General features: G+C 40.1%; 1 protein-coding gene across 1 annotated transcript; it reads right to left on the minus strand.

Moving 5' to 3' along the window:
• Nucleotides 1-49044: 49044 nt before the first annotated feature.
• On the minus strand, nucleotides 49045-115256 carry cdh22 (cadherin 22). The gene is made up of 12 exons (XM_029501778.1): nucleotides 115026-115256; nucleotides 105195-105489; nucleotides 91435-91554; nucleotides 87768-87935; nucleotides 85040-85221; nucleotides 83699-83955; nucleotides 80666-80802; nucleotides 71622-71743; nucleotides 58658-58775; nucleotides 54701-54850; nucleotides 54315-54416; nucleotides 49045-49580 (listed from the first exon to the last, which is right to left on the minus strand). The coding sequence occupies exons 1-12, from the start codon at nucleotides 115254-115256 to the stop codon at nucleotides 49045-49047; spliced, it is 2418 nt and encodes an 805-aa protein (XP_029357638.1).
• Nucleotides 115257-144179: the final 28923 nt, after the last annotated feature.

The raw sequence follows: 144179 nt of genomic DNA on the forward strand, positions 1-144179 counted from the left end.
TGGCAAAGGTTGCTATTGCTAGCTGAGCACAGCATAGCTGTGGCGAACATCACAGTAAAGCCAGCACGGGCTAATGCCTGTGGTTAAATTGCTTTTTGTTGGCTGTTGTGTGAAGGGTAACTTCATTCAGTTGGACATCTTGCTGTGTGTTTAGTGACTGCTTTCACTCAGGTCAGGAGGACTGATTGTGAAGGTAAGGGTGCTGACATGTGACTGACAAAGTATTTGTTGACATTTGTGGTCCAGTGTTACATCTAGTTATCATGAGGATCATTTACAAAACCTTAAAAAAAGAATTAAGCAATATAACACATCATCATGGAAACATAAGACTTGACAATGAAGCAGTATTATTATTATTATTATTATTATTATTATTATTATTATTATTATTATTATTATTATTATTAAAAAGGTGCTTAATTCAGATTTTTGACATCCATGAGTATGAACTTGGGTATCCAATTCTACATTGTTAGCTAATGTGAGTAGAAAGCCTGCCAAAACATTGCTTGCTGAAAATGCAACCAGACAGTACAGAGAAAAAGTGGTCTGCACATGAGAGGGTTACATCTGCCCCATATTCTGCCCAGTGTGTGTTGGCTGAGATTTCCTTCATCAGCTATCTGTCACACTCACCAAACCCCTGACAATTCTAGCACCGTGTTTATTCCCCACAATGCTTACACAACATTTGAATTAGGTGTTAAGAGAGAAAAGAATCAGCCAGTTTGTCAGGCAAACTGTATCTGTGCACTTAATCCAAATGTCTTTATTTCACCTGATCTTCATCTGGTGTATGGAAGAGCATGACTGCTATACAATAAACACTTCACATTTTATTATCTCTAAATGTTGTTGAAGAAACGCTAAGAAGTACTTTGATTCACCCACCCAGTATAGACTCAATTCCACCAGCACATCCTGATTCTTATATGATGATTTAGCATCATAGCTCAGGGCTAGGCTTTCAAGATGATATCTTAGTTACAGAAGTGAAACCACAATCTTGATAGTCGTGCGACTGACACAGACTGTTCTACAGATTGAGGAGGAGGTTGATTTGATAGAATTTATCTTTTGCTATAATTGGGGCAGATTTGGGCAGAGACTTTACAGGTTAATTACAGTCACGTTTATTAAGATGGACAAATGTATTATAATTCATGTAATCTTAATTGGATTTCACCTTTGGCTTTATGACCTGACTACAAGAGTTTTTATTTGGACTTGCAGCTCCAGACACTGCTGTCTGGTTTCAGTCGATCTCCCATTAACGTTTCTGCTTTGTCACTGCAGTAATTGGCAATACCTCCAGCACACAAACACCTATCTAATTAAGAGAGCTACCCACAGTTTGGAAAGACATCTGAGAAAATCTAAAATGTAATTCTGTACTCCTTTAAAGCTTAGCAAAATAATCAAGCCCTATTCATTTAATATATAAAACCTAGATGCCTTAATGTGACATTTACAACCGTAAGAGCAGGGTAGAGGCTATATTTTCTTTACAATATATTACCAGTCTAATCACTTGTAATTGAGCGATGGCTGGAGGTGTAAATTGTGGCTATACGGAACACAGAGCACAAACCACTATTGAAAAAGTGAGTTTAAGCACAAAAGAATGTTCTTCCTATTCAGTAAATCGCCCACACCATTTTTTCTCGTTTTGCCTGGTGTTGAATGTGTCATTATGTGCAAATTTAGACATTTAAAAAACTTTACCTCCAAAAACAGCTAATGATCATTAAGTCGACATCAAAAAGGACACGTCAGTGAAAATCTATCATGGTGAAACTAAAAAAATAATGAGCAAATTAAAAAATAACTGTCTATAGAAAGCATTAATGCGTACCACATCCTCCCTATTGATCCACGTGTTTTCTTTTTTGTTAGCCAGAAACGGCTGCTACCTCATCCTCTGAGTACCCTTAAATCTGTTAGGAGAGCATGTGTTCATTACAGTTAAGTGTCCAGGGGACACCAGTTGCCTTGGGCTTTAATTATAGAAGGGTTACACACTCAATTTTTACTTAAGCTTCTCCCATACAGCTTACTACTAGAAGATCATGCGTTCAGTAAAACTAAAGGATTTAATTTAAATTATTTCATTTTCAACCGCTCATCTGTCAGCATCACAGTAGGCATTGGTACCAATCCCAACTGGAATATTGGGCGAGGGCAGAGTACACCCCTGGACAGCACGCCCATCCATTGCAGGGAAGAGAAGAAGTGAGATGTCGAAAAAAGATGAAGGGTCAAAGAAGGCTACACAGCCCTCAATGAATTTATGTGGGTGATTTATTTTTTGCTGTACAAAATAGAAATGTTTGACATGTTGACATGTTATACATTGTAGGGGTGTTGCAGGCGTGCATGAAAGTCTCTAAAGTGTATGGTCAGTATAGTTAGGGTAAAAATGATGAATAACCATGGATGGAGTATGAGAAAATGGGCCACTGGGAAAAGATAAGTAAAAGGTCCCATGTTCCTTCTGCATCGGAGAACACCCAAACTGACTGAGAGTGTTCTGCATTTACTTTCAGCTGCTTTGCATCTCATTCTAGCGGCTTTGCGTCTCTGTTATCTTTTGTGGCTTGTTGTGATCCTTTTATGTCTCTTGGTGATTGTCTTGCATCTCTTTTCTGGTCATTTTGCATTTCTCTAGTATTTGGTGTGGTCATTTTGCATTGCTCAGTAGTCATTCTGAGTCCCTGCAGTTGTACTTTTGCATTTTGTCTTGACTTATTTTGTGTTAGACATAAATCTGCATAAATCTGTGTGTGGGTTTTTTTGCGCATCTCTTTGTTGACGGTGTTTCTTCAAGTGACATTTTACAGATGAAACCCAGGGGTCCCTCTGACGCTTCGGGCCCTGGAACCTCGCCGGTTATGCCTGTTTGGTAATTCATTTATGTAAGTGATATGCTTTCAACACAAGCAGGGTAGAATACAATGTGTGATAAATGGGTCAGAAATTTTCATGAGGGTTGCAATTTTTAATTCAAAATGAAAAAAGGTTCATATGTGTCTATCCATCCTAAATACTATGGAAGCCCTGAAGAGACAATCACAAACCCTGACAGGAAAGTGGTTAATTTTTTTTATAATATCAAATATTAAATTCACACGTTTATTAGATTGACAAAATGGCCTTAATAAACTCTTTGTATTTTAGTTTTTCTATCTCTGAAATAACCCAAAGAGGGCAGTTAAAAAAAAAAAAAAAAAAAAAAAAAGAAAGAAGAAGAAGAGAAAACACAAAAAAACAAGTTTTTATTTAATTTTTTGCAGACTTTTTAAGATGTAAAAACTAAATAACACTGGCTAAGAAAAGAAAAAAAAATTCACTTGCGTATTAGGAATCAATTATTGTCCATTTTCAGATTTCATTTCCCTATCTTTGGGAAAAGGAATAAAAGAAAATATCGAGCAATTTCCAATGTCAATCAAGCTACTCATTTTTGTATTTCATGATAACGATCAAAGGCAGGAGACATCCAAGCTTCCATTTAGACAAGACTATTCTTATTTTCGTCAATAACTGGGATGTAATAAGAACTTCATAGGATATTTCATGTACCGTGCATGTGTTCATATAATAAATAACTTAAAATGCAAGATATATGTCCATTTACCCCTCAAGAAAGAATATGATGTACTTTAAATGAGTGTTACTCAGACCTTTAAGTTAATTTGTACCCACACAATGGACGGAGGAGAGATGCTGTTGGTGATGAATCTCACCCTGAACGAAAACTCGCTGAGTTGTTGTAAGATGGTATCCGAATAGTATCTGTTTATATACTATAGGACAGAAAGGTATGTACACAGGCTTAGGGTTAAAAAGGCAGACAACATCAGCCACAGGTGCTGCCCTTGGTAAAAATTTCTAAAAGCTTTTCTATTAAAAACATGACATGTGCAGAACAATGAGAAAGAAAGGAGTGACTAAGTCTACAAATCTTAATCTGGAAACTCTAGACCAGAAAAACAACAGCTTAGCTCATTTGTTTAAAAGCTTAAATGATGAATGTTTCTTTTATTAATAAGCAAGCCTCATGGAAATTATTTGAATAAAATTCAAATCTCATATGGAGGAAGTTGAAGCAGAGGTGTAGCTTCAGGAGAGAGACACCAGGCAAACGTTTGGGGCTACAAAGTGGAATGTGAGGCATTCAGGGAACATCTGTAAAGCTCAACCATTAGTCTGCATGTAAAGCTTTTCTTCGAATTATGGTCATCCCAGTTTCATCCCAAAACTTCTAGTTTCGTAATGTGGTTCCAAAAGAATGTTTAGTCTCTATTTTGGAAAGAAAGTGGCAGTTGTCTTTATTATTTCAGTATCAAGTAACAATTGCACTCAGAATGAACAATAAAACAACTTTGTCTCATTTCATTGGGTTTGACACATCAGACCTGAGCACAGATGAAGACTGTCCTTCACGCTTTTGTTTTTACACCCCCACCCCCCACCAAATGACAGTTTGAGTTTTAGACTTACTTTGCGATGATTTAGAACTGGGCAAGAACTGGGCACCGTGACAACATTTGCTTTTTTTTGGGCTAACTGCAGCTTTTATTAATAATAACCAGGGAAACCAATTATTATATTTCTGAAAAACTGCAAAGATAAAGGGATGATATTTGCTAGCAGTTCATAGTGATCATGGGTAGAAATTATTCCATAAGTTTTAGAAGTGACAAACAACCTTTTCAATTTTAAATGAATCACCATTCCAAAAAAATAGACAAAATACAGACAAAACACAGACAAGTAGAAAAAAAAGCATCTCTCAGCCAAATGGTCTATTTTCTCTCCCTTTTAAAGATGGATTTTCAAGAAATTCATAATTATTTTTCTAACTCGGTAAATGAAATACAAATTATACATAATCATACAATTGTTAGCAATCATTAATAATTCATGAGGACAATAATAATCAGGATTTAGCCTGTAAACTGTGAGAAACGTCATGCATAAACAAGTGAAATAAATTAAATCTCTGGCTTTAGTAAGTAATCTACTTCCATCATCGTCATTTTTAAAAATATAAAGATCAGTTGCTTTTAGTCAAGAGTAGAAAATTATGACCTTAAACAACTCTTCAGACAAGGATGACTAAGTATTTTAAGGTAGATTAATCACCATATCCTTACTCCTTAATCATGAATTCGGCATCAGTGTGATGTATGAGCTTTATAATGGGATACGGTAGAGGAGGTCTCCATACTGAGGTGCTTTAAACTCACATTTTAAGACAGACCATCATGCCGAAAAAGCTAAATCTGTGGCGCAAAAAAGAAAAAAGAAAAAAAAAAAAAAAAAAAGACGGACAGATACTAATGCTATGGGCTCAACCACTGAGAGACTTCAGCTGATTGAAAATGACCCAAGGAGCACCACCAAGATCTCCTACGCTGAGGAAAGCTGTGAGTCACTCTGTGCTCTTAATTCAATTGGCTCTCATGTGGTTTAGGGGAGAAATTGAAGAGAGAACATTTCATTTTGATTCGAAGGAACAAATGAAAAGACGCTAACCTACGGGTGTCAATCAAGGCAGGCCAGGTCTGCCTAAGCTTAATTTAACTCATTTGCATTTGCAATTGAAATGTTACATAAATGTTCTGATCACAAAACAAAAGTAATGATGACTCAGTTGTCAACACTGTTTTCTTGTACTGCTGGCAATCTGAATCAAATCTGTACAAACACATAATGTGATGCATTAGGATTATATTGATGTGTGTAAGATTACACTATATTTCTTACTACACATGGTACTCACGATGCTTTCAAGTTCTCAGCCTATAAAGCAGGAAAGGATATCTGGACTGAATGACCTATATTGATTACTTGTAGTTGTGAAAACCTGCCCCACTAGGGGCATGTGGTCTTGGTTAGCCCACAATTCAATATCCCTCAGTATTCTGTCAGGTAGATCATGAATTCTCATGATCTCAGGACAGGAGAGATGAGGTCAGGCCCCAAGCACACAACAGACTGGGGACTCATTATTCTCATAAGACCTTCAACTTACAAAAAGTACATGAATAAAACTGAGCTCAACCATCAGTAAAATTGTCAGATTTCTCTAACCCACTTGGGGTGAAAAAACTCTCTCCCTACGCAGCTGACTGGTATTGATGTGGCTCTGACTTGATGCCTCCTTTCTTGCAGTTTGATATAATTTGTGCTATATTTCTTTTAAGGTTTTCTTTTATTAAAACTTCAAAGCTTCGCCTCATTGAGCATGTTTATTTGCTCATCGGGAAATTATAAGAGTTTCCAGAACACAACGATTCACAAAAGACACAATGTAGGTGTGTGAACACTGGGGAAAACTGTTACATCCTCCTGGAGCAAAGAAAACCCCAAATCAGTTGTGAAACGCTGCTATTTTGTGGGTTGTTGTCATTTTCTGTAATTTCTTTGCTTGTCCAGCATTGTGTGCTCACATTTGAGAAGAGATTTGAGGAAAGAGAGCAGGGGCCAGTGTAATATTAAAAACCACCATCACTAAGTACATACTAAGCAAAACAGGCATGATTGATGTATTTTGAAATGGGCAAACCAAAGTCTGTAATTACATTATAACACTATAACCAGAATGCCTAGCTATTGTGCCAGATAAAATCTTATTATTCCACAAACTAGAGTCTTTGGCAAGGTTTTCTTTAGTGTTGGCTTTGTTCCTCTGTATTCGCCTTTCCTTGGGTAATGTAACTTACTATGGGAATTCAGATCATGACTCATGACAGAATACACAGCTTGTAATTTGTAATTCCTTGATTCTGTAATGTGTGGCTGCTCTTCACATTTGGCAAAGTGAAAGAAAGAAGTAGTCCATTTTTCATGGCCATAACTAACTATGTAATGGGTTCACTTCTTTGTCAAAATCAATTCTCTGCAGATCACCTGCGATGTGATAGCTCAAAATACAATAATATACCAAACTGAACAAACAAACCACAAAACATAATGGCATTTCAGGAAACAAAATATATAAATGTGTGTCAGGAAACAACACTAGCCTGAAAAAAAGCAGATTTTAGATATGATTGAATGTCAATTATTTCATTTTAGTTGAGAGAAAATGAGAACATAAGATGTAGGTCCACTACCTTTATTCATCCACTCACAATGCTACCGGACTTACACTGTACCTAATTGGTTTGCGTGGTTTCGGAATAAAAGAAAGATTACAAAGGTTTTATTTTTTTCATTTTCGACATAGAGCAACATGAGGACCTAAACGGTGAGATGTATCAGGGAAACCAGCCTTAACTTTGAATTACACTGAGAAGCAAAAGCAACACACTCCAGCTTTGATGAATTTTAAATGTCTCCGAAATTGAATATTTTCATGCATACAGACTTCTGAATTCTGATCCGAGAGGTGTTACAGATATTGAAGACTGAGGAAGAAAAACTGCAGGACAAACCTGTGCCTTTGCTCTCAGGTCACTTTGAAATGTGAGTTCATTCTAATCCTGTTTAACAGCTACTTTCAGTAATAATAGTAATGGTAGCTAAATCGAGCTGTCGCAAATACCCCTCTGTGACTTTTATGACATAGTCATACAATTCTTACATACAGCATTTGTAGTCTTCATTTTATGTTCAGATGGATCACTTCGAGGAAACTAATTCTCTACACTGAGTTTGTATGATCTATACAGTACCAAAGCATCTTACATGCGTATATACACCAATTCACAAAAAAAAAAAAAAAAAAAAAACTTGGGCAACAATTAGATTGGTAGTTTGTTGTGGTTAGACATTCTGCAGCACCATCTGGACTAGCTACATTAATTCACTTAAGATGCTGAAACATCACTCAGATAATGAGACTTTTACGTGTGATGCCTGAACTCATTACAAATGAACAGATGTTTTTGCACCTCGGGAACAACATAAGCAAATTGTAAAAATAATATACATCAACAATTGAAATAATGCAGTCTTGTTAGCAGATAATTATGTGTTTACATTCAGCATACACAGGCCAAATTTAGTGTTCACTTCAAACTATAATTAAGCAAAACTGTGACTGCATTACACCACAATTGTGATTTATTATAATAAATATTGTTAATGTAATTTTTAAACTTTTCTTGCATTTATTTATTGTTTTTATTGTTTTTTAACCTTGGTATGCCTTTCGCCTTTATGAATAACATATAAATGCAAAAAAGAAATCTGCATACAAATACATAGACATTCATTTTAAACTCATAATATGTGCATAAACTAAATGAGGATATCTTGATCCCATATTATGATTAGAATATAATTACATTCAAATTCTCATTGGTTAATGTCTAAACCCAATGTAAATCTATAGTAAATGTGTGTAAATGATTGCCACTCTAGATTAGGTAAAGGACCAGAACTTGCACATGTTCAACTTTGATTGGATACGGGAGATCAACATTTCCCACCACTGTAGCATCTGGACCCCAGAGCCAGAGAAGGAGACGGTTACCAGGTGACTGTGGGAGTGAAAAGGTGACCTGTTCTCAATTCTTAAGGATGCATCTCATCTACATTCAGCATTGATAACTTCTGTTTTAATGACCCTGTCGGGGTCATTCAAATTAGAGACCCATAGGAGGGTAAATTAGAATAAATCGAGATATAATCCCAAAACACTGCAGACTTCATCAACTGGAGGCCAGCAATATATCTCTTTTAAAAGGTTCTTTATGTGGGAAAGGGGAAGCTCTCTAATGACAAACCTATTATCTGTCACTTTTCAAGGTTAAAGTCAGTAGATCCATAGAAATCAGAATTGGAAAAGAGGGTATTTCTACATGAGCTTGGGTTTTTATCATCTCTGAACCATTATAGATGGTCAGTGTCATTATGAATGATGAGGTCCTACTCTCGTTATTCAATATGCTGGTAAAAGGTGAGAATGACTTTCATTTTCTCACTTGATACCATCTTTTCTTTAGCTTGCACTTGTAGATGAGGCGGACAGAGACTGTTGGGTAATAGGTGACTCACAGCCAAGTTCAGCATGTTCAGATAGGTAGTTTGAAATAAGGACTAGGATAATCCTTATGATGACAGGCTGGGGCCTGGTTTGTAAATTAAAGATCACTTAGTGGGCTAGTTAGTTGATAATAGTGGCACTTTTGCAGATTATATAAAGGTTCACTGATTATAGAAGAATTAATGTTCTTCTGCTTTCAGCAAGACCATTTATAGACAATGTCAGATGTATAGTCTTAACTGACATATTGGAAACTGATAGATGTTAAATTCATAAAAATTGTTTCATGTATTGTTTGGTAGTAAACAGAAGAGTCACTTTCGTGCATTTGAAGAATATAGGAATAAAAACGCCAAACATTGTCCGATACAAAGGGATATTCTGCTGCAATTTTAAGTTGTCACCTTGGGTTCTTAGATGGTGTCGCAAACTACTTTGACAAATTTTTTAAAGCCAAAAGACTAATAAAATAATTTTAAGAGACTGAACAAACAATCTATTGCTCAAAAAAGGCACATAAGGTTTGTACACTTTGTAATGCTGGCAAACAAAACAAAAGGATCCCCCTGTGATGCTCTACTTGCAGTAGGGCACTGGCCTCCTTTGTGTTGTCAGAAGTGTGACTAACAGCTTTTTGGAGTGCTGAAATCATTACTAATTACATCTTACTGCTGCTCATCAGGACAAAGCTGTTAAAGTAACGAGGCATGTTTTCACACATGTTGAAGTGATTAAGCAATCTGTGTGTCCACACTCATTTGACCAGTGGAAATGTGACTGTTCTCTCAGAACTGCGCATGGGATTTTAAGTTTTTGATCAACCGCAGCCTTTTGTGTCAACAGTAAGCTTTTGGCAGGGCAGACTGTCATACTGCATTAAAATTTTCTGCACAATAAAGCCAAAGCAAAATTATACCATTCATTAAAGTTTCTGTCTTCCTTTGATTGCAAGGTTTCAACTGATGCTTTGCATCTCAAAAACATCTCCCCCGTTGAGTGCCTTCCGCAGTCAACAGTGATTATTTCCAAGTGTATTCTCATCTCTCAGTATCAGAGCAGAAGTTTTACTAATATAATCTGTCAGGAAAGATCAATTACTCATGTAAAATTTTTGATTTTATTTAGCACAAAGATCTCTTTGTCTGAAGTGCATTTTGTGATCTTTGTATCGTGTAAATAAAATGCAAACACAGCAGCACCTCAGCGGACACATAAGGAAAACAGGTGACCACATATATTCAAAGAAAAGCTATGTTTCCCAATAAGGCAACAAACATATCATAGAACTACAGCAGTTCCTCGAAGAATCTCCTAAGACTGTAAAAGAAGGCTTTAAAATTATACTGCCTATCAATTAGCCTGTGTTTTTCAGCCTACCTGCTTATCACCAAGTCTACTCCAGCACAGAGTTCGAAGAAAAGGAAACTATGACTGAGACCTAATTGGATGCCTTTTGCAAGTGGGCACAGAGAGAGAGAAAATTAAATCAAGACTAATGAGCACTGAACAAAAAAAAAGAAAAGATAAATGATTTGATGGCAGCAAGACAGGCAAGGTTGAAGGACTCAACTAACTTTCCCTTTTCCTAATTTCCTGTATTCCGCAAGCATTCACACTCAGAGGGTAAAGCTGACTTAAATGTCATCTCCCTGCTTTATTTTGCTTTAAAATATAATGCTCATGAGATCATGGGAAGGGAAATAAAGACATCAATATGAGATTTGAATTTCATAATTTTTCCATATGCCAATCCATTAGAAATATTGTGACTCATCGTTTCAATGTTTTTAAAAACTGTTTTGTTGAATAACTGTAAACAAATGTATATAAAAGGTTGGGACAGTTATATCACAGTAATCAACTATTTATGATAATGTCACATCCCCTGTGGATGTGTTTGCCTCACTTGTTCAAATATCCACGTTCATGACCTTCCATGAGTTCATCCACTGAAGAAAACAAATCTCTGACAAAAAGAGATGAGACCAGAGCACAGGCCAGTGGCCATGGGGACAACTAGCTCAAATCCCAGTTGGCCATTAAATATAGGTGCAAATGCAGATAAATCGAACGCTTATATTCTTTCACAATCAGATTGCAGTTGGCTGGTGGACAGTCAAAATATCCAAAAGGTTTCTTCTCTCATTTATTTTAAATTCAAAGACTAAATTTATTTTGAATCAAACTCTGAAGCCGATAGTGGTCTGTCTTTGCTGAGGTAGGGTACCCTAGGAGCCGCTAAAGGGTTTGAAATTCCCCTTTGAGTGTCCACAGAACGTTAATGTTTGTTCTCATGAGTCGCAGCTACAGTAGTATGTCAACATTAGCAGACTTGCTACCTCTAGCTGGCTAACTGCCAGCATTGTTGAGGGGGATATCAGACCACGGACTGAAGCCTGAGGCGTGACTAACAAAGAATATGACTCAGAGGCTGGTGCTTTTTCTAATCCTGATTTAACACACTCAGAGGTTTTTCACATACAGCACTGATCCTATATGGCTAGAATGGTTCCTAATGTTCAGCCTTGGTCCATAACTGGTGTTACTGTTTGTTATTTATACAATGAGTTCGTCCAGTGCAACATTTTGGACAATTTACATCCAAACCTATCAAAATGGGTTAGGGTCAGTCATGACAAGATTGCTGAAATATATTCATACAGCACCTTTTTCAGACCTTTCATAATAGTGTTAATGTCAATAAACACATTCATCACAAAGCCAATCTTGATAATCAAGGACTTGAGATGTTTGTCGCAGTTGTGTTTCACATTGTCTTGTTTGTTCAAATAACAAATGAATCGCACACACTAAACAATAGGCTGTGCTACACAACAGTGAATGGTAATTGACAATTATGCCAATCAAAATCCAATTGTCCAAGCACAAATTCAGCATTATTAAATTTATAGCTAATGTTCTCACCCAAGCTTGCAGACCTATTATTAGATTACATGATCTCCTGTCGTTACACTTCCTTCCCGTTGTCAAAAGCAGAAAATGACAATTACATAGTTAAGACATTTCCATTTATCAGATGTAAGAGGAAAATGTAGATCTTAGTTATGACAGATGAGTCTGTCCAATCACTGAGCATTTCACAGAGGTCGCCCCAAGCAGCTTGGTAAACAATTTTTAAGGATGCACGGCCATGCTTGTGTGCGTTCAGCCCCAATGAAAATACCCCCTCCCCCAGATGGTACAAGCTTGCCAAAAGGAATGACTTTGATGTCAGCGACAATGTCAAAAGCTTGAAATGATTTCCACAAATATATTTATTTATAAACAAGACAGTGAGCAGTCCAACACTGGGGCCATCAGACTGTGGCCTAATAAGCCAAGCAGAAAAGAAAGCTTCAAGCTTCAAGATCTAACCAGCAGTGTGCAACCAGGTTTATACCAGTAGGCTGAACATCCTAACCAGAGGTGCAACCCTCCAACAGGGTCCAGTAAGCTACTGCAACTCTGTTCTGCAGCCGCACAATTTACATTATGTGTTTTTCAACTCTGGAATAAGCTCTCAGCAATCAAAACGAAAAAAAAAAAAAAGGCTATCAAAAGCCTCCCATTGCGTCCATCAGTCTTCAGTGTTAGTGTGGCAGCAAGATCATAAAATACACAACACATCAAACATTTCCCAAAATGCCCATGAACAACACAATTATCACGACGTTGCCATGGGAACACAAAGTTCAGCAAAGGCATTGGTGGATTTGACAACAAATTCAAAAAATGTCAGACAAAGGGAGACCACTCTCTTATATGTTCCTCCATAAATCTTGCATCATTTTAGGCCTTTGCCATAATGATTCCTTAGCTTCAATGAAGTAATTATTTAAACAATTCCCAAACCAAAGTACCAATGTTCTCATGTCTGACCTCAATAAAACCTTTAAAATTGTTGTATCTGAACAGTCTTGCTTTTGCAGCAGTCAATCTTTAATGTTTAATCTTTAATTCTAACACTACCATGTATAACCTTAATTCAATTTCACCTGTTCAACATCTTAAGAATGAACCCGCAGATCATATCATGTCTCACAACTGGAACTGAGCCGCCATTTTGGCGCCATACATCCCCACTTTTTGGCGGTTTATTTAAACTGTAAAATCTCCCTGATATGGAATGGCCATCTTACCTTCTGGATCTGTTGGCTGGTCGCGATGTCGGTCGCCGTCTCAGATCCAGAGAGTGAGTCTCACTCCTCGGCCTCAGTCCTCCGATGTCTGTCCCCGCCGGAGCTCCAGCTCCACCTGCCACCGACTGGCCGGATGTCCTGTCCACCGCATCCCGGGGGAGCTGTACGCCCGTAAGACCACTGTCCCGGTCGGCGTCCGCCATTAGGAGCTTTTTTTGGACTGTTACCCCGGAGCCAGGAGCCGGCGGACAGCGGTCCCTCCAGAGGAAAAGCTCCAGCAGCGCTATGTTTCTCCGGGAACAGAGCCTGGCCAAGGCGGCCGAAGTCCGGCTCCTCCGTCCTCCTCCGAAGCGTGCATTTTGTCTTAACTCCGACCGTCACGGACGTCCGACCCAATCCCATTTAAAGCACTACCTTAAAGTCCAACTTACCGGGCCTTCCAGGGCCTTCCCGCCCCAGAGGGCGCCGGCTCCTGCTGTCAAGGTGCTTTCCGTTGACGTCACACCGCAAAGGTCACTGGGAATTGCTGTTCAAGCCCCTGTTTCTGCCCCCTGCCGCTGCAGTTCCCTTTTCTCTCAGAAGCCAGACTTTAACAGGTAGGTTTATTTATTCATTTATTTATTAATTTTGTGTGATATTAACAACAACAACAACATAAATGGGGAAAATCCATCCACGCATTTGGAGTTTCATGGCACAACTCTTGACGGTGAACTCATGGAGGCCTCCTTAAAACAGGACAAGATGAGGCGCAACGGAGAAGCTATTTGATCGCTGTCTGCTGTTGTAGGATCTATTGTCCCTGCCTTGGCCAACACATAGGACATTAGATCGTGTACCTCTAGCAGCAAAGGTGCTGTTGGGGCACTGGCCACAGGGGCTGGTGCTGAGGTCAACACGTAGTAGTTTCCACATTAGCAGCCCCAGGCCGTATATATCTGTTCGTTTTCGGGGATTCACCATGTTCTGCCTATAACCCCTATACAGCCCTGTGTAAACTATCTGCAGGGAGTGAGGAGATTGGAGCCTGACCACTGAACGTGTTACATGAATTTGTTTTTGCAATAAACATCTCAAAATGTCCATTGGCCGACTGAAGTTTTTTAAAGGAAGTCAATTGCAACTGGTCCAACTGGTAACAAAAATTTAGACCTTGATCCATAAAAAGAGTGTCCATGTCTTTGTGGTATGTGTAATGCATGTTTAATTAAAAACAAAAAGAGCACAGTGTTGTTCATAACTAACTAATATGTTAATTTCCTCCCTGGCTCCAATACCTCCACCTCCCACTGTGTAGTCTGAATCCTTCAATTAACACTCTCACATTTACTTCAAAGATCCCTTCCATTATCTCAGATAGACTTGTACCATCCTCAATTCAAGATTGCTCATCAGAGAATAAACACTGCAAGTCTAATATTAATATTCTGTTCACACTCAATGCCTCAACAGATTGACAGACTAACTGAGCTCCTCATGACACTATAAATTGCAAGCTGCTTGTCATGCTGACTGTTCCTTCTAAATCATAATATTTCAATGGGTTTTAACTGAGGTTGCTGAAAATGACCAGGGACTTTAAACCTGTTTTATAACTCAATTTGAACTTTTCTTTGTAATCACTAACAACAAAAAAATTTAATAGATGACTCTTTAAAAATTTGTTTTTTTGAATGCGGTCTTTGTGTTTTGTAAATGTGATATTTCCTCAGTCTATTTTTCATATATAGACATCGGACCAGTGCCAGTGCCAGTGTTGAATTGCAACTTTCCTCTCGATTTATTGGTTTGTTCAGTTGTTCATCATTCTGAACATCATTCTGACATGAAAAACTAACATGTTAAATACAAACTGCATGTCACAAACATGGCCATAATTAATGGACAGCGATATGGCAGTCACCACTTATAGCTTAGGACATACCAGTGCTTTGGTACATATCATTAATTGAGCCTGCTGAAGAACAAAGAAAATACCTGTAGTACATTTCATTTTAGCTCTCTCCCTCAGTCATTACTTCACCTCAGTTTGCTGTTGGTTATCCTTGCTATGTCAATATAACGTAAGTGGATAAACTAGATGGAAATTAATGCACTTCAACAAAACAATACCTTGCTCAATGATTAATAGTGTTATTATGTTTAAGAGACCACACAATCAACTACTACACATTAACTCTTCTTTTCACTCAGCTTGCAGCATCACTGTTGTTATTTCAAAAGCATCACTTAAGAAGAAAGAGCCCTTTGTTCATAGCGGCAAGAAAACATTGAGAGAAAGTTGCAAAAATTAACAAACAGTTTAAGGGGTTGACCCAAACCATTGTAGCCTTGTGTTCTTGTCTCTTCTGAATACACCATTAAAATATTCAGAGTGCATGTTGGAGCCCTTGGCTAATAAAGTCAGTAAACCTCCAATCTAGTTGATGAAAGATGCTGAGGATGTGGGTCAGCCCTACTGAAAAACAGACAGTTCACAAGAAACATCTGCTGGTATGAAATAGGCCTTGCAAAACAGATATTCGACAACTTCCAAGAACTGTTGATTTGCATAAAACTGTAAAGGGGCACAAAAGTTGCTTCAGTGTATTAAATTAGTTATCAGTCCAGAGCCAGACAGACTCTCCATGATAGAAGTGATAGAGTTCTGTGGCTACCCTCACTAAAAGTGGGTGAATATTTAAGATAAAATGCAAAGTAGCCAAAATGCTAAGAAAAGTAACAAAGAACTAAAAAATTAAAAGCCTGAAGGAGTCATCGGCACAGGTTAACATTTCTGTTGATGAGCCACAAATCAAGGTGCATGGTTGCATGGACCTCAGCGTCCTGCCAAAGTCACCGTGGAAGAAGCTGCTTTTGTCTAAAAAAAAATAAATAAATCATCACAAAAATGCCTGAAGCTTGACTCTCCACAGCATTAGTGGGAAAAAGTTTTATGGCTTATGAGACCAAGGCTGAATTGTTTGGGCAGAACATGCAGGTTTGTATGGTGCACAAAGGAGCCCATACCATCAGAAAAACATACTTGCCAAGGTAAAGTAGGGAGAAGATGGCATTATGATTTGAAGCTCTGCTGCCTCTTGGCTTGGACAGTTCAACTCCATCAAAGGTAAAATTAATTCACAGGTTGATCAAGGTATCTTACAGGATGTCTCCCCACCTGCTGAAGTTGGAAAATGACCTTAAACATCAAAGTGAGGATGATGTCACACAAAAAAATGCAACTGTTGGACCCTGTACTGTAACCTAACACAGATGTTTAGCAATTCTAAGAATTTGAGTGAGCAGAATTATAATTATTATTATTATAAGATAAAATAATCCTTTATTAGTTCATCAAGTGGGAAAATTCCCATTACAGCAGCAAGGTACAGAAATGTAACCACAAAAAAAAAAAGGCATATAAAAGTGAAACAAAATTTAACAAATACATAAATATAAATAAATAAATAGATTTGCTTTTGGGAAACATTTTCCCAGAACATGAAAATAGCAATACAGTGTGCCAAGTAGCATCACCACTAGCTTGGCTAAATAAAGACAGAGGGGCTGAGAGCCAGTAGTTATGTGCTCCTGATTCCCACCTGGATCCATTTCACTGACAGCTTAATGTTTGGTGGATTTTGCAGATGCAGTAAAGAAGGAGGATGTTTCTTCAAAGATAACAAACAGCCTCTTTTCACCAAAAACAAGACAGGAGTTCACCATCCATTATTGCTGTCTAGTGTTATTTAAGGGAACTGATGCTGCATTTATAATCAAGATGTATCATTTGATAATAAGTTATAACACATACTCCATCATTTTTTTTTCAACCACCTACAATAGTTAGTAACTGACGCATATTATATTGCTATTTTTAGAGGGTGCTGTAAATCTAACATGTAATTTTCATTGATTGTCACATTACATGTGTTCCCAACAGACAGCGTCGTGTATTGGCAGGGAAGCCAAGAGAAAATATTTGTTTGCAAACAACCAATGCTGCCAATTTTCAGAATAACACTATTTTAAATGTACTCCAAGCGCTTAAACTATCACACACCTAGCCCAAATTGAGGCTTCACCGCCCGTGCTTTCAAATACAGTCTTTGTTGGGATAAATGTCAGGGTCTGCATTGACTCAAAATCTATATAATCAGTGGGGAAATGTTCTCTAAATGGACACTTACTAGGTGAGGTCTCTAAAATATTTTGTTTGGTTTTACAGCACAGTAAGATGAAGTAAGTGGCTGTATGAATTTCTTCCAGGGGTACATTACCTTGCAAAATTTCAAAATTAATGAGCCATGGCTATTCCCCAATCTTTGAACATCTTGAGCAAGCATCCAACTGCAGTCATTGCTTCTACCACAGCTGGAGAGGAGGGGTTCATTATAATTTGCCATTTAAATACAGTGGGGAGAAGGAGAAAGTCCTAATTGCTTTGTGAGATTACCCTTCTGAAGCAGACTGGGAGAAGACAGATCGCTGAGCTGATAGGGACCAAAGGTGTAATGACAGGTGCTGTTGACTAAACTAGGCAAGTCCCCCATCCCATTCACATTATCAGCTCATCAAGATAGGAAAGCAATTTCCTAGCCTTTCATTTCATAAGCTATGCATATCAATGTTGCATTAATCAAATGATAAAGTTCCCCAAAAGCTTCCCTGAAACAGATCCTTTTACTCCCCATGCAGGTACTGTATACTATCATGATTATCTGAAAGAGCTCACCTTTACATAATTGATGATTATAAAATGTGGCCTACCTACCTTACTTGATAACAATCAAACAGAGAGAGCTCTCATTTTTAGAAGAAGTAGAACTTTCAATGCAAAATGAATTCATGAAGGCATAATGAAAATATTATTTATATATAATTGAATGAAAATTACATGCTTGGACATCTTTCTGTGAATATTGATCTGTTTCATACATAATCTGCTTACAGGTATGTTTTGAAGTTAAAAAACGAATTGATTATTCAAAAAAATTCATTTCACTGGGAATGATCAATCATCCCGAGTGAGCAGTGAAAAAAGTACAAGATGAAGATTGACAGATTATAAAATCCCCATATTATGAAAAATCTGTACATTTTCTCCTCTTCACTGAGCAAAAAGTGTTTGAGGCAGTGTAAAAGTGCTTTGGTTGAAAGAAAAGATGGAATGGTGTCCCTCATCTATTTCACAGCTGGATAGTATGACAGGTAACTAGTGAATGGAATGATTGATTGCCACATTGTTAAACAAAGCAATTAGGCAGGAGACTAGAGGAGTTGTTGCTGTGGAACGTAGAACGATTTAAATAACAGCAACCAGTGGAAAGAAGTGAAACAGGCTCTAATTAAAATGGATGATAGAAGAATGTGCCACAAAGATCCTGATAGCTTTTAATACACATATGCCAGTCTATGTCTACATACACTTTGGTGTCAGTCAAAAATTGGGGTCAATACACATTGTAATTTCACAAAAACATTTGGAAAACAAAAATCTGAGCTTTCAGGCTTTCATGGCAATGCTCCTCATTTTTCACCCCCGCCCAACAAGTCACTATAACAGAGTGGAGTGAGACCAAATAAGTGTGAGGACACAGAGGGTGCAAACAAAAGAATCAAGATGTGGCTTGTACCTCTTTGAACTGGACAAACAACAACCTTCTCTGTTCTTATCAACAATGACATAAACACAAGCCACGTCAATTAAAGAGCACTAGCAATACCGTACCCTTCAATCAGGACATGCCAACCATGCTAACAAGACTTCGATTTGCCAGTGAATTGGCTCACACACACTAATAGAATCACCAAGTAAATCAACACCATTGATGTGCTTCATTCAACCTGGTCAAGAGACGCTGTGACCTGGTGGTAAATGATCTGCCTTTCTGCTTTTCTTTTGTTGGTTTGTCTTCGTGTTCCTGGGTGATAAAAAATGCACTGCATGGCAAAAAGAAAAATAGCACAATTTACTGTAAGCAGTTCAATTTTCCACTCAGCGACTTGTAATGCTGTCTTTGTTGCAGCCATATATATATGAAGCAACTCAAATATTCCTCAGAAAGAAGGCTGCATTATCATTTTTTGGGAGGAATTCAAATCTTATTCTTGGGGATCTGGCAGTAAGTGTATTCAGGGTTTTGTTTTTGTGATACATTTCATTCATTTCCTTTGAACACAGAATTTACAACCATTGAGATAAAGATTGCAAAGGCAAACACTACTTCAACCTGGATAAGCACAAACATAGTTAGTCCGAACTCATATGATCCATAGGAGGAGCTGAAATGCTGCCCTCTAAACTACTGGTTAAATTATAGTGTGAAATACGACCTTCCTAAAAGTTAGACAACTATCATCTTAGTGCTTCCAATGATAAACAATCTGTTCTTACCATCTTAGATTTCAAACTGGAAACATCTTGTCAACCCTTCCATCAGCAGCCTCCTAAACCTGACACAGACTTTGTCACACTTATCTTTTTCCTTTGCTAACATTTGAATGGCCAACATTTTTCAATCTTTGAGCCTTGTATCAGTAATATCAAGTTTAAATATTGGTGGGATCACCATCATTGGAAAGTTTGAAGCTGATACACTCACACACATAAGTAGAAAGTGAGAGTACTAGTTCATCAGACGTGTGATATGTTAGGTGTGAGAACCAGCATGTTTGTCCCCTGGCATTACTTAGAGGCAGAGCCCAATGCTAGATAGACCTTGTTAGCTCCCTTGCCTGAAGGTATTGATTTGATTTTACCTTTGGGGGTTTACCCACTCCTCTGTGCACACCCAGCCAGCCTTCTGCTGAGGGGGCTCTTGTAGTAAGTGATGTCGAAATTGCATAATAGAGGGAGTTTAATGAAGGCTCCCAGATGGGTTCTGAGGCTAACAATACTTAATTAAACAGACAGGGTTAGGCTGTCCACAGAGACAAAGAAAATACAGGCAGATAAAAATGACAAGCTACAAAAAGGTTCCTGTTGAGATGATAGGATCTGATTTCCAGAAGTTCAGGGAAGATGAAAATTAATGTGATGCTATTAAGACTGCAGTCCACTTTATAATTGAGGACAAGGTTCGTTCACAGTACATATTATTCTGGGGAGTGATACATGATACAAACAAAGCATAGCTCCAGATCGTTGGACCTGGCCTTATACACAGTAAGGAAATATCTGTTGCTGATAGATTCTTTTGAATTCACACTGCAGTTTTTCATCTGTATTATCGCAATGACAGGAAATGTGCAGTAACTATAACGGAAATTGGTCTTTCACATTGATTTTTGGAAAGTTGTTGGAGGCAGAGCTTACTGGTTTAGCAAGATCTTAAACCTTTTAGGAGTACAGGAGATTATGAGGCAGAGATTCTGTGTTGTAAATAAAAACCAACCCTCTTTTACTGAGTTTTTACATCTGCGGGGCAGAGAAAGCTGACGTTTATGGGTCTAATGAATAAGACACGCTACAGAGTGAATGAAATGTGAGAATAACTTGTGCATACCTCAGCCAAGCTGGAAAAGAATTTACTGAAGGTGAGAAATAAATCTGTATCATCTTCACCCACATAAGTGATAAATTCTGAAATGGTGAAAGCTGCTCACTGATTTTGTCTTTGAGTACGGCAACATACAATACTTCAAAGATATGATGTCTGTTGCATAACTACATATGAGTTGAGCTAATATTTGCCTCATAGCCATTTTATAGATGCAACCATCAGTTTTATAAAGATCCAAAGTAAAGAAAAGAGACTGACCTCAATGAAAACACTTGCTTACCTTGAGTGAAAGGCATTGAAGTCCACATGCAAATCTCACACTACTTTTGCATTAAGTGGCCCAGAGATGTTTATATAAAACATGATTTTGTGATAATATGACTAGGATTATGTGAAAACAAGGTCACGCTCCTATGTAAACATATTGAATGGATGTGATAAGATGTGATGATTAAATTTCCTTTTTGACACTTTTGCCTTGCTCATAAACATTCCTTCATGGCTTCTTTAGTACCTGAGTGAATAGTGACATTGCTTAGAGCCCTAAAGATGATATTATGTAAGTTTTGCAATTTTCACATAGTAAAGATTTGTGTCAACATGTCCCTCTTCACCTGTTTTGTCAAGAGCCTCAGCCATAATTTCATTTACATTATGACAGAAAAGACTGAATGCCAGAGATGCTAATTGGTTACCATTCTAGCTAGGCTAGAATAATAATTAAAAAAAAGAAGTGATTGAAAAAAGTTATTTTGCAATATTGAGAGTAACTGTCATCATCACTGTAATGTGTTTAAATATATCCCACGAAAGATTGTGGTGTGATCAGCTCTGGGTAATCTACGGAGAATATTTCGTTCAGCGTGGTGGTGAGTAAGTGATTTTTGCAAGCGTGCAGACTTGGATGATATCAGAGCCGTTCTTCACATCACAGTATTTATTGAGCTCTTCCTAACAGCAGCTTCACTACTTCTGCACCAATATTCTCACTTAAACTTCTAAAATTTTCTGCAGATGTTGCATAAAGCTTATAAATCAAAATGCAATTTGTTTATTTACTTGCCCATCCTGCCGCTGATCCAACCTCAGAACAGTAGGAGCTGAATCAACAGACTTTGGTCCATCTTAGAGCCCAGGATTATCCCTAAATGTCTAAAAATGCCATTCTCTTATCTGCTTGATGCGCCTCAACCACTGTCAACAGGAAACAGCCTCACCCACAAAACTTATTATTCAAATTAAATGAAATGGTATTACAGCCAGTGAGATATCCATGCAGTACTTGTGTTGTTTTAGCTAAATCAGTGTATTTAAAGTGAGCGCCTCAACTGCAGAAAACTGTGATACCACAAAGCTGATCAGTACTTATGTACAGTGCCATAAAAATGCCAGAGAGCTAAAAATGTACTTTTGGAGTACATGTGCAGGATCAGGACAAGTACTGAGCTCTTCAAGGCTGCAAGACTTTCACACTGAATCAAAGCTTTGTAGAGAAGTACTTTCTTAACATGTTTCACTGCTGGCACAAACACATTTGTTTGGACAACAGAGGACAGAGGACAACAGATTAAAATTAATTTATTTTTCATCTATTTTATCACATGAATCCCATGTTATATATAATGACCAAATATTAATGCTTCACTGACAAAATGTCACTGTAAACAAACTTAATTCTGCAAAATAATTTGTAAAATTTAGTGGCGCATATCACAGACAGACAGTCTGGTCGGTGCACAAATCACCCTGATTCACACAAACAAATTGCTCCAAGTAATTCCGTGATTAAATATGGTCACTGGTGGATTTGTAGTGCCACGTGAGGGCCCAAAATATTGTGAAGAGGCTTGTATCAAAAGAAAAGCTTTATTGTATTGTGATGCCTCTGACATGGTAACCTTCTACTGCTCACCACCCACAGCCTGAAGCCCAAAGCCAGTGATTCAGGCTTGGCTGTTTCATCAGTCATCATGTCCAAAAGCACCATTGTAAGGGGGCCCACACTGTCATAGGAAATATTGTGTGGAAGGAGAAGCGAGGGAGAGGGTAGGAATACCACTGTGCCCTTAATGGATTTCTTTGATAAGACAAGAAAAACAGACAGAAAAAAAAACCTACAAACACACCCATGTCCCCATAGGAACTGCTTAAAATAAAATAAAAAAAAAAGAAAAGGGAAAAATGAGTTGAGAAGGCGTGATGAGGAAGAAAATGCATAACCCAGGGTCAGAGACAGAGGTTTGTCCTCAAAGTCATTAATTGCCTGTGTGGATGACTGCAGCCTTCAAACACACACCTCCCCTCCTTTCTCCACTTGTTTCTCCCTCTTGTTCTCAGCCCTCCACTGAATGCAGTTAGCCAAAGGTTTAGCTGGAGTCTAAAACTATTACAGCTGCGCAGTCTTAGTGAGCAGCCAGACTAAAGAGAAGTGACAACACTGTCTCAAGGGAAGGTTGACAAGAGAGGACGAAGAGAGTTAGTAAGAGAGAGAGCGAGGCACAGAAAGAGAGGGAGGATGGGACTCAGAGAGGATAGCAAGAAAGCAGATGGAATATAGCAGAAGGAGGAGAGGATTAAAGCAGCAGAGAAGATAGAATAAGCTGAGCGCAGCAAAAAAAAAAAAAAAAAAAAAGCAGTTGCAGGAGGTTGGGGGTTTGGCTCCACTGAGACCTTGAGCAGATGAGACAAATGCCAAAGGGACGGTCATTTATTGTGTTCGTGCCCTGTGGTCATACAAGATGTTTAGGGTACTTAACCATACTCCCTGCCAATGTTTCAGGCCAACAGTTTATGATTCCCACTGCTTACTGAAGTTAATAACCTAAATCCAAATGCCACAGTGATGGCAAGCCCTGCCTCCGGCACACCAACCTTAAAAAGCCACCAAAATAGTGGGGGGAAAAAAGTCATGTTACCTCCAAATATCCTCTAGAAAATAAAACGACATATTCCCTGATCTAGTGCTTTGATTGGCAGAACATTATTCAGCTTTATCGTCATTTTTTAAATCTTTCTTGATATTGATTCTGTTTCAGACAGAAAAACGACTTTTTTAGGATTAGGGGAAGATTATGCCTTTGACCTGTGGCCTATATTATCCCTCTCTCTCCTTTACATTCCTGTGTCTCACACTGTTGCTATCAAAATAATAACCACTTAAAAATATATAAATATATATACACACTGAGGAGAATCTCAGTCAAAAGCCAGCTGGTAATTCAGTTTTGGAAAATGATTTAAGGTTGTGTGTTATGCTTGCACAGTGAGCAGGCGCCACTGAAATTTCTAAACATAAGAAGATTTACTTGCCCAACCGTGATCTGTATTAATTCTTCTGCACTGAAAGCTTCATGTTGTGTTCTCAACAGCAAAGTGTCTCCTGTCAAGGGATGACGATGATGAATGAGTTTGTCAACCCTTCCTCTCTCTGGTATAGAATAAAGCTAGATGTTTTCTTTGAGCTGCGGCACCACCGTGGGTTTTAAAAAAAATTTTATGCAACAGGTCACTGAAATTAAAAACAGTGTCTTTTTTTCATACCTTCTATAATAAGAAAAAGGAGCACTTTTATTTTGATGCAATCATTGAGAGGTTGTCATTTATCAGTGCCTTCTAGCTAACTACTACAAATTGTGGAAAGAAAGTTTGTTCAAATTTTGTCAAAACAATAACAACAATAACAACAATCCCCAGGGAAGAGATTTGCTGTCATGGTAAGAGTGTCAGAAGTCCAATCTGAAATATAAATGGAGAAACAGGATGACAGCGCCCCCATTAGGGGCCACAAGGGGTCATTGAATAGTTTGTTGAGTGTGAAATTGGTGCGAGTCATTTCTATTGGCCTTCGCGGTCACTAGATCTCAATACAACTGAACACATATTTGAGGAACTGGATCGATGTGTTTGGTGGTATTCTCCACTGCTGTCATGAAAACGCCAAACGTGGGAATATATTTTGGGGGAATGGGGTTTGTCCTTTGAGTACAGTTCAGAGAGCCGCTGAATCAATGTCAAGAAACAGTTATGATTTGTGCACACGCGGCTGACAAATTGAAAGTAAAAAACGTGTAAAGTGTTGGCCCACCACAAGCCACCAGAATAGGTTGATCCACATGTCATCCAGGCTGCCTCTGGGTGTGAAATGAGCCCAATAAAGTAGTGTGTCAATTTTCCACGATGGAACAAACCTGCAGCATCAGTCCCTTGTTCGGATTTAAACCCAAGACACTGTCGATACATTGCATGTGCCCTAACCACTCCAACACCGACGCTGCTAATCGTTTTGCATTGTTTCTAAGGCTGTGTAACCATGGGTACTTTACTGCCTCTGTAGCACTACAAACAATTTAGCAGTGCACATTTTCCTGCTGTTTACTTTAACACAACAGGCTAACAGGGTCTGACCGAAACTGGGCAGAGTTATGCCTGGGCATAAAAACACGGCTTTCACAATGATCCAGAGTAGAAGTGATTAAGCTGCCAGATGTTACGTGTTTGCAGCAATATCATATTCCAATAAAAATCTCATTTTGTTTTTCGAAATGTTGGTACATCAATTGAGCATTTCCATTTTTCTCCTTAATAAAAGGACCTTTCAGTGGCTTTGCAAATTGCAAGTGCTATTATCCCTGAAAATGATACATAATCTTTGGATGGAGTCTTCTTATGAAGAAATGCTCCATCTGTTTATCTTTCACATGGATCTGTGGGGATGTATAGCTTTCTGATTGTCCAACTGAATGAGATACAAGACAGCTGTGACAATACATACACAAAAGCATGATTTCATTCATCTTCTATAGCACGCTTTTAATTTATATTAAAAATATCAAACAAAACAGGCAAAAACACACACAGACAAGCACCGCACACAAGCAACACATACTCTCACACAATTTACTAGCCCCTGCACAGTTGCAGAGGGCTTATTACCATTGTCAGAGGAATGCAGAGTCAACACTTTGTCACTTCAACAGTTTGTGCAGCTCTGTTGGGCTTTATGGATAGTGTTCATACTGAACTCATCCTACCTGCCATAATGATATAAACTAAGGACGGATCTCATCCAGAAAGAAATGAAAGACTACCCATGCTTGGTAACAGCACATAATTGTTTTCCCAACCAAGCCATTATTGCAAAAATGTGCATTTAGACAACGTAGGCACGAGGCCTAAAAAAAAACAAAAAAACAAAAAAAAAAAACAACAACAACAACAAAAAAGGTTGCACTCACCACCATACGTAATAATTCCTCATATTATTGCCACATGGAAACAACTCTGGTGTTTGAATGTGCTCTGTGCCTCTGTTTACATGCATGTTTCGATTTAATTTAAATGACCTTGCCCTGTACAAAGTAATTACAGCAAAGATTAATGTTACCTACTGAAATACATACACAGTCCAAGGATAGATGAATTGAGTCCTATCAATCACTCAGTGAAAGCTGCATGAAGGAGGAAGACGTGTGAGTTTGGGAGACAGTTAACCATGAAATTCACATTCAGTGACGTTCAAAGGGTTGCAATTTTCCAGAGGGACTGAGCTGAATCGTTTCCTGCTACGTATCGAATACAGTATGTATGTGTTAGAGGACATGGGAAGACTTTTCTCTCCAATAATCCCACTTTGTTAACTACAGCCGTAAGTACAGCCTTGGTATTGTGATGAGTTTTACCAATGAAGACTTTGTTTCACAGTTGCGCCTGACCAATTCAGGGCTTTGTGAGGTAAATGTACAATACACCTCTGCACCGTTTAGATTGTCAAATATACACATACTGCACTACTTACACTACTAATTAGTAAAATGTCTCATTGGCTCCTGGCGAAGTTCAAGGCAAAAGAAACACACTACACAGTGGTGATAACAAGCTCTACAAAAGTCCATATCAGTACTTCTATTTTTCTTTTACACCAATTAGTATCTGAATAGGAAATGTTTCTCATTGTGTGTTAAAGACTTTTGACAACCACTGCTTGGGTCTCTGGGCCTCTCTGTTCTACCAAGAGGTTTGAGCCTTTGCTGGTGCCGTATACAAGTATGTTCTGGAAAATTATATGGATTTTCGCAGATGTTAAATGTGAGGGCTCAAGGGTCTCTGGTTCATCAGCCTAGCCAGTGGTCAGCGGGGAGGGGGGGTCAGTGCAGTTTCCAAATAAACAGGAACTATATCAGTTAGAATGAAGACAAACTACCATTATAGTATATGAGCAGAGTACACACAGTCAGTTATAGAGTGAGAGAGAGAGAGATAGAGAGCGAGAGACAGAGAGATGATGGTAATAGTCCTGCTCTTTTACCCAATTCTGGATTCCCTGCAGCATGAATTAACATTTTATATTCAGAGCAGAATGTGAGCCGCTCTGGCTGTGCTGAGGGCTCAGTGAACTCATAAACTTGGCAAGCTCTGTAGGCTTCTACACTGGCATTTATAATTAGACATCCACATCCACATACAGCCCGTAGGACACCAACAATGAATTTTATTATTATTATTTTTATCAAAACAATAGAATCTATCATTTTCACTGCAAGCTGAAGTCAACGTTACTTTTGTGTCTATATGAAAATGTGGCTGTGATGCAGCTACACGAGTATGAAAGGGGAATGTCAATCAGGCGTGGTGCAGCAACCCTTGTTCTGTGAAACCACACAATTTAGCCCTTCATAAATCTTTTTGGAGCTTTGATGGTTCCATTGAAACGAACATAAACTTCTTCCACGCTTACAGCCAGCAGCTACTCAGTAATGAGTCACATAGTACACCAAACTATATCACCTGAAATTATAGTGCAAGAAGTGACTTTTTTTTTTTTTTTTAAATGGAAGTGATTATTTTCCACAGTTGATTTTGGGGACTTTTTTCTTTTTCATTTCATGGAATCAGCCTTGCATTTCAAGCACAGAAAATGTGTCTTGAAAAAATAAAAATTACTTTTCAACATTTTTTCATGACGTACAATACCTCACATTCATATAACCTTATTATCCATGTCCCGTGTTGCCAAGTCCAGACTGATACGTCCTTAGACTGAAAGTTAATTGATACATTACGTTGATAGCAGATAAGATGACGCATGTAAATGTCCATGCATGTGTGACTGCACAGTCTGCTTACACGCACAAACACGTGCCTCCCTCTGTTTGCTGAAGTGTCTAAGGTCAAGTTTGCAGAGGCTTTGTTCTGCAAAGCAGAGTGGGTGCAGAGGCAGTGAAAGGGTATTTACCCTGACAGCATCTTTGCAGGGAAGGACTTAATGACACGCTCAATATCGCAAACAATGTCGTTAGGAACAAACAAGTCCTGCCTCCTCCATCACTGATGAGGAAGATAATTGTTGCCCAATTTGCATAAGAAATGTTGTCGAACCGATTGGGGTCTTGAGCAAATAAGCATGTACATAATACCACTGACGTGTAATTAAAGGTGAAGAGTTGCTGATAATTAACCAATGACCTTCATAAATGTCAATCAAAATGTTATCTTCTGATCAGAGGGCAATGGGAGTGTGAATGGAACTGAATGGAGAATCAGCAGCATACTTCATCCCTGTATTATCACACTATGTTTCAGACTATCACCAGGTATTAAGGATTCATAATATCATGAACTGTGTGAGTAAATATATCAGGGTGTCATTAAAGGCAAGTGACTGAGTCTGAATAGTAAACTATGGAATTCAATCACACTACATTATTGCCCATTATGGTTTCAGGATTTTAAGGTGAATGCAGGTTTGATCGAATTACGGGTAAAACCAAAGACCCCCCCCCCCCCCCCCCCCCCACACACACACACACAGTTTTAACTGTTCAATATCATGAACTCGTCTTAAATTGATTCTGGTCTGCCTCTCTCTAGCTGGCATCAATCCATCACCAGTGCTGCCTGTGTGGAATGTAATACAGCCACCAGTTAGGCTGCATACCTGCTTGGGTTCGCTCTTCACGACTCCCCTCTCCGTGTCAGTCTGTGTTTGAAAGACAGATTATATTGGCCTCCTCTCAACACACAGAACCCACACCTCTCACCCTATCATAACAAGCTGTAAATGAACTCAAATGCTGTTGTCAACTGAGGAGAAAACTGGCAGTGAACATGAGCATGCTCCCTCTCTCTTTTTTCTTCTTCTCTATTTTTTCCACTATGGTCTAGTAGTTGGATTTACTGTTTTAATAAAACTACCATAATTCTTCCTTCTCTATATCCTGCCGTGTATTTATGATACCATGAATTATTCCACCAAAGATTGTGCCAGTAAGAGGCAGAGTTATGGGGACATCATCTCCCATCACTACAGATGTATCAGTTATGAAAAACAGCCCACACCAGGCATTGTCGCATCGGCCCTGCCAGCGGATAAACTGTCAGAGTGTCACAACAACCTACAGAGAGAGAAGGGAGCACTGTTTGCATATTGCTGTATGTACTCAGACATCAGTCAGTCATGTTATATTCCCCTCTACAGCCTCCCAGAGGCAGCAACAGGTCCTTGATCACATTAAATGCGCATAGCAGGTGTTTTCTACTTCTCATCCTGCCGCTTTAAACAAATCAAGTTGAGCAGAATAGCGTTGCTCTGATTAAGTAACTGTCAAAATTCTAGACATTAGGTGTTCAAGGAAAAATATTTTTTTCTTCAAGAGGAATTTCAATGCAGTATTTCTGTTGCAAAAACATCCCCAGAGTGAGGAGCCCACCATACATCCTCCCTCAATGTTTTGCATTATATCATGTGGCAAAGGCTGTCCTGGTTCCTCCAGAAAACCGCTTAACAAATGTAATTCCCCACACCACATAAAATTAGCTATTGTGGCCTTGTACCCAACAGACTAAGGTCAATATTACAGAGAAGAAACATGATTTGATTTGTGGAAACACTCGCTTAGAGCCAACTTAAACTGGCACAGAGCCCTTACCTCCATCCTTAAACTGATTTGCTTTCACACGTGTCCTTAAAATGAAGATATACCAACTATATAAAAAAAAAAAAAAAAAAAAAAAAAAAAAAAAAACCTAACTATGGGTTATCCAAGCCTTCTACCTTACCTATCATTGCAGTTCTAACCACAGTACCAGCAATGGCAGCTCACTAACAAAGATATTTGGATGGAAATGTATGTATGAAACTGGGATTTTTTAATCTACCATACTAGCTCTGCTCCAACATGTTGATTGTGCTCATTATTGTAACTTGACCGTGGAACACAGAACCATTTCTCTAATCTCTGCAGTTCACAACCTGCTGAATCTTGGAATGCCATTATTGGGCGATTTGTTCAGGTAGCACTCAATGCTCATTTCTGAATACAGTGGCCAAATCCACAATTTGGACTTGGAGTTTGATTCACTAAAACATTTTTAGACTGAATTTGTGATTTGACAGAAAACGTCAAGGCTTACTTACTACAATAAGAGTTCATTCCCGGATGTATGTAATTGTGTGTCTGTCAGGGAAGCAATTTGACTATTGGTGCTTCATTTATTTCATTTACTGCCATCGGCCATCATTAAAAGAGCTTTTGAATGAAGAAATTCTACGCCACAAATGTAATCAAGCGCTAGATTACACACCACATAAATGCCATATGACATCCCAAATCTTCCCATAAACTGTTTCACATACAGATGCTCTGTCGCTACACGACTAATGAAATGGCCAAACTGATGAGGGATCACTGTTCCCTCAGAAACCTTTCAGCCTCATCTTTCTTGGCTGTGACATTTCTTCCAACTTTTGCTCCTAATTCACTCCATCATAATGCGAGACGTGTCAATCAGAGCTCTGGGAGAGAACACTCATCTCCCAAGGAGATTATATGTCATCAGAGGATGGAGGAACTTGCAAATCCCCCCTTCCTTCCACTGCTCCAGTTAAGGGCTTGAGGAGTAGCCCATCTCGTCCTCTGTGATTAAAGTGGGAGGCTGAGTGTATTTGTGCAGCACACAGAGAGACTCATTACAATGCACTAGCATGTTGTTGGAAATAGCCCTGGCCAGGAGCTGTAATCCAGAATGTGTTTAATGAGAGGCCACCCAGCCTCTTCATGGGCCCAAGGACTCAGTCAGACCTGGAAGGGAGACCAAGGAAAGAAACATCTTTCTCCACCAACATATCAATCTTCACAAGTGATTGAAAATTTATAATGACAGAGCTCACTGCTGATATTTCACCCTTTCTGTCCTGTGCTGCTTTTGCTGTAATGAGATTCATGTCAGATGCCTGTTCAAAGGAGAAAATGAGAAGTGATGTATGGTGCTACAGGAGTGTGCCAGCAACTTCTAGACAAAGGTAATGCAGGAGAAGGTCTGATGAGATGTTAAATGAAAACTGAAGAGATAATTGGAACCAGTTTGTCTGTGCCATGCTCAGAGTGGCATACTCTTCATGTGTATGTGTGAGACATGCTACGATTTTGATCTATAAAAGTCGTTTTTATTTTAAAAAGAATCTTTCTGAGACAAAGAAAAAGAAAAAGTACAACTTTTTCAGTGGCATTCACTGTTGCATGGCAGTCATGACTTACTACAATCCAAATTCCATCAATCCATCAAAAAAGGTTCAGCAACAGTAATGCAAAAGCTCAAAACAAATGAGTTTACAAGGAGACATTTATAAAGGGGATGTTTTAGCTGTGAGTACAGTCTCCACTGCTCCAAGTACAAGCAAAAGTCAAAAGATTAATGTGAAGTGGGAATAATGAAAGAGCCTTTTGTAAGAATAGTAAGTTTTTTGTATTTACCTTGAGGCAGGAAGGGTTTTCTCAGCTCAGCTGTCTTCAAACTCTTTAGATACCTGCAGGTCTTTCTTTAAATTGCAGTCAACCTGACGACATCTATTTCTGTGATTATTGTCCAATTCTCATTGTTGTTCACCTTTGCAGTTGTTGCTTCCCTTTACATTATACTGAAGGTAGCTTCACTTTGAATGATGCAAACCAAATGACTGCCTGACGACCCAATATGCAACAAGTAATTGTTTGTAAGCTGAACCATGTAAACGGGTTTGCAGAGAGACAGGCCATACCATAATACATCTAGTGCAATTATTCGTGTTGGAATCTGAAATACATAGTGGCAGCCTTACAGTTTAATGTTGCTTGAAATATTGGAAACAGTCAAGAGGTAATGGACTATGCTGTGTATATTTAACATAGTATAGTGATTCATTGTGGCAAGGGTACATTAGTTAAGAGCCATTATTGGTTGATTGACTGATTGATTGATTGATTACTATTTAATTAACTGATGTACCTAAACCCGGCATTTATCTCCCCACCTAAATAAATAAATAAATAAATAATAAAAAACAAAAATCACCTTGTTCATTAAAGATCACATAATAAAAATAATCACTTTGATGCTACATTGCATTGTCATTAATTCAAAAACACTTTTTTTGCCTGAATAAAACAAATAACAATTATAAATTAGCAGAAAAAGCATTATCAGATAGCAAAACACGTCTAATTTGAAGAGATACCACGTACAAGTGAGTCCCAAGCCCCCAATATTATATGAGACTGTCCACGGAACAATAGCCTGATACATAATTGAGAGAAAATTAGTTTTTCTCTCACTTGTTTTCTCGATGCATCTCCCCACAGGAAGGCATACGACATATCTCTCAATCCCCTCTTTTTGGGGGTCTTTTCAATTAATTTACTTAATATATTTTTCATCCCCTGGATTTTATCTAGTCAAAAGAACTGCCTCCTTGTTGCCGGGAGACCAGCTGTATTATCAAAGTCATTCATCCTCGCCGCACTCTCTTGGGTCAGTATGTGACTGGAGTACTGTGCACACAGCTTGTTGTGTAGTGACATACATGCTTCTCCTTTTCAAGTCCCATATTAACCAAACAATTACTCAAGACAAAGTGATTAAAACTAAAACAGCGAATATGAAAAACCGTTTACATCTTGGGCCTGAAGAGATGAGACTGTAGAGATTACTAACATTGCATGTGTTTTTAGTCATTTTCACATTTACTGTGAAACAATAGTTTGTAGTAATCATCATGAAAAACAAAACTTTCAATGAGGAAGGAAGGCGTTCGCTGGCCAACACAATATTTTGAAAGGCTTGATTTTTGGGGGGAGATGTGGATTCACTCCTCTGTCATAAAATGTGCATTCGCTTTGTGTGCCTCCTATTCTTCCTGTTCCTCTCAAAGCGTAGAAGTTTTCTTGCGTTGGCAAATAAGTAATGTGAAATAAGTAAAAGGCTTTTGAGGAAAAAATAAATAAATAAAATCACACCCAGCATTTGTTTCTTCTCCTGTTAAACAAGGTAGAAAACTGTGAAACCTGGAGCAATACCTGGGAGGACGTGGCAGTTAGGGCTGAAAATGTATCTGCCCTGCAGCTGTGCATGCACCATCACAGCAAACAACATTTAAATTCCTGCCTGCATTTTCATGTAAAGATCCTCTTTTTTTGCCCAAGCTACACAGGATAATTTGATTATGTATTGTTTACATTTTGAATCGCAGCACACATGCAAATGTGGATGTTTACGAAGAAGAAGAAATAAAAAAAAGACAAAGAAAGTCAGCATAAAGAGTGACATTTGCTTTTGTTTCTAATGTTTCCTCTGGCTGTTGTGTTTTGTAGGAGCAGAGTACAGAGTACAGCTCACCCTCATCACCTGTGTGTGCACTTGGCACATCCACAGAAGAGTGATGTTTCAGATTGTGAGAGACACTCACCAGGCTTGCACACATGGTGTAATTATGCCACAGTGAATGTGAGAGATGTTGTGCCTCATCTCATGCCAACAACTGTGAGAGGCATGGAGGGGGCCTAAAGCCACAGGTCTCTCAGGACGCTTGACTTTATTTTTTGACACTCTTTGGCATAATGCGATATCTTCATTAGTTGTGGGTGAAAAGAGAGATCATGTAATTTGACAGTAAAGATCGTTCTAAATGCTTCTCATGTGGTTTGACGTAAAGTGTGACTCTAAATTCTGTTGCATCATAGTGTTTGGGATGTTTTCTGTGTATTTGCTTTGGTATGCTTTTATTTCAGATTTTCATTTCCAAAATCTCTCACACTGAAAAAAAAAAAAATAAATAATTGGTGAGTGAGTCGATGGAACCAAAGTTTCAGCTGTTTCATTTTATTTATTTATTTTTAAGTATCAATCAATCAGCTGCCTCCTACCACAGATTATAATTTAAGAATTATTTTACAGATGTGTGTGGGGAAACGCACAATGCAAAATCTTGTTTGTTGACATTAGGAAATTGGAAAGGCTGATCGTACTTGTTGCCACACGCGGTAAATCTCGGAAATGCTGTAACATTGCACAACATCTCATCAACCAGAAGCTTCATCCCTTATGACCCCTTTGGAGACCCATTTCACAGTATAACAGAGTGCTTTTCAGAAATTGACTGAAATTAGCTCTGCGCCATAGAACCATAAAAACACAGAGCGGGAGGGAGACATGGAGTGGCTGAATGCCAGGTGAAGCTCTCCAGAGAGGACCATGGGTACGGTGGCAGAAAAATCCAGCCAAGGAGTTTTGTTGTGATAAATCAGATTCACAACCCTATTTTTACTCATCTATAAATCTCATATTGGGGGAAAAAAAGGAAAGGAGCCAAGGAGGCATGGAGGCTTTGCATAAGCAGGAAATGAGCAAGTTATTTCCCGATGCAGCATTGGTTGAACACACTGTAATGACCATTATTTATTTCTGCTGTCATCCTGGTCCTAGATTCTCATCTGCAGCAGATCTGTCTACCAAAATGAGAAGCTCATTAGAGAAGAGAGAGAACGAGAGAAACAAAAACAGAGAGAGAGGGATGACAGAGCTTAGGCAATTACTGTGCTTTGTTAATTGCACTTATTTGCACTTATCATGGCAATTACAGGCTGCTGTGAATACAACTACATAAATGGCAATCGTGAATAGTGGGGCTAAATTTTTGGGGTGGCGTTACGGGTAAAAGATGAGTTTGGCAGTATTTCATGTAACTGTGGTTGTAATGCAATTACTCAAAGGATTTAATCTTGGCCATACCTTGGATCTCACACTGTAATGAATTCCCACTCTAGAGCCGAGGATCCATCAGAGCACCATAAAGAAATCCATTTACATTATAAAGCAACAGCTTCTCTTTCGGTTTATGAGAACAGTAGTAAACTAGTGATGTATTGTCAGTGTATAAGTATCAGTCATCTATACAGGCCATAATCAGAGGTAAAATTTACGAGGCAGAAAGTGCTTTGGGCTAAAAATCTCAGGCTACATTTTGACTTGATAACTCACAGACAGAGACGAGATGCGATTATACATTTCTCCGGTAAGATGTATAGGAAGCACTCTGCTCTGGACATGCACTAATAGGGGCATTTTAAATTAATGAAATGATGTGGAGGATACTCGCTAATGAACCAAGCACTTTATGGTAATGATTGGTACTTGTCCATAATTAAACTAACCCCTCAGCTTTGACAAGCTCATTATTGATTGCCTATGCTAAGAGGTCCACTTGGAGTCAAGGTTCATTGTTTCATTTTTATTCATTTTTTGCAACCAACTTCTTTTCTCTGTTTAGACATAGGAGACTAATGATCTGTTTATCTCTTTTATCATTGCATGGACAGAATGATCTCACTCACACTTGCAGCTGGCTTTAATAAAAATTAATGATGTACAAACACTTAGAATCAATTGTATGGCATATCTAGTTTCCTGCACTACCAGCTTACTCAGCAGAGGGCAGAGACTGTATATGCCGGGCGTGTGCATAATGAAAATGCCTTGTTGAATTTACATGCTGATTTCAGACTTAATTCTGTGGTTAGGGGTGATTTTGGATCCGGCTCAAGGAATTAAAAAAAAAAAAAAAAGAATCGCTAAAGTTACCAGATTTTAGCTTCCCACAACATCAATACAATAAAGATTAGTTTTTTTGGTTCTTTTGTATTCTCACAAAACAAACATTACAAAAGTTATCGCAAAGCCACTTTTTTAAAAATATAATTATTCAAATGGTTTTTCAATATCTTTTTTCATTCAAAATGAATTCGTATTTCTGAAGAACATGACTAGATTAAATTGTGTAAAGGGGGCTTTGGCAAACAAGCAAAAGACAAAAACCAGAGACTGGAGACTGGAGCAGTTTCTAGAGTTTTTGTGTTACTAATGTCATTATAGTGCATCAAAGGGTGCCAACAACTGAGTGAATGACAGGAGGAGCCACAGGACACCAGTCTCTGAACTGCATATCAGAGCACATAACAACAACAACACAGCACTCACGACTCAGAGACTTAGTTACACAACTTAGGAGTGGAAAGTCTCAAATGTCTTCAACTGTTAGAATAGTGTTTTACTTCGACTGCAACTGAAACAGAAGCACAAACAATTTTTCGTCTTCATTTACCTAAATAAACAGCTGTGGGAAATATTTTCAGGAACAAAAAATTGACAGACATCTTTTCCATTATAATTCTCAGTGAGCAACAAGTTAGCCTAGCATATACATAAACATAGGAAATGATGAAGCTTACAGGCCATTTCTTGGTTGGGAGCCGTTGCCAGGCAACTGCCATCAGACACCTAGAGAGTTACTACTCCCCCGCTACAAAATAGTCCGGTACATAAACTCTCGTAAAACTGCAAATTCAGATCACTTCAGAAATGAAATCCTTTGTGTGCCAGCTTATCGAAGCAATGTCAATTACACCATAAATGTTAAACACTGCAGAAAACTGCGGCGGCAACCTGACGCAGTTAAATATGCATTTGGAAATTAACCCATTTCTGAAAGGAAAATGGCAAAGCATCATCTTGTTGGAGGGCTGCGAGGTAAAACCATCAGCCCTCAGACAGCCAACATCTTAATGGGCATTTAGACCTTCACTGAAATACTGTTTTCACGGTGCTGCCAGGACTGCCGTCTTCACGTACAAGACGGTGATTTGAGTAGCAAGCAACATCTGGTGGGCCTCTTGAGGCTTATTTTGATCAGCCACATGAAAATACACGTAAATTCTGTAGCCAGAGATATAGTTTTGTTGTGGAGAATATCCCACAAGTCTCAAATGAAACACCTCTCTGAGTAAACTGACAAACCAGTCCTACCTTCAAGCACAAGACAGAAAAAGACACCGCAGTGCTTCCCTCAAACTAATGATGACAGGGTTTATTTTCTGTGAGAGGGCTGATGTAACTCAGCTATGTAGTTAAAAAAAACAAAACAAAAGCAATTGTTCATCACAACAGTTGTGATTTTTTCATTAATTTATCTTTGCACTTTCCTCTCAGTGAACTTGATGTTCATGGTGTTAATGAAATAGGACATATAATACTTGAGTGTATTTTACTTGTTAATACCTTTCCAAGGATATTTTTCTCTTATGAGGAAGCAGGAACTAGCACCAAACAGATGAAAGTTGAATTGCACCCCTGGGTGCACCTGTGCTGAGTGACCTCCTTTTTTTTTTTTTTTCAGAACTGTACAGTTTACTATTGAAACAGTTACTGATAAAACTTAAAAAAATGGAGATGAACTGCTGTGCTAAGTGATGAAGTTACTACAAATGACATTGTGTCATGTGAATTTATTCAATTTGTCCATATTGGGATGAAGTACAACCTTGTCGATGGCTGGAAAACACAACGCATCATCCATTAGTAAACATATACTGTGATATTTCCTGTGGTGGGCAAACAGCTTTCTTCTTCAATGGAACCACGATTGATTGCATTGATTGAAATTGCACTGACATTTCGATCAACAGCAACGACCGCGCTGATTAGTCAGAAAATGCCATCACAACTTTATGTATTCTGTCGTTGATGACTGTCTGATGGAAACTTAATGAACAGGCAAACAAAGATAGCACTCTGTCTGTAGGCTAACTTTTCAAATGCACAGCTTCAAAGTTCAGAGCTGCATTAATCAACAATTGCTGTAAAAATAAATAACAGTTTTCTTTATTCACTCATAATTTGAGAAATATTGTCACCTACAAGCACTATGATGTAAATATTATTATTATCACACTTGGCCAGTGTTGTATAAATAATAAAGCTTTTATTTCAAATGCCAACGTCACATATTTTATAATAATATGAGGTATTCTCGAGCTTCTGTTCTTTAACAGAATTGATTTTGAACAACAGTACTAATCTCAGTTGAGCAGGTGCCAATCGTCCATTTACTGTTTCCCAATACCACAAAATTACACTAAGTGTTTTTAAGATGATAATTTAGACTAGTGACTTACCCACAAATGCTTTCTGTATATTCTCCGTTTTGGCCTCAGTTTACTGCTGGACTCTGCAGCTTGATCAGATTCTATATTCTATATACAGAAAGCCTAACAAGGTCACAATAGCAGTAAAAGCATGATTTACAATACACATCTGATCCATCAAAGCCCCTCCTCTATCAGGCGGCACTCGAACAGAAAAGGTTGTCAAGTGGAAGCCAAGAAATAGGAGTTGGCAGCACTGGGTGAAACTGAGGCCACAAATAGTATAAACACGTATTTTACTTGGTATTTTACAGGTCAAATGGCATTTTTAATCCATATTAGGTGCAATCAGGACAACTGGAACGTCAGAGAACCCCAGATTCATACAACTGTGAGGCCCATTCCTGCAGTTTTCACTTGCCAATGCAGTCGTGAGTGTGGAAGCTGAAGTGTTCAGTCTTGTTTCATGTGATGGAGCTGCTTTAGATACAGCCAAATGCCAAGTGTTCATTCAGCTACACATAAAAACACAAATCCTCCCACATCCGCCTATTGATGATTCTACAATGGTGTTCTCATTATTAAAAAAAAAAAAAAAAAAAAATGAAGAAAAGAAAAAAGAGAGAGAATAGATCAAAAAGTTGACAAAGGGGGATCGTAAGGACACACGAGACTGAGCAATAACCTTGCCAATGGCAGTCAACTCGCTCTCTCCCTCTCTGTCGCTGTGTGTGTGTCTGTTCGTATGGGGAAAACACTTAGTGTTCGTGGGCAGGGACAGGCCAGCTGAGACTACTTGTACACACCCCAGCGCCTGCCCAGCCCCATGCAGAGACACACACACACACACACTTTCATCAAATGGTTCCTTGTGGAGAGGAGCCACAACCCTCTCACTATGAGGTCTGTCCTGTTACCTTCACTCACTTAGCAAACTGCTTGATTGTGAACTCTTTGGTAAGAGTAATTAAATTTGTCAAGGGCGTAGGAGGAAAAGAGTAGCAATTCAGAGGAAAACACGCCAGACTGTGTGAGCATGCGTGTTCTGCGCTAAACAAACATCAAAGCAAATTCACCTAAAAATAAATAAATAAACAAAGAAAAATCGTAAAATTCTCAGTGTGGAATGGGGAAAAAACAAACATCAGAAAGGAAAAAGAGAGAAAAATGACAATTTTAAAGATAATCAGCTTTAATCAGTTTCCATTGTGGCCCCTGTGTGTAAACGTTTCTTCTCATGCTGGAGCAGCCACCACATGTGATGCACAACAATGTCGAGAATGTAAAATAATAATTGTATTACTTCCCCAACACAATCCCACAGACGTGAGGTAAACAGAAGCACTGTATTGCTGTAAATATTACATGAGCCAGGTCATTGAGAAAGTAATTGGCTTTTAGAGTTGGCTGATACTGCTCCACTGTCTCCACAGAGATTTATAATGTTGACTTACTGTACAAGACAGAGAGGGTAATCACTGAGACAGTTTGTCCTAAAGCTCCATCCGTCTCTCACCCTCCGACATTGGCCAAGGAGTGCAATTGTTTTAGGGCAAAACAGGTGTCAACCTAAATCAGCTTGGAATACTTCATGGATAAAAAGGCTGAACAGCGGAGGGAGGGAAAAAGTGGATGGTTTAATCTACTGAAATTAGATCCAGCGAGAATCTAATGCTTCATTCTGAATGCATTTTGTTGTATTTCCTTCTCATCTTATTCTAATTCATCTTCCACTCTCGACAAATCTCTCTCACTTGCTCTCTCCAGGTTTTAGCTGAAATTAAATTGATTTGCATAATGAAAGGAGATCAAATTTACTGTACAGAAGTAAAATAGAAATCAAAAGGACTGTCCTCTGAGGCGTGGATGGGGTATGAGCCATAAGAGGAAAGGAGGGGGTGAAAGAAAGAAACAATAAAATGCAATTATACAGCTTCAATAAACCCATCATTGTAGCACACACAAAAATACGCAGATAGACGGTTCACATTATTTCTCTCGACAAAGCTGTAAAGGCTCATTCAAAGTCGCAGCGGGCCTTACACCACAAATTGTCCAATCGCTGATGGGGAAAAAGAAAAAGAGAGAGAGAGAGAGACAGAGAGAAATTAGTATGTCGCTAGCCCTGGTGACAGTCTTTTTACTTCCTAGGTGTTATTACTAATTACATTTCCATTATAATGGAAATGCTTGGCAGCCTTCACACAAAAGAATTCCATCTAATTATTGTGTTATTTGTTATTTCTCTGTTCTGGGTACCATTTGGAGGTGTGGGAACGCCTTTGAATCCAATACTTCCGGGCCTGAGATCTCCCAAACATTGATATAAATATGACAGACAGGTGGAAAGGGAGATGAATAAACATCCATTAGTAAACACGGCGGAGGTAGTTAGATTAGTTTTGCTGTAAACTGTCTTTTCAGAATATGATCACATGCGTTTCTGGTTAATTGAATTTCTTCTCCCATGCCAATTAGATCACATTACACCAACACCGTATGCATTCTTGTCAAGTCAGTGGTGCTTTGATGAGCATTATTAAATGACTCACACTTTAAAAAATATCAGCCTCATTTTGTTTCTCCATAGTGATAGAAATCCACCTCAACCCAAGGAAAAAAAAAAAAAATCCCAAAAAAACAAAAAATAAAGTGTCGCCTTTGTCTTTAAAGTGGATAGTCATGATTTATTGATGAAAACGAGTATAATCAAGACAGAACATCATTCTAAGTGTGGTTTACTTTGATTACTTTTTGAAACTGACTTGCTAAAGGTACAGTATTTTCAGACAGCCCGATCAGGTGCTGCCAAAGCCATACAAAACAGGACATCTTCTGCCCCCGGGGCAGTTAAACCGTTTCATTAACCTTATTATTCTCTGATAAGGTGAGCCCACTGGAGAAGGTGAACGTGTGGCATCTCCACGGCTGTACGTGGCACACAGCTGACCCAGTTGAGCATCATGTAAGCATCCATCGAATGAATAAACATGAAATCTGTCGGCCGTCCACCACTGCCTCTTTTCCTGGCTCTGTCTGAGTGTGCGACTGCAGGATGTGCGGAGAGACACCGGTGAGTTGAAGTCCGAGCAGAAACCAACAGCTCCGACCAGCTCATGTCGACACTCCCACTGAGGCACAATGTGGACCGTATCGTGAAATCTGTCTGTAACATTTATCTGTGCTGCTGCTCTTCTTCTTCGAGATCTTTTTTGATCCTGTCTCCTTGTCTGATCAGGTCTGTTTCTGTCTCCTACTCAGCCCCCCCCAGTCATCAGCCTGAGCTTCATCCAGCCAACTCATCATCTACCTCACACCATAAATATCTTTGTCCTATTCCTGTCTCCACACTCCTTCTCTGAAGGGTTGGGGACCTGTCATGTCCTGGCTTTACTTCATACTGCAGACAGGTTGTCTTCAGGAGAGGGGAGCTCTTCAGCAGCCTTCAAATATATGACTATTTATTTTCATTAAACATGATCGCTGCTTTTTCAAATTAAAGGCCATTGCTGTTGTTCAGCCACTGGAATGAGTATACCTAGATTAACTTGTCTCTTATTAATGCAGGCACACATGATTTCTAATCAAAGAGTGAGATGAAGGCAGACTGAGTCTCTAAAGTCTATTGGTGAAGTAGCCACATTAGAGACACAAGCCAAGAGACAAAAGAGTGACCTTATAACATCTTGTGCTTATGAATAAGAATGACTCTTAACAGCACTGCTGACATTTTATTTTTACAAAGTCATGTTATATTTTTGACAGCACAATGGTGATTCAAGTGGGACTCAAAAGTGTGCAGCGTTCCCTGTGCTGTTACCGTCACAGCATGGGTTGTGCCAAATACCACTCTACAGTCAATTTTACCATAAGCGTGAAAACGAATGGCTGGTGAGCATATTGAAGTGGCAGCACGAGCCCGTGGATCAGTGCTCAGCTTCTGTCTACAGCGTCGTTCTTGTATAGTGGAACACTGTGAGTTCGGTCACTGTCGTGTGCTTGCCGGTGCCTGTAGGGCCACTGTAAATGTCTGAGCAGTCAATCAAAAGAGGAATGAGAGCTGAGAAACCCATTTAAGCAGTCACACATGAGAAAAACAAAACATTCAGTCCAAAACAACAAGGCGCATGATTTTACAGAGTGATGCCACAAAAAAGGAATCAAAGACTAAATTTGAGAAAACAGGCCTGTAGTCCTGCTGTTGTCCTTGACAAGTTTGGTACTTTGTCAGCCCTGAGCTGAATTATGACCCCTCTTTAGAGCACAATTGATCCAAAATTTAGTGGAAGAACACCTCTGAATGCAGTGATGCGTACTCCCTCTCCTCTGATTTTCAGAGTAACACAGAATGGCTGGAGGCGTGAGAGGCCGTCTATCCGCATGTTGGAAATGTTCACGCTTGAAACATCTCCCTGTGGAGAGATCAGCTGCCTGGACGTACCATTAACTCATCCATAAATCTTAAATGAGTATCGCTGATGAAGTGTTACATGTTCAATAAGAACGACACCTGACAGGTGGCTCTGGGCCCATAATGTCAGTCTCCTGGGCTTAGCCTTTTAGAGCAGGCTAACTGGTTGACTATCACGTTAGTCTGCGCTCTGTGTTGAAGGCAGCAGATCAAACAACGTGCTGCAAGGTGCACGAGGGGCAGCCGAGGCAGCCTTTGGTTGTGTGGCAACACTTTAACGTGGCAATTCATGTCATTAAATTTTGTTTTAAGGCTAATGACTCGAGGGGACTCCTGCTGAGTGACAAGAGGTTTTTTTTTTTTTTTACATTTATAGATGTGATAGTGATTGATCTCAGCCCAGGTGGAGCGATGACCTTACAATGGGAGGCATCATCTAAAACAGAGAATGCAAGGACACAGAAATAAGGTCTCAAGGGTGTCAACAAAAACAAATGAGTGAATCAAGCAGCCTTTCAGCTGAAAAGTCCGTAATTAGACTGCCAGCTCTTCATCTCACAAAGCAAACTGTTTTGCTGATTTGCAGCGAACCGTTATTCATCATTTTCCAACCAAGGCATCAATTTAAAAAAATTTATCCTGATTTTCAGTGATATTGTCACCGCAGCATGGTATCCAAAACCATGTCATTTAAATCTCCTCTGGCTGCTGGTACATAATTAAATAACCAAAACATTCAGACCGGTTTTAATTTGCTCAATGTAAGTGACTTGAATTTTATTTCACTTGAAATTTTATTCAATCAAAACTACACAAGTTAGGCAGGATCGGCAGGATTATAATAAATTTTGGCACAAATTTTGTTTCGTTTTTTTAAATTTTTTTTTATTTTAACAATCAGCTTTGTTCTTTGTGTTTAATATCCAGCAGTAATTATGGTGGATAGTAGAAACCCAATGTTCAGTTTGTTTTATTTATTTATTTATTGGAATGTTTGTTTTTGTTCTCATCAATCTGCAGGGAGATGGATGTGTGGGCAAGACTGAGGATTTTCTGCCATATATGTTGTGCATGTTAGCAAAAATAAAAATCCTCAAGTCTTGCATCCAAAGCTGTGAAATAATCCACTTCACAGCACCCACACAGGCTGCGTGTCCAGGGACTTCGCAGCACTGACGTTCCCCGCATTGTGTAGTGAAGCCTCAGTGAAATGTCCTCCTTTATTTTAAGTGACAGAGATGCTGCAGAGGCAGACTCAAAAGCAGTAACACAGAGACGGCATCAAATCAATTGTTTGCTACACTGTCAATGTGCAATGAGTTATAGAGGAGCCGGCGCTGACCTCCAAAGCAGGTGTACACACTCTGAAGTGTCTGTTCCACAACTGAACAAAGACACAAACACAGAGACAGAGAGGCATCTCAGCCTACAGACAAAAAAAACTAAACAAAACACACACACACACACACACACACACACACACACACAACACCACCAACCAACAACTAAAAAACCAAAACCACCAAAACCCCTTAAACACCGTAAAATACCCACCAGTCAAAGCCACTTGGACATAAACAAGGAGGTCACTACAGCGGCTGGCTACATAGTTACACAATTAGACCACAACATTACAGGAAGACAAGAGAAGCATCAAGCTGGTAGGGTAGATGCAGAGCGAGGTGGAGGTGGAAAATAGATGTTTTTTAATAAAAGAAACCCGTCACTGTGGCTGTGAACAAGGTGAAGACGACAACGACAAGAATCCAACAAAGACTAGACTGAAAACAAGACTTAAATGCACCCTGAACTAAACAAGACACAGGTGAACCACAGCCTTCGGGGCAGGAAAGGAAATCAGCAGCAGGGAAACAGAACAAGAACAAGACCAACTTGATGACACAAACGTGAGACAAGCCTTTCAAAATAAAACAGGATGTGACCAGCACCTGAAGATGCAGTTTTCACTTGGCAGGAGGGGAAAAAAGAAACAGAACCTGAATGCTTCAGCCCTCTGCAAGCAGAACTTGCTAAAGTCCAAACAGACAACACCTGAGGCAGAGAAAAGGGGAATTATACGCACCTGTTAGCGAAAGGTGCAGACCCAACCATGGAAACTAACAGATTAAACTCCTGTTTGGACCAGAAATAAATGCTATACCTTCGTGTGTGTGTCTGTGTGTTCCTGCTCCATTTCTTCATCATATTTAATGAAACACATTCAATCTGCAGGAGTAGCTGCTGCACTAAGAGGAACCTCATGAGGTTCAAAAAAAGGCAGTACATCACACAGCATGATTATTTTAGGCAGCTTCCACACTACACCTGTTTGTTCACTGCACAAAATCATGGAAGTGAAGAATGTAACTTCACAACCGCTGCTAGCAAAAAACAGCAAGGTCAGTGACACTCATCATTTGACTTTCTATGTTATCACAACTGGTAGCTGAGGCTGATAAGGCCATCGTGGAGTGGTGGTGGGTGTTTGTTTTCTTTTTTCCAGAGGCCTGTGTTTGAGTGTGTGTTTCCTAACACTTTATCGCTTCCTTGGAAAAATAAACTACACATTATCCACCAGTCAGAATTCAGATGGAAGACTTTTGAGCAGGAGGAGGGAAAGAACAAGATTAATACTTACATGTCCTGGAGAAAGCGGCCGGCGCTGACAGATCCCACTGGAGTCCTCTTGTGATGTTGGTGTATAATCCCACACCTGCAGAAAACATCTGGGTCTTTTTGACTTGCTGCATGCGCCTTATCTCACCTGTCCATTGGTTCCTCTGGCTCTTTGCCATTTCATGAACGTGTAGATTTAAAGAGACAGGATAGTGCAGTCCATGTGGGCGAGTTGCAACAGCCAGCAGATGAAATTTACATGTCGCTGTTACTTTCAAGTGCACTTACAACTCTTGGCAATATAAAAAAGTAACACGCTTTGGACATTTTTTTTTTTTAAAAGGCATTTGATCCTTCTTTAGACTCTTTGCTTCGAATAATTTGTACAGTGAATCAAAAGCATTCTCCACACAGCTCCAACTTGAATCTTACTGATCACTTTTAAATCTTGGTTAGGTCTGCCCCTGGGCTACACTCCACACACTTCGTCCTTCTGTGAGTCACTTCAGAGCCTCTGATCCTCCATCGGAGCCCTGCTGGCTGCTCCATCTTTCAGAATTAAAGGAAAGAGTAACTGCTGCCCTAAGAGGTCAGATACAGACAGAACCAACATTATCTTAATATCTTTAATCTTTATTTTTCAGTCAGTGTGTTTTGAATATCACCATCTTCCAGTAAAAAACACATCTACTTCCTGCTTTAAGTTCCACTACTTCTCTAAGTACTTCTCCACGGAGCTGCATGTTATCAACACACACTGTTGTGTGCATTTCCTTCCATGGTTGAAAGTTTTGGAGTTTGGGTGAAGAGAAAACTCAGAATTGTTTTCACGTATTAGACTTGTTGGGAAGTTGAGGTGCCTTATTATTTAATGCCTTGGCCTTAATTTCTGTCCTCATCTTGTCTTACAGTTTATTTTATGTTTAACCTCACAAAGCGGTTTTCATTTGATTTTCCCAGCACCTCCTGTCCTGAGCTTTTAAAGCACTAAATAAAGAAATGTTTGCTTTTTATTTCATTTTGTGTGAAATAAATTGATGAATCCTCACACGCCCGAGTAACGTACCGTCACAAAGCAACAGCAACAAAGAAAGTCATTGCCATTGTCATTACCCGACTTTGAATAAAGCGCTGTTGGCATGGATGTCACGCCGTGAATTAAACACACTCTACCTCAGTACAATTTTGAAAAGATTCAATGGCTATCTAACCATAATAGGCATCTCACTTTATTAATTCAGGTTCTCAGAGTGCTGCATTTGCATTTTGTTTTGGTGAAACCAGGCCTTCTTATGGAGTGTATTTTAGTTAAATGGATTTGTTGTTACCTCAGTGAAGGTGAAAGTTTTTGTTGAGTGTGTTTGAAAACTAAATAACTAATGCTATTCAGCTATTAGGCTGTATATGATTTATATTTTCTGCACTGCAAATTCATATTTCCCAACCAATGTTTAATCAATTGTCATTACCCAGCCGAGTCCGGGGAGAGGATATTTAATGTGCACACGGCTATCCCCTCGAGAACTGTCAATCACAAAACATCTATCTGCATAACAAATGATGAGCCTCAAGTTGCCCTTGGAGCCGGGAGATGGGGGCGGGCTGCTCTGTTTTACTCCAACACATGAATATAGTATTTTCATATGTGCAGGCCATAAGAAATGACATTTTCACTGACAGTGATGGAATATGAATGAAAAAGCTCATTTACAGGGAAAACAGCACTGAAGGCTTTCACAGCATTAGTCACATGACCTGTGGCCATGCCACTGACATTGTCTCGTACAAGTAGACACATCTTCGCCCCTCCCTGTACGACTGTGACCGAACACCTCACGGCAACCTACATTTGTTTATGCCCATCCAGACCGTGACATTTGCTTGTTGGTTCATAAATGCTGTTTGCTAAAGGCCGTGATTAATAATGGAGGTCAGATCGCTTCTTGGCAAACTCACTCCAGTAAATACCTACACCAAAGCCGTACAGCTCACTGCAGCGTGGCAGAGTGGACGGATGCAAAAGGGGATTCAGAGTGAGATCAATTTCAGTTTGAACTTTAATTTACTTAAACTTAACTTAAACGATTTAATCGTTTGATTGCTTTTTTTTCACAGCGATTCATTCATATCTTTGGGGAATTGTGATTTTAATGTTGTCATTCATATGACGACAAAAAGTAAAAGCCTAAACTGCTGATGGTGGGAACACTTCTACACCTGTACAGAAATAAAAACTAACTCACAGCAACACTATTTCACTATTCTAGTGTTTCAAGCTGCTGTTTGAGCCATGAAGAACACCAAATGTTCTTCATGGCTCAAAGTGTAGTTAGCAGTGATGGATAATTTACGTTTGAAACACAGTTCCAGGTCGGCTCTCCTTCAGGCCTACTATGGACGGGAAAATAAAACTCACATTTCATTCGAAACTCAGCTATAAGGGAGGAACGGAATATAAAGCCAAGCTACTGTCTGAATGGCCGTTTTAGCAGCAGATCATGAAAGATGAAAGCAGCTTCATATGCCTCAGCATCCTCCAGTGACTATGACAATTACTGTGGTCGGGCAGAAGGCAGCCAGCAGGGAGCCGCGCTGAGTGGCGCGTCTTTGTTTGGCTCTGGCCTTCTCATATGGTCTGTTTGTTTCCATCTAGGACTATTCTCTGGACCTAGACCCGATGTATACACGGCCATTATTCATAATTCAGGAGGCATCTTTATCAAACAATAATTAGTAACATGGAGGCTCCATTTGCTTTGTTGTTGTGTTTTCATTTTCACTGAGTAAAGCTATTTATTCCACACAGCAAAATGTAGGTTTTTACCAAAAAAATTAAATATTTATTTGTTTTTAATCTTTTTTTTTTTTTTTTTTTTTAAATATTCCATACATTTGCAAGTTAAGGTCAACATTGAATAGGTTGTGGATGACAGGTGGATCTGACCAGTGTGTTCCCTTTTTAAACCTCAACCATCCTGTCATCACCAGTACACCCTCCCTGCGCTGAAAACAAACAGAATATGAAAGGCAAAATCAAAAGGTCTCAGGATATAAAATGAATTGAACATACTGTACACATTCACACACAAATTTGGAACGAAAATTGCCCCCCTCCTATTATGGGACAAAGCTGGCCACCAGCCAGTTCCATGAAACAGTCATTTTGTTTAGTCTTAAATGGCTGTTGTGGTTTGTGCCTTACTGCCTGACAACTGGCTGTGGAGAGGGGAAGAAAAAGAAAAAAAAAAAACTGCTAATGCACAATTGTCCTTAGTTTTTGACCTTGGAAACCCACTTTTAGAAATCGGTAAAATACATTAAAAGTATGACAATCTTCACCTCTTAGAGCGAACTGGCAGCTCTCCTGCAGTTCCCTCTCTACATCTGCTCCCTCCTTCTATTAACCTTTTGCCTTTTGTCTGTCTGAAGTTGGTTATTTTACAAAAGTGTTCATAGAAAATAAATACAAATATTTTCCAGAATGTACTTTTTTTTTTTTTTTTTTTTTTTTGGGACCCCAATGTCACTCTGCACAGACATTGTGTGGAGTCCTCTGTCCCCGCAGTCCTTCTTTTGTTCAATGTTGTTGTCTCTCAGTCATTTCTCGAATGTTTCTCGAATTCCACTTTTCTATAAGCACTTCAGCAGAGTTGTTTGTTGCAGTTACCATGGTGAAACTGGTGTAAATAAATAAATAAATACATAAAAACAAATAAATACATAAATATTTCCTCCTTAAATAAATACATGTTTGTATTGACAGTTTACCTTGGCATGGTTTAAACCAACTGGACTCTGAAAACAGGTTCATAGATTAAAATAAGAATTCTCATTTATGGTTTGAGAAAGAAAAAAAAAAAAAAAAAATCCTCCCTTCACATGTGCCTAAGTAGCAATCAAAGCTTTCCCTCCTTTCTCACATCATCTCCAGAGATTCAATGTCGAAGTCTGCAAACCAATCAGAGGAGTGGGTGAAAGGAGTTCAAACGCTGACACTGGTCACTTTCTTTGAAGGAGATAAAGAGGCAGTGCTCTGATCTAAGGAGTACACAGTGAAAGCAGATGATCTCGGTACAGTGCTAGAGGGTGAGAGGAGGAGGCAAAGAAGGAGGCGGACGAAGAAAAGGGAGTTCAAATGTCTCTCTGTAGAGGAGATGTTGTGCTAGGACCCTTCCTCCTCGAGGTTTCCTGGAGCGTAGTAGCCCGCAAGTTGCCTGAAACGTGGTCCCCAGTCGCTGAGGTAGGAGAAATCCTGCTCCGAGGTGGTCGACAATGTGTGGATGGAGCTGAGTGAGAGCGCTGGTGAACTGGTGCCCTCAAACGCGTACGTCTGGAAGGAGTCATATGGCGGGACTGAGAGGTCGGCGTCAGCCTGTTCCACCTTCTTCCGGATGTAGCCTTTGAACAGTGTAAAGTCTGCCGCCGCCGCCGCCGCCGCAGCTCCCTCTGCACCGCCACCCACTCGGTTTGCCTGTATCCACTGCGGCAGCGAGCGGATGTCGGGGCCAGAGTCACAGCTCTTGGCCTCGGGGAAGTCATAGAGGTTCCTCAGAGCGCTCATGTCGTATGCCTGAGTGTCCTGCTCCCCTCCACCTTCGTCGTTGTACTTGATGACATTATCTCTCATGTCCTCCTCGTCCTCTGCCATCCTCTGACCTTTCCTGTGGCGTTTCAGGGTCAGGATCAGTAAGACGAGGACTGAGAAACAGCGCAAGACAGGAAAAGAGAGAAAAACCAAGATTGTTTCTCCACATCTATATTTGCATAGATTCATAACTCATTAAGGCTGACTGCATGAGTTCATAAAGAAAACGCCAAGACGTGTTGCACCATCATGTCTTTGCACAAGCAACCGTTAAGTATGAATTTGTCAGATCACCTGAACAGCAGGATGAGATAAAAATCAGGTGAGAGGCAGGTTCCCACTAAGGGATTTTTATGAACTGTCATTATAGCAAGTGCTGTCAAATCTGCAGCTTTAACTCTGCTACTGAAGAGCAGACAAGGATTAGGAGCTGGCAGGCTAGGTTTGCATGCAGAAATGGTATTCTTCTTTGTCTTAGAAAAGGATAATGGAATATCAAACCCAGATTTAAGGCATTATGTATACTACAGATGTAAACATTTGGAGCTGCACATCAAACACGAACATGCACTGTTGCACGACAGATTTCCAAGCACTTTGTACGAGAAAGCTTCTGCTGCCCCCTTTGTAACTTTGATTTCATCTCTTGGGGCAAAGACACAGCGGGGGAAGATAATATATTATCAAGTTTTGCATTCCAAATGCATGAGCATTGATTTTTCACAATCCTGATTGCCTTTCCCAGAAATATGATTCAAACGGCCTAATGGAGACCAATCCGTATATCAATACTCATCCAAGTTGAATGAAACTAAGGCTCCTTGGTTCCACCATGACTCAAAACCAGAGCCACCTACCTTGCAAAAAAAATTAAATAAAACGTAAAGCAATTCAGAAATGCTTTTGAAAGCCAGGAGTAGATCAAACACGTTATGGATCATGTTATGGGCTTATGAGGGAAGAAGAAAACGATGGATGTATGCACCGTTAACTCAATGAGGTTTAACTTCCAGCTTAGTTATTTTAATTACTGCCGACTTCATCACTCCTCTGGGCTCCACCACCTCCCTCCCTGAAAACCTTCACTAGCTGTTACATGTGGAGGACTCAGGTGACCAGATCTGCCACCAAATGTCACTGATCATAAAAAAGAATATTACAGGCAGTTATGGATGAATTGTACACACAGGAGTGACTGGGATGAAGAAAAAAAACAGCTACAATTATCTTATGAACACATTTACACTGTCTTTTGTTTTAACAACCATATGTGTAAAGAACATCTGGGAGGAATGCAAAGTGAAAAGTAAAGGGGTATCATTTCAGGTCATTAAAACATTGCAGAAAAGTATTGAATTAAAAAAATTGTGTAAATAATCTTACATAGAAAATTGCATGTCACATTCGGTGAGATGGGACAAATTCTTTTGTTTGCTCTCCTACTTTGCAATATGATTTTAACTAGCAGAAAGTCAGCAGATATTTGCTTTTTAAAATGGTCGTATGTAATTCCTATACGGGCTGAGAATGCATACTGAATGTTGGCTCATTATGAGTGAATTTCTATGATGAAAAACTGGATGGTGGTGAAAATATATGTCCTTAGTGAGTTTGTTTTTCTTCTTGTGCAACCACTGCACAGGGATAAGAGTGAAGGGACATTTAAATAGATCATTAACCGCTACGCACCTTCATCTTTGGGAACAGACAGCTTGTTGCCTTAAACAAATACCAACAAGCCCAAGAAGGTCAGAAGCCCATCAATTATATTGGAGGCCTGTGCTCTCTGGGACAGCATGGATTGTTTGACGCTCTGAAGCGGTACACACAGCCGTACATCTTGGAAATGAGATGAGGCCTACATTGTTTCACGGTCCAACTCAACGGATGACAGGGCTGTGCAGGAAATGCTCCCATTAAAGCCTGCTTAATAGTATGCATGAGAGAAGGCTGCAGACTTAGGATGTGTTTCAACTTTCACTTTGCCCTCTACTGTTGTCTTTCATTTGGACCATATAAAAAAAAGCCATTAGTTTCAAGAACATAATTAGTATAAATGACTTGTTGCTGCTCCTGGTAATTGCCTTCATATGGTGTAAATAGTCAAAAAATAACTTGCTGAGTGAAAACATCCCGTTGTGTTCATTTTCTAAAAAGCTGTGCCAGCCAGAAGAGCCTTGCTGATCGTGAATGGGGATTTTATTCAGAATCTCTGGCTGGATAATGTACAGTTGTTCTTCTCTAACATTGTCTGCTGGGCTCCACTGGGTAACCGGTGTGTATAACCATTGTGTTTATTCTTCTCGGCCATGAATGGGACAAACTAATTGTCCTTGGGTTGAGGAAACAGTCATGTTGTGCGGTAAATTGCAGCGCACACGGTTGTGCATACTAAAGCACTGCAGAGACAATTACTCTAAATTTACACTAATTGGTAGAGTAATAGGAGATAGAAAACTTTATGTTTCCTCATACACCTCCTGAAACTGCACCAAAGGATTGTGCGCTAATCTGAAGCAAATACGATCAGGCTATCTCACCTCTGACATTCTTTCACACTGATAACGTGTGTCACTACCTATTAGGTAAACAGATGCTTGAACTGTAAGCCACTGAATGCATATTTAACTTGCTGATAAGCACGATTCAGGTGATGTTAACAACACAACATGTGCAGATCTTGCCTTTGTAAGAAGCATACGTAGCTGTGTATATCTGTCTGCCATACATACAAAGCTGCTCCCCGTGTGCACAGATGTTGTGATAAGCGTTCCTGACAAGACGGTTAATTTACCCTTGGGCTGTGCTGGTTGCCCCCACCTAGGAGTTCATCACAAGCAGATGGGCGGTAATTGGAATGGATGCATGCAGATGCTGCGACGCAGTGAAATGGATTCATCACATCAGGCCTATAAATGAACTGATGGAGGGACTGTTTGTTTGTAAGGTAATTAGGCAGAAATTTGTTTTCATTTTTCTCATCATCCAACAATTGATGTAATAGAGGTGGTCCAGCCTCTGGAGAGAGGGAGTGCTGGCTGGCTGGTTAGGTAGTCAATGTGTATGCAGAGGATGTGTGTTCTTGTGTGTGCGTCTGTTTGAGAAGACACAATGCACACAGTGACGGCACTCACAGAGAGAATGAATTGCACTGGAGTAAATGGGTGAAGAATGATTTATGTGGATGCATACTTAGCATGCGCAGGTGGACACACACTGAATCTGCACGCACAAATGTGTATTGTTGATGAAAGTAGAGGAAGAGGGTAAGTATTGAGCAATGTGGAGTCGATAAGATTGCTGCCGTGCTCCCGTCTGTTATTCAAACCACACAGTAGTTCTGAAAACACAGATCTTCCTGCTGGATTCCAGCATCTCACGCCCCGATATTTTACTGTCCCCATGATGACTGGCAGAAACAGGGCACGCCCACTTAGCCTGCCTTTCGCCACTTTGATGAGGAGCATTCAGTTCATTTTCTACCAATCAGTGCCGGTCAGTCAAAATGGCATGGGCTTAGCGCCGATTACAGACTGATGGACTGGAATCAACATTTCATTAGTGGAACTGAAAAGGCAAGAAGCATGAGAAAACATCAGCATACTTCAAATATCCCAATCTTAGCATGTTGCCCTGGCTGATGTATCTTTTCATGCTGCATTAGAAGAAGTCTTTGTAGTGTGCAACTCTATTTTTGCATACAGGGTGCTGCTTTTGACAGGTGTGAAGGCCAAAGAGCCTTTGCTGTTTGGTTTTTTGAGGGGATTTCTGTGTGGTCCCAGTTACAAAACTCACAACCACAGTCTGTTTCTTTTTTTTTTTTTTTTTTTGTACACAGCAGAGGTTGCCTCAGATTTGTACGTAACATTTTTTTTTTTTTTTTTTTGTTGAGGCTTTTAAAACCACGATGAATAAATGATGCTCTGCTTTTGAAGTTCTGTCCAGTAGATGTTTTGGTTAATGGAGACAGACTTTTAACAACTCTCATTAGAAAAGCTCTTAAAAGTCAGAGATAGAAAATGCTAGTCATAGATAAAGCTGCCTACTGTCACGCCATCAATCACACGCTGGCTGCACGATGTGGAACGTGTAGAGGCACAAGCTGGAGAGACAAAACACTGTGACAACCGTGTCGTTTTCTCACTGTCACTGAGGACTGGGATGTTAAGATGTGCACGGGGGGGAGGCAGGGGCGAACTCATAAAATTTTTAAATATGACAATCTCGAACCTTTTTGGTCCTTCAGAGGGTGAGCACATACATGCCTGTGTTTGCTGGTTGCATGTGTGTATTAAAATCCATGAATGTCTGGAAAGCCTCGTCTATTTAAAGCCCGCTGTTCCAGTGGGATAAAAGTGCTGAGGCAGCTGTTTTGCCTGTTTGCTCTCTCTAGCCCAGCGCCACTTTACTATAATTCATTTCCTCACCATCTGTGTTCTGAGGATCAAAGTGGCTTGTTTTCATTCATAAACCCAGGTATCATTTGCATGGCTGTTTAAGCAAAAGCTTCCTACTCATAAACGCACCAAAAAAGTATGTTGCAGGAAAGAGATGAAAAATGTATCATTTTCATGTCATTTGTGAAATATAAATAGCGCCTAAAAGTGGCCACATGAAAAGGTTCATGCTTTGGTTGTATGATTTTATGAGCAGAAGACACGGAGTCTTAGCTTCAGGTTCTGCTCGCCAGCTTGTTTCTTTACCAATACATCCCACTATTGAACTTCATGCTCCTGCTGGTTTGGTTGAAATTGAACTTGGTGATGGCCCCAGAGAATCCATCCATCTAACCATCCATCATACATCCATCCATACATACATACATACTCGTACATCCATCTGCTTACCTATGAGGATGAGCATGCAGACCAGTAGTGCTATAAGCGCCCCAGGGCTCAGAGCAGCACTCATTACATAGGCTGTGGCATTGCAGGACTGGATGGCGCCATCTGTGTTTGAAAAGATGAAGAAAAATATCATTCAAGTTGCTTAGTGGTAAAGAATGAAGCGTTGCTTTGTGTGACACACTATATTTTTAATCAGTCAAAATCACTCCTCAGAACCATCAGCAGATGTGCGACATCGTGTTAGTTTACCCTCCATAAGCTGATAATAACTGTTTGCTGACTAAAACGATGGCTTGTAGCTGACCTTTTAGAAGAGTCACTGCCAAAAGAGGAGGTGACAGTGACAATAATGTTAGTAATGGTGCTACTCCTGTAGCTCTTCTCACCTGTGTCGCAGCCGCAGACATGAATGGTTAAGGTGCCTGTGGAGCTGAGCGAGGGAGGCCCGCTGTCAACCACCAAAATAGGCAGGAAGTACACATTCTGCTCGTGGCGGTTAAAGCCTGATCGCTGGGTCCGGATTCCAGCTGTGTTGTCTGTGTCGGGGGTGTATTGGGGAGCGGGAGGGCCAGAAAAACAAGGTAAAGGAGAGAATCACACATCAGTGCCTTACATTTGATGAAAAAAATAAATAAATCTGTTGTGCTTTTTTTCTTTTTTTTTTTACTACATAGTACAAAAACATCCAGACAAAGACTCCATCCTGTGGTTGTTTCTTATTTTGTCTGCTTTGAACTACACTGATACAAGCCGCAGAAGAAGAGTTGATTATACAAGCCTTTTTAAGTTAAACTGGGTTTGACCAGTTACTTTCATCACAGAAATGTTCTCATCGAAATGGCTGTCAATGACTGATGAAAACAAAACAAAAAAAGAACTAATAAAACAATCACATGATTATGACAAAATGAAACGTAACTGAAAGAACAAAAGCTAGAAGACAAGTTGGAAAGAAGGCCAATCAGCAGTTTTTCATCTTCGTCTGAAAATTAGAGCAAATCTCTTTTGAAGGTGGTTGGGGAGGGACTATGAGGAAATCAACAACTATTCTCTGCAAAAATGTCTTCCATTGATGCCAAAACTTGGTCATAAGAGACGAGCAGGAATCTGAGCTGATGTTTCATTTTTGGTATGCGATTTTAAGATATGCCTAAATAAAGTCAAATCATAACACTTGCATGTTTTAATACAATTTTCTACCCAATGAGTGGGGATCCACGAAAAACATTTTAAATAATGCATTGAACTTAAGCTAAACCTTTCAGAGTTTAGTCAAGTAAAGCCAGACAAAAATTCAAGTGTTTCTAAATGGGATAGTTGCCAAAAGTCTAAAAATAAAACCAAATGAAGTCAAATTTAACGCTGGGTTTTACAAATGAAGAATTGGACTAAAAATAAGGATTCAAATAATTTCTTCCAGAATCCGTCCAGAAGAAACAGAAAACAGAAATGTGCCAATCTTGTACCAGAACTCCAAACAAACAGTGTGAGGATGTGGGGTTAAATGGATTTCAGTGAGAGAGCGATGCTCTGGTGTGCTATTTGTTTTCTAAAGTAAACAAAACACTGGAGAGGAAATGAGTGAAAGAGCCACTGTTTCAAATTAAACTTAACTTGTGTATCTGTAACTTCTTTGCCAGGGACACAGATAAATCTAGAATACAGGACAAAGCTTTGACAAATAGAGTCTTTGTGTCTTTGTGGGAAGACTTGCATAAAGGATACCAAACAATCCATCTCCAAGAACATATGTCACCGTTATCCATGTTGCCCTCCAGCTATTCTGGCAAATGCAGAACAATCTCCATATTACCGTTTATGTACGGGAATGTTACGCCCCGGAGTTTGTCATTTTGACTTTTATACAGCTCTCTCTTGCATGGCTGTCTGCTTGAAGAAAGATTGTTTCCAGTCAGATGAACACAAGTAGACTGAGGCCTCGAGTAGTTCTGAATCCGGACCCAATAAACATAAACACACACACAAAGAACTGCTCACAGCAATAACATATTTTCAACATGTAAGCAAGTACACTAAATAAAACAAAACAAATAAGTTCCATAGTTTCTCCTGATTAAGCTTTTGTGTTTGCTCATTTCTCTCTTTTAGTGAATGTGTTGTTTTTCCATCACTGAATAACGCATCAATATAGAAAGCTGTACATGATGTCTTATTATTTAGGGTACAGGAGACTGGAAAAAAAGAAACTAAAACACTTTGCCTGAGAGCAGTGATGAAGGAGAATTCTGGATATTTAGTTGGATAACAGTAGTTGTTATGATTACATAGCTGAAAATGAAAACCCGCAGAGCTGTTGTTTTCATTCATTAGATAGTTTTTGTATATTTCCAAGCATATGTACAGCGTGGAAAATAATAAGGTACAGTAAGAGTGTACAGCGCATAGACATAACTGAGACGGTCACATGGGAGGATGGTTGTCAACCAAGAATGGAAAAGGGGTGGGGCTTCATCGATTAAACTTCAAGCTTCAAAGAAGTGTTGGAACGCCTGATGACGGTCAAGAGAGATCAAAATATTGATGATGGTGGGAATGCGAGACCTTCACATGACTGACACCAATACAAGTAATTCACCCAAAGGTACATTTCTGACCTTCTACAGCTTCATATTACATGAGATTTCTTTTTAACCAGAATAAGGAACGCTTTCCGAGTGACATTCAAGCAACATGAGAAAAAATGTCTTTTCATCATTTTGTGTGAAGGCTTGGAGACAGAACGCAGTGTGAGGCCATGATGAGGAAAAGAAGAAGTGATAGATTGAAAGTGACAGGTTGACAAATGTGTCCATGAAAAGAAACACCATAGTGATTAAAAAAAAAAAAAAAGTGAGTGGGAGGATAAAAAGTATGTGTGGTGTTTGTTTTTAAAAAAATACAGGATCTGCTGCTGTGTTTGTGTTCATGAACACATTTTTGTACTTTGTCTGTGTGAAGCCGCATTAAGTTAAATTTGGAGACTAATTTCGGATACGGGTGAGGTTGTGGTTGTGGTTGTGGTTAGGGTCTGCATGTAGAAAGTGTGTGTGTGTGTGTGTGTGTGTGTGGTGGGGAAATCCCTTGATACCTACACAAATTCACAATTTCATTTAAAAGCACATCTGTACACAGACATGCAAAGCCACAACTAGGTAGAAGTTAATAAATAAACCATATAAAAGCAGACACTGATGGTCTGCACGATGTTGGGCTTTGTTTGTGTGTGTGTGTGTGTGCATATGTATAAACAGCATGTGTTTGTGCGTTGCACAAAGACTGTGTTATGTGTGTAACCATGCACATTCATGTGAGCGGGACTTCCGCAGACCTTGCTGCCTCCACACAGTGACATTTCCCTCGCTCCGGCTGCTCCCCTGACATTTTCCTGGTGTCAGATCAATCTTGATTTAGCCAGATGTCACATTCACTTAGGTACACATCTCTTAACGCGGAATCTGCACACGCGTTTGCAAAAACACAGACAGGCATGGAAGGGCTCTCACACTCCCAACAGAGCAAAGTCATCACTGGGAGAACAACAGTGACTTTAACGTTTGCTTACATTGTGCAGACGCAGATAAAAATTGTGTTTTTGCAGTTTTAACACCAACTTGGTGAAAATGACGTGTAAGCGGTTTACGTCCTGCTGAAGGGAATCAGCAAACAAGCTTTCTCTTATTTAAAGGATATTGACATTAATGTAAAATGCTATTAACCGTGGTGGCGTAGCATTACAGGTCATTAGAGCAAAGGACTAAAAATAGTTTTTCATAGGGATGGTCTCACACATGCACTGGTAATAGATACTTTCTGATAATACAGTATATGTGATTCAATATTTCCCTCCTTTAAGTACGATAATTGCTGGTGTTTTAGAGAAAAGAAAGAATAATCACTCCCTGTAATTGTTCAAACCTTCAGGCAGCGATCTCTGTGAATCGTCATTAAAAGCATTAATACCATCCGGATTCTGAGTGACATAATTCAGATATTAAAACTGCTAATAGTGTTTTGAATGGTTATGGAGCTGCACTCTTTTCAACAAACTCAATATTGCCTTAAGGTCAACATTTGCAGAATTCCCTCGAGCATTTTAACAAACTTTCATCTTGCTAGTCACTCTGGAAAATGTTGAGATTGCTTTAAATGACTCCATACTTATCTTGTATATTTGTCGGTCTAGCACAGTTTTGTTGTACCTCTGCACATTTAAAATATCACAATTGTTAGCAGCCTGTCTTTCCAACTCTGAAAATCAAATTATGCTGCTAATGCCATAAGCACAGTTTCTCCAATATGGCTCTTCCCCTCTGGTCCCAATACAAAGACCTCTGCCCTCTCACCTTTGACATCCCACAGAGTGAAGTGTCGATTGCTGGATGCCTCTGGGGCCAGTGTGAAGTAGAAGCGATGACCAGATTGCGGCTCGTCTCTGTCGACCACGCTGATGGTGTGAATTAGCTAAACAGAGAGAAAAGCAGCCAAAGTGGAGAAGGAAATGAAATGACAAAAACCAAAAAAACAAAACAGAGGTTAGATTTCTTTCTCAGATCCACTCAATGGGAACAGAAATATGAAAATGAAAAGCGCTTTACACTTTACATTTCAATAGCACTTTCACGAGGGAGGGAGAGAGGTGGAGAGAATGAAACAGACACGGAGGGTTTTCTGTGAAAGTGGAGTTCAAAGGCGGCACAGTCACAAAGATAAAAACTTCTTTTCACAAAAAAGTTGACACAGCAGTACAAAAATGTCTTAATGTTAGAAATGCAGAAACATTACAAAATGCCTCAGTGAAAAGGCTTTTTTTTTTTATTCTGGACAGAGAAGGACAGAGTGAGGCCACCGTATTTGCTCAGAAAAATTCTAAATGCAAATATGCAGGCAAAGCGAGAAGAACACACAAAGACTTGTTGAGGGCGGAGGCCTCACATCGAACACAATAAGACTGACCCATTTCAAACATAACACTCAACTGTGATACAATTCTGACACCCCTATGTGGACACAATGAGGTAAGATAGGATTCACTGCGACTTGAACAGGCATGGAACAGCCCCTAGAGATCCTTTAACCTCAGCACCAGCCTCTCGGTGACGATTCACCCTCCATTCATCTTATTATTCTGCAACCAGCATCAAACCACAAGATGGTATTTTCATATATCTATCCATCGCCTCTCTTCCCTCCGCCAGAACACAACATGGGAGTCCACGTACTTCTCATTATTTTTATTTCACTCACCTCCGCTTGCAACAGGCTCACAAACTATGAGTCAAAGCTGAATCTGCAGCAAAATATTAAAGCATAAAAGGTCTGCAGAAAATATATGGCACGGTGCAAATTGGTTTTAGATGTAGCTTAAAGCTACAGAGTGTAACCTCTTTAGGGGAAAATATCCAAAGCTGGAGGTGTGCAGTCAAAGGATCCTGAGACCTAGACTCATCGAACAGCCTGGCAGCCGTGCAGAGATATTTCCTTCTAAAGTTTCGGGGGGAGTGTGTTCCTCTCGCTCCGAGGCTTCAAACTAGGAGGTGCAGGACATCACTATGGCTGACTCACAGGCTAGCAAGCTCCGGATTCAATCATGAGCCGAGACAGCAAACACCATGAAGATGCAAGTGAAGGCTGGGAGGGCCAGAAGGGAGGAGAGGGAGCAGAAAAGTGATACAATGCTCTCATTCACTTGTGGCGTTTTAACAGTGTCATCATGTAAACTTTGTTGGCTGACATGGTGTTTGAATTTCAAGTAGCTGTCTGAATTCTGTGTAGTAACATAATCTATAACATTTCTGTTGCCATTCTATTTCTAATGCCATCAAAAAGAAGAAATCGACATATTCTGTAATAAGTGGGGGGTTTTGTGTTTTAAGCTTACTAACTCATTCATTCATTTAGTCCCTAGAAAAATCAAAGGGTACATTTTTAAAAATTGGCCCTTTATCAGACGCTCTGTGACTATTGTCTATTTTTTTTTTATTCTGGGACATTGCCAAGAAACTGCCAGAAATTACTGAGAAAAGAATAACTGTCCTTTCTTCAGTTTTGGTGTTGACTTTAAACACATACATTGCCGATCTCAGTAATTTGACTGCCTCCACCTGTTCAGCTATCTGGCTTGTGACTGCCGCCTCATTGGATGAGGGTGGCATCGATCTCCTTATTGAACTTTCCACCTGAGAGCGAGTGATCATATTTCCCCAAAATGTCATACCATTGTTTTAAGGTCAATCTTCAAATATAAAGAGAAGCATTACAAATGAATGACTAACACCGGTGCACAGCATTATGATGCATTTTAAAAAGTATGAATGGCCGTGTGTGTTTGTGTTCTCTCGGAGAAAACAGGCCGGAGGACGTTCTGAGGTTCAGTATGTTTTTCTCCTCAAACATCAGCAGAGTACATGTAGACTTCGTGCTGCAAACACGTACACAATGGATTTTCAGTTTTTTGTCCGATTTTTTCAAATACAATCCAAAATAACCAACTTCAGAGTTGCATGAGTCAGAAAATCTAAAACAGAGTTGTTGTTTTTTTTTTTTTTCATAAAAAAATAAGAAAAAGAAAAAAAAAAGATACCTGCTGAAATATAACTACTACAAGAACATCTTTTGATTTGGGACGACTGACCAATTTGGTCTGTCTCTCACACACACACACACACACACACACACACACACACACACACACACACACACACACACACACACACACAGGTTAACTGCTCTGAGGTGCTGTACGAAGTCAGCAGAGACACAAATGACAAACAACTCCCCCAGAACAGCTATTAAGTGAGGCATTTCTCAGGATGATTAAAGTGAGGTGTTCAGCGGATGTAATTCCTTTGTCTGGATTCACAAAAGCTCACAGTATCAGATAAGATCCAGGTAAATACATCACCATCACACTATTATGGCGCTGCTACAGTAGCGGTCTACTCCGCTAAAGACAAGATGTCTGGTATAAAATGCTTAACACCGCTTTGTTTACTTGACTGAACTCCACTTCCCATCTTTTCTCCTCTACCTCTCAGTCTCCTCAGTCTGCTTGCTCAATTTATCATCCCCCTGTCCTCTGATACTTCCTCCTCAGCATTTATCTCTTCTAAAAAGTAGCTTCCCTTCGTTCTTGTCCTCTCAAGAAAAAAAAGTGTCCCTCATTCATCATCTTCCTGTAAAGTGATTATTTAAACATATTTAAACATTTAACACTGTAGATATACTCCACATCTTTCTCACACATGAAGCCACCAGTTTTATTGTATGATAATTACGCTCACGATGTGTTGTCTGAGAGAGACAACCTCATTCATTTATAGCATTACATAAAACTCTGAATTATGAGCCAGAGCAGTGGCTCTGCATTTGCGTGACTAAGCTACTACCAAGCACACTTCCGGGCCACAATTGTACCTTCACAATAAACGGCTCGTCAGCATTGACAGACAAAGAATGGGCTTAGTCATACCCAAAGCTCAGGGAGTCAGTTTGGGATAATATGGCTTACTTTGTAATTACAAAATTGTATGGCATGATTTTAGGGTAAATCACATGCTTCTTCATTAGTGTTTCAAAATATGCCAACGAGAACAGAGACAGAGTGAATAAACCAGGTATAATCTGACAAAGGTGACTGAAAAAAGGAAAGAAAAAAAACAAAACAAAACAAAAAAAAACCCAAACCAAAATCTAAGCCCTGGGATTGAGATTCTTCCAAATTTCTCCCCATTTTCTCCCCAGAAATCACAGCATCTGTTTGTTCTGTTCGGTTCACCTGCAGTTGGAAACTCAGAATGCATCAACGTTTTTTTGTCCACTATCATCAAGAAACAGCAGCACTCTATCACATCAACTACCTGACTGCGGTAAACTATGGTGTGCTAAAAATAGTCTCCAAAAGCATTCCCATCATGGTTATCATTAGATAGACAGCGTACGACTTTCTGGTAAAAGCAACCACATCACTGCATGACACAGCAGTAAAACTGTAAATTTAAGGGAAATGTATGACTTAAGTAAGGGGTTGTGGGTTTTGGTCGCAGCAGCACGTCAGATTTCATTTGTTAATGTCCCCTTCACAATGCTCAACATGTAGTAATATGGATTATCAGGGCATTTCGTTTTCCACTGTTACTGTTTACATCCAACTTCACGTATCATGAGTACAGGAGGACAGACTGACTTATAGAACAGCAGTTACATAAAAGCATGATATTTAATTTGTACTCAGCATCAGAGATTTCTGCCATGCAATTGTATTTATTTACCTGAATTAATGTATATGGGGTGATGATTAGGGGGAACAGAAGCTGAGCATTGTAAAATGAATTTCATGAACGTTTGTTCGTGGGGCTGACAACACGGAGAAAAGCAATTTGTTCTTTGTGGGAATTAAGTATTTTCCACTGTGCCCAGATTTCCTACATGTGCGTTTGATTCTAACTAAGATATGTTTTGATGAAGAAGAGAAGACTGCACTGTAATAAATAAATAAATAAATACTGGAGCGACTTCATCTTCTCATCTTTCTCCTCATCACCGTTTTGGGTTTAATTCAGTCTGAAGGTAAAAGAATAATGAGCACAGAGACGACAGTGACACCATAAGCAAAAGCTTTATTATCAGCTGAGGGACGCTTTTCTCATTTCTCTGAAGAAATATGAACAGCCGTGAGAGCGCCGTCTGTGAGTGATGATCTGGGTTGTGTGACTGTACCCTCAGTCGGGGGACTGTCAGGCAGCATCTCGGTGTGCGAGCTGACTGCTGAGGGAGAGACAGACTGAATCTGGAGATGGAAATGAGGAAGGAGGAGAGTGAGCGTGTGGGAGTTTATCGAGCAGCTAGCGAAGCTCCCTCAAGCACAATCACCTAATTAGATTTCTATCTAGCAGTCCCCTTTGCTGACCCCTTTAAATCTCTTGCATCACTGGAAAGCTAGAAGGGGAGACTTTCCCAAAAGTAAAAACCACCTGCATTCGAGGTATCTGAAAGGTCAAGGTTGTGATGGGGAGGCGGCTCCTCATTTGCAGCAGAAATCGACCATTTCACAATGGCCAGGAGGTAACGAATACATAAATAAAAGAATATACAACGAGCAACCAACCAAAATGAGCTAAGAGAGATGAATCTCTGAATCCCAGAGTGCACTCTTAGCATCAGAAGTGTGTTTTCCAACGAACTGGTTATTTTTAGCATCCTTATAGTGTCCAGTGGAAAAGAAAACATTTAACGCATTCCTCTGAATTTGCTTGAGTTTTCAGGAAACCAGCATGGAGGCAAAAGGAAAAAAACAAAAAAACAAAAAACAAAAAACAAAAACAAAAAACTAACATAGATTTTTTGGAAAATTATATATTTTTTTTTCACAATATATTTTTTGTTCTTATAAATAAAAAAAAAAATAATAATAAAAAAAATGGTCCACATATTTATTTGGAGGATTTCCTATTTAACAAATATGTTGCAACTCCACATTGTTTATGCATTTTAGATATTAGATGGCTCTGGACAAACTCTTTAAAACGTGAAAATTTTAAAAACACTGCCAACGCACATCTGTTCCGCCGACAATATGCCTGCTGGATGATGCCTTCTCTGCAATTTGAGCACAGTAGAGACAGAGATCCACAGAGATTCACCCAACCGAATAAACAATTTAACCTTCAAAAGGTTTAACGAGACTTGTTTGTATATCATCTTATAGTCAATCAACCAATGAACCATCATTTAAGCTTGAGAACGTTCTACAGCAAAGGACCAGGAGGACTGCCTCATATGATGCATTTCAAAAAGACAATGCAGTGCAGCCTGATGTTTCATACATCAGAATCACAAAATAACATTGCTGGAAAATAGCCGGTCTCTTCTGCTGGTTCGTCTTGGCACTTGATTAATAGAATAGGTGACTCACTCAACTCTCCCACTCATTAATACTAGCTGCCAAAACCGAGTCTGTCTGGATTTTTTTTTTCTCATCGTATTAGTTTGCTTATTTTACTCATCCCGGTTCTCTGTGTGGATCCCTGTGCGTGTTTATTTTACTATCCTTTTCCTATCTGGATGAGGTGACTAAGTGTTGCACTCACGCGTACCCAATATGAGTGTTTGTGTTTCGGACAGGCTTAGCATTTAACATTTTATTTCACTTTCACAGGGGTTGGAGGTTGGCGGTGTCGAGGCCAAGCGGAGGTGATCCGTCACAGTGACGCACTCCAACAGCTGTGAGACAGCATGGCGAAGTTGACAGGCCTTCATTTCCCGAGGCCACACTTAGCATTTGGCTTTCCACCCAACCTTTTTTCTGCACACATGGCACTATATGATATCTGTCCCTCTTCATCTAGTCAGAAAAATACCACAAGGTGGGCGAGGAACAGACTGTCCTCACGTGCCACGCAGTGGTGCAGCAAAAATGGACGAACAGAGAAATGAAAACATGGATGCAGATATTAAGAGGATTTCAAGCTTTGGAACTATAAAAAAAAAATTTGTCTACAGTTTGCTTTGTTTCTATAAGTTTAAAAATATAAAATGAAGATCAAGTTCAATAGGAGGTAAATTTTCCAGATTTACCTCCTATTATTATCCAGGGCAATTCTCTCAGTACAAAGAAATTGATGTAGCCAATGAAGGTCCTAAGTCTGTTCAAAAGAACAGAAGCATCTTGGAAAAAACAATAATTGATAGGAGGAGTTTCGACTGCAGTTAAGAGACCAATCACTGATTTGAGTTAGAGATTCAGTTGAAGTGTGGCTTAAAGAATCAAAGGGACATTGTTTATTATCATGGCCATTCATTGCCATTACATGATACGGTAAAATGAACAGCAATCAATAATTACAAAGTAATATAATTATCCAAAAGATCAAAATGTCAGGGAGCTTTGAATCTGGACAGCGAATTAAAAAAGTTACCGCTTTGAATTATGGGAGAAATATTTCTCCAAGAATTCATGGGGGCTAAATCCATCAGGATGTTTTATAAAGCTCTGGTTAGATTTCCAAAACATTTTGTGGTATAAAGTTATTTTCTTTTTCATTACGTTTTTTTTTTAGCTCTTCTAAGTGGAATAGAAAAATGAAACAGACGAGTGAAAAAGGGAAGAGGAAAAAGCAAATTCTGCGTGGTGAAAAATGTTTTTAATATATCTTACAACACCTTAGTGATAGCAGTGTGCCAACCATTCCATCTAAAACACATTTAGAAACCTTTTTATGATATTTTGGTTTTTTTTGTTACACGTTGTTAGCATTCCCAACTGAGTGTTTTCATGCATGAATCAAAACTGTACAGAAAAAGAGGTGGATGAAAATAGATTTACAGAGCCGAACAGTAACCTGTACCTGTAACTGATGCTCTAAAATGATGAAATACATTCTTTTGTCATGGATAAGCACAGGTGATCCATGTGATGGGAAGGTGGAAATGTGAAGCCAATCTGCATTTACTCTGCCCCTGTAATTTTATTTCTCTCTTACTGTAAAGTCATGTATTTTTACCTCCTCTCTCCACTTCTGGACCTCGACCTGCCTCGCAGCCCCAGGAGGACCCGTGATAAACAGGTGACAAGCTATTTAACACTTTGTGTCACGGCCCTGGCTTGAACCGTGTCCCCAGGCAAAATCTGCTTAGCCCATGTCGCCCATTCAAAAAAAAAAAATAAAATAAAAATCTTTTATTTACTTCTCAGCCAACCCCTTCCCTCTCCGGCAACACGCATTCTCCTTCTAAACACAAACAAAATAGGTTGCCTTGCCAACTCTCAAATGGGATCATACCCAGTCGCAGTTAAAAGGCTTAGGTTAATCTGATTTTCTCTGTGGTTCCACTGAAAGCTGGACCCGAGCCAGTGAGCTGACTGTGAACGAGACTGGGTTCTAACACAGCACACAACAGGAGACAATGGAATGCACCTCATTAGCTTTGTAAACCGGGGGTAGATCTGACATATTAAGAGAGCAGCAATAAATTCTATGTGAGCAGCGAGTGTGTAGGCGTGCGCATACATTTCTGCATTTTTAGTGCATAGTGTGTGCAGAAGCATCCATGTGTGGCTGTGCATATGATATAATCATTTGTAAAAACATGCAGCTTATAAAGCTAGGTGGGTAGAGATAGAAATATGAAATATAAATAGATAATTTTTTTTTTTTAATTGTACACTTCAATAAATTGCATTTTGAAGCTTAGAAATCGATTTCTGAAGCTTTGTTGTAGGTGAAGCAGCTATTGAGCTGACAGATGATGACGGAGGTGTAGAGACATGCTGTAGATGGAGGAATTTTTGGGGTATATTTTCACAGTAAGCGTCACCTTAGTCAAACACTCAACTTAAAAACAGCATATTATATGCCTTGGTGTTCCACCAACAGCTTGACTGAACAATTTCCACATGAAACAAATTACTGCTTACTTATAATTAGCCAAAATCAAGTCCTGCCATCGCCGATGGGATATGCATGATATATCACAAGCAGCTTTTTTGCTGATTCACAACATGGAACTGAAGGACCGCTCTTCTGTGACACGTTTTGAATTTGGAGTTAGGCAATTTGACAGTCAATTCAGTTGTAAAACAGTTGTTGTGTGGGCTTGCATTAATTCTGCCAGTGTAGTGAGCTTATAAAAAAAGCTTCCTTTTTAGGAAACTGAGCAAACCCTGAAAACCTCTTTTCTAACTTTCCTTTTCACAGAGGCCGGACGAAGACAGCAAAGTGCACATTCACTGGGTCCGGAGGCACATACATGCAAAAGAGGGCAGCTCGCCAGCGCATGACATCTATTGCAGGTGAAAGAAAAATGGACTTAATTATGCCTATTTCCGAGCGCTGAGTTTCCAGATGGATTAACAACATTCTGGGGAGCTGAAAGAAAACTCAAGCTCATTTTACTTTCAAACATTTGGTTTAGTCTTTTAGCAGCTTATTTTACTGATGAAATAAGAGCATGGTGGAAAGCAACAGGCATTTAGTGCTTCGAGATATCGTCCCTTGTAAATGCTCCTACAGTTTACTTGGTTAAAGGTTAAGCAGAGATTGCGAGCGTGAGGACTTTTTCATAATGTCAATGAATCTTACAGATGTGTGAAGCAGCCTGTTCGTGTTCATGTACAACTGTCAAGTTGTCAGTTCCGGGCGGATAAAGTCCCCTAAACGCACCGTTTTCTGCTGTAGACTCGCAGTCTTCATCACGGGATCTCTCAGCCACTGATCAATAGCCTCATGGTCTCAGATAAGACGACAACGAGATAAGATTTGTGTGACATTCTTGACTATTATTAGTTCTGTTCCAAGTAGAAACTTTGTGGGAAAAGCTCTGTACAGGCTAGGAACACTGACAGTAATAGCTTGTGGCAGTATTTCTGAAAGGTTCCTGGAAGACATTCTTTCAAAGTGCTGTGATGTTGACTTTACCCTTTTATTTTAACGTGAATCCAGATTCTGTTTTACACCACGACTGAGGTTTTTGTAATTGTACAGATTGCACAGTTTACAGGGGACTACTCAAACATTTTTGTTGTTTATAATCAATCAAACCTGTTTCACGATGTACTGAGTAATAAAGCCTTCAAACATGTGACCTATCTGCAGTGATTCTGCAGTGTTTGCGTGCGTGTGTGCGGCTCTTATTCCCGAAAGTGGTACTGGGCTACTTAGCACAAAGGCAGGAGGAGGAGAAAAAGTCAACTTAAAAATGGCGGAGTTTGATAAAAGCTGTGTGACATCATCTGTTCTGCTGAACCTTCCTTCACCGCATGTCACCACAAATCTCATTTGATGGTGCTTTTTGACAAGTCAAACAAAAAACGGGGAAAATGCTATCTTGAATATCAGATGTGGTCAACTCGCTCTGATCAGACAGTTGCCAAGCAACTCTATTATCCCTTAAGATGCTGAGGGTTTTATATACAGGTTGGCTGAAATCTTGCGAATCAAAACTTCAGTTACTGATGAGGAGAAATTCAAAGACATTACACTGACTTCTAGTGTCAAAGCAATTTATAACTCTTTTCATTGTTTATCTTTTCATTACCTTCACTGTTATTTTTTTCCTAATTCAGTGCAGGAAAATATATATTCTATAAACAAGTGATTCATTAGTTAATTCCGTCACTCGCATCTCTCGAAGTTGAAAGGACAAGAGCACAAAGGCTCCGTCCTCAAAAATGAATTTTATAAAATGCTAGAAATACCATCTCATCAAGCAGCGACTCCAGATCCCAAAACATTTTCTTCACACGATTCATTCTTCAAAGGCAAAGACGCAGTGACTCACAACAACTGGAAACCAGTTTTTAAAATATTATTGTGAAAATAACAGGAGGAGAAAATTGTTTCCCCTATGCACCCTCATGGTTACCCTTGAGGCTGAAAATGAACGTTGGAAAGCCTTTGACCCAAGGCTAACACATTTTCATTCAATCTCAACAGTCGACTCAGAGCGTGGTCACCGCCCAACAAGACACAAAATGTGAGATAAAACAATTCAAGAACGGATAATGCAGAAAAAGGTTCCTCCCAGTTCTTAAGCCGTGCAAGACAGATGTACAGATGGATGGCTGATTGCTAAACTGACACAATGACGTATTCTCATGTATTTATTTTTCCATTTTCTTTCTTTGGTTCTTTAAGTTTGAAATATGTCATTACATATTTTTGCTAATGAGAGCATAGAAAAGAAAATAAAATAAAATAACTTTTCTTGTACATTGCTGAGAGCCAGCAATGATCTTTTTGCTGGAAGACTAATCATCTCTGTGTGATTAGGAGCTGAGGGTTAATGTGGGCTCTTGCAGATGGGAGAGGGAACGAGGTGGGAGTGAGAGAGATCAGACCAGACAACGTTTTAGAGAGATGGACGGTGCTGCAAAGGCACAGGGGGGCAATAAGTGGTTAAGAGTCTGCAGATCAAGGGGAGGAGAGGTCTGAGCCTCATTACACATGTAAATGCAGCTTCCAGCATGGAGGCCCCATTTTAAAGCCTTGCTTTTTTTTAATTATTCCTTTGCTCTGCACATGATAATTGGGTCTAACTTAGCCCAGAGCCTGTTGACTATGTAAGGAGAATAAAACACCCAAATGACTATGTCCGTTTTAATGGTGATCAGTGGAATGAGCTGGACTGCTGCTACCTTTTGTCTCGATTATTTTAAACACACTCCCACTGTTTGATTGGTACTGGGTAATGATGCGCAAGAAAATCATTCGCGGAGATTGTTCTCCTCTCTCAAAGTTCACATGTTTGACAATAAGGTATTAATGATACCCTGCAACTGCAGTCTCTGTCTTTGTGTGACATTGTGAAACAGGTACAAAACCCAAATAAGGAGAACTATAATTCTCCATATACAACTTTTGAAAGAATCAAAAACTGTCTTCTATAAAGAAAACTGCCCAGCAGGAGGTCTCTGAACATGAATCTGACACAGATAGGACTTTTAATCTCTATCCAGCATGAAAAACTGATAATGAGAGAGAGAAAAAAATCTATCAAAAAATTCTCTGAAAAACTGTTTCCTTTTGGCACTCAAACTCTGGCAAATTGTGCCCAAAAGTTGAGTTATTAATTAGCTCTGGTATAAAGTGTCAGGATTGTTAGATCATGGCATGAAACTGAAAACTATCCAAACCAAAATTATTGAAATAGGGAGGCAGTTCTGGGAAGACAAAAAGAAAAATAGGCTGTTGAGAATGAGCAATCCAGAATCTGTGATAACATTTTTGAAACTTGCTGCTGTTGAGGCTGGCTGTAATCACCATTTGGATCGTGGACGGATATACTGTATGACCTCCTGTTGATATTCTATGATCTCCATGCTAACACTTGACAAAGAAGAAATTCAAAGCTCCGGAAAAAACTATTAAGCGAACCGTGACTTTGGAAATTTTCATTATCATTTGTTCCCAAGATCAAAAATGGATGGTCACCCTCAGGCTAGAGCGATGGTGGTTTCTGCTTCCTATTATGGTTTTCACTGACTGGCTCAAATGTAACAGCGTTAACTTGTAATACTGATGGTGAGGTAATTCAATCCTTTTTTTTTTTTTTTTTAGGTGTCCCGTCCTTTTGTGTATCTTTTACTTGTCCTCATTTCATTTTCAATTGCTTAACCGTCATGGTACTTTTCATACTTTTCGAATATAGCAGATGAGTCGTATGCAGCCTACTTTAATACACTCTAATACCTGCTGTTCTTTAAGAATTCGTAACGCCGTCTGTGTCGCCTGGTAGATTTGAGGTTAATGTCTAAATCATGAATGATGGAAGTGCAAGGACAGCACTATACATTCTACATCATTCAGTTTATATTAAATCCAGGCAGAATCTGAATGAAGCAGACAGTTTAAATTTGAGCCTGAAACAATACTGCTCACTGTGACTCATTGATTTCGTCTAAATCCAATGAGGTCACAGAAGACGTGACACTGGTGTCAGTATCTCAGTGACGATCGGAGTCTGAATTGAGATCTTTCTGTCTTCTTCTTGTGTCTGCATGACTGACTCCCCAAAGCCAAATCTGCCTTCATTTCTTACAAAACAAATAACTTCTGTGAAAAATACACACTTAAAGATAAACTTGGGATAAACATTACACGGACTGTGGATTCAGTCCCACATTACAAATACATCCCATGATACCGTATAAAACAAGACCTGCTTCTCTACAAGCCCGGAAAAGTGTTAACGTATTTGTTTAGACACCAATACAAGTCTGTATAATAAATAATCAATGCATGCTATCATTTCTTTTTGTGTTTTATTATTTTAGGGATAAGTCACGTAATGTGATAATTAATGTGAAATTGGCTGTGCAGTTGTTTTGTGTTTCTAATGTGTTAATTGTGTTCAATGCATGTGTGTTCAGTGTAAATAGCACGTTCAAAAGAATATATGATCCATGTCAGAGTACATTCCAGTTGCCTTTGTATCGGTAATTAGTCCTTCTATATAAATAAATGTGCTGCGTTCAATACTGTGTAGGCAGGGTGCTGTTCTTGGTGCTGGCCCTTCAAACTGATTAACCCGTGAGCAATAAGTTTCTTTGTTGCATGTTGTTTGTTTTTTTCTTTATCTCATGTCAATGAAATGTGTTTGTGTTTTGGTATTTCTGCAATCACTATCATCAGTGCTAATGAATCTGGGGATCAATCTGTGAAGCTACATCAGCACAATATTCATCTTTCCCTTGCAAAAAGAAATCCGATATTCTTCTGACTATCCAATTGTCAAGTTTATGAGCATACATATTAAATTGCTACTGAGGACACACAAATGGCATGATTTGATCTGGAACCAAGAGGCACTTACTTGGCCTGGTTTGGCATCTTCACATATGGAGGCTTCGTACGGTGTGGCCAGTTCAGGAGGATTGTCATTCACATCCAGAATCCGAATACTGACTGCTGAGTGGGACGCCATGGTATGGTTATCTACGGGAGAGACCCAAGGAAAATATATCAGCAAGATATGTACTATTCAATGCAGTGTAAAGAATTGGGACAGCTATACTGTGAATGACTTATTGAATAATGTCTAGCTGGCAGCAAACTAAGCAATTTTTGACAATGTAGAATGAAACAAATTAGTATGTAGTTTATCTGGGACATAGTGGCTGGATGAAGCGACTGGCTGTGTGCTGCGTGGGTGGTAGCTGTGGAACGTCTTGTTTTCATTTCAGCACACATATCAGTGGGCTGGAGCTGACACACTGTGTGAGACGCAGACCTGACACAGACAGCCATGGCTACGCAACACAGACAACACCTGTTGACTGTCACACTGACATCATACCAGTAAAATTTCACGATGGTTTCAGTGTCTAAGGTGAATCTGAATGTCAGAGAAAGCAAAACTATGAATGGATTTTCTAATCGTTTTTAGCAGCTGCATGTGCTACTTTAGTGAAAACTCCAATGTTTCAGGAGCCTGCAAACTCTATGCAGAGAGATAGACTTGGCAGCAGCTGCTGGTATAAACTACTCCACCACTTATTCAGTCAGTCACCTTATGCCCAGGAAAAAGTAAAGAAGTTGTTACTTTAATTGAAACAGGTGTCCACAAAGGTCTCCAACGTGATTCATTTGCGTTTTGAACATACAATTGCAAACCAAATAGTATTTTTATATTTCTGGATAGTGTATTGGGCTGCGAGCTGTGCTGACATGAACCTGACCTCCCAGCAATGTTTTGACTGAAGAGAACCAATCTTGATGTTGTCAGAGTGGTGCAGTAACTTTTCCATGCGCCTGACCTACATATTGGTTTTGCCATTAGAGGCTAGCGCAGTGAAAGTGTGAGACTCCATGGGCCAGACTGTTCATGATCTCCTTGAGTACTTTCAGTACGAATGAAACAACGGATGGCAAGGCACAAATTATCACAGAAGTCATTCAATTTGCTGCCAAGAGCTAAATGAGTAAAGAGCACATATTTTATATTCTGTATTCTGTACTGTCATACTATCTGGTTAAGGAGCAGGAATAAATTATTAAATTATCCATGTCAAATAAAATTGAAATGGATTTGTTTTAACTTCATATGGTCAGTAGGAAGTGGTTCCAGCAGTGGGCAGACTGCTGGCAGAAAGTCATAGTTTGGTTTTAACTTGCGCACCAGCAACCAGTTCCTTGATATCTTAGAGCGCTTCGAGGTTTGCACCCATCAAATATTTAAAAACATATTTAGGGCCCAGGACATTTAGCGAGTTGGCAACCTGTAAAACTTTTTAAATAAGCTGGCTGTGAGGTAAAACTCCAGCAAAGCATTCAGAGCACACTTGAGCTGTCTATTGATTTTATTTGAAGAGATCATTGCAACAGTCAACTGTGGAGGATTTAAGTTTCTCTAATTCTTGGTTAGACACAAAGTCTCTGAAAAGTCCATTTCAAATGTCAGTATCAACAAAGGCCATGTTTGAAATGGCAAATCAGATTTATTTATAGCTTCGGTGTGGTCACTGAAACTAAGATCCCCATCAGTGACAGAGATTTTTAACATGGGCTGAAGTCTCAATTGACGAGCCCTAAATTGCAACCTCCTTTCTTTACTCTCAAACAGATCTATCCCAGTCTTGTCTTTATTCAACTGAAAGATGTTTTTTTTTCTTTTTTGAGCTATTCACTTTTAGACAAAAATAAGACTTGTATAGATGATTTTTTCCACATGGAGGCAGATGGCTGGTTTGCCCTAAGGCTAAGTGCTGGGGGGTTTTAATCTAACGCCTCTTCAAATTGCTCCCATTACCTGAAAAATACTTTCTGGCACCATTGAGGAACATGAAAATGTCAAAAAAGTTTCCATTTTTGTCTCTTGATTCCCTGAATATGATAATGACACAACAATGTACAGCTGTTTAATAGTCTGAGTGCAGGAGCCGCAACTCAGCACAGCGATAACGACAAATAAATGCTTTTGACAAAATTGCTAATGTGGTGCTGGAATATTATTTGTTGTGCAACATTCAACCAGATACAACAGGAGGAATATCACTACAATGCATTCTCAAGACATTTTTCTTAATGGGCCCAGATGTAAATATGAGAGAGGAAAAGATTATATAATTAGCACAATCAAAACCCACTTCAAATTAGCTCAACTTCTCCTTGAATCTTAATTCCCATTCTTAATCATATGATAATGTCTGATGAAGTTTCCATTTTATTCATAAAACACTATGTACGGTACAGAAGGGAGCCTGAGGCTCCTAGGGTGTGTGTGTGTGTGTGAGTTAAAAAGAGAAATTGACAGTGAGAGAACATTATCTCAGTGTTACATGAGTGATCTAGTTGCTTCAAGTGTTGGTCTGGATATCCTGGTTAATTAGAGTACACAGCTTATGAATAAATTGGTATACACAGCTGTCACCACCCAGTTCATGCATCTGAGCGGCACCCTACAGAAAATGTAATAACACGCAGCTACTGACAATTACCCAGTGATGGAAAACACATAAATGCACGCAGAGAGGAGAACACCACTGAATGAATTTAAATTGTTTTAATTATGTAAATGTAGCAGATAGTTAAGTGCAATTAACTGACCTCGCTCTTAAGAATAAGTAACTTCACATTAGGAAATTACTGACGCATGTATATGTAAGAACTAAATTAAAACTGTGAAGTGATCCAGGCTATTGCTGAAAATTTTAATGAAAAGTTAGTTCTCAGTATTAGTGACTGAGTAAATGGTAGAACTTATTGATATTACATGACGAGTGTCAGCTAAATGCCTCGGTCAAGTTCAGGGACTGTTGACTGGAGTTGAAACACCTTTAAGTTTTCTCTTTGAAATGCTTTCCTATTTATTATAATCTCGGGTATCAGGTAATGACTTTTCCTCCAATTTTCCATCAAGCCAATTTTTAAATTTACTGCCCCATAGCACGTTTGCTTAAACTGAAAGACTTTCCACACACTCAGCCGTGGTCTTTATTGCTGTGTTGCCCCATCTCCCCTGCTCCAGCTACTTGTGAAAAGATAGTGAAACTTCAGGCTTCGGACAGTACAGAAGAAACGTAGGATTAACCCCCCCAATCAATGAGCTAAGAAGATGACAGAAGTGTTGACAGCTGACATACAGATGGGCCACAGGCTGGATAGATGAAAAAAACAAGACAAGTTTACCAAAGACAGCAAGTCAAAACGATAATCAGTCGACTGTAGCAAGCGGATTCTCAAGCCCTCTCCCTCACTCACCACACATTTCTGCCCAACAGTGGCACGGCAGCTAATGAGAATGCTGGTCTCAACTAATAGTGTAATCCTCACATCAATGCCGGGTTTTAATTGACTGCTTTTTGCCAGAACAGCAAGAACACAAATGCACAAAGAAGCTCCGCCAGTGCTAAATATCTCCCCTCTTTTTCCTCTTCTTCTAATTTCGTCTTCACATTATGTTGCTGTCCCTGTTGTGCCAGAATGAAAACCAGCAATCATCAGATGTTGCTCATTTTACATTTCAATTCCCAGAATTGAAAACAGATGAAACAATGAGAGTACACCCCACCCACATCTACCCAAAACTCTCTCCATAGGGGGAAAAAAAAAAAGAGTTATTCAGTGAGACAGGTTCATTCATCTGGACTAAGTGGTGCTGTTCTAAATCTGTCTTCAGATAGAGAAGGAGAATAAAAGGATTTGAACAGAATATTGACATGCTCTGCATCTGTGCGGCACACAGCAGCTGTTGCAAATCTATAAGAATGACTACAGTAGATCTCTCAGGCACCGAATTACTCTGACATAACTTCAGGGGGAGACGGAGAGAGGATGTGAAAGTGTGTATGCGTGTTGTCGCGTACATGCCCCGTGCCTGCATGCCTGCGCGTGGGTGTGTGTCAGGAGTGTCATGCTGCTCACGACCAAATGGTTCATCTTCTTCGCTGGAGGAAAAAGCTCTGTTTAAAATGTCACGGAACGTGGAGAAAATCTGAATGCAGATGTACTCTGTAGTATCTGCTCCTGGTCTCTTCACTAAGCCAGAGGCCCAGCTGGCACAGAGGCTGCAAAGTGTTACAGGCATTTGTCTTCAATTGCACAGAAACACCAGTTTTGGACCACAATCCCTTCATTATAATTTATTTAGGAGCGACTGTACGTGCCCCCCTCCCCCCACCCACAGTAGCACCACAACGTGTTCAAAGGTGTTCGGAAAATTATTTAAATTATTATTTTTATTTTAAATACTGTTTAAACTGTTTAAATTTATGTTGTGCTTCATTAAAAAAAAAAAATAAATAAATAATAATAAAAAAAATTATATTTCAACAATTACCCTGAACTTCAAAGACATAAGCTCGTAGTTTCAGTTGCTGATTTTTGGATTACTGTGGCTGTCTTGGAACCATTTAACATTGAGAAGAAAAAATCAAAAACAAAACAACCAAAAAACACTTTCCTCACATTTCCATATATACTCAAAGTCACTTCCACTTACAAGATGCCGCCAAAGAACGAAGAAAATAATTTCCACCACTATCAAGTTTAAACAGGTTTAGCAACTGGGAATACACATATTGTAAATCTGATGTACCAAGGACAATGAAAACATGCTTCTAAATGCATAGCTTTTCTCAGGGCAGACACCAGCTGCTTTTCATTCATTCCTCTGACAGAGAAAAAACCTTCCAGGCAAAGATGAATGTAAACACCAATCTTGGGAAAGCATTAAGACCACTTCCACATCCCATGCAAACACAAACAGCTCCCTCTCAGTCGGATCCATGTTACCCTTGATCCGGTGCACACGACTTGTCAATAAGGCATTAGACACAATGTGCACTACTTGTTCTTTTTATAAATATCACAAAGCACCTTAAAGAAACATCTGCATGGACATCAGTCATTTGAAAGGAAAACATTTCTTGATGAGCTGCCCAGCTGATGGTTCCTGTTTTGGAACTGCGACATGATTAAGTTGATACCATAAGCCTCGAGTTGATATAGTTCAAAACAATTACCTCTTAAACAAACTTAAAGAAGATTTAGTGGATGTTTTATCAAGTTTTGTCAATCCGGGCAACCAGTCTTAATGTAATCTCTTTACTGTCTTGCTAAAACATCGATGCTGTCTCTATTAGTCATGACTGAGGCCCTGTTCTGTTCACTGATGTCAGGACACATCTTGTGATGTAATACAACATTGTCTTTGCCAATATCCCTCCTGTTGAAGTGGGTAATACCTTCGAGAGTCATACTTTTCCAAAGAGAAAATATTCAACATGCTTCGTTTGAAAACCCTAAAATTAACTGGCGGTGATCCGAAGCTCATCATTTTTGCCAAGAGACCTCTGCAGGTGACTGCAAACTGTGACGGGTTCTTATCATTCATGTGGCGTGCTCCTTTTTTTTTTTAGGCTTGGCAAGAGAAAGTGCAACCTGGATTTTGAAAATGTTTCACTTTCACATGAAGAAATCTGACATAGTACGCTGAAATCCTTTCTTTGCTGGCTGAAGGCTACTTCTACATCTCAAACTTTTGCTCATTCTTTGCTGGCACTTTGTTTGTTACATCCGTCAAACATTAATGGATCTGGCTGAATATTTGTTCCCACACTTATATTAGTGAGGTTCCAAGCGATCTTCCTCAGAAACCCTTGAAATGTATTTTACTCGGATGCATGGGAGAGATATGCGATCCCCGCAGGTTTTACAGCAGTCAAATAAGAGACAAGTGTAATCAGTACAAAGGTGTGATTGTGGATATGGTGCTGTTGTGTTTTATTAAAAATCACTGAATGGGGTTTGAATCATCAAGGAGGAAACGAACAAGAGGTTCACTTTATATTCACCGCAGTGTGCATGACTACCCAATAAAAAACACATCAGTACACAGTAAACAAAAAATGTAAATAGCCTTAGTGACAATGGCATGCCCATGGAACCATTCATAGCTCCAATAATTTGACACCATTATCATGAAACAGTAACTTTGAATGGCTGAAATCCCAATAGCATCTACTGCATCGTTCTGAGCAGAGCATAATTTGTAAAAATAACAGGTAACACGTTCTCATTTTGATTCCTAGTTACACTGAAACACATATTGCACTCTGAAAATTGAACTGAGTGAGAAAAGTTTGAATGTAGAAAATGTCTCTTCCCGGCAACAGTGCAGGAGATAAAGACTTTCCAGCTGCTTCGGTATCTTCTTGCCCTTAGGGTGATACTCCTTTTTTTTCTCCACCTACCTGTCTCGGTAAAAAAAACTGTTTTGCGAGGTGATATCATACTCGCTATCAGTTCTTGAAAATTATATGTCACTCTAACTTACCCTGATATGTTTCTACGGAGAAGACTGTCGGAAAGTATGAGTACCCTGACTAGTGACAGCCCTGTTAAATTCTGCTCCTGTACTCGGGTGGTTCTGCTTTCTCAGCAGCATACAGACGAGTACTGTACAGATGAGAGGTTGTGTCCACTTCTGCAGTGACAATGTCTGCAGACAGAGATGGCCACCATTGCTGTTTTTAATTGCTTGAATTTGAAGACAGGGTGTTGGCGCATGTGTATTTGTGTTAGATTGCTGGGGTAGAGCGCAGTTTACTCATACTTGCCCTTGAACTAAAATCTCTTTACTTGGCCAGTAATTGACATCTAGTGTGTTTCTTGCAGTTTTGTATCCAGGGGTTAATCCCGGGGCACAGACATTAAGGCACTGTCAGAAAGCCGTTGTCACTTATCCAATACTGATACAGTGGAAATGCAATAGTTCACAGGGTCAATAATAGACCGGGGGAATAATTAAGGGCTGTGGCACAAAATTCTGGTTTTAACAACGTCCTCAGACAAGTTGACCTTGTGATACTCTCGCCTTAATGAGCACAAGGACTCGATGGAAAAATGAGGGACAAAATCTTTACGGAGAAAATGAAGTCCTTTCTTAAAATACTTCAGCTAGCTTCTTCACAGGAGTTCCCATCCCATCCTCCACTCTGTCCCCATCTCTCTTGTGGCCTTTCCCCCCCTCTGCTTCCTGTCTGCGTATCCACAGCTCTAAGGACTCAGTGAGCTAACAGGTGATAAAGAAGAAACACGCTGGATGCAGATTCTGATGGTGTTGACCACTGACTCTGTTTGTGGGGATGTTTCATTGGAAGGCAATGTGAGAGGCCTTATCTATCAAGTCCAGGCGTGTGTTTATGACTGATATTGGAAGGGGTAGGGCCGCTTTAAATGTTCAATTAACATTAAAATGTGCCTATGACGTAATGCCAAGCACAAAGAGACTGAGCACAAAAGCATCCAAACGCCTTGGGAATTACAGCTTTAAAAAAGAAGACTAAGAAAGTGTAATATTGTCTTAATGTTTGTGTTGGGTGAGACTGCTTTCTTTTCAGTTTAGGCTATATTGATTATCACACTAACACACAATATAGCCCTTCAGACTGCAAGCTATATTAGAAAGAAACAAACATAGAGACATTTTCAAAATCTGCTTATTTTAAATGCATTGTGTTCTTCTTCCTTCTTGTGTGTGAATGCAGAATGCAATCTCCTCCACGCTTTCACTGCAATCACAAAGTCACTTCATCTGTATGAGATTGAAAAAGCGGGGAATGCAAGACCTCCTACTTTCTAAAGTTTACTTCTAATGGTATAATAATAACTCCCAGTTTCCCCAAGTTATTACATTCTTCATGTTCCTTGCTAAGACAAGAGGCACTGAAATGAAAAAATGTAAACTCCTCTCTCATTTTAGGTAACGTGTACTGTCAAATCTAAGAAAAGTGATAAAACGAGGGCTGTATTTTTCTCCTGATATCAGAAAAGTGACAATGCGTTGACGGTTATTATTCAGGACTATGATGTTCCTGATGGGCTGGCAAATCAAATGAAAGCTGGTCCAGTATGATTCCAAACAGACAAGTTGTTTTCCCTGTGAGCATGATAGCTGAAATATCAATAATCAAAACATGTTTTCGAGGAGCTGCTATCACTCCAAAAGTGACTGACAAGTCTGATAGAACCACCATAAATCCAAAGTAACGTCATTTATTTTTCTGATTTTGCAAATCTTCTGCATTTACAGTGTTTCCTTTTTCATCCACAAGTCAAATATGCAACACATTCAGGTCACAATACAGAATATTGTTCATTTCATCTGCTACGAGTGCCTTACTTTGGCATTTTCATGAGTTATTAAACCATTTTCATCCTGTGACATTTCCTGTATCTTCTTCTCCGATGATAAAGCTGCTTACATCAAAAACCTACATCCACTTCTACAGCCGCACATTACTTTCCTTTTTTATGCTTTTCCCAACGTTAAAAGCTGCAACACTCTGCCGCCGAGTGTATGTGCCAAAAGCTTTAGTAGCTAATGATCGCAGCAGTTTGAGGTTGTCTGTCACCCCTTATCACCCCTGGTGGGAGTCAGCAAATGTTCAACAGCTAATTCAACTTGTAGAGACTCCGTCACTGGCAGGTGTAGAAAAAAGATTGCCCATTATTGGAGCAATTTTAACCCTTTTGTTATACAAATGTACCGACTGTAAATTGTCTGAACAAATGTGGTTTCCTTTTGAGCGACATCACTTATCTAAGATTTGCTGTGTTCCATTTATGCACCCTTCCTTTTTGCATTTTAGTTGGAGGAGTAGATTGAAGTAATAAAATAAATAACTTAAATTACTTGGTCATTTTCTTGCTGTTATGTTAGTGTTATCATGAAAGTGATTTTCCTTTGAAATGTTAACACTTAAAAAACAACACACACATACAAAAAACAAAGTTATAAATTCAATTCAAACGTTATATTAAGTAACAGGAATTTTACCAGATGATGAATGATTTCAAACTCTTGCTATAAGATGAGGTAGAAAAGAGTTTGATTTGACAAAATAAAGAATGTACCTGCTTCTACGGCCTTGACGGTGATATTGTGCCAGCCTGCGGTCTCTCGGTCAAGAATCTTGCCCAGTGTGATGGCTCCTGAATTGGGATCGATACGGAAGATCATCTCCTGGTCTGTGGTCGGGTCGATGGAGAACCTGTAACAACAAATGCCAAAAATTAAGATATATGGTGGCTGTAGAGTTAGAGGAATGGTGAGTGAGACGTAAAAAAGGGAGTACAGTATAGCAGGCAATTGAACATTTTTTGGAATTATGGGTTATTTGTATTTTTTTCATGAGCTTAACAGGAATGTGGAGAGGTGGCGTGGGGCTACACCAAAGAATAACAGCTTATATTGAGGTGACCAGGGTTTAAGTAATTATATTTTCAAGCTATTTGCTGTAGACTTGTCACAGGTCCTGTGACTCTAATAGCGCTGTGTCCCTTAACTGAAAGCAGCTATATGCTTTTCTTGCCTTTTTCAGAGCAAGAAAACAAGCATTAAATTTTCATTGTGCATTCCAGAAAAACCACAAATAGATCTTTCTTTCTTGGGGTATTTGGCGTTCTCAAAAGATTGGCGAGTCAACAAAAATTTGCTTAAAGGTTTCTTTGTTCTTAGTTCCTCTCCCGCATCACACACTCACAGCTAGCTGGCTCACTCGTGCCCACATGGACCATAAAAAAGCACCGGGGGCATTATCACTTCTCTTAGCCTCTCTGACAAACATGCAAGCCAGCATTCTTGCAGGTCTCAAGAGAATGATGGTCATTTGTTGTAAATATAAAGCATAATGCCAAGAGAACCATATTAATGAATTGATGTGGTGTAGACGAAAGCACTTAAAGTAAAATGGGATTCTTATCATGCATACTTTATGTAATAGTGTAGGTGCTGCTTTCATCTCTTTCTTCATGTCATTGAATTTCAATGAAAGCGATTCGGGTTATTAACCATTTCTCTTTATTTATGACTTGTGTGAATAGATCTTGATAAAATGCACACGAGATAACCTTTGGCTGAAATGAGTTGACGATTTGAAAGATCAAAACAACACCACAGGACGGTGAACGTCTCTGTAAAGCTACCATATATACCAAATCAAATCAAATGTATTCATATCTTTACAAATACATTTTATATCAAGACAGTTTACATATATAGCTGGTCTACACCAAACGCTTTATGGCGTTGTTAAAGAGAATATTTGTGTGCTTTCATGAGTCAGCGCGCATTCCTTTTCAACACATCTTACACCTGTACACCTACTTTTTATGTCAGACCATCTCAGTTAGATCTGTGTCTCCTTCACCAAACCTTAAACGAACCTTTTTCGTAGAAATTGAAACCTGACCTGGCATAATCTTAATTTTCAAGAATGGTGAACAGAAAATGAAAGTAGTTTCCAGTACAGTGTGAGGAGGAAGGAATCATTAACATGTTTTCAGCCACCAATAATTTTTTTCATGAACACAAAATCGTGCACTGTCAAAAATCCAAAAATTCTGTCCAACATTGTCCGACTCTGGCAAAAACAATAAAAAGAGGTAGAAACTTGACAAACTTTCTGCATCAACTTCATGTAAGAGAGGAGGTATATACTGCATGACACTAATCCCTGGTTCTGTATTCAGGAGCATCTCCTGTGGTGCATCTAAGTGTAAGCTGTCTCTCACTTACACATCTCACCTGGTTGAATCCTTACCCTGTGTCAGTTTTTGTAAGTTTTAGGTTTTATATAACCGCAGCTGTCATGGAAGATCGACTCTCTCACTAAAATAAAGGTGCTGGTGATCAGATCTGCACCAAAGTGTGAAAACCCGATCACTTCAAGATGCACGATCGGCCTGTCAGAGGCGACGAGCTCGCTATCTTGTGGGAAGTTACTTGCCAACCTCTCACCCTCCCTTTCCCTTGATCACACGTTCACGCCCTCAAACTCGCGTGCAGACACACCCATATATGCCAGCACACGCATCGTACACACTGCAGCTGCGGGCTGCCAAGCGACAGCGCTGCCATTGTGTTGTATTTTATTACACCTGGAACTCTGAGCCTCATGCATTTTTAATCGAGGTAATTTGCACAGGCCCTGCGTGTGTCAGAGTACACTCTGTCAGTGAGACTGCCTCAGCCCTTATCTATATTCCCCTCTTACACTGCAATTGCTCTTCTGAGGACACATAAAGCACAGGCCTTGGTATAGGAGATTACCGGATGATACTATTATCACACACTGTGATCTCAGATTTTTAAAAAAAAAGAAAGAAAGACGGTTTACAGCTTCATCTGTTCTTACTTTCCACTCCATCTTCAAGAGGTATTGGGGAAACACAAGCTTTTGCTCTGAAGCCAATCAGCGGCGCTTGTATTTCACGTTCAGCAAGTGTGTGATAGTACTGAAAGTTGCAATGGCCTCAGTGAAAAATTCTGTCCTCCTTTGCGCGCCGTAAAACTTGTTTATGGTTTTAAAGTCATATATAGTAGGTGCAGTGAGTGTATGATAATGAGCTTGCGAGGCGGCTTGCCTACAGTATGCTGCAATGCTACAGTGTCCTGTCCAAGCCACATTACATCGAGGTACTCAATATCATGCAAAACCTAACTTTGTGATTTGGTTATTTACAGTAAGTTAATCAGTTTCTACAGCAAGATGATATTACCAAAGTTCCGATTGATTTATTTTATCTGGGTGCTGCGAAAAAAGCAGCTGTGTAGCTACAGTTTTTGTTAAATTACAATCTCTGTTTTCCTTTCTATTTTTTTTATATGCCACACTTTTTAATACAGCCCAGAGGTTTTCATTTAATATCATTTCCAAATCACATCACACAATCAGAAGTACAAACTCAGTACTGCTGGGTCAGAAACAACCAACTCTTTCTTAAAGCTGCAGTCCATGATTGGGAGTTTTGCATCTCAATGGTCCTGTGTCATGGGAATAGATGGTATACATCAGCGTGGCATTTGGACAATAAAAAACACCAAAGACTTGTCTGACATTACTACCATTTTAAAAATATTTCTTATTTGGTGATTTCTGATCCTACCTGACAGGTTTATTCGTCACATCTGGATCTCGAGCTGTAACGACACCAACAAGTGCTCCCACTTTGGCATCCTCCTGTACTTCCATGATGGCCCCCTCTGCTGGTTGAAAGATGGGCGGCTCATCTATGTCCGACACACTGACCCGGACAATGGTCTGGTCCCGAAAGGTGCCCAGGTCAAAGAAGCGTGGGTCCACATGCTTATTTATCGCCTCCAACACAACATTGTGTGTGTGCTTGCTCTCAAAGTCCAGTGGCTGGAAAAGGAAAAAGATTCTAAATGAGCAGTAGCTCCACAATAGGCCATCTAGCATTTGAGTGGCACCATGCCCAGTACTGACACTGATGGCCAGAAGCTATATCACATTAATACTAATGAATGAGTATAAACTGCTGCAATTCAGATTGAAGCAAGTTAGCCTGGTCATTGAGGTGCACCCCTTCATGATCGAGTTTTTTTTATGAGTTATTGAAATGCCAGAAGCACCAGGAAACGTCTGCTGTTTCATCATTACTGGTGGCAAGAATGGTGAAGACTGCCACTTTATTGGCACTCCACTGAATCAAAATATTGCTGCTGGCTTAATATCACTTTAGCCATTACAACATTAGGACCCATTCACAACAGTGGCGTGTCACTTAGGAGAACACATCAGACATCTGTGTTTCTTGATGAAAGGATGTGAGTGCTAGAATTCAGCTTTTTTCCACTTCTTTTTTTTTCACAGAGTGAAAAAAAAAAAAAAGAACTGTTGAAGAGTCAGTACTGACAGCACCTGTCAAACCCCAGCGGGCAACCGATGATCATCAATCATCAAAGACCAATCATCTCCCTCTCTATGCCCCTCTTCAAGGGACCGTGAGTCTCTATGTCTGAAAAGCGCTGTTCCAGCTTCTTATGAAAAAAAACCTCACAGTAGCTTCAAGCAGCAAACAGCATTGACTTGCACTAATCAAACGAGGCCTGATCACTTTACTCATTTACAACAAAACATCAATCCGGATTTGTGTGAGAAGGCTTAAGATTTTCTTTAAAGATTAATTTTAAAAACAAACCCACACAAACAATTACAAATGAAATGTGTCTGCCAACCTTGGGATACCAAGGTTACACATTTATGTACATTTAGAGCAAACTTTTAAAACAATACTTAGCGAGTTCATTTAGCTTGTTGCTGTGTAAAAGGTAGGTGGATTCATCAAATACTGCATTTGAAATAAAAGGTTTCCCTGAAGACAAAATTGTATGCATTTATACGTCTTTGCCTCTGCAGAGGCAAAAAAGTGGACAGTGGTCAAAAAATGGGACACATGTAGGGGATTCATTTCGATTTGACATACCTTCTTGATGGAGACAATGGCTTCCTGTGTCTCTACATGAGCAGTGACCTTGAAAAGATCCCCTCCGTCTTTGATAAGATAGCTCATGTCTGTGTTCTCTCCCATATCTGCATCCATGGCAGTGACACGTCCAACCGGCGTCCCTACAGCCGCCCCCTCTGACACAGAAAACTGATACATCTCTGGTATATGGAGAATGTGGCCAGCGGTGGAAAACATATATGGACAGATAAAACAAAGAGAGTCAGGTTTTAGCAAAGCAACATAGGGATGAAATGAGAAACAACAGTGGCGTACGTGTGGCGAGCACCACAACAGAAGAAGGACGAGAGGTAAAGGTTACAGGGAGGGGAAGAGAGAAGAGGAAAGACAGATGAATGGCTGCAGGTGGAAAAGGGAGAATGGTAACTGAATGGGATGTGGGGAGAAGACAAGAAAATGAGAACTGGGAAGAGGAAGGGAATGAGATGGTAAGAAAGATAAAGGTATAAAATGATGAGATGGGTAATGGTAAATTTGAAGTTGGAATGGGATTATAATGAAAGGACAGCAACAGGTAGACTTCAGACAGTTATTGTTAGTGCAGTAATAGCATTCACATACACAGATCTCATCTGTCAAAATGTGTTGTCATCCTGTAACAACACTGGCCTATCTATTACCAACTGAAGTAACACTGAATTTAAAATAAGAATAAACTTGTCAAAGTCTAATTACATTAATTAGATTGCAATATTTAAAATATAAAATACTCTAAATATAACCCAGTGTTTATATTTAAATATAAACACTTTGAAGATTTTTAAGCATCCTGTAATTTTATTAAAAATGGAGCAGCAAAAGAATTCCATGATCATCATTCATGCATACAGAGATCTTTTCTCATAACAGTTACTGTGCTGGCTTGTGGTCACAGGCAGGAACATTGGTGATTAAACCATTAGAGAGATTCTACAGTTGTATGCTAAAAAAATAGAACAGAAAGCCCGTTACATCCCATCATTTTCACATCCTGAGGGATCTGAATGCGTCTGGTTTTCCACAACCATATTGCATTTGCATATGCCAACGCTAAGTGTTTAGATGGACAGGCTCCTCACGCTCTCTGTGGCATGATTCAACCACAACAGGCTGTTAAACTGTCCACCAGTAATGCTGCTGCAGTGAACTGCAAAATATAAAGAAAAGCCTCCTTTGGCCAGCCATTTTTTTTTTTTTTTTTTTTCAGATTAAGGAAGCTAAAGACACATAATGAGCTGCCGACTGAGCTAAAAGCTGTACGTAATTATCAGCATTTTAAGATCAAACAGAAGAAATGTTTGAATGTAGTGATTTATGTGGTTGGATTGGTTGGGGAGGGGGGGGGGGATTGGGGGGGCAGGGATGTATGAAAAGTTTTCTTTCCCTGTGTTTCCAACAACACAGCTTTAACACCATTTTACGTATTAAATTTAAGCCAGGGAGTTTGCATAAACAAGTACAGAATAACATTTACTTATGATGACAGATATTGTAAATCATATTTTTGAAGTTACATGAAAAAATGACAGAAAAAGACTGGAGGAAATGCATGAGGTCTGCCAGTTCATTATGCACACGATAAAAAGATAAAAGTAAGAAGATAAACTTTATTGTTCCCTGGAGGAACATTAAAAAAAAGGAGACTAAAAAAAATCTAAGTCCTTACATATACAGTGTGTCATCTTCCTTTGCATCTTATTTATGATTCCGCCTTCGAAACTCAGAAACTCTATCTATTCCTCATAGCACACTATGGAGATACTATAATCCTGCAGGATTTATCCCTCTGACTCGGTAAATATGACTTACTGAGATGAAAAAATGGATTTATACAGAAATAAGAAGAGGTGTGTGGAGACATATCAAATACAATCAAACCAGAATGTCAGATGCAGTTTCTGCAGCTGTATAAGCATTAATGGCACTATGGTTTAACTCCAAAAACAGACAAAATAAGAAATGAAAGCAAGAAGAGGAAGAATTTGCCTCCTTCATTAAAAAAATAACTTATCATTTCGTTAAGATCGACATTTAGTGTGGAAATGTGTCTGTAATTGAGAAAAACATTACATTGGGTGTTTAAAATGACTTTAAAATGGTAAGAAACCCGAAGTATGCCCACTCGTTGTCTTTCATGCACTTCTGTTGGCATTTATTGTCAAAAAGTGAACCCTCTTTCGCAGTTTGCTTTGACATCAGCTACTGTATAATCGAAGTGTTTGTTTGCTGAGGTGAGACAGACTGAACTTTTGCTGCGTTTTTTCAAGGCTTCCTGTTGCGTGTGGGTGAAACAAAAGCACAGAAAAATCACCTCACCATCATAAATCCATAAAATTACAATGATGGAACAATCAACCGTATTGATTCAATCCTTTGTGAAGCCTCACTTGAAAAGAATGATCAAATGTGCAGTGGAACGCATCAATTTGATGGACTACTTCGTTATGGACTGTGAATTTGATTGGCCCATAAATTTAAGTTAGTTGATTTTTTTTTACTTCCAGACTACATGCAGGCCGTGAGGTCTGGCCATTGATGTGCTGCCATTTCTTATTGGTGTCAGCAGCCTGCAAGTTCAAACCATTGTGTCTATATTTCTCCTTCCTCTCTCAAATTCTCACTTTTATATCCTTCTCTCTGCCATTTCCTTCCTCTCCTTTGGTGTCTTTTCTCGCCAAAAGAAAGAGAATGTGTGGGAAACACTCACTCTGCAGGAAGCGCGGTGGGTTGTCATTAACATCTGTGATCACTATGGTCACTGTGGTGGAGCCAGAGAGACCGCCCATTTGTCCTCCCATGTCTGTTGCCTTGACGACCAGCTCATAACGATCCTGTGTTTCACGGTCCAAATCTGCCACCGCTGTCATGATGATCCCTAATGATTGAGGGATAGAGGAGCGATTTAAGAAAGAAGCACAGAGAGAGAGCGGAAGAGGACAGGAGAGTGGTAAGGTTACATTAGCGGTTAGCATGATAACTAACTATATTTCCCCTCTCAGTTTGAATATCGACTTGTGCTAAGCACAGCATTATGGAGGCACGTGTGCAGCACATTCCTTTTCACCTTCTCAGTCAGGCTGGATGGAGGAGATTGTGTCATGTTTGCACCCCTGCCCATATACTATTTTATGGCTCGGCTGTATTAAAATGAATAATATATAGGGGCAGAATGAAGGCATGCCTGAGCTGCCCTGAACAGCATTACAAGTCTTCCATGGTGGGTAAAACTGCTCTCAAACCTAAGAAGTGGATTACCAAAGAGAACACTGGGGACAGAGAGAAAGTGATATAATGCAGGGACAGAGTCAGGAAGCACACTGAGGGAAGCAAAACAGATGAAATGACTTCCTTTTCTCTGCAGTGTACATGGTGTTGAATTTCAACACAGTGAGTGGTCATAAAAAAAAGTCTGTTGGTGGTGTCACAGCAATATCAGACTAAATCTTAATTTAAAAGTATTTATTGCAAAAAAGGTGCAAAGTGCCGATGTTCAACTGAACACCACAAAAACAACAAAGGCCGACAAAGTATTTGTGGGAACAAATCAGGTCACCTTACAATGACTTAATAGTCTGTACAGGCAGTCCGACCAACACTACGGACCATTAAGTCTTTTCATTATCGGGGTATTCAAACACATGACATTCTATATGTCTCTCTCACACTCCCACATACTAGTATGTAGTTCCTCTTGGTTTAAAAGAGACATTTTCTTTATTTGCCCTGTAGTAGCAGCATCAGTAACTGGCTGGTTTACTGTGCAGTAGTAATATAATTCCACTTTACCCCTTGGGATTTTCCACATCAGACTCTATTGATGCATTTCCTGGGCTTGGTGTGCTGCCTCATTCCCAAAGGTTTGCACTGTGTTGGGTACACAACTCACTGATTCCAGTCACATTTAGCCCTTGGCCATGTACTATGAGTAGCCAAAATACGGTACATGCAGCAATAGGAGTTAAGAGGGAGACAGATGACATGGCCCTCTTTCATCTACCAAAAGCCAGAGGGGATATATTTAAATTAGGGATTTCAAGAGTAAACCCCTATTCTGTAACTAGTATAGATCATGATTAGTACAGCCTCTGCGTAGATAACTCTGCAATCTCGTTATTTCATGAATGCAGTCAGTTAAGACCATGTGGGTCATATTTCCATGCATATCACAAAGCCTTAACCAGTTTAACTGGTAATGGGGCCGTGTACGACGACTGTGAAATCGTATTATATCCCACTACAAATGTTTCTAATTTCATTGTATATATATTAATATATATACTATTCCTTTTCTTTTTTTAATTTCTTTTTGTTTTTCCCTTGTCCAACATTGAAACACCAGGGTCAAATTCCTAGTATAGTATGTCTGCACGTACTACAACAAAACCATTTCTGATTCTGATTCTGAAATTGTGTCTTTGTATAGAATTGCATTACATTAGTACAAAATTAATGATGATGTGCTGATTTTTATTTATTTATTTATTTATTCATTTATGAAATCAGCTGTCCTGTAATTTGGGCTCTCGTGGCTACTGTAAAAAACGGGCTAATTTCCTCTGACAGCGTGTGCATATTGCTGCACTCTGCTGCCCTCTGACCTTGCACACAAATCTACAGCAAACATGTAGCCCCGGCTTGCTTTACATTTCCAATGTCTGTACTCATACACAGAAACAGTGTTGTGCTTTGACTTCCTTGTTCCTTTTAGTTGTTAAGATATGGAAATTTTGATGCCAATTTTGTTTTGGAGGGAGGGAGAAGTGGAAGTCAGTGACTGTGTTCACGCAGACCAAAAAATCCCATCATCTACAAGAAACACATTCGAAAGAACTGCACCCTGGTGTTTCACACAATTTGAGGAGTGAAAGCTCCTGTAATGTCATTGAGGCTTGAGGTGGTGCATGCAAGACCACAAACACACCGGCACTAAATACATCCAGAGGCTTAGGCAGAATTAGCAGCATCTGATCCCACTTTACGCTGACATATGACTGCATATGGCATGTTACTCTAAGTATATATATATTTTTTTTACTATAGTAAAAAAACAGTTCTGAGGAAAACCTCTTTACAAAAATGAAAGGCCCCATCTATGCCAGTTAAAATTTTCATATGAGGAGAACTGGTAAGACATATTGTGTTCATGGAGATGGTGGAAATAGGAATGTAAATGTCCAGCAGTAGCTTTTGCTATTAAAATTGAATTACTATTTGATGTCTTTTCATGTAACAATAACTGGACCTACTTTTGAATGGGAATAAATAATCTCACTATACAGACGATGTAAACTGTTTGTAAAATCACTCCCTTGCCTCAGATTTACAAACACACCTTGGCTTCGGGTCAAAGTGACAGAGAAAACATGCGGTTCAGGTTGTTGTCAGTGAGTGAGAGTGATATTAATGAGGCAGATTTCACAGCTGTTCTATCTTTTCTTCCTTTTGACCTCTTTGACTCTCACCTATTAGGCTGAACTGTCCGCTTAAAAAAAAAAAAAAAAAAAAATGGAGAATGAGGATGTATAGGAGGGGGGTCGTGAGACATAAGGTGGAATAAACCATCCAGTCTCCTGGCTAGTCCCATCAAAGCACAGCCATTTATCATCCAGGCACCTAGTCTGACCAAATCAAAGTGGTGGAGACCAAAAAAGGGATTCATTAAAACTTTAGTGTATTTCCCTAGAGGGGGCAGTGGAAGGCAACAGTGATGCTAAGCTGCAGACGAAAGACTGCGGGTTAGGCCATATGACTCCATAAGACCCGTAGGGAAATTAGATTGGATCCACTATATAATAAGAGGGTGTTCTGCATAAGAGAAATCTGGAAATGGCAAAAGTATAACCTCATACATTCCAGTATAATAGTGGATAATTATGCGTAGACTTTACAAATGTGTCATTCTAAGATCCTTAATATTTAGGACAGAAAACATGCAGTGCATCTGTACACAATGATACCAGCAGCCTAGATAAAATCAACCATCAATGGAAAAAACAAAAAAACATCTAATTCAAGAGAAATATGAATACTTCTTTTCTCGTATTGACTGTTGGGGCAATACTTGCTGCTGCTGCTGCTGTTGCTTACTCATCGTATGAAACCAAATCTTCAAACAGATATTTGAAGGTGGCAGGAAACACTGTCAAGCCGAGCAATTGGTGCCACATGAAATATTGAGTACTTGTTAAGAAGAGCCAATAGTTATTGGCTGAAAGTCTGAGAAGTTGTTTGTGTTGGGCAAAATGAATTTATGATTTTGGCCACAAGTTTTGATGGATCTGGGAATTACAGTCTCTGAGTTTAGGATTATTTAAGGAGAAACAAAACTGAAAAACTCTTGGGATGGATAACATGAAATATATGCGTGATCTTACCTGTGTTTCTATCAACGCTGAAATATTTTTCACCATCAAGTACACTGTACACCACTTTGGCACTGCTGCCGTATGTAGGGTCATCAGCATCTGATGCAGTAACCTTCATAACAGACGTTCCTGTTGAAAAGAGATAACAAAATGTCAAAATCTGGAAAAAAAAAAAAAAAAAAAAAGCCAACCCAAAATGCTTTGAGTGAAGAGCCACCAGGGAAATTCAGTGCTGAAATTCAAAAATGGGAGTTTAAAAAGACTCAAAGAGAAAAAAATTTAGCATTCAGTGTATCAGGGAGGGCAGATGTGTTGATGTGAGCGGTTTCTTTTTCACCGTGTTTGTAAAACCCCGAGACCAGTGAGAGTTTCTGACCTGAAGAGAGAGGACATTTGTACAAAAGTAGGACATGCTGCCCTGTTTCTAGTCTTCCAAGGAATGGTTTAAGAGCATTGCATTTTTGTCAGAGTACAAATGAAAAAATGTTTTAGAATGACGTGAGAATAAAGCACCAGGTTGGACATATGGTTATCGTGGTTAAGGCTGTGGGCTTGGGATTGCACTGCATCAACAAGCGAGACTCACAAGTACCGTAATAGTTTGATGTTTTTGAGTTTGTGCACATTCAGTGTGTGCATTCATGCGAACCTGTCAGTGATTATATTTGGGAGAGGGAGGTTAATGCATTTGGGTAACATTGCACTAGGTAACCACATCATCTCCATGCACATAATTTTGCAAACAAATTTTTCGGTGTTTCAAATTATCTTGTCACTACGCCAATGCTCTGAGTTGTTTTGCCTCTTGTCAGCACACAAGTTGCGTCCCGAGATGAAAAGGAACAAGCAGTCGAAACATTCTACTCTCAAAGACGGCTAGAAGCTCAAAATATCTTCAGCAAACAATTACTTGTGATTACTGACACTTAAGCAGAGAATAGAATAATTTCCACATGAAACCTTAAAATTGGCATTTGTGAAGCAACAGTGTTTAAGTCATTATTTCTCACCCTGCGCAGCAGAGTTGTCAACAGTGTGCATACACAAGCCTCTGGCAGCGAATACGCAGGCGCATCTCTCCATTTAGTCATGCATTTTAGTTAAAGCTTTGCCAAAAGCCTTGGAAACTTAAAGGTGCTTCATTTTTAGGTTAAGAAACAACCACATTCTTGCCTTTGAGCTTGCGAGCACATTTCTTTTCGAACTATAAATAACTTCACTTAGAGGCAAAAGAAGATAAAAAGGAAGACGTTCCTGGGCGCTGTAGGCCCTCAAGGACAAGGAGTCAGTCTTTGTCTCCATCACTCTGGCCGATGCTGTGGGTAATTACTGACAGCTGGTGCTGTCCACCAAAGGTCACCGCTGTAGCCTTTCTCAGAGCCCTGTCATGCTACTGTCCAGCCATATAATGGCCGTATGTTAATGATGCTAATTAGTGGGAAGTGTCAGAGCACTGTTTGTTGCCTGTCATCCAACAAGAGCTCCTGGGTGGTGGTGGTGATGGGGGGGCAGTGGATTATCATTTAAGTCAGCCGGCCATTAAATCAGACAGCTCCGATCACTAACCTGCTGCTGTCACCTATAGCAGTCCTTTGGTCATTAGGTATGCATCCAAGATGCTGGTCTGTTTGCATGCTAACGTATAGCTAGCCAGCATAAGGTGCATCACTCAACCTGGTCTATGGTGCTCCTGAAAAAACAAACAAACCGAGAGCCTCCTTTTCTGCAGCTTTTCTGAACTACTGGAGAAAATAACAAATTTGCAAAAGAAACAACTGTGAAAAGTCCAGATGCAGAAAAAGTGCATGAACAAATAGTTGGAGGGTGCAACCCTGTCGAATCATGAATTCTGCTGTCAACAGCAGCAGAAACGAATAACTGATTAGAATCGGAGAATTGGTTTTTATTCAAAACATGCAAGTTAATCTTTACACCTGGATCACTTTGAATGTAGCATCAAGCCAATGGCCTGATTTCAAAGCTGTGCTTCGGTTTTATGCTGCTGATGCTTAAATTTCTGCAGCTTTCACTCTGACATACAAGCACCCACAAAAGTCTTGCGAGACTTGTCATAGTCATGTCAGATAGCGCTCTGTTTTCAAGATAAAAAAAAAATAAAAATAAATGTCCGAAACGATTCACAAAGTACTGTTAAGTTTGTTTTCACTGTCAAAGGAGATTTGTAAAGTTCTTAAAATACTAAAAATATGATGTTTCTGAATTCAGGTGTCACAAGTAACAAAATACTGTTGAAAATATATATGAAGTAAAGTGATTCCCCATTTATAGTGATAACTATAAATATAACTAATAACTAAATGATTGTCTAATTTTAACGAGGAACTGTTTCGGATCATATCACGTCCCATCAAATTGTCCCAAATTTCACTGAATCGAATCGAACTGAGTTCTTCCATTTAGAAAGAGTATCGTCCCTGAATCACATCGTATTAGGTTTTGCAGAGATGCACACCCTGAGCCAACAGCCTTGTTCGGTTCCAAGAAAAATCCTAATATATAACTGCCCCGAGTGGATTTAAAGCACTGCATATTAATGAGAATGGGTTGACTTTTAATTCATATACGGTCATTCATTCATCCAAATATGCAAAAGGATGCACCAGTCAGAAGATCAAGGTGTGCCATATTGTGGCTGCGGGATCAGTGACTTGCATTGAAAGCATAAGGCAGCATAGAGTGTGGGTATTTTCATTACGTGTGTTGATTCTGCCTACCTGGTTGGCTCTACTGGCTGTGGATAGAGTATACAGCCATTTTCGTCCACGGGATTATTCCCTTATCTTAATTTTCCCCAGGTAACAATCAGTTTGACGCTCAGTTGTTTCTGGGTACTGCCTGGCAGCAACGTCAGATGGCTCGGAAGAACTATATAAATGCAAATGCTTTTTTATTGTGTTTATATTAAAAGGAGAAGTGAGGTAGTGAGTTTGGCACTTAGGTTCTTATTAAAGCTCTGGCTTGCATCAGTACTTTGACTGCGAGGAGCCATTACTTACATTATCTGCTGGCTTGGTTTGCGTTGACTTAAGCAGATTCCACTTTTGATTGACTTGTGGGAATTCAATAAAAATTATTGACTTTTACAGATTGGAATGTAATGCAGATAGCAGTAATAGGAGAAGAATGTCTAATGGGGAGAAGCTCCAGATATTCATTAACTAAAGTTGTTTTTCTCTCATCTAAAGCATAAATTGCTCTCAGATGAGGCCGCGTGTTCTGTTGCAATAATAATTTTAATGACCACAATTTACAGGTTTGTCTCTTTATTCCCCCTCATGGACACATTTGTTTGGGCTGAATCCGTTTGGTTTGGTTATACAACAAACCTTTCAGTGACGTCATCCTTCATGTAATAAACGGGCAAATGAAATTGAATGGCACAGGTAATTATGTCTCGTGTTATTGCACAAGTTAAAAGTGCGACAGAGCTGACACATTTCTGACTGTCTGCACCCAGCATTCGACTGTTTGAGGTGAAAAATACTTCTTCGTGTTTTTCATTTAGTCCATAAACGTGTATGACCTCAGTTTTACACTTATTTCACTTACACATTCTGTGATCTCACTTTCAGTCTCTCCACTTACACTGAAATTCATGTATGCAGACATTTACATTGTTGGCCCCTCAGTTAAAAAAATTTTAAAAAAGCATCATCGTGCTCATTTTCGTATTCCGACTTTCAAAAGTAACACAACTGAGCCTCAGTATAATAATTTGATGACGCAACAGCAAATTATAATTTTTCCTGTTTCCCTGGCGTTCATCAGAGCATTCATTAGAGAAACTCTGTTTTGTGATGTTTCTCACAGTTACTTGCCTCACCGTGGAAGACTAGACATCTTGCTGTGCAACTGTAATGAGGATATGGCATTGTTATTCCTTATAAATCCTCTGGCAGGGAAAAGCTGCCTGGGACAATTCTGTGGTTGATTGGCAGCTGTTTATTACATCTCCTTTTCCATCTCTATTTAATAGTTATAATTCTCCTATTTCAACATAACAACTCCTGGATAAAATGCCAGGGTGTACATAAGATTAACAGCAAATGAAGTGAATTAGTTGTTGTTGGATAACAATTATTATAAATGAAATATGACTACTATCATTACATTAGCCACAATAGGTATTGTCACTGCATGTTGCTGAGGAGTTATCTTTGCTATTTATTCCACTGTTACAACTGTCAGGTAGGAAGAACATGGAGGGAGCAACAGTTGCTCTAAAATGATAATATTGTCAAGCAGTCTGTGTTGCAAGTGGCATTTAAGGCGTGCACAATATCCCATGAAGGCTAATATAAATAATATTGAGATAAAAAACTAACTCTGGGACCATCTCAGGTGAAACAGAGTAGAGAGCAAGAATGTTTTTTTGGGGTGGAGGACTTAGCGGAGGGGTGTGTGATGGCTATATAGTTAGATTTATGCATGAGTTTGGTTTAATGGTATCAACACAGGCTGTCGGAATGGCTTCCCACACCATTTCAGCACTCTGGGAGAGATGGTTCAATTACTGTGAGGGGAGCTGGAGGAGAGTGCCACGTGTGAGACACTAGACTGACAGCTATTTAAGAGGCAGCCTCGTAAAAGAGATTTGTGCCCATCTCAGCTGGTGCTGCACTGGTTCGAGCTTCAGTGGAGGGGTCTAACTGCTGCAGCACTGAGCCCCTTTCCCTCTCCGACCCGCCTCAATCTGCAGGACTGAGTGCTCCCCGCCCGCATTATGGATCATTTAGTAAAGCCATAAAAGCTGAGGTGTTTTCACATGAAAAGTTATTTCTTCACTACTTCTACTGTGATTCATTCCTCTCTCATCCACAAAAATGCCCCAGGAGAAAGTGGTGGGGAGAGAATGAGGGTGAGAAAGAAGGGTGAGAGGGAGAGCCAGGTACAGAGGGAAGAGAAATCTGACATGTCATAAAAGCCAATGGCCTGCTTACATTGATCCTTTTCCTGATCTCTACGAGGATTTAGCTATATTTTTCATCTCTCCTGGCAGAGATTGTAAATCTAATCTTTGTTAGCCTTTAAAAGTGTATTTTCTTCAATAGATCATACCTGCATTAGTTTTGTAGACGTGGTGTGGCACGTCAACTTTAAAACATCTCAAACTCTCATTCATTTCATGTTCTGGACAAATTACTACGAAAGTTGATAATCAACTCTCAAAGAGTATCACCTCTCAAAAAACAAACATTATGGTCCAGAAACGTCTCTGTGCACAAAGTGTTCTATACTGTAAAAAAAAAAAAGAATCCCTAAAGTATTTCAAACCACATTTAAAGATCATTATTAGGTTTGAATACGTTGGTATCTGCAGGCCAGCTGTCAATCACAGTGCATTTCTTTCACAATATCAAAATACACTATTTACAAGAAACTACAGAGAATGTCCACACTACTCTGCGTGACTCTGAGACTGCAACAGGGACAAAATAAGGACCTTAATCAATTTCACAAGTCTGACTGCACAGCGCTGCTGTTGTCATACACATCTTGAATGCCTCTTCACACACTGCATCACACATTCTCTCCATTCATTCCCCATTCAGCCCACATACACACTGATCCATACCGTGACCAAACACACACAGATCAGCCAAAACCAATTACGTCCACTCTGTGGTCAGGCATATATTGGTAGATGTTACTGGTCATATACATAAAGGTGCTTGGCAGAGATTATTGATTGTAAGTTGTTCTTGCCTTGTTGCATTCCTCTTCCTGCCATCCGACTGCTTCAAATGTCTCACCTACTTTTAGCATGACAGGCCCCAGCTTTCCTAATGGTGACTGCAGCAATTTGTAGCCTCCTGGGTAACATCTCTGGACCACAGCAACAAGAGGAGTGATTATTAGTTTAATCCCCTTGTGGATTTCTTACATTACATACAAAAGGGCTGTGTGTGTGTCCGTTTGTGTGTCAGGGGTGAGGGCTGGTTATCTCTCGCACGGCGAAATTACGATGCGCTGCTATTTTTGAACCACTCATCCACAACGATGTACCTGCCATTATAAAGGCTTTATTTCGTTGCATCATGTCTTCATTCATCCAAAAGGCCTCCTACTTCTCTTACTTCATTTTGATTTCTTCTTTGTGTGCAGGTCAGCAGCTGAAGCAATAATAGGAAAAGTCATTATTGGCTTCATGAGCGCGTAAGTCAAATGATAGAGGTAACTAGAGTATTATTGAGCAAGGCTGCTTCCGCTTTATCCTGCATAACATTATTCTCAGGGTCAGTTAGTGTCTACTAACTCCCTTCAAATGCCAGCAAGCTTTTACACACAGGGAGAGGTACAGGGCAATGACCTTCAACAAGAGAATCATAAAGTACATTCTACAATGTAGTGTTCTCTGGACTTTCAGTCTTGATACTCCTCGACACTATCCCTCACTCCTGCTATTTTTTGAAGCGCCTCTCTCCTATATTTCTTTTCTTGCAGCAAATCTGCCCTTAGAAATACTCAAAATCCCTTTTTTTGTTGTTGTTGTTGTTGTTAGACATAGTGGGGTTGTCACGACATCTTGAAACTCAGCGTGTTAGATGCCTGAAATCAGTACTGCACATTTCCCATTCCAGACTCATACAACGATGACAAAATAGCTTCAATATCTTTTAAAAGTGTGGCATGTGTGGAGATAACACTGTGAGGTTAATGTGAGGTGCAGGACATTGTCTTAACACGTGTCTCTGTTGTTGGCCTTTGTTTTGTTAATTTATTCAACTTGGCTTTAAGTATTAGATTGTGTTTGCGACAGAAAATAGGATAAAGGATGTCAGCTTCAGGCAACCATTTCCTGTTTTCTCCTGTTCTGTTGTGTTTGGTAATTCTACACTGCATCAGCTTGTGTCATTAGAGGATAAGAGCTGAGGATAGTGGGCAGCTTAATGTCCATTATCGGACTGTTATTTGCCTGCCAGTGCGACTTGTCAGTCAGTGTTACCTGAGGTTTAAAGGCTGTGGCATAGACGTCGTGTCGTGCCACATTTCTGCCACTCAGAGGTCCAAAGGTCCTCTCTAATGGAACCACATCAATCAAAGGATTAGTGCCGTGGAAACTTTTCACCCTGTTGTGATTCCACCATCAAGAGCTGCCCCTCCCAGTCACATTTCCACCGGATTTGCTCACTGTCACCTGACCTTTGAATTGTACGGCACAAATGCCCTCCTCTGTCACTAAATGGTTTAAAGCTCTACAATCTGCTTTGTCAGTCTGCTCACATAAAGACGGGGGAAAAAAAAAAAAACATAAAACAAAAGTGAGCTACGGATGTCTTTGGATGCATGTTGTAACGTGGTGTAATGCTGATTTCAAATTGGGAAAGAGCTGTGCTTATTACTTCAATATTAGCTGAGCATAAACTTGTCCTCGGGGTGCCACTGTACCACTGCCAATGCTATCTACGCAGTATAGCTTGTTCTCTAAATATTGTGTCTAAATGCTCAATCTTTTTAAACCTCTATTCACAATTGCAGGAGATGCCAACCCAGATGAGCGTGTAGTATTGTTGGAAACTAGTAGCATAACAGTTTGACATTACTTAAGCCTGAGGGTTTGGAAAACTTTTGAAGCCTGGCTCAAAGCTACATGAATATTTAAACACTGACTGTGGTTGGAGAAAACCAAAGAGAAAAGAGATGGATCCAATTCAATTATTAATGACGAAGCTTTCCCAAACATATATTTTGGTCAAATATGTCAACTTTCATAAGTCACCTGGTATCACTCTGTAAGCACAATGGAAAAGCTGCTGTTGATAGAGAAAGGTTCATTTTACCCTGATTCTTCTCTTTACACACCTTTTAGTGCAATGGTACACGCTGCCTGAAGCTACACTGCACTTGGAAAAGAAATTCTCTGTTTAAACCCACAACCACAGTTATTTAACAAAATGCCTTAATAGGATGGTCATTACAGTTGAATAAATAAATACACACATTGAATATTAAGATACACTCGTCCATTCATTCCTGAAAAGATAGTCATAGTACACATAACTGCAGTTTCATATTAAATATTTTATGATATTTGTGGGATATAAGTGGGTCTTGCTAATTTGTGATGGCCAAGACAAATCTCACCTCTTTCCATTAAATAAAAATTTAAGTAAAAGATTTTGGGAAAAACAGAAAGAATAACACAAGACATAAAATGCTTACTTGTAATTTAAAATGAAATAATTACAAAACTCCAGTGGATGTAACACAACGGAGAAAAGCTAGAAATAAACAAAACAAACCTCGAGAAAACACAATCCCTAACAGACCCAACAGATCAGATATGAAAATTCTTCAAAACAGAAATGAGAGTGAGAAATGCATGAAATTCAATGAAAAAAACAAAACAAAAACAAAAACTGAAAATCACTTATCAGCGGGGAAACTGATATGACTGCCAGCAGTAGGTCAGACTCTCCTGGTGATGGTTGGACTCTGTCAGGGTTGTCAACGGTTCTGTTCCTGATTTTTATGGACAGAATTTCTTAGAGCAGAGCTTGGTGGAGGAGATCAGGTTGGGTGGCCTTAGGAGTCCTTCTCTTCTGTTTGCAGAAGGTGTGATCCTTCCACACAGCGCCTGGGATAAGAATCAGCCCCAGCAGGGCTGAACCCATAATCCTCAGCAAGAAAAGGGTGGAGTACTCACTACATATTGTGGGGCGGGGGTTGAAGCATCTTGGGGTCACAAGTTCACTTGTTCACAAGTGAGGAGAAAATGGAGTGGGTGATGAAGCGACCAATCTGAGAACTGTCTGGGGGTATGCAGGTGTGATACTGGTCCGTTGTGGCGAAGAGGGAGTTCTGCCTCACGGCAAAGCTCTCAATTTACCGGGCTATCCAGGCTCTGAGCCTCAGCTATTATAGTGATGGAAAGTTGCCAATGCAAATGGCCAAAATGAGCTTCCCCTGTAAGATGGCCGGGCTCAGCCTTAGAGACAGGCTGAGGAGAACAGACTTCCTGGAGGGCTTGAAAGTAGAGCCGCTGCTCCTCCACATCGACAGGGGCCAGTTGAGGTGATTCGGGCATCTGGCCAGATTGCCTCCTGGACACCACCGATGAGAGTTGTGGTACGGGGGCAGGCCCAGGACCCGCAGGAGGTATTATTTCTCTCAGCTGGCTTGAGAATGCCTCGGGATCCTACCAGAGGAGCTGATGGAAGTGGCTGTGGAGAGCAGCGTCTGGGCTCCCATCCTAAGGCTGCTGCCCCCACGACCCAGAACCAGATAAGCGATTGAAGACAAAGACTAAGTAGAAAAGTATCTCATCAATATATGACGCCATTTAAGTTACCCTTTATTTTCCGTTATTTAAAAAAAAAAAAAAATAAAAAATCTCCCAGCATTTGAGGTTACAGTATCTAATGTTTTATACATGGGCACTGTGTGCAATTTAGATGAGACATGACTTTTTGCCTTTTGCACTGTGTGATGGAAGGATGGCTGTTTTCACCATCCTGACCTGTATCACTTTACGTTGCAAATGGACATAGGGCGACATTAGCTTTTAACAATACTGGTGATTTATATCAACGATGGGTACGTCACATAAGTGAGCATCCATTAATCAAACACACCTACATAATGATCTATTTGCACAACCCACTTTACAAGCCATTGCAGTAATATGTTGTGGTGCAAAACATAATGAAGCTTTTCAGATACCTAATGTGTAGTTTTAGCCAGCTTTAACCTAAGGTTAAAAAAGCTTCACCTTGACCAAGGAGGTTAGGGTGTCCTCCATGACAGCTTACTATTCGGTATGAATGAGCACAAAGCACTGAACCCATCAGCACTAAATTTGGTTTAGAGGAGTGGGAAAGATTCATAAAATCTGAATTCACAATTTTTCTCTCAAGTTAAGTTGTTCAGCATTGGCTTTGGAAAAGGTCTGCGCTCTGTTGAAGATCATGGGGTGACACTCTTTCAGCATGCCTTCAGAAAAAGTTTCAATATTCAGTGTTTTGAGAAGGCCAAGTGTAATGCATCCACCAAGCACAAGAGAGTTTAGTTTGGAAAGATTACTGTTTAAGATTACTGATCCTTATGCTTCAGAGAATAGACAGAGAAACGATGAAGCTGTAAAAGTGCTTAGCAACACCAGAAAAAGGAACAAAAGGCAGATGAAAGATTCACTGCTCCAATGCACTACTGTGTGTGTGAGATGTGTGCATTCATTCATTCTCCGGGTCTCGGGGGCTCCTGGAGCCAAGCCCAGCTCATTCTGGGCGAGGGTGGGGTACACCCTGGACAGGTCACCAGTCCATCTCCGGGTCTGTGTGTATTTTCTAACTTGCATAACTTTGACTGCAACTAGATGAGCATTAATTCAACCTGGCAGTCAGGCAGACACTGGAAACAACAGTACAATCCAGAGTGAGTCCTCAGTTGGCCACAGATGTGACCCCTGGGCCGTGCTTATGTGTGACAACAGCACTAAACACTGACCTGCTGCCTACCTAACAGGGTGCAACGGGGTGAAAAGTTTTACCACCTATAGTAGTTACAGAAACAACAAACTGGAGAGCAATTCAAATACATCAAAAAGATTAAATAATTGACCCAACTGTTCAGGCCATTTTTCAAAACATACGGTTTTTTGTTTTGTTTTGTTTTTTTTAATTTGTTCAGAAATACGAGCTAAAAATACACCCTCCTGCCGCTGCTGCTGCTGCTGCTGATAAGTGACCCAGCAAACTCTCATTTATCACTGAAGTTCTTTACCTCTAGGCCACACCATTATCAAAGTTTGAATAAGTGCATATTAAAACTAAGTGCAAGTTGGATTATTTTCAATTTGTACTATGAAACAGGAATCCAGTGCATATTCCATCTCTAATGAATTCAAGTCAAAGACAAAGAAACTAGATGACAGCAAGCCATGTGTTCCTTCTCAGTTACATCCAGTCTCAGTTGTCATCTGCCGGGACATAAATTAAATCCATCTTTCACAGCCTCATCATCAGTCGGAGGACACAGCTTGTGTTCAACTCCGTCCATGTCTCCGCGTAAAATCATACATGGTCCTCAAAACAACATTCAATCACCCATGCACTACAAATTTGATTTAAGGCTGCAATTTCATTAGCTAGAGGTTTTTCCACAGAACAACATGGAGCTCAGGCGCTCACACTTCATCATCAGCTTTGCCACTCCTATTTTATATGCCCTTTCTTCTCCTCTCTAGACTGTGAACACAACACACAGTGTTATTTTTGGCACGAGATGCAATGCATACAGAAAAATAGACAGGAGGCCTCTGAAGAGAGAAGACGGGAGGCGGAGGCCGTGAAGCTATGACAGAGTTTTGCTCTAGGAGACATGACAGAAGTGATAAGCGCAGATGAATACTCCTCAGGCAACAGGCCACTGATTACATTCTTACAATTATCACCTCACGTTTGCCAAGGCAACTCTTTGTATGGTTGACCATAAAACACCACAGTGCACAATCCAGTTGTGGAGCTAATGGTGGCAACCTGCTTCCATCACAGCATAAGCTCTGATCAAAGGCGCTGGGCTCAAATTGCATTAAAAATGTCTTTCTCTAATCAGGCGTTGAGAATAAAGTGTTCCCAGGAAGGAGAAGTGACTTAAGTGAGTTAAGTGTCCAGCATGCTCATTTGATTTCCGTTATTTGTGTGGTGTTAATGAACATTACAAAGTAGAGAAGACAGAAGAACTAATTTTAAAACTTGTGTATTTGCCCATCTAGAGAGATGAGAAAAAGCAAATAAATCAATAAACTAAATGTCAAAGCAGAGAAACATTTAGTTTTTAAATGCAAGACTGGTGGCGCTAGAGTTTTCTGAATATATCACACGAAAAGACAGGCAATGCTTTTAAGCCGTGTCTCAAATGTTCTGTCACAACTACTCTGTCTACTGCATTCAGTCAGGCCCATTTGTTCCGATTGTGTAGACACGAATACTTAAAAAAAGCAAAACTATAGCTGATTTTCAAAGTACTTGGGCGCCGCAGATTTAAGCCAACTGGAGTTTTATCAGCTGGCTAATACACATGGTCTGCAACGGGTATTTATTGCAGCAGGACAGTGTGCATGGCACTGGCCCAAAATTAACAAGAGTGCATGTTTATGTAATAATAGTATTTAAGGAACTTGTCGCCCAGTGTGATGGTGCAGCGCACCGATGGACCCACAACAGTAACAACAAACAGCAGTGAACGGCACAGATGAATAAGGCAGTCAGCTGCTGAGGGAAATACGACAGACTGAAGACAAGTGATTCTCCACATATAAGCTACTGAGCGACATGTGGCAGTCAGGCCACATCTTTTTTTTTTTTTTTTTTTTTTTCCACTCCTTTCAGTTGCTGTCATTGTGTTCCTGACCTTATCACTGACATGCCAAAAAGATAACGCTTGGCTTAGCTGATGTGCAACAGGAGAGGAATGGACGGAGAAGACGCAGGGGGAAGGCGGGAGAACGTCTGACTAAGCAGTAGCTGTTACCTCATTAGGGCCAGTGCTCCACAACAATGTTTAAAACATGAACCGCACACTTATTTAGAGCACAACATGACTGAAGTGCGACAGGGTCGAACAAGGGGCGGCGAGTGGCCAATCTGGGAAGGTCCTGATCATTTAGATTGCATTAACATTGACTAAACGTGAGCGACTCCATCTCATGACGTGCCCATGACTCCTGCTTCCGAAGGTTTTGCATCATTTACTAAAATTCAGCTTCATTCTTATTCTTTTTATCGTTCAATTGCGCCGTCCATCACGCTCTCTGTCTTTCGCTCTTGCTGTTTTACACACACACACACACACACACACTTGGAGGCAGACACACCTATGGTTGGGCTCAGGCTGAGGAAGCAGGAATTAATTCTAATCAGGCTTGAACAGGAAAAAGCGATTCCATTTTTCACCTCTCCGGGAGTCACTCAGAACGAGAAGCACCCCCACCCCTACGGCAGTACCCCACACAGCAGTCTGGGCACACATGGTATTGTGATATCTCTTGACAGCTCCAGAAAATTTTGTTTATTAAACATCAGCTGTGTTTTTGACATTAATACCATGCAAATGAAGCCCCTGATACCCTCATTCACCTGCCTTTTCCATTTTGCTGAGCATTCTGAGCAGCCATGGGACGCTGCTAATACTTCTTGCTCCCAATAAAAACATGTTGTGTCAGGATTAAAAGCATTGTGGTTTTAATGTCAATAGCCTGTATGAAAATGTGGCTTACTCTCACGATTATCTACTCATCTGAAGTGCCTCTCCTCTGCCCTCCTTATTTTCCCCTTTATCATTTGCCTCATAGCAATGTGTCAGAACATAGCCACAGAGCTCATCTGGGAGAAATGCAATCCATCTACCTTTTCTTTCCTGCACCAGCTCCTTCAGTTTCCGTCTCATAGCTATCTACGAGTCATAGCTCTGACACGGTCCATGTGGGGATCCTGCTCAAATGTCCATTTCTCCCACCCACAGTGAATTTGCTCACTCCAAATCTATTTTCATCTAGCATCTCCTGTCTCCCCTATTTCCAGGTTCAATATGGAGGAGAATTTTTGCATATTGGGTTTTACTGGGCACTTTCTGTTTTCCCCCTGAGCCCAGGAGAGATCGTTATGTCAGAGTGCCCATACATCATAGAAATAGCTGTAATATAACTGGTAATTCTGCATGTGCCACTTTTAGGTCATCCAGAGCCCAAAGCCTCCAGCAGCTCCTCTGATGTCACTCAGTCTGATGGCACAGAATTTTTCTTGCCTTACCTATAGGTGACAGCTCTGCCACGCTGCCGATATAGGGACCCTCCAGGAACCTGGGTTCACTGTCGTTTATGTCCTGGACCTTAATGACGAACTCTGACTCAGGCTCCAGAGGGTCGTTTGAGAGTCGGTCACGTGCCTGAGCCCTAAGTGTGTAAAAAGCCTTCTCCTCGCGGTCGAGTCTCTCTGTGGCGTGGATGTCTCCTGTCAGCTCATCGATGATGAAGATGGAGCCTGCCCCTTCTCCAGAGATTGTGTACTTGATGTTTCCCTCACCTTCATCCGAGTCTGTATGGATCTGCAAATTGAAGAAAACAAATGTTAAAAGTCAATGCATTAACAGTAGTTAAGGTAATTCACCCATGAAAACCACCATATTTCACCTATTGGATGACAATATTTGTCTCATATTTTATGACAAGACATTCACATTTTTAAATCTTTTTTTTTTTTTATATAAAAAAGGCTGCCACCTTATCCATCCAAGCTAGGTATAAAAATTGTTTATGAGGTTCTTATAGCTCGTGCACTGTTTGTTTTTTTTTTTTGCTGCTGTGGAGGGAACACAATTTTGATGAGTGGAAATGAGTCGAAAGCATTAATATGTCTTTACTGCAGAAAGTGATCCGGGATTGTATCATCTGTCAAACCACCTGGAATTACTGCTGTCACATGAAGTTACAATGAGGGGCTCATAAAGTCAGTTGGAAAATGCTGACAGCCAGGAAAAATCACCCTGATTGCTTCAAAGGAGCCTCACAGGACAACTGGCGAATACAGATGCGTGATTTGTCTTCTGCTTTCTGATTTCGTGTGCCACTTTTTTTTTACAACAGAAAAAGTTTCATTGGCGAAAGCTATCCTATCGTCAAAAGTTATTTTTGCGGCGCATTTCCCACTAGCACTAATTATCTTCTAGATGATGATTTTGGCCAACAGTGTGAGTGTATTTGAAGGCAGGTCAAGAAGATCTGACTGCAGGATGTGAATTTAAATGTGATTCATCAGAGTATCCCCTGGTAAAGAGACCAAATGCCCTTATTGGACCAACAGAGACAGCCCATGCAGACACAGAGAAAACATGCAAACGCCACACAGAAAGACCCCAGGCCTGGGAATCGAACCCACAAAGGGTTCTTGCTGTGAGGCAACTGTTCTAACCACCATATCACCATGCCTTTGTCTCTATTTCGTTTGCAAATTGATCGACTATGTAAATGACAAGTTCCTTAGCCGTGACCAGAAGAAATTAGTAAATTCCTTCCACCGGTTCCTTTATCTTTTTTCCTACATAGTAATAGCAGCTTAATGTCGTGTCTGAGCTCCCTATAGACCAGCCATCGTCATCACTGTGGGAAAAAAGCCACCGCCGTTCAGCGATGATTTACACCTTTTCTGCACATCGCGCCCTTCACAGGATGTGACGCCCAAGTTAGCGATCAAAGTCATTTGAAAGATTGTTAAAGGTAGAGACATTGCAGTACTGGTGCTGAAAAGTGAACTTAAAAGAGCGCTTATAAATCAGAGCTATATTTCGCCCCTAATATGATTAGAAGATATTCCAGAGGCAGCAATAGGAGTAGCACTGGTCGCCCATCGCAACCTCCCCTTTGGCTCTCCAGTGAACACTAGACCTGCTCTCACTCACCTATCTGGAATTATAATTCAGAGCTGTCTATGCACTGTAACTGTGGTTCAATCTACTGAGCAGACCAGGGGAGAGGGGAAATCGCCCTGGCCTCCCTGGTTAATATTTTATTAAGGCTTAATTAAATACAGGCTCCTATCACCCTTGCGGGGGTTTTCATTAAGTATTTGTCGTAAAACCGTGGAATAATGCAAGCCTGTGCCTTGATATTGCCTCCCCCATCCACCCCCCCCCCTCCCTTTTTTTTTTTTTTTTTAATCTATATGCTTTTGCTTTTTCTCACCATTCTGAATCATCCTGAAGACAAAAACAGGAAGGAGTTGGAGAAAATATACTGCTGGATTCTTTGGTGCTATCAATATTTCAGTTATAATAAAAGAAGTTTCATTGGTCCAAACCACGAGACTTATCCAATAAAAGTCTGCATGCTCTCATTCTCCACTGGTTGTTTCCCCGAGATACGCTCTCCCTCTTTCTCTCTCTGATTTTCTCAATCAGATTCTGCAGACGAGAATGCATGCGACTGCGTCTTGTTGTGACGTGTTAATTAAACCGCCCAAACCCTGGCACCAATGCAAGCAAATTCCTACCTGCTGTAAATGTGCATTCCCAGTTTGCACACTCACACACACGCACACACACACACAGTTAGTGAGTTCATCATTCTGCTAGGATGATGCTATTTCTCCCCCCTCAGGCTGGATATACCCATCCGTCTGTCAGTCTGTCCTCACTGGAGTGATTGAAGTTGGCAGCTCCAAAAACACACACACTATGCTTAGCTAAGTTGTTCTCCGTTAAAAAATAAAGGTCAGAGCCAGGATGTCACTCGCTGAGCAAAAAATAACCAGGAGTGCAAACGTGCCCCCGACAAATTTTGATGAGAGGACGGTAGAGAAAACACAAACTCAGTCACTACTTTAGAGTTTAGAGATTAACAAATGATCCTTGTTGCTGCACTGGCCATCTTTTTGGCTCCCAGTGTCTCAGAATAGGCAGCTGTGTCATTAGATATAAATACGATGGCGGTAAAACTGTATGTTCCCCGTTTGATTTTGACCACCTGGCATTGTTTGGGCATCAGCAATATTGAGAGAAGGCTATAATCCTGCAACATATACACATACACAAAGACTGTAAATATTAAATAATTACTCTGCTCAAATTCCCATCACTAAAGACACAGCAAGTACAGATAATAGCGTGTTTAGGATGTACTGAGCATTTGAGAAAACAGCAGCAGAATTTTTTTAATAGCCTTTATGATTCTTTTAATGGCAAAAATGGACCACAGGTGGAATCCACTTTTATAGGCGGAACTGATGCCACTAACACTGATGCCAGTTCATGGGCAATAAATGAATAAATGTTCACCTCTCAAGGTTGCAGGAAGAAAGTTTCTACCCAAAAGGCAGTGTGTCTATTACATTAACACTTTATGCACACACAATGTATTTATAGTTAATGGCACAAGCAAACATCTGACAGATACACTAAGGATGATGCACCCGGAACAGGTCAGAATGTAAATACATACTAAAGATGGCTAATTTATCAGAAATAAAAAGTTAGATGAGCACGCAATGGAGCATGGCTCTCTGCAGGTTTAGCCATGAAAGCAGTGAACGGAAGAGTGGTATGGTGCTGTGGAGGTGTGACAGCAGGTTAACTGCTGAGGCTGCATGGGCAGGTTAACCGCCAAGACAGTGGGTGAGCTGCTGCAGTTGTAACCATGAAATACGAGGAAATCTGTGTGGGTTTTTTTTTTTTTTTAACTATACTATAGCATCACTGTTGTTGGTTGTTGGTTGTTGGTTTATGTATGTCTTGACAACACACAACACATTTTGAAAAAGCGTCTTTGGGTCTGCAAACTGAAACTGCACACCTTCATCAGGTGGAGGTGAGAGATTTGTAACAGAAGGGATGTAAGTAAAATAAAGGGGGGGGTAGTGAGAGGTGGATACTGGTGTTCTGAAAACAATGGTGTGTTAATTATTACTGTTTTAAAATGATGAGCAGCAGGAGATGGTGTGAGCGTACAGCTCACAGAGGTAATTAATGGACCTTCAATCCAAAACTGATCGTTTTCTGTCCACAATACGCAAAAATTTGAAGAAAAATATGCTAAAATCAGCTCATGATTTAACCAACAGCATGACCCGAACCAACAAAGCTCATGTGCCCATGCGAACATTCAACGAGTTGCTGGTTGCTGTATTTGACACCTTAATTTAGCTTAAACAGGGGAACAGTCATATTAGCTTAAGCTCAACTTTGGAAATCCCTTTTGGAGCAAGAACATGGATTTGCTTCATGCCCATTATGGAAATAATGATTACAGCAAACAATGACACTCTCAATACACGAGTCAGGTATACACCAGTGTAAAATTATATTTACAGTTCAGAGTAAAAAACAAGCAAAGAAAAAAACAAACAAACAAACAAACAAAGAAACTTGTAGATACCCTTTGAACTTACAATGAAATGTGGATTTGTCACAGTACATTATCATGCCTCACTATTGGGCTTAAGTCAAACAACTAAGTAGTTAGAAAGGCCTCCAGGTTTACAGTGGAGGCTGACTCAGGGGAGAGCGAGGTTGTTGATGCCCTGTCAGCTTCACCTTTGGGTCATAACGAAGTGTCTCACTGTCACTGTAGGCTAACCTGCTGAGGGGGATGGCATGTGACTCAGAGCAACGGCGACGGAAACTTTCTTTCACATTTGGCCGTCAGCTCTTCAGCTTGCACATTAACAGTGTGTTAAAGCACAAACTCCATCTACATATACGTGTTACCGAGCAGTTTGGAAAACCTGAGAGATAGAAATACTGACTTTTAGACATTTAAGACATCTGAAGAACCCTTGAGTTGCACATGTTTCTAATGGCAATCTTAAAGAGAGGAGCAGAATAGAATAGCAAGCAGGATTTCACACTTTGCAGAGGAGATAGCAGAATGTGGGCTGCACTGATTCGTTGGTTTATTGAGGGTTTCAAAGCAGGAGCAAATTGGCTGCCTTATATTTAAGTCTATGTAATCAGGAGTAGGACTGCTACATTTCACCGCAGCTTGTCAAGCTCTCTGATCTTAACAGCTTCAAAGTGTTAACAAGGTGACTGCATAAGAAACAGCCTAGGTGGAGATGGCTCCAGGAAAGGAAGAGCACAGACTACGTGAGACTGAGCCAGAGGGGGGATAAAGGGAAAGAAGAAAGTCAGTGGCACTAAAGAAATTAGATGTTGCTGTCGGGATGGTGGTGGGACGCAGACTTACAGATGCTTACACGAGGTACAAGGTAGTCTTCATTGTCGTTTGTCAGGGTGAAATGAAATTTAGTTTCTCAGCACCATTTCATAAACATGATCATAAGATAGACGTGTAAGGATGGAGGAGTGCCATATAGTAACACGGTGATAGCATCCCTAAAAATTATTTCTAAAGCTGACAAAGTAAACAAAAGGCTTTGTCATGCTTGTAATCAGCTCCGCGGATTGTTCGCGTGTGTGTGCGTTTTCTTTTCATCCCTCAGATCTTACACTGTTTTGTTCCTCTTTGATGACAGCCTTGTGATGTTGTTACAGTTGGACCTAGATCTGACGTTTCATAGCTCAGATCATTATGAAGACGACGACGAGGGGGATCACTTCAACAGGCACGGTGCTCTTTTTTTCTATCTGTTTACTGATTGACTGGCCAAACGCTTTTTCTTCTCATTCATCAACACATTACCTCACAATGCTATTCAGATATCACAAGGAACATATGAAACAATTGAAATCAGGGAAATACTGAACCCCACCCCGCCCCTTTTAGTTCTTTAACAAACTGTTTTGCACTAAAACTTCCGACAACAAGGCAATAAAAAATTACTTCACAAACAAACAATGAAAGGTTAAAAAAAAAAAAAAAGCTTGAAAAATCACTGTGTGTTTAACAAAACACCAAACTGGCAGCCAAAATCAGAGATGCGCCATAAATCAAACCAACATTCTTCAAAAGAGCTGAGATGTATTGGTGAACAAAAAAGAAAGATGAGGCCATCTGTTTCATTTGGCTTCAAGTTGAATTGCAGAGAGTTAGAACAGGACAAAGAAGCACCTTGGACTTGGGCTGCACCAGCAGTTTTCCCACCGTATACGGAGTCAGAGCCAGGTACATCCATAAAGATCAGAAAGTTGAACGGGTAGAAAAACACTGAAATTATATACAAAATCCTTAACTGTAGTCTTTTAGTTGAGGAAAAACAAAGGCATGTGCACCTGTAACACAAACAGTCCCAATCTCTCTCAGACATGCACATGTTCACAAAATGGATGCATTTCTGACAGCTTTTTTCATAATGGACGTGAGAGAAACCGGACAGATCGAACGTGTTTACCCCTTTACTACCTTTGACAACAGTTGTTAAGGATTATCTGCTCTCGACAGCAACTCCATTTCCACCATCTTCCCTCGTCTCCTTCCTTTTACCACAACACAATTTTTTGAAAAGCAGTTGGCAAGAAATAATATAGTTGTTGGATCATTTGAGTCCACAAGGATTCATTATCTAAATGTACTAACCAGAGCTGCCAGTTTAATGTCATGTGAGTGACCATTTTATTGGTAAATCTGATTTCATTAGCAGAGTAGTGGCAGCCACAGTGTGAGACAGGGCGAGCTTAGCAAGTTTGCTGAGTTGGGGTAAAGTAATGTGAAAAAAAAAAAAAAGCTTGTTGCAATTATCCAGTAGAGAGGCCCACTGCTTGGCTTTAATCCTCTACAGCTCAAATTAAAGTGTTGGAACCAAAATTCCAGCAAAGTCTATCAGCTTGTGAGCATTTGACACAGTTACACACACACACACACACACACACACACACACACACGCGCGCACGCACACACCGAGGCGCACTCACGCATTAATGACACTGATAGCACTGGTCTGTGCCCCAGTCACATGGCGTGCAATAACTTTAGATAATTTTATTAATAAAGTCATCTCTTGTCTCCCTCCTGCTGTGTCACTCCCCCAAGCTCACTTCAACTCTGTTATATCAGCACACTGGCTTCTCTGGCCCCCCGTCTGGTAATGAATCACAAGTGAGTGCACGAAGCCTCTTCATTCCAAGTCCGTGTTCCCTCCTCCTTCATCCTTTATCTCATGTATCACTCTGCTTCGCTCTGTCTATCTCCTTGTCTCTCAGTAGACAGACAGTGCTGCTTTGGCTTTGTTGTTGGTCCTGCCAGCAGGAAATGTAGTGCAGCAACAATGGCAGATAAAGAAAGGCCAAAGGATGATTATTCCGTAACACACGGCCCCCGCACACACCTCCATTTATTTGTAAGATGAGAGCAATCAATACATGCATATGCAAATATTAGCCGGTCAATTCCCAATTCTTGTCAACTGTCAATTCTAAATATTTAGGAGCCAGTCGGCCACATGATTGATGGGTGTGAATCACCGCAGAGCCTCATGCTATCCGCATTAATATTCCATCTTTTCATATCACGTCCTATGTGCGGCAGTTCAATCGTGCATGCCGTCCACTCTCATCAACTCACCGAGGCTTATTACAGAAACAGGGGCGGGGAGCAAGAGGGGAACAATAACCCCAAAATACACTCATGGCACAGAGATGATTTGCAAATAGATTTGATTTGACATATTCTCATTGTGTGCCATTAAAACAAAGAAATAGTGCTGGATAAGCACATCTCTGGCGTCAAGGCATTGTCCTCAGCATTGGAGAGAAGGGCACAGCTGACGCTATAATCAATCACTTCACTTCTTTGCTACCAAACACTTTCAGAGAGCTAAACAAAGATCAAGCAGTCATTTTGTTGACTACCTTTCCACTGCATCTAAAAAAAAAAAAATAAAATAAAAATACTGAGGACTGGTCAAATTGGATCGATGGTGGATTTAAAACAACAGTAATATTTGAGACATGGTTTTCACACAGCAACAGAAAAACAGCGTAGATGCGATTACCAGATTCTGCTTGCTTGTTGCCAGTAAACTAAGCGGTAGAAGCCTAGAAGCACCTGTTTGAACACTGAAAAACTTCCCTGCGTGATCAGAGGATGGCGTGCAGTCAGGAGAGTTTGCTGAAAACTTCCCACAGGTTCTTACAAAAGTAAAACTAAAATTTTACCAAACTAAATGGAACAACTATGTGGGTAGATCAACAATTAAATCAGCGTAATTATTATTATTGTCAGTGATTAGAACTTGTGAGCCACGCAGGTCCAAGCTGAAACCAAAAAACAACATCACGTAGGTGTAGTTGAGTTTCAGACAGCCTCCGCCAAATGTGCTTTGAAATACACTGTACAAGACACTGATCATCTTAGCGTGGCTGCTTCACAACGGGTGGCAATTCATGCGAGCAAATGTTTTTGACATCACCAACAACAGGAAGTTCCCCGTTTCCGAGAAGCCAGTTGAACTTTGCAGTTTTCAGGGAACAGACTGCTCAGTGCAAATCAAGGACCGCGGCCTAGCAGTGAAACAGAAGTCAAAAACACAGTGACCCACCACGCCGCCCAGCAGCCCCAGACCTCCTGACAGCTGAAGGTAGACTATTTCTAAAAAGGTCTGCGCCTCTTGCTTTGTCCAAGGTCGCATGTGTGTCTGCCAGAGCGAATGTATGCAGCATGATGTTTGTGAAGGGGAATAAGGAGGGATATATTTTGAGCTTTAAATTTTAATGGTCAATGCCTTTAGAGAACGAGAACGTTTCGCTGCTTTCTGACTGATGATAGAGAGTCTTTGACAGCCGCTTCTTTACAGAAAACTGCTGGGGCATCTTTTTGCTCTCAAAACATTGTGGCATGGTCTTTACCTCAAGGCCTCTTCTGCTTCATCCGGGTGAAAAGTTGGCATTGTGACAGTACAAGCTGTGAGAGCATAATGCTGTTTTTTCACCTTGTGAATCAGTCTCTATGTATATAAGTGTTTGTGTATGTTATTATAGCAAAATAGAGATGCCTGTCGTCGTGGGAATCACCACAGCGGCTGTTTTGGTGTTTATGTATAAACGGCAGATTTTACTTCCTACGACAGTGTTAAAACTGTGAAGGACAGAGTCACAAAACTTCACAGATGTGTAGATCAGTACAAAGGGAAATGTTTCAGGTCAGGAATACTCAGTACTATAACACCTTAGCACTGATGGGGCACAAGCAAAAAGTGTCACCTGGTATGACCAGTGCAGGATAACCTCGAGTTTTGTGTTGCTGTCTGTTCAATAATACACAGATGCTAAATGAGCTGGTTAGCGTACTAACTGGCTCGGCTGAAGTTGTGTTCATGAGGTCATTCAGCGTGTGAAATCTGAAAGTTGAGTCCCATTGTTAGTTGGTCTTTATGGGAAGTGCACACTGGCCCATAAAAAGTTAACATTTAGATTTTCCTTTGTTGAACCAAAGCTATGATCACAGCCTTTTCCAGATAAACAGAATCATTTCCTGTTATGTCCCCGTAGTTGAATTCAATAGGTATCATTACTTTGGGCCAACAGTTTATACAACCATACAAAAGAATATACTGGCTTTACATTGGCACTTTTAATATTCTCATACGTTTCTATATACAATAAAACATGGTTAACTCAAGGTGACCTTTGGAATCATTTTAGTAGATAAAAATATAAGCAGCAGACAATCATAATGGAAAGAATTTCATTGAAGCACAAAGTGCAGTGACTGCACTCTAACTGGTGGGATTTGATTGTCTGAAATGCCCCTATACTCATGTTGGTACATATAAAAAGCGTTCTAACAAGAATTTGTGTAACTCCTCTGGTAGTAAACGCATCTATAAACAGATATGGGCACTTGAAGGCTTAATGGTGTTGCTGTGCATCTACTATACATTTGGCTGCATTGCATTTACTCTGCTCAAGGACAAAAACAGTTTCCACCATGGAGTAACTGATCAGGACTTTAAATCTGCTCATTAGAAACTGCTGGGTACTACGTGCAGCTGTTGTGACCGGGCAAGCGTTGTCCTAATTATACATTCCTCCTAATGACAAAAGCATCTGCGCTCACTTTATTCCCGCTTGGAAATTTGTCACATGAAATCCCTTTGAACATTTTCTAGAATAATGTCAGTCTTGCTTTTGATGTTTTACTCCTCAAAAGTTGGTTCAGGAATCAACATTTATTCATGAAAGTCTTTGAGTCTTACCTTTCCGACGTACAGAGGCTCTGTGCCTGTGTACTCCTCCACCACAAAGAACTGGTTCCACACCCACCCTCTCTTAACTCTTTCAAGCGACGAGGTCCCTTGGTCCTGTCTTTGTGCTCTTGAGGTTGAACCACTAGTCCTTGAAGCCTCGCACCAGTCGAAACTACAGCAGCAAAGAAGACTCAATGCTGCCAAAAGCGTACACGTTCCTGTTGTCCAATAGGGAGCCATTTTGTTTAAAAAGAGAACAAAAGAAAAAGAAGAGCGAAATCCAACCTGGGTCTACATGTAATATAAAGAATTCATGCAGATATGAAGAGTTTTTCAATTGTAGCTTTATACCAAATAAAACTCCATGGGGGAAAACTTAAAAAAGTCTCGGTGTGAGAACTTGAAAATTAATCCATGGGATGGTGAATTAGTCTGAAGTTATCTTCTGAATGCAACGCAGGTCATAGAACGTTTTGGATTTCTACCACCTGCAGAGTAACTGTGTGTATTGTAGCACAGCCAGTCATTCTGATTCTGTCACAGTATCTGTCCCGCCTTACAGTTTCTGATATTTCTCAAAGTATGTCCTAGACTCTAAAATGTTTTTCAAGATGAATTGCGAAGAAGACGCTAAGGTTGGCTTTCTAGATTGGCTCACTTGTCAGTAGGGGAACTACAGGGAAACAGGGATACAATGGCCTCTGAAGGGCGATTTCCATCCATTCTTGCCTGCGGCATTTGCTTCCAGGGCTTGTAATATCACTTTGAGTCAACTCAAAGGAGTTTGTACGTGTTTCAGGTTGTTGAATACTAAATTGTACAAAAGTCCTGGTGTCGTCCAGTTTCCTGAAAAGACATGGCTGGTTTTGCCTCTTGAAGCAGAATCCTTGAGCTGAGAAAAGGCCAGATGATTTTACTGTTGGTGAATTTGTTCTTTGTGATCTTCAATGTCTTTTCCAACCAGAACGATTCAGTGGTTCAGAAAGTTCATTCTTCAAAGGTCCCATGGTATTTCTTTGGCCATCATGACAACTGCATTAGTGATTCAAAGGCGAGGAAAGGACAAACCTGGAAGACAGAAAGGAAAATTGCTGTTATCATAATTACAGTTTGGGCAGTTTCTGACTCGATACTTTTAAAAGTCATCTGAGCATCATATGTCAGTTGGAGTTTAGGATGACAAGAGTGGCTTTTTTGAGTAATTTATTTTTAGCTTTTTCTTTTGTTTATTAAATTTGAAACTTTCCAAATTTATTGCCATGACTGCAAATTCTGCAGATAAAGAACTTCCAACACCAGCTTCCTGTTCGCCTTGCCTCTGCCCCTGTGTGCTGTGAGCCACGAAAAGCCCTACGTGTTAGTTTTGTTAGGATTATCCCGAGGAAACAGTTTTCTGCCAGCGATTCTCATGTTCAGCACGAGTCTTAATAATGGGCTGTGAGCTGGAATGCGATGGAAAAACAGCTAAAAGAAGACAGCTAACCAGGTGTGTGGAAAAAAGGAAGGAAATGACAGAGAGAGACACGGAGAGGCAGCAGGAAAAGGAGGTCATTGTTCATCACACACCAGACCCAAAGCATCTGTCTCCCTTTCGTCCGACTGATGGAGCGGCCCTAACCTCAGCCAGCTGATTAATTGCATGAGGGAGCACTAATTGGATAAAAGTATTAATCAATTAATTCTATCCAATGAGGCAACAAGCCTCTAATACTTCAGACAAACATAGGAGAGCAGTAGTAGTGGATATGGTCCTCGGCTGTACCATGCACAGAGGCATGACAGAAACACAGAGCTGACAGTGCAGAAACACGGGGAAAAGGAAGGGCTGAAATGAGAAAGAGCGAAGCACAAAGAGTGGAAAAATGAAATAATGGATGATAGACTAAAAGATGGAAAGGGGCGGACTGTTGTGTTTAGCTGTGGGTGTGATTAATGGTCTCCTTGAAAGATTCAGAACACAAGTTGTATGACCAAAAAAAAAAAAAAAAAAAAAAAGTAAAACAATAACATTTACTACGTCTCTGGCCTTACAACCTGAAGAAACGCGAAACCAGAACAAGAGTTGAGGAAATGCTTCTCAGGCCAGCAGGTGGTTTAACCTATTGTATTTCTGCCAGCTGGGAGAGGACTTCCTAATCTCAGTCTCTCCTCCTGCCCACTAGCAAGTTTGGAGCTTCTGGAAATAATTCCTTCTCAGACTGTTGGTCAAGGCAATGTCCGTGGTATTGGAAACCAGCTGCTCTGGGGGCGTCCAATCTCAGCAGCAAACAGTTCAAGGACAACTTAAACAGCTTAGAGCGCCCCGTTTGCTTGGATATTACCAGTTATCGATTCAGGAGCTATAAGAGGATTTCCACATACAGACAACATATTAGTGATTTATTTGGAGGAGCATACTGGGAAGTTGATTTTGTAACACAGGGTCTGATGTCATACACCAAATTGAGTGTCCATGCAGCAATTAGCTGGTCTAGTTGAACACAGCGGGGGATTAAGCTACATGAAAACGTAATTTCAGAGGCAATGCTAACACGGAAACACTAAGAGGATACTGGCCTAAATTCATTCATTTTAGCAGGTATATGGTCACAAACAAAACAGAAATTTAAGAGCCAATGATGGTGCTGGAGAAAAGGGAGTCGAAGATTTTAATTCATTGTTTCCTTTTACTTCATGGCAATTTGGTCAATATTTGTTGACATATTACTAACACTATAACTTAAGCTTCTACTGAAGATTTCAGTGGCGCTACAAAAAAAAAGGAGTTTCAATGACAACACATTCAGTTGTTATATTCCATGTTTTGGATATTTGTGTTTAATCTGAATTAAAAGCACTGGAGAGAAAAAGTCTCAACAGTTTGTAACTTTCCATTTAAAAAGACATTATACACCCATTTTGAAAGGCTAAGTAAGTGCCCTTTTTAATGCTGTCGGGGCTTTGTATTGTTTTCACACAGTAACAACTGGTTTAATGCAGACTTAACAGAACCATTCACTGAAATTTCTACGGTTAATGACTTTTAAATCTAAATGACCCTGCAAGCAAACTCTGCTCTGATCCCAATGCCCACACACTTTCCTTCAGGACCAGATATAACAATGCTGAACCCCAAAGAGACAGTTCAGCAGTCAAGGATAACGTTGTCTCTGAGCACAGACGGCCTTTTCTGTTTTGTGCCTTAAACTGATTGGCACAGCGGACTAACACCAGTGTGATGTGTGGCTCGGCACAGAGTGTTGCTGCCTGCGTCCGCTAACAGTAGGAGTGCACTTGTTGGCAGTAATAGGCCTATTTTCCACGATTCTCCTCAGATGGAGCTTTGCTCTGACAGCAGTGAGACAGAATTTAACCGGGCCCTTCTGACTCTGCCCTGTGCCTGTCTCAAAGATCCCCCACTTGCCCCTACAGCGGACGATGGCCAATCCTTGCTGCCTGGCAGTGGGGATGACACACTATTATCATTCTCTGCTGAGGTAGAGCCCAGCTATACTGTAGCCAAGCAAACCCCGCAGAGATGTTAAAGAGCCATTCCCAACATTTCTGAATCTCAAGTTGCATTCCCACTGTAAGCCCTGGATGTGGCTGTCTGTCTGCAAAAGTAGCACCGACTGTCACATGTCTGCTGTGTCGCCTCCCAGCAGAGTTGCAAAGAGCTCCTGGGGTCAGTAATCTATTGCAGATACAAATAATGCCCGGTGCAAGAAGGGGGAAGGTTGGAGCACACGGCTACCTCTGCGGTTCCCCTCGGCAGAAAAGGAGCACCAAACATTTGGTGGCAGCCCTATCGATGCCAGGACCAGGCAGCTGCATGAGCTGGAGGCCTTCAGTCACAATGCAATGCAACAAAATCAGGCACTCCTCTGCAGTGGCCATGTTGGCTGCTGTGAAGTGTGAGTTATTTCAACTCAGTTGTGTAAATTTCTCATTTCTACCTGTAGCTACCTACCCACGCCAATACAGCTGGTTGGAGGGGTTGATAGAAGGCTTTTTCAGATTCAAGCAAGCCGGAGTTCCCAGATGACAGCGTATCGAGAACTGCACCCAACATTGTGTAATTGTCTGATTATTGTTTGATTCTGTAAATTCTGTAAAAGTGTATAATAAATCAGTTCTAACCCCAGTTCAGTGGTTAGGGTTAACCCTTATTCAGCACATATTTGATTAGAACGTAACAAAATATGTTTTTGTATTTGAAATTTAAAATTTGTGAAATTCACCTTTAGTTTCATTTAAAAATAAGCTAGCCATGCTTCACTCAAGTTCATAAAAAATATTTATTTTCAAATTTCCAATGACATATGTTTGAGCTGTGGAATGATTACTTCAAAGAAATAAAAACTTACTTTTTATTCATTTGTGCCTCAAAGGCAAACAGCATTGAGAGGATAGAATTAATTCGATTTTGCCTATCTGTACTTCTCTTGCTCCCTTACAGTAGATGATTTAAGAGTGCAGCAGGCATTTTGAATATGTTTAATTAGAAAGCATTTGTATCAAATATTTTCTGCATGCACCGACGGCACAGAAGTTGCCCCACAAACTGAAACATTTGCCGAGTACCAACCATCCACACTCCTCCAAAGAATTTCCTTTCCCTTCTGTTCTGCCTCCCCGTTTAGGGAATTTCATTAAGTGTGTACACATTTACTCATAATTAGGTCTAAAAGTAAGAAAATCTAATGAGCAAGAGTAGAAGACAGAGAATGAAAAATGGAGGTTTGAGTGTTCTGGTTTCACTCAAAGAAGGCAAATGCTTCCCTGTTTAGTGGCAACAAATTAGTCGCACGTCAATTACCGCCCTTCCTCTTTTTAAGAGTGGCTGACAAAACTCACTGTTGATGATAACAACGTATCTGACATATCTGTCTCTCCCTTTGTATCTCTCTGTTTCAGCCCCGTCTTTCCACCCGCACCCCCCTCCTCGTTCTCCAATCCCAAGCTGTTGGCAAGCACTGTGCAACCATTCGTGACCTATTAAGAGTGCTGGATTGATTCTGGAGCATGGCTGCAGCCTCTCATCAATGGGCATGCCCAGAGCAGGCCCTTTGACAGCTGGCAGCAGACAGACGACAGCCAGGCAAGACTGATCACTACGAACTGATAGGCAGGGGGCCAGTGGCCAGCAGACAGCCCTGTAATGTAGCAATGTGCTTGTGTGTGTGTGTGTGCGTTACAATGTATTTCATCACAGACATAGTGTGAGCAGCATTAGCCGCTCAAATAAGTGGCCTTTTGGCCTCTATAAATAATAAGCTGCTTCAGGCAAAAATAATAAATAATTTAACACTAATAATGAATGAATAAATAAAAAGCGATAACATATTAATTCGATAATAACTTGTTTTCTAGTGTTGTATATTTAAAACTGCGCAACAAGGTACTACATCATTTAAGCAATGAGTCAAGCATGTAGTGATGTTAGTCGTATGAGTAAGTCTTTAAATATTTGTAATGCATAAAGATATATGGAGTGTATTTGCTGACCGTCTCATTTCATCCATCAGCTATCTTGATGCTTATGTGCTAACTGCTGATTGTATTTTGTTGTAATAGGCTATTTGTTGACTGTACGGTTCATGGACCCTTACAAATTAACTTCTGTATTGGTTGTTGCACATTGCCTGTAGTGACAATGCTAAGGTAGAGGCAGTGAAGAAACAAGCAACAAGTGGGATTTTATTTTTTACAAAGTATCTCTAACCAATTCTACGTTCGTACCTTCATTATAGCTAAAATATTCCTTGAATTAAATCATTTTTCTTTGAAACATACATCTGATCAGCTGAGGATTGGGGACAGTACAGGACAGAGGGATGGAGGGGGAACATTGTTTGCTTTTAATGAAGAAAAAATGACCCACATACCAGAAACATTACAGGAACATTAAAGGAACATAAAGAATCAGCCAAAAAATGTTAGTGTGCACAACACAATACAATACACAAAATGTTAAATATTTGAGCAATTTAACATTTTACGCTCTACTTTAATTCCCTGCTGCTCTCACAGGATTCAGCATGAAGGATTATTTGTTGAAAAGTGCCGTGAGGACGCTGACAAGTCAAGTGATTGGTCAGTCCATCTGGAACTGTCTTCAAAACAAGTTTTTTTGCTCAGTTTTTTTCGAACACTTTGATAAGCTCGTTATCTTTGCTTTTCTGCTCTACCATTAGCCCGAGCGCCTCTCTATTGGGCGCTCCATGGCCAATCAGATTAGATGCCACTTCAGAGAGTTGTGGGAAGTCCTGTGAATTACTGATTGAAAAGCACAAGTCTGCTTCCGTTTTCCACAAAGATATGTACTCAATTTGGATTCTGCAATGATTTGTACCATTGGTGAGCAGTTTCAGAGTAAAAGCAGAAGAGAATGGCTCATTTGTAAGAGCATCATTTTCTGTAATCACACAGTGCATGACTGCCCCAAAGATGGCAAAAAGGGATGCAACATCTGATCGGATCCATTCATGTACTGGAAGAAACACTTTATTTGTATTACACATTTCAACAAGAAAATAAACATTTAAACGTAATATTCTAATTTAAATGCATATATGTTTTTTTTTTTGTTTTGTTTTGTTTTGTTTCTTTTGTCTTTCCTTTGTCCAAGATAGAAACACCAGAGTCACCTAGTATGTTTACACATTCCTGCAAATAAAACTATTTCGGATTTTCTGAAATTGCACAACAGAAGCTTTTCCTAAAAATTTTAACAAGCCAAAAGCCTGGCTTGAAGAAATAATCAAAACAATTTTAACATCAATTCATAAAGAAAAGGGAAACCAGTGTAGAGATGCTAAGACCTGGTTGAAACAAACAAAGCATGTTGTACAAACTTTAGGTGGTGGACTGATATCTGACTGAGACATGGAAGTTATGTAAAGGGGAAATAAAAGTGAATGAGCTTCTTCAGATCTCTTTATGGAATAAAAGACTTTATCTGTGCTGCATTTCTCAAATGATAAAAACATGACTGCACGATTTTTCCACCTCAGGCTCCAAACACAAATTCACCAAAAATTTGTGAGTTGGGTAGCGCGTGCGAAAATGTCCTTGTCAGCGATGCTGGTTCGGTTCATGCTGGTGTCATTTGACGCATGTCACCCCCCCCTTCTCCCTCTCCCTCTCTCTCGCACCCATTTCCTGTCACTCTTCAAGCTGTCATAACGAATAAAAAGAAGAAGAAAAAAAAAGCAACGTAAAAAGAATTTCAACTTGTCAAAGCCATCAGTATCAGTACTGTGACAACACAATACCTGCTAACCAACAGCATATTAACAACATCACTGCATGCATGGAATCATAATTTCATCAGCTCAAAGGCCCACTGAGGCTAAGTAGAGCCTCAGACATCCACTAATAAGGCCGCAGATACTTAGTCTCTGCCCTAATTAAAATATTGTAATTTCAAATTTCAATTCTAGTTTTGCTATTTTCTGGTACATGATTGTTTTTTACAAGTGGTAGTACGTGGGAATAGGAAACTATTCATTATGTACTGATGGTGGTGTGGTTGAAGGTCTCTGCTTTGAAGCTTTGAAGACGTGTATAGTGACACTGGCATGTTTCTACCGAGATTCACTGGCAGGAAGACTCATCTGAATATGTACTGCTTGAATTACAAGTACTGGAATAAAAGCACGGAGTCTGCAGTCAGCACTTCCTGTCAGAGGAAGGTAGAGGTCTGACTTCGAACATCAACGTTAATAGCTCAGGTGTATTTGTCCAACAGTGCAGTTTAACTGCAATTTATGAGCTAGGGCCAAATTCTTTGAAAATGCAATGTTTTGAGGAGGAGAAATACGACATTCCTTGAGGGATTGAATTTGCGCATTAGAGAAGAAAGTCATGTCTTTAATTCATAATTCATATTTTCGCAGGCATAAGATGGAGTGAGTCCAAAATGGAGAATTGGGCTGAACCTTTTTTTTCCTTGGGTTGGGGGGTATGGTTAAAAAAAAAAAAAAGACAAAGAAAAGTTGTATGAATGCAAGCACCATATAAGCGAAGGCATCCTCTGGCTGTTTCTCCCTCCCACCGTTCAGAGCATTTGTTCTCCTCACTTTTCATCTTTCACCTTCCTTCACCGTCTTATTCTATATTCCATGCATTTCTTGGCCTCTCTGTCTTTGTCTCACAGTATCTCTCTGTCTAACTCATTGTCAACAAGTTCTGAAAGCTTCTGCGTTTCTTGCTTCATGATTTCTTTCGTTTCTCTGTCACTTTGTTTGGCTGTCTTTTCTTTTAGCCCCTACTCATCCGTTTCCTCTGTCACTCTGCCTCTACTCCTTTTCTGTCTTCCCTTATGCTGTCTGCCCATCCACAGTATATTTTCCATTTATTTCTTCTCTGCACTTCCCTGTCACTTTTATTTGTTCTTTTATTGCTTTTTTTTCCCATTGTCCCTTTAACAGTCTCAGCATCGCTGCCTCTGCAGGTTAATAGTTTTTTCCAACTGTGTTTATTTCGCTCTCTTTTAAGCTCTTTACTTTTTCAAATTCCACCCTTTGTTACCTTAAAATACATTTTCTCTATATATTGCAAATATGTTGCTGTCACCTTCGCATTAATGATAACTGTACTTTAAACACACCAAGATGAACATCATCATTAACCTCCTTTCATGTTTTGTGCCCAATTTTATGATTATGCCTTTGAGCACATACTATTATTTCTGCTTCTACGCACACTCAAACCCACAGTGTGACATTTTAGTTGAACCTTGTATCATTAGGGACTATCGTTTCATCTCTTTCTAATAACAACTTCTCATTTCTGTGTCCAGAGTGACTGAAAAAAAAAAACAAAAAAAACAAAAAAAAAAACAAAAGTGATTACTTTCTGAGGCAAGTACTTTATATTTGTAAGTTAATAGCCAGAGGTTAACACATGACCACATTTTCTCTCCCTGAACGCACTCATTCGCAACTGCCTCAGATTGATGTATGCACTGATACTGCATTTACTCCCCCCACCGCCTGCGCGCGTATAGCGGAATATACCCGACTCCATCTTCCTTTGCTGGAATCTCCCGCATCAGATGGATGAAAGCTGCCATCACAGCTTAGCCCAGGAGGAGTTCAGACTGTCTGCTTATGCGGGTGAACTCAGAACTAGAGTCCAATCCCCTCCGCCACGCTTATTTAGCAGCCTATTTTATCATTTCCAATCCCAATTCGTCACAGCCACTTGGTTCAGTAGCCCCATGCCATGTCACTGAGGGCAAAAAAAAAAATAAAATAAAATAAAAAAATAAAAAATAAGAAAACGACAAAAAACAGAAACACAACAGAAAACATGTCCCTTTCTGTAAAGTGTTGGAAGAGTGGAGTAATAGGCCATTTGCTATGAGACTGGCAAAATTAGAAAAAAAATAAAAGGAGACAGTAAACAACAGTTTGCTCTGGAGTACAGTAGGGTTGCCATGAAAACAAGTGCACTGGCTCATGGAAGTTGTGTATATACACAGCAATGGAAATGATGAGACCATTGCTTAGGCAAGAATTCATTAATGGCATGCGTGTTAGAGCTATTCATAGACTGCACTCGAGTCCTTATGCTTTCATGTTTTCATGTCGATAGTGTGCATGTGTCTTGGAAACACATTGCTGAAGTCATGTTATGTTCAAAACGCAATGCAAATCAACAGCTTTAAGAGCACAATACATTTCTCATGCCGTAACTGTCCAAACAACAATTTCCCCACAAAATGAACATCCTCTCGTCAAACCAGCAACACGCACAAATTTGATCAATACGAATTAGCCGATCCCGCCGCGGTTTAGCAAGGGTTCGGGCTAATTTCTGTTTTGCTGCCAAACATCCTGTTTTGGAGCAGCATGCTAGCTGGACCTTGCTATTCTTTGGATCTCTCTCTCTCCGCCGACTGGACTCCATGTTGTATTGGTAAGTCAATGATATGCAGCTGAGCATGACTGGGGAGAATAAAATCTGCATTGACTCAGGGAACTGTCTGGGGAATGGGCGCTGTCTTGCATTAGGCGGCTGTGTTTGCTTATGGGTTATAATGAGAGGTGACATATTGTCAGTGCCTTGCTAAAGCTGGTCTCCTAATTACACTAATTGCTGCTTTTCCACCCCCGTCCCCTCGCTCCCTCCCTTCCTCTTCAAATCTCTGCCTCCCCTCCTTCTCTTGCTTCCTTGTTTCCTCATGCCAGTGCAGCTACTGCTCTCCAAAACTCAAAAGCTTCCGCCCACATACCGAGATACGCCTGCACCCACTCGCGTTTCTCTCGTGCTCTCTTTGCTTCCATTAATTTTTCTTATGTTTCTTTGTCAAGAACTATCCCTTTTCCATTCCATCCGCTCTGCCTCTGCTTGCCTGTATTTTTCCTCTCTCTCTTTCCCTTCTTCCACCCACTGGACTAGTTTTTGTGCCCATACAATTCACAATGTCCACAACTGCTGCACAGGCCCCCATGCCAGGGCTGCCAGCTACACAATTACTAAATCACTCATCTCACGGGTGGTTGGCGCTCTGTGCCCAGCTTTGGCTGGGGGAGCAACAGAGAGAGAGGGAAGAGGTTCAGAGTGTGTGTGTGCATGTGAGCGAGAGAGCTGAAGAAATGGAGAGAGAGCTTGTGTATGAATGAAACAAACAAAAATAAAGGGGCACCGAGAGCTAAAGTGGTACTCTGAACTCAGCGCCTGAACATCAAGCTCGCTCCTCTTTGACTCTTTGTGTGCTTTGTTGTGTGTATGTGTCCAAGTGAAATCTCGTGTGCGTCATATCACGTATACATGCATACATCTGTGTGTGTGTGTGTGTGTCTAGAAGACAGGTGATGACCAAGGTATTTGACAGCTGTCAGCACACACAGGCTCAGGACAGGAAGAGAGCACCGGTGCCTGTCAGCACACTGCTCTCAGTCTGCCTCAGCTTGAGGCTGACTATACACAGGATGCTCCGAGGATGACCGGAGACCACTGATGCCTTTCCAAGTCGCTTCCTGTTGATGAAAATACTAAACTAAGAGAGTTGGAAGGACTGCCATAATGTCAACAAGTTATATGTCTCACAGAACAAGTATGACAGGCTGGTTTGCTCCTTTCTATACGAGGAGCTCAGAGCATCACAGATCAGGAGACTGGTGTTGAGCAAAGGAATTTGCATCATATGTTGAGCGTTTCAAAGCAACAGAGTCAAACATAATTGCATACAAGCCTTTGGCTCTCTTGGCATAGATCCTCGATGGGCAATGAACACTAACAACTTAGCAAACACTTTCCTGTGCAGTTTTCATGTTCTCCGTGCCTACGTGGGTTTCCTCCCATCGTCCAAAGACATCATGTTTGGGTGAATGGGTGACTCTAAACTGTCCGTTGGTCTGAGTGTGAGTGTGAGTGGTTGTTGGTCTCTGTCTCTGTGTGTGTGTTGGCCCTGTGATGGACTGGTGACCTGTCCAGAGTGTACCCTGCTCTCACCCAGTGTGAGCTGGGATTGGCTCCAGCATTCCTGTGAAACAGAAAAATGGCAGAAGAGGAATGAATGAATGACACACGGACTCTCCTGTGTGTATGCCCATTTGACCAATTTGTCATTCTTTGTCTGCCCTCCATTATTCTCTGCATTTAACAGCTGTATATAAATGTATCTAAAAGGGTGTCTGGCTGCGTGTTTTTCTTTTGTTTGATTTCTTTATGTTCTTCCACATTTCACAAACTAGACTTTACTTTCATTTCAATCTCAAATACATCCGATCCTTCCTTCGTTGACAGTAAGTCCATCCTTGCTAAAATATTAAACAGGTCGTCTGATTCCTGATCCTGCAATCTTAATCTACACTTATATTTATGCTTGGTATTGGTATTGTAACGTAAGATATTATATCAATCACAAATATTGACAAATTAAAATTCCAACAATAAAATTTGTGCAAATGTTAAAAGAAACAAGTCAAGATAAGAAACGACTTCTTTGAAACACAAAACAAAAGTTGACAAAAGTCATATTCATTACTGTAGATATTTTTATCGTAGACAGTGTGAATATATTACAATGGCATTTGAACTTTCCCCTTATTAAGCATCTGCATGTAATACACACTAGCTGTAGAACCTTGACTTCATGTTGGAGGGGGAAAAAACTGTGATGAAAGATAAACAAGTAAATATGGCTTTCCAAGCATGCCATGTTTTGACACTTCTTGCTCTTCTTTTTGAACATGCAAGAGCAAAAGCACATCTTGAGGAGCTGGATGTGATGTTTACTAAGATTTTTTTCCCAGATGGCTCCCACAGCAACGTACGTTGCTAATGTTTTGTTTTCGTTAATGGAAAGATCTCATCCCGGAGTAATCTCTTCATCCATCTCATAATTTTATTTCTCTCTCACCTTTTCCGTCTCCAGTGTATGTCTATGTTGAGTGTGAGTCTGTGTGTTTACTCTCTCCCTCCCTTTGATCACACTTCAGCTGCTTTGTTCATAATCACGTTACGTATGATCTCTAATCCTTTAATATATTCAGAGAAAATAAACATCTCAACAGGACTTCAGAGGCAGCAACATGTTTATTTTACTTTCCTCTTTATCACTATGTGGATCCCGAGAAGCAATATGTTGTGACAGCGGCCAATCTCAAACCTCGAAGCAAGAAGCAAATATGTACAAAGTAAAAACCCAAACACTGTATACAGCTTCCCCTCACTTACTTTTTGAGGCTTTCTCAGCCAGTGAAAGTAAATACAAATGTGTGCCAGAAATATGTGTGGAAATTGGGCTATTACAGCCAATTGGCCAGAATTAATTGTATACGGTACTGTAAAAAAAAAAAAGAAAAAGAAAAAGAAATGCAATGCTGTTTCTTTTCCATTCCCATCGTCCTCTCTGGCCTACTTTCCTCCTCCTGTAATACAGCCCTTCTTCTCAGTGTTCATTTTTCCTGCTGGAATGCTTTCAGTGTGGCCATACAGCCTCACTCCATGTGCTATGTGGCGCACTCAGCCATAAGATTCCCATTAGGCCAGATTGTGGTCAGAAAGGATCGAACTTGACTGTGTGTTTGTTCTCGCTCTCCACGCCGTGACGGTTGGCTGTCCCAAGCAGCGGTATGCTGCTACATATATGCTGCCAGCTTCTCCTTCACATATAGAAGGTACACAACCATTTGCAAACATGCATGCCACTCCTGTAAGATGGTAACTGTTTTGCTGCATCCAGAGAAGGTGATATAAATATCACATCCCTGTTTTCACGTTACAGGAAACGAACATGTCATTTGCTGAAAGGCGGCAACCCGGAAACGGATAAGCGGTTGGAGATGAATGAATGAATTTGCTGAAAGGTTGATCTGGGGGACGAGGTTGTATGACTGCAGTAATTGTGATGCTGCTGCTTCAGAATTAGAGGGAACTTCATGTCGAATGTCAGCAGCCAGGACACAGTTTGTGGAGGAGGTGATTTGAGGACGTTAAGTCGTCCACAGATCTTCAGGTCATTCATTTTCTACAATTCATATGAGTCTTTACCTCTTTATGTATACAGCCATCAGCCATAACATTATGACCGCTGACAACGGCAGTGATTTTCTTTGATTATCTTGTTAGAACGACACCTGTTAGTGGCTGGGGGGTGTTTTGTCCTTGAAGTTGCTGAAAAGGTTCTGGTAGAAAGGCGTCTGAACATGCAGACCATTGCTGTTTGATGCGTCTTGTGTGCAGCCACAGCAGGTCCCTGCGCTGACCCCCATCCATGCTCCATAATGCCTACAGCAGCAGAGCTGGACTGTGGAGCAATGGAAGATGTCCTGTTCTCACAAATGACGCTTTCTTTTACATCATGTGGGCGGCTGGATGCATGTGCATTGCTTACCTAGGAAAGACACCGTACCACGGGAAAAAGGCGCTTCTCCATGGTGTGACGCTTTGGGAAGTTTTCTGCTTGAGAACTTTGTGCTCTGCCAGTCGTGTGTTCATGATTTCACTTTCACATATACTTTGGCATAACACCCAGCTAAACACCACACTATGGAAACAGTATCCTCTAACAGCAGTCAGTCACCCAGCAGGATAATACATCCTGTAAGAAGTTCAAGGTGCCGACTTGGCCTCTGAATTCCACTGACCATTCAAGCATCTGTGGGATGAGGTGGAGAAACAAGTTTGATCCAAAGAAACCTCACCTCGCAATTTCCAGGACTTAAAGGATCTGCTTGGTGGCAGATATCACACCTCAACTTCAGAGGTCTAGTGGAGTCTGTGCTTCAGTGGGTCAGGTCTGTTTACAGGCAAAAAGGGGAAACTTAATCACAATGTTTTGGTTGATTTTGACTTTTTCAAAAATGATGAATAGGAATTTGTATGAGCAGATTGTGCATTTAAATTCTGTTCTGTTTTATTAGTAACAGATAGCAACAAGGGCTAAATGTCTAATGTCACCCAATGCTATGCTTAGTTTGCTGCTGTTAACCCTAAACTTCTGGCTTCTTCTTCTAACACCAAAAATGCTGTTTATATTGCATATTAATTTCAACACAACATAAACTTCAACGCTAGCATGCTCCTTTCAGTGGATGCAGAGGAGTGATATGTAGCCACCCGTCATACCCAGCACAGCGAAAGACTTTGTGAGCACTCACAACCCTTAAAAATGGCTTCACTTTCATCCACGTTTGACTCTTGTGTGCTTGGCATTATTCTTTTGGATTTCATTTGTAATGCACCGACACATTTTGTTATTGCACCATCAACTGCAACAAATAAAACATAACATGCTTCTCTGTGTTGCTGTTACCGGTAAAAGTAGTATATTATTTACAGTTTTGTAAATTTATTTTAATATTATTCTAATCATTATTGTCCTTCACTGTATTTGAAGCAGCTACAAACAAACCTTTCAAAGGCCAAGACAGGCTCTGCAATTAATTAAATTCTGCTTTGAACTGGGACAATAACGGTGGATGCACCTGAGAACCACGTTTAGGCATCATGTGTTTTTAAAATAGGGAGTCTGAATGAAGTTGGCAGCATCTTTATGGGAAGCAGCCTAATCTGCTCTAGAGAACTGGAAGCAATGAATATAGAGCACACAGAATCAGCCAACGGCAACTGATTTCACATAATGGCCACTTCACAGGACACACCTCCTCATCATCTCAGTTGGAGCATTTTCCAAAATCAATAGCTGGCTGAACATTCATTCACTTCTTCATAGTTACAAACACAGTGGCACAAATGCCTCTCTGCAGACACAGAAAACAGATACACAAATGCGTCCTGAAATGTTGTGTTTTTGAAGCCTTGTTAATGTCGTTTCTTGCACTCCAACTTCTAACGACCTTCTATGAAACTGATGAGATTCATGACACCGAGGCGCAGAGTCCAAAATGCTCTAGTTATCTAGCCTGTTGCAGAGCAAACATTCTTGGATAAATACATAGATCACACCCCTAAACTTAGCTCTGCTGGAGAGGGTCATTACGGAGCCCATTTGTTTTCTGTGGCAAAGATTTTCTGGGTTAGGGGAACCCAAGATGACAGTTTAAGGGGCAAAAAGTCAAATAAAACAAATCGCTCAGCTTCAGATACAAGCAAATGTGCTCTCCACGGCCAACAGCAAAACAAATGGGCTGGCTTTTTTTCTTTTAGGTTTATAATGCACTTGTTCACATCAGAAACGAGCATGCACTACACCAAGGACTGCATTCCTGTCAGTCATAAGGGGAAGCTTGCTATAATTTTTATTCCCAGTTGGAAGTAATTTATTAAAGTGGAGGCATTTGACTGAAAATACCACATGTGATATTCCTCTACCAGCCTTTCCAACGGATCTCTGGGTAAGCCCACAACCCCAACATAACAGGATAGAGAAACAGGGTGACATATAATGAAATATGAACAACTGCTTATTAGACATCTGTAAGTAAGATAGTTACTACTGTTCACTCCTCTGTGGGAAGTCTTTGTTTTAAGGATTAACGTGCGCTTCATTTCATTGGAAACACATTCCACAGCTTTATGCTTTGATGTTCAATGTCAATAATTAGGTAGGAATTGTGGGGGATATGTATAAAAGTAAATAATAGATGACTATAAATGAATAAACCCTCAGGTGTAATCTAAGTTACTCTCCATTTTGGCTGAAAAGTCCTTCTAAGCTTAAAAAGCTTCTCCTTTTACAATTTTTGAGTCATCTAAACCTCCGCCCCATCTCAATGCCTAGAGCATCTTTAGTGGCAAAGTAATTCTGCTGCCTGGGCGTATTTTCTCTGTCAGACACTGCCCACTGTATGACTGACAGGCTCATTACCCAATCCCCATTACGATATTGCCTAATCAATCTATCCATTGTATTCTCCTTGAGGCAGAAAAAGGCAATCTTTTACATGAAATAATACAACAGGCCTGTGTAGGAAGGATCTCAAGGAGAAGTGAGGGGAAAACATGACAGTTAGAGTTTCATTTGCAGCTAAGCAACGAAAGTGCCATTTACTGGCCAACTCATCAATATTCAGATGAGATCTGGGTAACATTCCCCTCCATGTCTAATTCACTACAGTGCATGGCCAACATCACCACAATGCTGATATTACTAAATGAAATGACTATCGCTAGAGATGCTATATGCAGTTGGACCTTTGAACTCATTGCCACACTCGCTACTGGGAAAAAAAATAGATCACTAAAGACCTTTACAACCTTCCTCTCAACCCTAAGAACTAATCTTGAATATGAGATCAGAAAGGAGAAGGTTACCAAGAGGGTGACAACCGCTCGTGTCTGCTGCATCGCTCTGCACTCCACTGTGAGGTAAATCACACCTTTGTGGCTCGCTCACTCACTCACTCCCTGCTGAGGTTCCTGCATGGCCATCAACACACTAGTGAATGAGTGATTTCCCAGAATTATGATCACTACCATTAGGGCAACATTCAGTTTATTATTACCATCATTAAGAGAATAATGTCCATCAGAAGCCAATCTGAATCACAGCGTGTGGCCAGGAGTGGACCGGCAGGAGGAAGATGGCTGTGATGATAGGTGGGAACGATGTGGAGGTGCGGGGTTAAGTTCAAGTTTCCTCTTGAACTTCATCAAGTGAAAATAGTACATTTCATGTATGTGCACAATAGGATGCAAACAATTAATTGCTCCACATATTACAATTTTTTTCCCTCTGCAACCATCAGAGAGAACAACTGAACCGTCAAGACACATAATAGAAGTTATTTCTAGTGTATTCGTGTGTTTAGGTTTAATGAGAGAACAAGCAGAAGTAGAAGTTGGAGCATTAATGCAGATAAAGAGTGGATGTATGGCAGCTACTGTGAGGATTAACTTTTGTAGAAGTGAAGAGAACCCTTTAAATTACACACTAATATACTTGTCTTGTTTAACAGTGAGCTTGCAAATACGAATAAATCTGGCACAATTTGCACATTAATACCCTGAAATGAGCACAATGTCCAAAAAAATGAAGATGTGAAGATATTACTCATAAATGCAAAAATGAAGGTCAAATTCAACACTTGGCATTGAACTAGTCATCCATTCACCCCTTTAAAATGCAGGCTACATAATCAATATAACCCAAACTGCAAAAGTAACCTCTCAAAATTTGTGAAATAAAGAAATAACACTGCATAAGAAACACACAGTAATCAAAAAAACTGTAACCAAAGGAATAATGCTTTCATAATGCAATTCTGAATATAACAGGCTATATTGTAATGTGTCATTATATCAAGCTTTGACTGCTTACAACACATAGTGATTTGAATCTGGCCATACTGACCAAATTTCTGAAACTTCAATTAGCTCAATAATCAATCTTAATAAATGTGCAACAGTCTGTTCTCCCTCGTTGAATCAGGAGAAACGCACCAAACGCTTGTTAATGCAAACAAAATTATGCCCATTTCAAATATATAAACTTGTTAAATTTGGTAAGTAAAGTTTATTTGGAGAACACCTTTCACTGATAAAAATTCACTGAGTGCTTTCTAAAGACAACGAAGAAAACAACTATAGACAACTATTACAAAAACTATAACAAAGCACAAGATCATATATACAAAGGCAGAATGACACAAATATGTCAGTAGAAACAATAAAGATAATACAAGGCAAGTAGTAGAGTGATAAAGTGCAGATAAGTAAGCCAAAGGCCCGTTTAAAGAGCAACGTTTTAGAGCAAGCAGCTCCTCAGAAGGAAAAGTCGAGGGCATCTATAATTCTGGAGCAGTAACTTGAAAGGCCCGGCTACCAATCACAAATCCCGAGCGAGGGATGGACAATAACAGCTGTCCTGAGGATCTCAGTGTGTGACTGACTGTGTAGGGTTGAAGGAAGTCGCTAATATATTCTGAGCCATGTAAGGCCTTAAAAGTTAGTATTAGGACTTTAATTCAGACATGGAGTTCTACTGGAAGGCACTGCAAGTAGGAAAGAATGGGACTAAAATGACATCTTTCACGTTATCTTTAGGATAATACGGAGACGGTTCGGGGAGGATTTCTCATGAACACAAAAAGAGCATTTGAATAATATAAGCGGGATTTAATAAAAGCAAGAATGATCATTTCCAATTTGGCCTTAGATAGAGATCTTAACTCTGAAATTTTCTTGTGTTCAGCAAAACACGATCAATTGAGCTGGCTGATATGCTTATCAAAGTCAAGGCTCAAGCAAAGATAACACCTAAATTCCAGAGTTCGTTTGTGTTGAAGTGGAAATAACCCATTTGGGACACTTGGCACACATTTGGTGCCAATTTGTGGCAAACTGAGTGTCCGTCTGGTGGTATCCTTACTACAACCTTCGAAGAGGCTTTAGACTTTAAAGCTAAAACGCCATAGTAGTAGTAGTGAAGGAGTGGCTGAAGGGGATCAATGGCACCTGTGTGCAGAGAATCATTGTTAGCATGGTGTTATCCTCTGTCAAACTGGGGAAAGGCACAGGATAGAAACTTCACATTTCTCCTTTGGTTTATTCCAACAGGTACAATATTTTTGAAACTGGGAATACATTCTCTGAGGTCCCTACACAGATGTCCAGATGTCCCTAGACACCAACAACATGCATACAGTATGAGCCTTATTATTGAGGAGCAGTTCTTCGTTTACTTTGGGTATGTCTTTTTAGCAACTTCTTCCTGAAAATGTGGTCTGGGCTGAGCAGGTTAAGGTCAGCAATCCTATTATTTTCTCTTTCAGCAGCTTCTGGTCTTCACAGAGTGTAGCAGGCATTGGAGGACGTGTGTGTTGTTGCGCTAAAAGTCGCTGACATGCGACCCTCCAAATCCCTCTGAATCATTTGCTCAGGGTCAAATTCCAAAACTGTTCAATGCTTAAAATGTAACATGCCATAATAATTAGAAAAATGCATTGACCCTGCTGTGAAAACAACAGGGTACTGACAAGAGCTCTAAGGTACCTCCCTCACTTTCTGATGAAGGTCAGGTAAGAGGAAGAAATCCCACTCCAGCCTCTTAAAGCCTCTGGCGTACCTCTAATGGACAGCTTCCACTTAAGAGGAAAAACAGAGATAAATTTTTTTGCCTGCAGTTTAAAGTAGCCCCAGGTGGTATTCATCACTTCTTTTAGTATTATCGCTAAATTGAAGCTTATTTCTTTCCAGTTTGTGTTTGTTTTTGATTGTCTCAAAAACCAAATGAGTCTGTAACCACTTATAATGGGCACATGACATTGCTAGGAAAGTGTGAAAAATTGGTACCTAGGGCTTGCCTGGCAATAGTATATTTCTGCACTGTTTTGCCAGCTGTGTTGGCTATGATGAAAACTCCTATACTCTTCACAAGCGGCTGAAATAACAGCATTATTTTTGGGTGCAAGGTTAAGTCATATTACTAATAATCTGACATTTGAATTACAGACTTTCATGTGCATCTTCTAGAACTGGGTTACAGGTGATGAGTTTCAAATTACAATTCTGCATATCTGAGAATTGAAAGGAACACCAATAAACTTGCAAATAGCCTTTGTGGAGTCATGAGGGTTTGGTGTTTGTCTTCAAGAGAGAAGGTGAGAAATTAACTGATTAAAATCAACATGTTCAACTAAAATTGTTTGACTGTGTTAGCTACTTTTTTAAGTTTGTTTTTGTTTTTGTTTTTTACCTAAACTCCTGACTATGACATAATAATAATAATAAAAAAAAGCCAGCTTGTTTGGGGAGGATGACTTGGAGACATTTAGACGAGGAGAAACGGAGTGAGAAAGACATTGTGAGACAGACAGATCTTAGAGCCACGAAGTGTGAGAAGCTAATGAGAGTTGAATTAAGAGGAGTGTACTGGAAAAGTATAGCCTACACCATACTCCCACGTCAAGGAGAGGACAATTATAGTGTGCATCCGTGTCAGCTTTTAAACTCCATTTCCTTTCATTTTTCTTAATTACCAGGCAAATATTCTCTCCTCTTCTGCTTCATTAGCTACTTTGTTGAGCGTTGAGCGATGTCAAAGAGATGATGGAGGGACAGAGCAATGAAGCGAGAGGGGGGGAAATGATATAACCAAGAGCCCTTGTCTTTAGTCTGTGATTAGGTCCCTTAAGAAGGCCTTCTGAGTGCTGCCAGCCTCTATAACTCAACCAACAACTCTGACAACCAAATGACTGTAGATTATGGTTTTGATGGGTGACCCACTCCCGCTTGGCAAAGTTGAAGGGATGCTCGGGCAATATGAATTTTAGTGGTTTATCTCTCTTCAGCAGGCGGTGCTCCCATTGTGGGGAAAAATGTCTTTATATTGGTACTCAGCCATTGTTTTGAATGAGTAATATAAACAGCATAAACAAACAGCAAACACACAAACACACACACACACACACACACACACACACACACACACACACACACATTAGGAAACAAAAGATCCGGTCAGCAATCAGCTGGACTCAGAACACTTGCATCAGGAAGGAAGATGACTGCTTTAGTTCATCAGTGCTACCTGTCTAAAAATAAAAGGCTTTATCTTTTCTGAAAACCAACAGCGATTCTGACTATTTTCCCCACTTTAGAAAAATCTTGTTAAGTCAGCCACCCCTGGAATCTGTTCACTTACGTTTGCCTCTCTTTCCTCCTCTTCTTCACCGTCTTTGTCTCCTTTCTTTCTTCCCTCTGTCTCCTTCTCTCTCTCCAGTGCCTCCCCAAACGGTGCAGAGAAATTGTTATTCCCAAGTCATTATCTTATTTGTGCGTCTCCACTCAGCTGTAAATCCTCAAGGTATTCCTCTCTGTTCTCTATTAACTCTACTGCAGTCAAGCTTCAGCTGCCAATCACAAAAAACTGCTAAGGGAGAAATGAGGAATAAAGACAAAGACAGGGAGAGAGGAAGGGGCTCATAGACAGAGACATGGGGGCACAGAAATGTGGTCAAGAAATAGATGAGAAACAGTGAGACAGAGAGGATGGCTCGTTGCAGTAAGTGGAGGAGAAAGGAGAGAGAGACTGAAAAGGCAGAAGAATGAGAAATACAGAAAAGCAGCAGAGTCTTTCAGGGCTAACAGGGGCTATGGAGCTAAGCGAGAGTCCAAATGAGAGGTCAGGGACTCAAGTTTGCAGGCTGGTATGGAAACACTTCGAAAATGAGATAACTCCATTCCTTTTCATTTCCCACATTTCTATGGTAAAGATAAGACTGAGCATGGTGGAAAGGCTAAACCATACTCTAATCGGAGTCCGGATAAACACTGGCATGAGTGTGTCTGGAAGAAGGAAGGAGACTTAAAGACTAAAACCAAGAGTGGGCGGACCTCATGGACTGGAGACATTATAGGTGGTGCATTCTGTTTTCGGATCAACATTCATTTCAGCATTTCAGCATTTGATCCTTTTTGCAGGCAATATGAAAAATCTTTGCTTGTGTTTGCTGATTATTTCATACAAAGTCATGGGGGTATTGGGCAAAGATGTTAAAGATGAGAAATGCAATTACAAGTCGCGTAGAGAAAAATCATTAAAGCAATGGAAAATACATTTTCATTGCTATCTGTTAATGGAAGGCCTTGTGCTGATAAGTGCCTTTCGAGTACACAAGCGCTGTTGCATGTTGACCTGCGCAATCGAAAGTAACACTGTGCTTTGAAATTATGGTAATCATCTATTTTAATTTTTTATTACTAGCAAAAACAAATATCCTCAAAATTATTACATTGCGTCAGCACCTTTTCAATGTACTCACAAAAACACCACAACACAATGGAATGTCAAACTACATTAATAATATGTCCACCTACTGTACCCAAGTTAAGTAATACATAGCTAGTTTAATTAGCGCTCATTGACAACAAAACAGGGGGCCCAGGAACACATTGCTGCTTTTTGCGGACGATGTGGTGCTGTTGGCCCCGTCGGTCTGTGACCTTCAGCTCTCACTAGACAGGTTCGCAGCTGAATGTGAAACAGCTGGGATGAGGATCAGCACCTCCAAATCAGAGGCCATGGTTCTCGGCAGGAAACCGATGGACTGTCTTGGCTGGGTTGGGAATGAGTCTTTGCCCCAAGTGAAGGAGTTGAAGTACCTCGGGGGCTTGTTCACGAGTGGGGGGACCTTGGAGCGTGTGATTAGCCGGAGAATCAGAGCAGCAGGAGCAGTACTGCAGACGCTGTATCACACTGCTGTTACAAAAAGAGGGAAGCTCTCGGGCTTCAGGTCAATCTTCGTTCCTACACTCACCTATGGTCATGAAAACTGGATCATGACCGAAGGAACAAGATCTCGAGTACAAGCGACCGAAATGAGCTTCCTCAGAAGGGTAGCTGGCTTCTCCCTTCGAGATAGTGTGAGCTCGGTCATCCGAGAGAAATTCGGAGTAGAGCTGCTGCTCTTTTGCATTGAGAGGAGCCAGTTGAGGTGGTTCGGGCATCTGGTCAGGATGCGTCCTGAGCGCCTCCAGCTGGGAGGAGGCCCCGGGGCAGACTGAGAACCAGGTGGAGAGATTATATCTCCATGCGGGCCTGGGGATCCCCCAGTCAGAGCTGGTCGATGTGGCCAGGGAAAGGAAAGTCTGGGGCTCCCTGCTGAAGTTGCTACTTCCGCGACCTGACCTCAGATAAGCGGATGAAGATGGATGGATGGACCACAACAAACCAACAACAAAAAAATATTCTTACAAACTCATTCAGCTAATTCAACATTTGACGACATTGGAGCTCGTTCAACTGGTGAGACAATATTTCTGCAGGCGCCTAAGAAGTGTCTAGGAAGCCAAACTCAGAGACTCTCTACCCTCACTGCCAACAGGATTACTAAATTTAGGCAACCGATTAGCACCGTCGAGAGCAGAGGATTTTGAGAACTAATGACCTACATAGGAGCAAGCTACATGGACCTCTTCTGGAGAGATATCACCTTGCCACTCAGGGATTCACTCTGCATGCTGTTTTAGTTTGGGATGCTGTAGAACAGACAGATACCAATAACTTCAGACAGCCAGACCTCACTTACCATGAAATCACATATTCCAGTGTGCGGTATAACAAGTCTTTAATTCAAATCTGAGTTGTTTCTTTTTAGGAATAGCAAGCATGGCTCCAAGAACGTGCTCTGCTTTCCACTGCATTTAAATTCTGCACGGAAAACAGCATGTGCACAATATGCTGCCTTTAAATTAGTGATTTGTGGGTCATGAAAATAGAAGTGCTGTGTCTAATGTTCTTCCAGCACTGGTGAACATCTGTCTGTTCTGTTTATTTTTCTCATGAAAGATGACTGTAGTACTGTAACTGTATTAAGATTTGAGGGATTTGCATATTGCCGTTTTTACCCAGGTTGCATCTGTGATCTAGAAGGTCAGATATTCCTTCTGATGCAGCTTTGCGTTTGTTGAATTTTTGAAAAGTATTCGCTGTATTTTTTACTTCATATGAAATGATTAAAATCAGATTGCTGGGCTCAGCTCAGAGAGATCCCTGTCTGTGTGATAGGGTCATACAGTATATTTGTACTGACAGTTACTAAGGTTTTTTGGAAACAGCGATAATGCAGCAGGTGGGATATGAGAACTGGGAGATAGTAACGATCAAAGTGAAGATAAATGCCAGCTTAAACCTAAACTTGTGGTTAGGTTGCAGTAGACACCAGCACGCACTCTCTAAACAATGATTATAGTATTCCTTAGCTTGTGTATGTGAGCGAATGTTTGTGTGTGTGAGCAGCTGTTGCTTGTTGGCTCTGTGCTTCGTTTCCAGCCCGTCACAACAAAAGATCACATCTGTGGACAACAAGCTGTAGAAGCAGCAAAAGCTTTGCCAAAGGCAGACAACTCTGTTCTGAAAGATAATGGATTGAAATGTTGCTTTATTATATTTCACAAATGGCTAGCTGTATGGTGAGCAGGTTGCACAACTCAGTGCTGGAAACGGCTTGACGTAAAGTACTAAAGAATATAATGTGTTTGCTGAACTGATGCCATTCAAAGAAATTTCTTATTACGTCCATGTTGTTCACGAGTACAGTTCTATGGATGGTTAGTGGATTGAACAAATGGCTGACTTGAATAATAGACAGAAAATCTTTTTTGCGCCAAAAAGAAAAAAAGAATGAAAATTGATAGAGTTGATAGATTTACAACCATGTCAAGACAAGAACATTAACAGATCATCTGAAATTGTGAAACATAATTTGAGAATTCATGCCCAAACACTCACTCATCTTCTACCGCTTCCCACAGGGGGATGCTGGAGCCAATCCCAATCACACCCTGGACAGGTCGCCAATCCATCACAGGGCCAATACACAGAGACAGACAGAGACCAACAAGCCCTAACGCTCACACTCAGACCAACGGACAACCTTAACATGCATGGGAGGAAGCCCACGCAAGGCCAGGGAGAACATGCAAACTCCGCACAGAAAGGCCCCTGGCCCGGGAATCGGACCCGGGTAAGAGCGCTACCCACTACGCTGCCGTGCTTCCCCATGCCCAAAAAAGATTTAGAAAATCAAATCCATATCGCTATCTTTGAGTCTTTAGTCTACTGAAATGGGCTTTTCATAGGTCTCTTTATGAGCTCTCAGACAGCTGGACCAGAACACTGCCGCTCCAGTCTTGGAAGAGACAAATAAGGCACATCCCTCCAGACCTCTGCATTGGTTTCTCACCTGTTCTCACCTGACTACTAAGAAGTCTTGCATACATCAGTCCATTCCTCCAGCCAGGTTAAGCTTGTTTCAACAATGAAATCCAATCATGGTAAAGATGTGTTTAGTTTATATGAAATTATATTTTTACTGAAGTCACATTTGTTCATAGGGAAGCCTAAAAGTGACTTTATTACAATGAAACTATAGTTCCAGGATAATTTTCCACATATATCAATTATTTGAGTAAAAATGTAAGTGAATATGCAGTAATGCAATCTGCATTTAATTTTCACACACTTGTGTAGGCTTTCTATGAATAAATTTAAATAAAAATGAAAATCATGGTGATGTTTAATTTTCAAAATTGCACCCAGCTGTAGACTGAACAATATTCAAATGCTAATTCAAATTTGAAAATTCAAATGCAATATAAATAATACGAGCTGATTTTTCAAGTGACATTTTAAATTGAAATGCCATTTTCTAACAGCTATGACATTTATTTTTAACGACTTAACCTGCTCAACATTGACCAATATTCAAATGCAATGAGGAAAATACTGCCCAAAGTCTAATACATTTAAACAAACACTAGAACCCTCTTCTGGTGTCAAAATCATAGTGAAAATGCAACCAGATTACAGTATCCAATAATGCTAATTTGGCTCAAATACACTGTTACACATTTTGCAAAGCTGCTTTTTGTGGGATTTCTTCCACTGAATAAGTTTTGATTGATATTGCCGTTAGAAAAAGCTTAAGTATTGTTTTATCCCATTAGTCTTTCACAAGGGTTTTTCAAATGTTTGGAAATTGTTTCATAAGAGATTTTACTGGTATAAATCCCACTCAGCATCTCCGCACACCAGTAATGTTTACAACATATAAGCCTGTTAGATTTATTATGAAATTCCTTAGCTTTTTTTTTTTTTTTGCGGGGGGGAAGGGGGGATCAGTGTTTAAGTAAATTCCATCAATGTTTGCTTCCTGTCTTGAATAATTTGAGGAATTGGATAAGATGAAAAGCAATGATGAAAATATTACTGAAGCAACACTTTAAATTTCTGATCTATCCTGTAGCTTTTGTTACCAACAGATGGGATGTGATAACCCATATGAGCCATAATGGTGGTTGCACAAATGTACCCCCACTTGTAGTCCGCTTTTGCTCCAACCACATTGGCAGACATTCAATCCATAGAGGCCATATTAGTTCATCAAACAAAGCCCAAAAGTCGGCTCTCCACTGACCTAAGTACGACCATCTTGGAACTGCTGGCTGAGATTAAACGAGTCTTTGTTCTTTCATATTTAACCTTTGCGAATACAAGCGGTAACCGTTCAAAAACACGACGATAAAGGTATGACATCCAGACACGCATAAACATTAATCTCTTCTTTCCTGCAGATTGATGTGACACACTGAGTCCAGTCCAAACTGCTCTCCCTGGGCGAGGACCTGGTACTTCTTGTTTGTTCTCCTTTTCTATCTTAGATTGGTAAACACAACCAATGCCTGTGCTCTGCATGGGAATCAGCTGGCGTGCCTGCTCAGCCCTGTCTGCTTGGATTAATCCTTAACAGGTCAAGGTCAGACACATTACAACAATGCCAGCCCCGTAATAAGCATGTCTGAAGATTTCGCAAGCTCTAATTTAATTCCTAGAGCGTTATGTGAGGTGAGTGAGGGACAGGAAAGGGGAGACAGAGAAAGAGGGTGAAAGGCAAGGAGGGAGAGAGCGAGAGGGAAAGACAAGAGGTGGAACAACTCTGATGTTGAATTAATGGCAGGCTAAGGCAAGACCCTGTCACAGCAGCACTAACAGTTTTCCTCCCTAACCTCTTCCGCATATCTGAATGTGGGAATCAGCATCATTGGAGAATTAACAGGAGCATTAGAGTGGAGAACACAAGCAATCAGTGTCCTTTAAGTCTGTCGTGCCGCCTTGCCAACAATAAGCATTAGGGCTCGTCTGATCCTACTTCAGAGAAAACACATTTTACAGACAGCAAAGATACAAACAGTGGGAGCTGAACTTCAAGAAAAATTGTTTGTAAACAGGGCAGGATGCTGATTTAACACAAGTAGACAAGAGCATGCATTATCTGTTAGTCTTAGGAGACCTCTGCTCTGCTTTGTTTCTTGTCGTTACTGTGAATGGTAATGGCCTTGTATATCCTGGTAGGCTCGAGTCATTAGCAGTGATCGCTGTTAGAAATTGAAAATCTCTTGCCGGGTTTCAGGAGTTTTTTGGGAAGGCAGGGTTGGAGGGTATAACTATTGATAAGGGAAAATAGAATATACTTGCAAAAAGTACATTCATATAATAAGATGTATATAAGACATGCACCATGATGTTTACTCAAATGCTTAGAAATAAACTTTCCCATCTATGGCTGCATTTGGAGATTGCAGCCAGACCTTGAAAAAAAAAAAAAAAAATACGACTAAGCGCATTGAGCTGGGGACAGGAAGACCCTGAAGGTGTTCAGTCAAAATGTTAAGAGTGCGTGGGTTGACTTTCCCATCCATGGCTACTATTAAGTGGTTATATTGACCTCCTGTTGAGTACGAATACACAGACCTTACTCTATCATGCGATGACTGGCAGACAGTAAAGTACAAGACAGATTCATGTCATGTTAATGGTGTAGTGTATACATAAATCCTTTAATCAATTAATGCCGAGGAGAGAAAAATAATTAACGGTCAGGCAAAATCCATTTTATACCAACTCTGTAACTAAGACTTGACCTGAGGCCAATGTACACCTTTTACTAATTAAAAGGAACAAAAAGTCAGTGTAACTAACAAGCTTAAAGACTGTAATGTCACTTTGTTCTGGCTATTTTCATAACACAACATCACATTTTCTAAACAATAACGGGACTGTGTTTATAATAATAACAGAAAGTTATTTCATGAAATAATGATTTAAAACATTTTTGTGTAACTTTCAATGTGACAGATAGAAGTGGAACAGTGTTGGTCTGCAGACGCACCGCAGAGAAAATTAGGTCTGAGGAAGTGATGGCAACGCTGGTTTATCTGCTGCTTCTACAGTATGGTTAAGATTTCATCAGCTTCAGGCAAACAAAACTTCTTTCGTTAATGCAAGAGAAAAATTGTGTACATGTTTAGAGATCAGCACAGTTTGTTGAAGACTGGATGGAAACCTCGGCCTCAGCTGCCAGGCACTTGCTACTTCCATTCACAACCCCTCACTAAACTGCCAACGCTTGTTTTCAGCATGGTAACAATGTCCACTGCCACTAAGCATATTCCATTTCATGGAAGAATATGACTTTTTTAAGAAGCTGCATGTTGGGAAAAATGTTAAGAGGTTGTTGATTTTCTGATGTGCAACAATCCCAAATTAAAATGTTTATTCTGTGATCCAGAAAGGCAAATAAATCAGCATGTGATGCACTTTTAATTAGTGTGAAGCCAGCGAATTCAAAGGGAAAAACTATATAATTTAATAAACAAACAAAAAAAAAACAAATAAATAACAAAACTCCAACAAAACAATTAATAGATCCATAACACTAATGATGTGTCTGAACACAATATGTACTGCACTAACGGGGGGGCCAGCCAGCAGTTTCCATTTAAGGCCACACGTGCACCACAGTGTCACACATTCATCATAGAGCAATGGGAGGTCAGGGACCCTTGGAGAAAAGAGCATTGTGGATTACACGCACAGATTCTCTATGCATATGTTGCACCAGCAGATGTATGATACACACACAAAGATATGCAGCCTTTTCATGTTTATACATAGACACAGACACAGCTGTAAGGCTGCAACACAGACGAGGAAAAAAAGAACAAAGAGTCACAGCTGCTAGTCATATAATGACATCCCGTTGGGTTACTGTGACAGTAATAGCCCTCCAGCCAGCAGTGGCATATTATGGGTAGTCACACAATACTATAAAGTAGAGGAATTTTCTGCAACCAGACCCTGACACTAGGTGAGCACCTGCAGGACTGTTTGCATTATTAAGGAGGTACAGCTCCATGACGGCTACTAAACAGATATATCATTTTTATATGCCATATTTGCACTGGATCCACTTAGTTCCAGGA

This window comes from Echeneis naucrates, chromosome 5 (assembly GCF_900963305.1).
Source record: "Echeneis naucrates chromosome 5, fEcheNa1.1, whole genome shotgun sequence".
Lineage (NCBI taxonomy): Eukaryota > Metazoa > Chordata > Actinopteri > Carangiformes > Echeneidae > Echeneis > Echeneis naucrates.

Bases quoted from the DNA above. Each gene is read 5' to 3' on its own strand.
- cdh22 (XM_029501778.1), bottom strand. From the start codon at position 115,256: ATGGCTCCCTATTGGACAACAGGAACGTGTACGCTTTTGGCAGCATTG. The intron at 105,490-115,025 runs GTAAGACTCAAA...TTCAATTTGCAG, and splicing joins AGCCTCTGTACGTCGGAAAG to ATCCATACAGACTCGGATGA. The intron at 54,851-58,657 runs GTGAGAGGGCAG...CCCCCGACACAG, and splicing joins CACTCTGTGGGATGTCAAAG to ACAACACAGCTGGAATCCGG.